Here is a 144,179-nt window from a genome sequence, read left to right on the forward strand (position 1 = left end):
TCAGCTACTGCTCCAGTTAAAAAACCCAACTTCCCTTTGCTATCCAATACCAAGCGAACTGTCTGGGCCCATTCATTATAGTTATTCCCATTCATCTTAGGAATATTGACCTTGAGGGAGTATGAGGAACCCTCTTGGTCATTGCCGCCTATATTGAAATAACTGCCATTGTTTGTGACACCCGATGTTTCGTCGCCGTTTCCGCCACCATTGCCATTTCCGCGGCCACCACCGTTACCGCGGCCGCCGCCATCACCGCGGCCACCGCCACCGCCATTATTGGAACCGGTGTAGGCAAATCCTAGAGCGGGCCAATTCGTGTCGTGATTCGCCATAGGGGATTAAACGGGTATGTCAATCGGAAGCTGTTGTGGAAGTTTTACAGTAAACCCTAACCCAGAGCTCTTGATACCATATTGAAAGGAATGGTAAAAAAGTTGTTGTATTTTATTCCTCAGCTCTAGGCTGGTATATATAATGGTGGCTGATATATATAATGGTAATACAATAATGATATTAATTCTTTCCTTAATGGAGAATAAAGGGAAATAATACAAATAGAAATAATATATTCCAACAGTTTTATTTATTTATTAATTTTTTTATTATTATAACGTAGTTAAATATTAAAAAAAAAGATAATACTATAACTAGAAATGAACATAATATTTCTCTTTTTAGTTTTTACTGATTTTTAGTTTGTTTAAAATTGTTAAAGAAAACATTCTTTTTCAGATTGAGAAGTACACTTAAATTTAAGAATAATTTTTGGTGGACACTATATGTCGTGACACCCATTTAGAAAATGTTTTAAAAATAAATTAGAGATGTCCACCGCCATTTAGAAATAGACTGTCAAATAAGTGTATTTCATAAATTAGTGTACACCTATCATTATTATTTTCATTTTATTAGTCACCATTACTAATTTAATTATCAAGATATGGTTCCGAAAGCGGACACATTCTACCGACGTGTTGTTTTTTGTTTTCTTGAGATATTATTTTAAGACTAATGCTAATTCTCACGAAAAAAATTCTCACGAAGCATCACGACATGTAGCCTTATAAGTTACCTTATTAGTTGTAACTGTAGCATATTCATCTCCTTTTAATCTAGCCACTCATGTTTTATAATAAGAAAGATCCGACGATGTTAATACTTCGCGAGACATTCGTGATTTCATAATTCGGGACATATAGCAATGCTCTTATTTTAAATTTGCATAAAGAAATCATGAAATTGAAAGGTGAGGATGACTTTTTCTTTAAGGATCAATCAGTCCTAATCTGCCTACCCTTGTTTTCACGATGCATACTTTTTAATTTAGTAAATCAATTCAAAAGAGATACGTAGTTAACCAAAATTAATACTGTGTTAAACATATCCATTTCAAATTCTGTTAGGTGATAATAATCTATGTGTTTGGTCCGTGAATAATTTACCTTAAAATTAATTGGTATCAATTAAAAAAAATAACAGTGTTACTTGATGTAGATTTATACTATATGGTTAATAGAACAGTGATAACTAGGTCACATATTCTGAATGTATGTGGACCCAAGAAAGTCATAAACTCAAAACGACTTAAGAGGGAGAGTGGCAGTAGCCTGGGCTGGCAACTACCCAACCGGAAAGCGACTTATGCACCCACGTCTGACACGTGTCTTAATAAGGTTTTATGGACCACAACATAGTACTGCATGATTTAGAATTGTGGGCCAAAGGTTTATTGAATCAGGTTGGTACACTTGTAAAAAGCTGAAACTGTGGTCTCAGAGGTAACGACTGAAACAAAACTGTGCTAATCTACATGCCTGCTGCTGATCTAGCTTTGTAGATTAGGTGCCGCCGGCAGAGGTACTGTTTGCCTAGACAAACAAACATAGCTACCCTTTAAGATTTACTTTTACTTTTTTTTAATATATTTTTATTGGTTTGTATATATTCATAAAAGAAAACCTAAAAAAAATTAAAACAAAATAAACATTAAGTAATAATGGCATTTATGTAGTGTGCACAGAGTGAGAGTGTATGGGAGAGATCACGCGGAACTGTTTCGTGGTCCTGGATAGAGAAACTTGAAGAAGAGGTTGAATTGGAATTGGGTCACAATGATGGAAGTGGTCCTTCCCTTAAGTTATGGGATCCACTCAACTTTCACCTTACTGCCACTGCATGCCTCTCAATACTTGCAGTTTCATGTACCATGTCATTTCCTTGCTTAATTATATCCCTCTCTCTCTTTACCTCACTTTTTTAGATAATAGTATGGATTTGGGCTTTGAGAATTTACTCGCATAATCTGTTTATTTCGAATAGGCGTTTTTTTGCCTCTCACAACAAGACAACACTATTTTGGTTTTCTAGTTTTACTATTTAGATGGGAGAGTAACTACATGTAACACTCAAACCTAAGTGGTTTCACAAGTGATGATGCTTGAAAATAAATACTTGAGTGTAAAAAATAATTTGGTTTAAGGAATTTATATACATATTAGTTAGAAGAAGATATAGTCATTTTATCAAATAATTTTAATTATCATTTGTGTACTTAATAATAATTAAATTGTATGAAGGTTTGTGAATTATAGGGTTGTATTTTTACGGTATAGATTGACATAAAGTCTAAGTAGAGATATAATGTGTTTGTGTTTGTACTATGTTCTTTTGAGACATTTTTTCTTCTTATTTTTAAATTGTAAATTTTGTGTTTTGTTGTTTTGTACTGTTGTTGACACTATTTGAAACTCTCTTATAATTTCATTTGATTATGATGGAGTTATTTCTTTGGTTTGAACAACCTCTGATTTTTTATTTCTACTTTGTGGAGTTTTCCACTTTGAAGATTTGGTGTTCTTTATTTGCTTTCAATTGCTAAACTTGTTTATTATTGCTCCTCAAATATTCTTGCAAGTTTCGAATTTAATATTTATTTTGTTTATTTCTATCACACTGACGTCTGAGCTCTTTGTTAAGTTTTTATGACTTGCTTTAATGATGGAGTAAAATATAAATATAAAGACAATGAATTTGAATGGTACTAATTATGGTTTGTTGAAGGACAAGATGAATGATTTTTTATTTGTGAAGAAATTTTCTATTTGTGAAGAAAATGCTTCTTCCTATTTTTGTTCTAAGAAGTCGGATTCTAAGTTTGAGGAAGAATGAAAATTTAAATATCAACAATTGTATGGTTTCATTCGGCAATATGTGAAAGTTAATGTTTATAATCATATTATTAATGTGACAAATACAAAAACATTATGGAATAAGATAGAGTCTTTGTATGCCTCTAAATTAGAGAATAATAAAATGTTCTAGTTGAATAGCTTCATAAGTTCTAAGTATAAGCATGAAACTTATATTTCTGATCACTTGACTGATTTTAAAGAGCTTCTTGATTAGGTGCCAGAAATGAAAATTAAGTTTCATGTCGAGCTATTGGATCTATTTCTATTTTTATCTTTACCAGAGTTTTGAGAGACATTCCAGGTTTCTTTAATCAGTTCAGCCCCTAAAGGTGTTCTGTCTTTGAAAATGATTAAGGGTAGTGTTCCTAATTAGGAGATGAGAAGGAATGCACATTGTTCTTCATGTCAATTTGAAATACTTTGTCATACCCTAAATTTGTCCTACCCTTCTCAACTCATTTGGCTTAGATTTCTCATTTTATCTACATCATCTCTTCATTAGGTCACCATACACATCATGCATTCCATAAACCTAAAAAACATTCATTTTGCATTAGGATGTTCATTCACTTGCATACATTAGTTCAAAGGGGTTTATAAGCATTGGATCTCATTTATATGGCTCAAGACTGGGACATTAGTAGACAATTAGGGTTTGGTTCAAAGCACTCTCTTATTATGTAAAGTACGGAAAGACTGTCTAGACCAAGGTAGCTTATATGTGATACAAAGCCTTTTATGGTGGTTACTTGAAAAGTGGATCCTGAGACATGGTTGACTTTTTGGTCAACGTCAACCTTAAAGTTGACTTTTGACCCAAGACCTTGAAGACTTATATTTTCAATTGGAACCTGATTATGGGCGTACATTGATAGAAAAATGCATTTGCAAGCATTCTGCAAAACTTTGACTTTTGCTCAAAATCAACCATATGAGGTTAACTTTTTGACCAAAAGCATCTTTGACCACAATTTCATCATTGGTGTTATTCATTTAAGATGCAAGATTACATAGATCAATTGTTCATTCAAGTTTTGAAGTGGTTGCTTAAATTGCCAAATATTCAAATCAAAGGTCGGATTCCATTATCACAAGGTCAGAATTACATTGCCAAATATTCAAAGGTACATTTCAGATACAAAATACATGGAAAATCATACAAAATGACCCATTTGACCTACATTTGACTTTTGGTAAACAATTGATTTTTTTGGTCAATCAGTTGACCAAAGTCAACCCTTACCCTAGACCTATTCTTCTTCAAATCTTCAAGCCACCCTCATATCATCATCCCCGTGATCATGTTGTCTTTAAGCAATGATGTTGACTTCATCAAACCATGTCTTGACCATGTTCAAGTTATGTCAAACCTGCTACCTGCATCATAGAGGGACAAGGAGACCAGTTTCAATATCATCACTTTAGTGTAATATCATACATAAAGTATCCACCATAAAGCAATACATATGATCATGTACCTTGTCATGCCATGTTTGGACCACTGCTACAAAGCTTGCTAAGACCTGCATCAGTACAAATTGTTCAATGCCACTACATCTAACCCAAAGCATCAATACATCTCACCCATGTCAAAACAACTCAGTTCAGACCTGCAGTCATTACATGTTACAGTCCAACCAAGCATTAAACCATAAAAAAACTCATCACAATAAGCTTAATTCCAAAATCCATTCACATTCATTCAATTCCAAAACAGTTACAACATTCAGAACATTCACTTCAAATCCCTATTTCACCCACAAGTCAAAATCCAAACAAACATCTATTACCAATGCAAGAAAATATTTGTTGCAAAACCAAGTCACGTACAAATTTACTACATAATTCAATTCATCAGAGCTATAGTGGGTCTCAAACAAACAGTCTAAATCGGGTCACGTCAAAATTCACACAACATCAATATCCATTTCACCATCATTTTCAGTCATCAAATATTCAAAAACAAAGCAACAATGCCAAAATTCAAGTATCCAAAATCTGACACACACTCACTATAACATAATCCTAAGAGCATCACAAAAGAAAATACAAACATTCATGAGAAACAATGATGGAGGTAGCAGGCCAGTTGCAAAAAGAAGTCTGTGTCATGGCTACAAATATTCAAATAGGTATTCAAATCCAATTCAAACACTAACAAATAACATTGATCATGTACACTAACCCAAACTGCCAACTGTTATAACCCTTATAACCATCCTACTGTCCAACTTCCAATTGTGAAACCAGCTTCTAACATCTCTAACTAACCATATTTCATTTAACATAAAACTGACAGTTCCACAAACCCTTAAATCATTCAGCCCGTACATAACATACCAAATCATACATGTACACAAGCCATATACATTCATTCATTAAATCACATGAACACTGCATTACACATATACACACATACATTACCATACCAGTGCAATCTAAGTCATTTCATAATACTTAAACCAAGCCCAACCAATTCAAACTAACAAAATCGTTCCCTTCAATTAACAACCCAATTCACGAGTTAACAGTCAGCTTCAACTTCTAACAGCTCATAACATCTAACTAGCATTTCTAACTGTTTCATAACTGTCAATAATTCTTGGCTTGATACTTTTCTCATTATTATTTCTCGTATATATAAAGGTTACAGGGCTATATCGGTAATTACACTAAATAAATACATTTAAACTAATTCCTATTCACACCCCCCCTCAAATTGATGCTGCTTGTCAATGAGCATCAATTTGCTAACAAGAAACTGATGACGTGGACGCGGAACAGCCTTGGTAAGAATATCTGCAATCTGCAACTGAGTATTGACAAGAGGAAGTGATATTATTCTGTCATCATAAGCGTCACGGATTGAGTGACAATCAAATTCAATATGTTTGGTGCGTTCATGAAAAACAGGATTCGCAACAATTTGGATGGCACTTGTATTGTCAGCATAAAGTGAAGTTGGCTCTATCTGAGGAAATCCAAGTTCAGCCAAAAGACCACGAAGCCAAATTATTTCAGAACAAGCAGCAGACATGGCACGATACTCAGATTCAGTAGAAGATTTAGAGACTCTCGCTTGTTTCTTACTTTTCCATGAGATCAATGAAGAGCCAAGAAACATGCACCAACCAGTGACAAATCGTCGAGTATCAGGGCACCCTGCCCAATCGGCATCACTATAAGCACTCAATTTAAGAGGAACGCCAGTAGGAAAGAATAAACCACGATGAGAGCTTCCCTTCAAGTAACGAATTATACGTCGAACTGCTGCCAGGTGTAGGTGGCGAGGAGAGTGCATGAATTGACTTACTTGTTGAACAGCAAATGATATGTCAGGGCGAGTAATAGTCAAGTAATTAAGGCTACCCACGAGTTGACGATACAATAAGGGATCATGCAACAGATCACCATCATCACGATGATATTTAACATTAACCTCAAGAGGAGTATCTACTGGATTAGCCGATTGCAGACCAGCCATAGAAATTAAATCTGTGGCATACTTGTGTTGATGGAGGAATATGCCCTTGGATGTAGAATGAACCTCAAGACCAAGAAAATAATGCAAATTACCAAGATCTTTCATATGAAACGCTGCTTGTAACTGCTGTTTAAGGCTTTGAATGGAAGCATGATCAGATCCAGTAATAATCATATCATCAACATACAGAAGAAGTAGGACAATTCCAGTAGATGTTCTATGAATAAATAGAGAAGAATCGTACTGACTCTGAGTAAAGGAAAACCCAAGTAGAGTGGAGCGAAATTTTTCATACCATGCTCTAGGCGCTTGTTTCAAACCGTATAAGGAGCGTTTGAGCTTGCACACACCCTTAGATGACGGAAATAAACCTTGAGGAGGAGTCATATAAATATCTTCCGCCAGGTCACCATGAAGAAAAGCATTTTTCACATCTAATTGATGAAGAGTCCACCCGTTAGAAGCAGCTATAGAGAGTACCGTACGGACAGATGTCATTTTGGCAACCGGTGCAAATGTCTCATCATAATCGATTCCATATTCCTGCTTGTTTCCTAAGGCAACCAAGCGAGCCTTGAAACGGTTAAGGGACCCATTGAAGGATAGAAAAACACTTAGAAAGGGGGGGTTTGAATAAGTGTAGCTTTAAAAACTTGACAGATAAAAATAAATTGCACAGTTATTTTTATCCTGGTTCGTTGTTAACTAAACTACTCCAGTCCACCCCCGCAGAGATGATTTACCTCAACTGAGGATTTAATCCACTAATCGCACGGATTACAATGGTTCTCCACTTAGTCAGCAACTAAGTCTTCCAGAGTCTTCTGATCACACACTGATCACTCCAGGAACAACTGCTTAGATACCCTCTAAGACTTTTCTAGAGTATACTGATCCACACGATCACTCTAGTTACAAACTGCTTAGATAACCTCTAAGACTTCCTAGAGTATTCTGATCCACACGATCACTCTAGTTCCTTACAACTTAATGTAATCAATTCTAAGAGTATTACAAATGCTTCTTAAAAGCGATAATCACAAACTGTGATATTTCTCTTAACGTTTAAGCTTAATCTCACTAATATATTACAACAGCAATGTAGTGAGCTTTGATGAAGATGAAGATTCTGAGCTTTGATTTGAACAGAGTTTCAGCAAGTTAATTTGAGTTGTTTTGATACAGAATCGTTAACCTTGCTTCTCATCAGAACTTCATATTTATAGGCGTTGGAGAAGATGACCGTTGAGTGCATTTAATGCTTTGCGTGTTCCGTACAACATCGCATTTAATGTTATACGCTTTTGTCAACTACCTCGAGCCTTGTTCACGCTGTGTCTACTGACGTAGCCTTTAATAGCTTTTAACGTTCCTTTTGTCAGTCAGCGTAGCTTGCCACTTGTACTTCCTTCTGATCTGATGTTTGTGAATACAACGTTTGAATATCATCAGAGTCAAACAGCTTGGTGCAAAGCATCTTCTGATCTTCTGACCTTGAAGTGCTTCTGAGCGTGATACCATCAGAACTTCAGTGCTTCTGTTCTCTTGTTCTTCTGATGCTTCCATAGACCCATGTTCTGATTCTGCTTCGACCATCTTCTGATGTCTTGCCAGACCATGTTCTGATGTTGCATGCTGAACCCTTTGAGACAAAGCTTCTGAGCGCTGAATTATGCGTACTCTTTATATATTTCCTGAAAAGGAAATTGCATTGGATTAGAGTACCATATTATCTTAAGCAAAATTCATATTATTGTTATCATCAAAACTAAGATAATTGATCAGAACAAATCTTGTTCTAACAATCTCCCCCTTTTTGATGATGACAAAAACATATATAAATGATATGAATTTGCGATCAGAAAGAACAGACGGCAAAAGACAAATTACACAGCTATAGCATAAGCATATGAATATGTCTCCCCCTGAGATTAACAATCTCCCCCTGAGATAAATAATCTCCCCCTGAAATAAATACTCGAAGAACTTTAATAAAAGACTTCCCTGATTATTTCGGTAGAGACGATCATATAAGCTTCTTGTCTTTAGAGAATTCCTAGCTTCTGACTTCTGCTTCCATTGGACAGCTTCAGAACTAGAATTTCTTTAGATCCCTAGAACACTCACAGCTTCTGATTCCTGCTTCCATCTAGGACAGCTTCAGAACTTGAATTTCTTTGATCTTCTGAACATTCACAGCTTCTGACTTCTGCTTCCATCTAGGACAGCTTCAGAACTTGAATTTCTTTGATCTTCTGAACATTCACAGCTTCTGATTTCTGCTTCCATTTAGGACAGCTTCAGAACTTGAGTTTTCTGGATCTTTAGAGCATTCACAGCTTCTGATTTCTGCTTCCCTCGGATAGCTTCAGAGCTTGAATTTCTACCAACCTCACTTCATGCTAGATTTGTATCAGAACATTGTTGAATGTACCAGAGCATCATCCGAGCATCTCTACATCCTGAAATGTTACAGAACAAAAACTAAACGACAAAAGTCAGCATGAACGAGTTAGATCATAAAATGTATATTCGAACACATTATATGTATCAGAGCCATATAGGCTAAAATAATGTATCAGAGCAAATAGAATTTTGTCAGAACAAATAGACAAATATGGATCAAATTCTATTCTTCTTTCTTGCTTCTGATTTCTGAAGCTTGACAGCACTCAGCTTGCTTCAGTTTCCATGAGTTTATTCTTTTTACAGAATAACACTTCTTATGGTTTTGCTTCTTGTGTTTGCTTTGAAGATTCTCTTCACTTCTTTATACCTGCAAAACACTTAAACCATATAGAACTTGCAGTTCTTGTTAGTAAATGTGTGGGAGCTTTACCCAGCAACTGATAGATTAATCAAATCATTTATCATTTATCTTCTCCCCCTTTTTGTCATAACATCAAAAAGAATATTTCAAAAAATTCAGATGAATAAAACGACAAATAAAATCACTGGAATGTAAAACAAAGAAACTTTTTATTGATAATCAAACAGAAAGATTACAAGAGAGGATGTTTAACAGGCAGATGTAACAAGAAAAGAAAACTACCAAGACCAAATCCTAAGACCCTAGCTAAGACAAAGTCTGTGCCAGCATGCCATGAAGGAGTGAAACGCCTCATTGACTGCTTCTTGGGCTTCCAGGCGAGGGGTCAGGGAGACTTGGTTCTGATGCAGATCTTCCACAATCTTTATCAGAGACAACATTCTCAGCGGGTGAAGATGAAGAGATTTCTTCGGAATGGGTTGAGGGAGAGGAAAGGTTAGATGAAGAGGAAGTTGAGTCTAGAAGGAAACAAGATGAGGAAGAAGATGGAGATGATGGAGGGCTTTCACCAGGGGGTTGAAACACACGTCTAGAATAGTTTCCAGATAACATTGCTTCGAATGGATTCACCTTGAGAGGGTCATAGGTGATCTTTATCTTTTTGGGTTTGGAGGGAGATGTTTCAACAGCTTTCCTCTTTTTGTTTTGATCTTTTCCATGGTTTCCTGGGCTTGATGAAGAGTTCATGATGGATTTGCAGATAATGAAGAGCTAGGGTTTGATATGAATGCAAAAAGATAGAGTGAATAGAGAAAATATGAGAGGGAAGGATAAGTGTTTGAAGAATATAAAGAAAAACTGAAAGAGAGTAAATGATGAAAAGCATTTAATGTTACGTGACGTGAGGAGAGATAATAAAGACAAATGAGGTGACTAGCACAGTTACCTATGGTCGGCGTCCCTTCAACTGCACGCGCGTTTATCCATGAACAGTGATGACAGGTTTACCATCCCGAGATAAAACGTTACAGCTGTTTTGCTTTAAAAGAGGTTCTGAATCAACTTAGATAATGAAACGTTAGTAATAACCGAATCATAATTTCTAAAAGATTTCAATCAGAACTTCTGATTAAAAAAATAGTCCATTTTCATTTCAGAAGATACTCATACATGAGAACTTCTCATCTTCTCATTCTGGGCATAAATCCATACTGATGTTCTTCAGAATGAACTTAAACCTATCTTCAGCCAGGGGTTTTGTAAAAATATCAGCCCATTGATGGTCTGTATCCACAAAGTTTAAAGATATAACACCCTTCTGAACATAGTCCCTTATGAAATGATGTTTACTCTCAATATGTTTAGCTTTTGAATGAAGAATAGGATTCTTAGATAAACATATAGCAGAAGTATTATCACAGAATATAGGAATGTTACTCTCAAATATCTGATAATCTTCTAGCTGACTCTTCATCCAGAGCATCTGTGTACTGCAACCAGCAGCAGCGACATATTCTGCTTCTGTTGTTGATAGAGCAATAGTTGCTTGCTTCTTGCTATACCAAGAGATCAAATGACTTCCAAGAAATTGGCAACTTCCTGAAGTACTCTTTCTTTCAATTCTGTCTCCAGCATAGTCAGCATCACAGAATCCTACTAAGTTGTATTCTTTAGATTTTCTGTAAACTAAGCCAACATTAGTAGTACCTTTCAGATACCTTAGAATTCTCTTAACAGCAGTTAAATGAGATTCTCTAGGATCTGATTGGAATCTAGCACACAAACAAACACTGAACAGAATGTCAGGTCTAGAAGCAGTCAGATATAGAAGAGATCCAATCATACCTCTGTATAACTTCTGATCTACCTTCTTACTTACCTCATCCTTACCTAGGATGCATGTTGGATGCATAGGAGTTTTGGCTTCTTTGCAGTCTAGAAGATTAAACTTCTTCAGAAGTTCCTTCACATACTTGGTTTGGTGAACATACGTTCCTTCTGATGTTTGATTTATTTGTATTCCAAGGAAATACTTGAGTTCTCCCATCATGCTCATTTCAAACTCAGCCTGCATAGACTCAGCAAACTCCTTTCCAAGTGTAGCATTAGATGTTCCAAAAATAATATCATCTACATATATTTGACAAATTAAAATATCCCTTTTAAAGGTTTTACAAAAGAGAGTAGTGTCCACTTTTCCTCTAGTGAAACCATTATCCAGAAGGAAAGAACTTAAGCGTTCATACCAAGCTCTGGGAGCCTGTTTCAATCCATACAATGATTTCTTTAGTTTAAAAACATGATTAGGAGACATAGAGTCTTCAAAACCAGGAGGTTGATGGACATAAACTTCTTCATCTATATAACCATTTAAGAAGGCACTCTTAACATCCATCTGATAGAGAGTGATGTTATGTTGAGTGGCAAATGAAATTAATAGACGAATAGATTCTAACCTGGCCACTGGTGCAAAGGTTTCTGTATAGTCAATCCCTTCTTGCTGACTATAACCCTGAGCCACCAGTCTGGCTTTGTTCCTTACCACTTCACCTTTCTCACTGAGCTTGTTTCTGAAGACCCATTTTGTACCGATTATATTGAATCCATCTGGTCTAGGAACAAGATCCCAAACATCATTCCTTGTAAACTGATTCAGTTCTTCTTGCATAGCAATTATCCAGTCTGGATCTTCTAGAGCATGATCAACAGAAGTTGGCTCGATCAAAGATACAAGACCTAATTGACAATCTGCATTGTTCTTAAGGAATGCTCTTGTTCTGATTGGATCATCCTTCTTTCCAAGAATGACATCTTCTGAGTGACCAGAGATGAGTCTGGATGATCTTCTGACAGATGGTTCTTCAGATATGCTTAGATTCTCCAGAGAAGCTGATACTTGATCTTCAGATTCTTTGCTTCTGAGAAGCTCTGCTTCTGATGCGTTGCTTCTTGGCTCAACAACTTCTGATATATCAATATCACAATCTGCAAAATTATCAAACTGCTTTGGTTTTTCAGAACCAAGCTTATCATCAAACCTGATATTGATTGATTCTTCTACAATCAATGTTTCAGTATTGTATACTCTGTAGCCTTTTGAGCGTTCAGAATATCCAAGAAGGAAACACTTTTGTGCTTTGGAATCAAACTTACCAAGATGATCTTTAGTGTTCAGAATAAAGCATACACATCCAAAAGGATGGAAATATGAAATGTTAGGCTTTTTATTCTTCCACAATTCATAAGGAGTCTTATTTAGAATAGGTCTGATAGAGATTCTATTCTGAATATAGCATGCAGTGTTTATTGCTTCTGCCCAGAAATGCTTAGCCATATTGGTTTCATTGATCATGGTTCTGGCCATTTCTTGCAGAGTCCTATTCTTTCGTTCTACAACCCCATTTTGCTGTGGAGTTCTAGGACAAGAGAAATCATGGGCAATACCATTTTCTTTGAAGAATTCTTCAAAGGATCTGTTCTCAAATTCTCCACCATGATCACTTCTGACCTTTATGATTTTACACTCTTTTTCAGATTGAATCTGAATGCAGAAATCAAAGAACACTGAATGAGTCTCATCCTTGTGTTTCAAGAATTTTACCCATGTCCAGCGGCTATAATCATCTACGATGACTAATCCATATTTCTTCCCTCTGACAGATGCTGTTTCGACTGGGCCAAACAGATCAATGTGCAAGAGTTCTAATGGCCTTGAGGTAGAAACAACATTCTTGGACTTGAATGCAGGTTTGGAGAACTTGCCCTTCTGACATGCTTCACAAAGAGCATCTGATTTGAATTTCAGATTAGGGAGTCCTCTGACAAGATTCAGTTTGTTAATCTGAGAAATCTTTCTCAAACTAGCATGACCTAATCTTCTGTGCCAGACCCACTGCTCTTCAGAAACAGACATAAGACAAGTCACCTTCTGACTCATAAGATCTTGCAGATATGTCTTATAAATGTTGTTCTTCCTCTTGCCTGTAAATAGGATTGAGCCATCCTTCTGATTTACAGCCTTGCAAGACTCTTGATTAAAGATTATATCATAACCATTGTCACTCAATTGACTGATAGATAAGAGGTTATGTGTTAATCCTTCTACAAGAAGTACATTAGAAATGGAAGGAGAGTTACCAGACTTTATAGTTCCAGAGCCAATTATCTTGCCCTTCTGATCTCCTCCAAACTTGACTTCTCCTCCAGACTTAAGCACCAGGTCTTGGAACATAGACCTTCTTCCTGTCATGTGTCGTGAGCATCCAGAGTCCAGGTACCATGACATGTTGTGCTTTGTCCTTTTTGCAGTCAAGGATATCTGCAATAGGAATAATTTTATCCTTAGGTACCCACATTTTCTTGGGTCCTTTCTTGTTAGATTTTCTCAAGTTCTGATTGAACTTGGGTTTAACATTGTAAGCAATAGGAGGAACAGCATGATAATATTTAATGTGAGTTTCATGATATTTCCTAGGTTGTGTCACATGCTTCTTAGTGTGTGTTATGTGAAAACTTTGAGCATGTGAAGTGTGCCTAATATCATGGGAGTGGCCATACTTGAACTGATCATACAATGGCTTGTATGTGAATTTCATTTCATCAACAGGTTCAAGTTTGTATGGGGTTTCACCCTCAAAACCAATGCCAACTCTTTTGTTTCCAGACACAGCATATATCATAGAAGCTAGCTGACTTCTGCCAATACTTCTAGATAAGAACTTCCTGAAACTTAAATCATATTCTTTCAGAATATGGTTTAGACTAGGAGTGGATTTTTCTGAATCAGAAGGAGATCCAACATTATTGGATAATTTTAAAAGTTTTTCTTTTAATTCAGAATTCTCCAACTCAAGCTTCTTTGTTTCAAATTCAAATAGCTTTTTCAGCTTTTTGTATTTGAGACTCATCTGAGACTTGAATTCCAGAAGATCAGTTAGACCGGAAACTAACTCATCTCTAGTAAGTTCAGAAAATACCTCTTCAGAATCTGATTCTGATGTAGATTCTGATCCGTCATCTTCTGTCGCCATCAGCGCACAGTTAGCCTGCTCATCTTCAGAGTCTGAATCATCTTCTGACTCATCCCAGGTTGCCATAAGACCTTTCTTCTTATGAAACTTCTTCTTGGGATTTTCCTTCTGAAGATTTGGACATTCATTCTTGAAGTGTCCAGGCTCATTGCATTCATAGCACATGACCTTCTTCTTGTCAAATCTTCTGTCATCAGAAGATTCTCCACGTTCAAATTTCTTTGAACTTCTGAAGCCTCTGAACTTCCTTTGCTTGGTCTTCCAGAGTTGATTTAGCCTTTTGGAGATCAAGGACAGTTCATCTTCTTCTTCAGATTCTGATTCTTCAGGATCTTCTTCTCTAGCCTGAAAAGCGTTAGTGCATTTCTTGATATTGGATCTTAATGCAATAGACTTACCTTTCTTTTGAGGCTCATTTGCGTCCAGCTCTATTTCATGACTTCTCAAGGCACTGATAAGCTCTTCCAGAGAAACTTCATTCAGATTCTTTGCAATCTTGAATGCAGTCACCATAGGACCCCATCTTCTGGGTAAGCTTCTGATGATCTTCTTTACGTGATCAGCCTTGGTGTATCCCTTGTCAAGAACTCTCAATCCAGCAGTAAGAGTTTGAAATCTTGAAAACATCTTTTCAATGTCTTCATCATCCTCCATCTTGAAGGCTTCATACTTCTGGATTAAAGCTAGAGCTTTAGTCTCCTTGACTTGAGCATTTCCTTCATGAGTCATTTTCAAGGACTCATATATGTCATAGGCCGTTTCCCTGTTAGATATCTTCTCATACTCAGCATGAGAGATAGCATTCAGCAAAACAGTTCTCCATTTATGATGATTCCTGAAAAGCTTTTTCTGATCATCATTCATTTCTTGCCTTGTCAGCTTTACGCCACTGGCATTTACTGGATGTTTGTAACCATCCATCAGAAGATCCCATAGATCACCGTCTAGACCAAGAAAGTAACTTTCCAGTTTATCTTTCCAGTATTCAAAGTTTTCACCATCAAATACCGGCGGTCTAGTATAACCATTGTTACCGTTGTATTGCTCAGCAGAGCCAGATGTAGATGCAGGTGTAGACTTTTCACTTTCATCAACCATCTTTTACTGAAGCGTTTTTCTCTTCCTGAATCTTTTCTAAACACGGTTAAGTGCTTGCACCTTAGAACTGGCGCTCTGATGCCAATTGAAGGATAGAAAAACACTTAGAAAGGGGGGGTTTGAATAAGTGTAGCTTTAAAAACTTGACAGATAAAAATAAATTGCACAGTTATTTTTATCCTGGTTCGTTGTTAACTAAACTACTCCAGTCCACCCCCGCAGAGATGATTTACCTCAACTGAGGATTTAATCCACTAATCGCGCGGATTACAATGGTTCTCCACTTAGTCAGCAACTAAGTCTTCCAGAGTCTTCTGATCACACACTGATCACTCCAGGAACAACTGCTTAGATACCCTCTAAGACTTTTCTAGAGTATACTGATCCACACGATCACTCTAGTTACAACCTGCTTAGATAACCTCTAAGACTTCCTAGAGTATTCTGATCCACACGATCACTCTAGTTCCTTACAACTTAATGTAATCAATTCTAAGAGTATTACAAATGCTTCTTAAAAGCGATAATCACAAACTGTGATATTTCTCTTAACGTTTAAGCTTAATCTCACTAATATATTACAACAGCAATGTAGTGAGCTTTGATGAAGATGAAGATTCTGAGCTTTGATTTGAACAGAGTTTCAGCAAGTTAATTTGAGTTGTTTTGATACAGAATCGTTAACCTTGCTTCTCATCAGAACTTCATATTTATAGGCGTTGGAGAAGATGACCGTTGAGTGCATTTAATGCTTTGCGTGTTCCGTACAGCATCGCATTTAATGTTATACGCTTTTGTCAACTACCTCGAGCCTTGTTCACGCTGTGTCTACTGACGTAGCCTTTAATAGCTTTTAACGTTCCTTTTGTCAGTCAGCGTAGCTTGCCACTTGTACTTCCTTCTGATCTGATGTTTGTGAATACAACGTTTGAATATCATCAGAGTCAAACAGCTTGGTGCAAAGCATCTTCTGATCTTCTGACCTTGAAGTGCTTCTGAGCGTGATACCATCAGAACTTCAGTGCTTCTGTTCTCTTGTTCTTCTGATGCTTCCATAGACCCATGTTCTGATTCTGCTTCGACCATCTTCTGATGTCTTGCCAGACCATGTTCTGATGTTGCATGCTGAACCCTTTGAGACAAAGCTTCTGAGCGCTGAATTATGCGTACTCTTTATATATTTCCTGATAAGGAAATTGCATTGGATTAGAGTACCATATTATCTTAAGCAAAATTCATATTATTGTTATCATCAAAACTAAGATAATTGATCAGAACAAATCTTGTTCTAACACCCATCAGAATTCAATTTCATAGAATACACCCATTTTGCAGCCAATGGGTTTAACATCAGGAGGACAGGAGACAATATCCCATGTGAAATTCTCTTGAAGAGCTTGAAGTTCCTCATTCATTGCTTTTATCCAACGTACATCTTTAACAGCCTGTGAATAGCAAGTAGGAATAGATATGCTAGAGAGTGTGGCAGTCAGAGAAGTATGTGAGGAATCATACCTGTCTGGTGAATATCTATCTGGTGCTCGAGATATTCGACCAGAACGTCGTGGTTCAACCATTACAGGATCAGGTGGCGGTTCAGCGTCGGGAAGGGGTGTGGGAACCTACTGTTTGTGTTTTCTGACATATACATGACCTGGTTTATAGCGTTCTATATATTGATGCATAATAGAAAACTTAGGAAGAGTAACAATATCATTCATGACAGGAGAAACACATGGAAACATAAACTGATTATCAAAAAATGTCACATTCCTAGAAATACGAAAACGATGGTTAGTGACATCATAACACACAAATCCCTTATGAGAGTGACTATACCCCATAAACGCACATTGAACAGACTGCGCTCCAAGCTTATGCCTTTCAAATGGAGGTAAGTGAACAAAACAAACACATCGAAAGGTATGTAAATCATTATAATTAGGCTGAATTTTAAAAAGACGAAAAAAGGGAGAATCGAGATCAATAACCGTAGAAGGAAGACGATTGATCAAGAAGACAGCTGTGGAAAGAGCCTCCACCCAAAATCGGGGTGGTACAGAAGCTTGAAGAAGTAAAGTGCGGGTCACATCAAGCAAATGACGATTCTTGCGTTCTGCCATCCCATTTTGTTGGGGGGTATTGGGACAAGATCGTTGAGACAACATGCCTTTTGTTGAAGAAATTCTTGAAACTCACGAGACATGTACTCACCACCAGAATCAGAGCGAAAAATTTTAACACTTTCATGAAATTGAGTTTCGACATATGTCAGAAATTTCTTAAACATCGAAAACACTTCAGATTTAGACCGAAGAAAATATATCCAAGTAAAACGACTATAATCATCAATAAATGTGACAAAATATTTATAGCGAGCATGAGAAACTACAGGAGACATACCCCATATATCACTATGAATCAGTTCAAAACAAGAGGAAGCCCGATAAGCACCCGGCGGAAAAGGAAGTGTTTTACTCTTAGCTAATTTGCAAACAGAACATGAAAGAGAGGCATTAGAAACAACACTTTTATTTTCCAATAAACCATTTTTAAATAAATGAGATAAAACAACAGAGTTAGGATGACCCAATTTTCTATGCCAATCCTCATAAGAATTCAAGACATTTTTACAAACAAGAGATAAATGACTAGAAATAAACTGAAGTGGAAACAGTCTTCCCACTTTAGGCCCCTTCGCAACCACCTTCCCCGACACCTGTTCCTGCACAAGGCAACCATCACGAGAAAAATTTACATTACAATTATTATCAACCAATTGACCAACAGATAATAAATTGGAAGCAAGTCCAGGTGCTACAAACACATCCCGAAAATCAGAGTTGAGGTCACCAACATTCGTGACAGAGAGAGCATTACCATCCGCAATTTGAATTTTCTGATTACCATGGTAAGAATGTAAATTGTGCAAGTATTCAGAAGAGGCGGTCATGTGATTGGATACACCAGAATCAAGAAACCACGGGCGGGAAACATTCGAAGACTTACCCTGAATTCCCAAGGTTGATAGAGCGGAAAGTACCATCTGTTGGATTATTTCAGGTTGGAGAGCACCACCATTAGATGGATTGGTGATGGAAGGACCAACTGCAGAGCTTGTACTAGCAGAAAATGCTTGCACCGAACGTTGTGTTGATCGTGGAGGACGGGTGGGACAATCAGAGATAATATGGCCCCGCTTCTTGCAATAATTACAAAACTTCTTACTGCAACTCTGAGCAAAATGTCCAAATTGTTTGCAAGAGAAACATTGGACATGTCGAATATCACGACCTTTACCTTTACTATGAGGAGCATATGCAAACATAGCAGACTCAGAAATGACAACATCACGAGACATGGATCCTTGAGTAGTAAGACGCTGTTCCTCTCTGAGAAGTTCACCGACACATGTATCTAAAGAAGGAACGGGATTCCTATTCAACAAGGCACCTCTGACAACCTCAAATTCTGCACGAAGCTTCATGAGAAATTGATCTCGCCTACTAGTATTGTAGACCTCTTGGACATCCGCGAGAGAACTTTTGGGAACATCAACATGTATAATTGCAGAGTGTTCTGTCCACAAATTCAAAAAACCAGAATAATATTCATGAACAGACAGATTGCCTTGTTTGTAATTGGCAATGTCTAGCTCCAACTGAAAACGTTTGGCCGCATTGTCTAGGTTATAGATACGCTTCAAATAGTTCCACATTTCTTGGGCAGTGGAAAAAGATCGCAAATTATTAATCATGTGAGGATCAATAGTACCGAGAATCCAAGTGATAATCTGAGCATCTTCTATTTCCCATGCATCTAAGTCAGTTGTCTCTAACGGTGCCAAAGAGACATCGTCCAAGTGACTCCATAATCCTTTCCCTTTGACATACATCCGAAACTGAAATTCCCAAACAAGATAATTCTTTCCGGTAAAAAGAACACAAATATGATCTATCTCTTCTTCGGAAGCCATAATATCAGAGACGACTTAAGAACAATTTTGTTAACGTAACAATTTTGTTAACGTGAAACAAGAAACACCAACGGAACACTGAAGAAAATACTTGCCGACACCAAATCAACACCCCAATTCAGGATACTCGCCGACACCAAGTCAAAACCCTAATTCAAAATAATTGCCGACACAGAGTCAAAACTCTAATTCAGAATAATTGCCGACACAGAGTCAAAACCCTAATTCAGAATAAATGCCGACACAGAGTCAAAACCCTTATTCAGAATATTTGCCGACACCGATACGATAACACGATCAAAGCAAACACGATTTGTAAGCACCCGAGATTAGAATCGCAATCTTGGAAGAGATTACCGAGAACCGAGATGATTTCAAGTACCGAGAAACGAGATCTACCGAGACGATTTCAAGAGCGACCCAGTGGGGTGTCGCTGAATAAAGCCAAGATTAACCTAAAACTCACAGGTTTGATCGAAAACCTACTGATACCATGTCAATAATTCTTGGCTTGATACTTTTCTCATTATTATTTCTCGTATATATAAAGGTTACAGGGCTATATCGGTAATTACACTAAATAAATACATTTAAACTAATTCCTATTCACAATAACAACTAATATTACAACAACACTAAATGAAACTAACATAACTAACATGAGCAATTAACTTCACTGATAACCAACTATAATAAACTAACCTTAACAACCTAACCTCCTAACTAATAACTAAATTCTCTAATTGTTAACCCAACCAAACTCAGTCCAGCTAACTAATTTTTTAAACCCAATTTAACTAACATTATTAACAGAATTGTAACTACTAACATTCAACTAACTTACTAATAGAACAATAGGTCCCATAACTAACAGTTTAACTGACTCAAAATTCTCCAACTAATTTTAACTAACTCTTAAATCCCTATAACCAACTCACAATCTAACCATTCAATCTCTAACTGATTCCATTCAATCTAAAGGTTGTGATGCTTTATCCATAACTGACGCAACCTCCCTCAAGACATATATAAACAAACCTTCATCCTCTTCATGAGACGCATCATTTCTCACCATTCACCATTTCTTCACCTTCATCTTCTCTAATCTTCACTCTTCTATCTCCTTCATCGACCATTCATCGCCTTCACTCTTCACTCTTCTTTCAATTTCATATTCAACCTCTCACTCCTCCATCTTCAACTACTCACTGAACCTTGCTTCATCTCTTCCTCTAATCACCCTTCACTCCTTCCTCTCCATCACCCCGACTCTCTCCAACCTTCAAACAATCACCACTGCATCATATTCTTCATCATCAATCCCTCAATGATCCTCTGCAAAACCTCTAATCACTCGTTCTTAGTCACTCATAGACTCTCTTTGAATCTAAAAAACAATAAAACAACAAGCAACCTCAACACGGAATTTTAAGATAAAAAAAAAGAAAGAGGAAGAGGAAGAAGATGAAGAAGATTTACGAGAATTGATTTGAAAGTGAAGGAGGAAACTTTTACGTGGATTTCACATCAAGACTCTCGGGGTTTCTTGTAAATTCACCACTGTGAAGAGCCGTCGGAGCTAATCTGAAAGCTGTTGTAATCAAGGTTCTGAAGAACCAGACTCTGATACTTTAGAAGGTGCAAACTTTTTGAAAGTGTAGTAAGTCTGCTCTTGTTTCGATACTAAATCAAGGTTGTGAACCTTCTGAAGACTAAAAGTAGAGAAAAACACAAGAAAAAGGGGTTTGAATTGGGTTTTCAAAACTTTGTCCTTCTTAAAAAAATATTTGTTTAGCGGAAGTGCTAACTTAGAAAAACCATCAATGAGCCTTCTATAATAACCAGCCAAGCCTAGAAAGCTTCTAATTTCCGTAATAGTCTTCGGAGTTTCCCACTGCAACACTACATCTACATTGGATGGATCCACATCAATACCTTCACCTGAAATGGCGTGACACAGAAAACTAACCTTTTCCAACCAAAACTCACATTTCGAAAATTTAGCATATAATTCCTTCTTTTTCAACACTTGCAGCACGATTCACAGATGTTCGACATGATCCTCTTCTGACTTGGAATATAATAGAATATCGTCAATAAATAATACTACGAACTGACCCAAATTGGGGCGAAAGATACAATTAATATTCCATAAATACTCCCGGAGCATTAGTAACACCGAAAGGCATCACTGAATACTTGTATTATCTATATTGAGTCCTAAAAGTCGTCTTCTGAATATCTTCATCTTTCACTCGAATTTGATGGTAACCCAACCTCAAGTCAATCTTACCGAATAGTCGTGCTCCTACTAATTGATCCATCAAATCGACTATTCTCATAAGTGGATACTTGTTCTTGATTGTAACTTTATTCAACCGTCGGTAATCAACACAAAGCCTCATACTACCGTCTTTCTTCTTTACTAACAACACTGGAGCTCCCCAAGGTGACACACTTGGTCTCAAGAATTTCTTTTCAAGCAGTTCTTCTAATTGCTTTTTTAACTCTGCTAATTCAAATGCTGACATTCTATATATTGCCATAGAAAGAGGTCTGGTACCAGGAATAAGATCAATAGCAAATTTCACTTCTCTCTATGGCGGCACATCTGGAATTTCATCAGGGAAAACTTCAGGAAACTCTCGCACTACCGGTTATTCATCAATAGTAGTCTGGTTCTCAACAGACAATGAGGCCATCAATGCAAACACTTGAGATTCATCTTTCGTCAACTCATTCAACTGTCTATCTCCTTAAGCCAAGCCAAAGCTCCATCGGGATCATACTTGCCCTTGAAGGTAGGGGGATTCTCCCTTTGAAATTTAGCCAAACTTCGGGATTCATCATGCACACTCGCATTAGGTTGATTCTGCATAGCCCGAGCCATCGCTTCCAAGGATGCAACAATCGCAACATTGTTTCTTCCAGCCATCTTCTGCTTCACACCATACAACAAACAACGGTTAACAAATAAATTTATAATACTCGATTGTCAAACGACATTACTGACTCGACAACTTGGTCGGACAGACCGATCCGCTCTGATATCAATTGTAACACCCCATTTCCCTATTGTTATATTAAATAGATAGTCAGAGTAATTAAACTATCAAACAACATCAGATGGATGCTACATCATAAACATCACTCAAATTGCTCAAATATTTAAACAAAGATACGTAACACATTATAAAATCACTATTTGTCCAAACTTCAACTTTATAATGCAACAAAAATAATTCATGCATAGTAATTCATCATCTTCGAAATCATCTTAAAAGGAATATCAACATCGCAATAATCTAAAAGAGAGTTCACAATCTTCTCAAAACTTCGAAAAACAATCATAAACAAAGGAATTGTAACACAAACGTTCATCCTCCGGTGTTATGTATCAGAGCAAAAACCGACTCGATCTACGCAATACTAGGCTTCACTTCATACCTCAGCTACTCTAATCATGGTAACCTGCGTGTTACCCATGTAGAGGTAACATTCAAACAGAAGGGGTGAGATATTATAACAATATAAGAGGAAGTATAATAATGAGTAGACAGCAAGTTAAGCTCACATAATTATATTGCTTCAGCGTCAAACATCATATCATACACGGTGTAATGAAATGGGAGTGACACCGACTCATATGCATGTGGTACCATCAGGGAATAAGCCCTCATCATTTCGCCAATACATGTCATCTTTCACCAATATGGGTCATCTTACGCCAATATAACCCATCTTTAAGGAACACAAGTCCTAACTATGAATGCATGCGAAATTGACATGAAACAACATAAATACAAAGACATTTTATCTCATCAATATCACGACAATACAGGCCATCATCGTCTTCATCGTACAACACATCACACAAACAATTGCATCAATCATACAACATTATTAACATCTCGTACAAATCGAATACGTAAAACAAGCATAAATTATATCAAATAATTATCTACTATTGCCAATTCATTTTTATAAGATAATAATTAATATTAGCTTCCCAACAGTCTAAACAGCGCGTCAAACAGACACCAGAGTCAAAAGATATGAAGTTTCGAAGTTTAGAAAATTTTTAATTCAGTACAGTGGTAACCAGTTATCATAATTGGGTAACCTGTTACTACCTCTAGTAACCAAAATCCCACGCCCCTGTTTCATATGATAACTTGTTACCATAACTCGGTAATCGGTTACTCTGTTCCAAAAATTATTTCATGCGCTATTGTTTAATGAGGTAACCGGTAACTCTACGCTCAGATCCAAAAATTCTGCAACTTATGCTGCTACGAAAATCCCTCATTGTTACCCCCAAAAATCCACTTTTCACAAACGAACCAGTAGCTTTTATTTGATACATTATGCACACATTATACCAACCAATTCAACACAATTCATACTATCAATTTCACACAACAAACATCGAAATTTCATCAGGTAAAATCCCATAAAAATAAAATAGTGAGAACTCAAGATCTACAACTATGTGAACGTAATTACTACCATTCCCTATCATGATACAACCGATTGTATTGTCTGAACTTCACCCTTACCTTTGTATTGAAGGTGCTCTAAACTTTCAATGGAACCTTGCCCTAGTTCTCTCCAAATTCTTCCATATTTTCTAACCCTCTCTTTTTCCTCCTATTATTATTAATCTCTCACTAAGTATTATTCTACTAATGGGCTTAGCATCACACCTCCACTAATTCTAATGTTAATTGTATAATAGACCCAATTACTAACTAACACATTATTTCAGTTATTATTATTATTATTATTATTATTATTATTATTATTATTATTATTATTATTATTATTCAACCACATAATATACTAGCATAAATAATGATAATTCATAATTCCACTAATTAATTCAAAATCGACCAATTAAATAACTAGTAAATTGAACGGGCGTTACAACTCTCCCCCACTTAAAATATTTTTGTTCTTCAAAATTACCTCATTCGAACAATTTCGGATAAGACTCCCGCATCTTGCTCTCTAGTTCCCACGTCATACTCTCTATGGCAGCTCCTCCCCAAACTACTTTCCCAAGAGAAATATTGTTGTCCCTCAACTGCTTCATTTCACGGTCTTTGATCCTCACCGGTAACGTCTCGACCGTAAGGTTATCCCGAACTTGTACGTCATCCATCGGAATCACATGAGATGGGTCCGAAATGTATTTCCGAAGTTGTGAAACATGGAATACATCATGCAAATTTGAAAGATTAGGTGGTAAGGCAAACCTATAAGTAACAGCTCCTACTCTTTCCGAAATCTTATACGGACCAATAAACCAAGGAGTAAGCTTCTTAGATTTCAACGCGCGTCCAACACCGGTCACTGGAGTGACTCTTAAAATCACATGGTCACCGTCTTCAAATTCAAGATCATTTCTCTTTTGTCTACTTTGCGAAGTTTTCATCTTTTCCCGAATCAGTTTCACTTTCTCTGTAGTTTGTTGGACAATTTCAGGTCCAAGTACTATGCTTTCACCAAATTCTTACCAACACAATAGAGTCCACACTTCCGACCGTACAATGCTTCGAAAGGCGCCATTCCAATGATAGAATGATAACTATCGTTATAAGTAAACTCTATCAAAGGAAGATAACTATCACAAGAATCACTTTGTTCAAGCACACAAGCTCTCAACAAGTCCTCCAACGATTGAATAGTTCTCTCCGTCTACACATCGGTTTGCAAATGATACGCCGAACTCAATTTTAGTTTAGAACCCAACGCATCATGAAAACTCTTCCAAAACACTGAAGGAAATCTAGGATCTCTATCAGATAATATACTCAAGGGAACACCATGCAGCTTCACAATTACCCGAATATAAATCTCTGCCGACTTCGGTACTGGAAAACTAATATTTATCGGAATAAAGTGAGCTTATTTTGTCAATTTATCAACAATTACCCAAATTGCATCATATCCTCTTGGTGTACCCGGAAAACTTGTCTCAAGATCCATCGATATACTATCCCACTTCCATTATGGAATCTATAACGGTTGCATTAATCCTGCCGGTTTTTGATGCTCGACTTTTGACTTTTGACAAGTCAAACACACATATACAAACTATGCTACATCCTGTTTCAACCCACTCCACCAAAATAACTTCTTCAAGTCTTGGTACATCTTGGTTGCACCCGGATGAATACTCAAACTACTCCTATGACTTTCTTCTAAAATCATCTTCTTCATCTGAGCATCATCAGAAATACAAAACCTATCATAGAATCTCAACACACCCTATTAGTCCACTTTGAATTCACCACCGGTCTGATTACTTTCAATCATCAAATCTACCAATTTTACATCCAACTTCTGAGCCCCTTTAATACTATCCAAAAATTCACTATTAATCTTCAACATTCCCAAAATCACACTCTGAGGCATTAACTCACAAACCAAACTCATATCTCTGAACTGCTCTATCAATTCTAATTCTTTAACCATCATAGCTGACATGTGTAACAACTTGCGACTTAAAGCATCTGCAATGACATTAGCTTTACCCGGATGGTAATTTAAGCCAAAATCATAATCCTTCAGTAACTCTAACCATCTTCGTTGCCTCATATTTAATTCCTTCTGGTTAAAATAATGCCTCCAAATCTTCAATACAAATACCACTGCAGCCAATTCTAAATCATGATTAGAATAATTTCTTTCATGAATCCTCAATTGTCTTGATGCATACGCTACTACCTTATTGTTCTGCATAAGCACACCACCTAAACCCAATTTAGAAGCATCACAATATACCACAAATGAGTCTTCGAGATTCGGTAGTATCAAAATTTAGGTTGTCATCAATTTCTTCTTTAATTTGGTAAAACTTTCCTCATATTGGACATCCCACATGAATGCTCGGCCTTTGCAAGTCAACTAAGTTAGCGGAAGTGCTAACTTAGAAAAACCTTCAATGAACCTTATATAATAACCAGCCAAGCCTATAAAGTTTATAATTTCCATACCTGTCTTCGGAGTATCCCACTACAACACTGCATCTACTTTGGATGGATCCACATCAATACCTTCACCTGAAATGACGTGACCAAGAAAACTAACCTTCTCCTACCAAAACTCACATTTCAATAATTTAGCATATAATTCCTTCTCTTACAACACTTGCAGCACGGTTCATGTTCAACATAATCCTCTTCTAACTTGGAATATATTAGAATATCGTCAATAAATACTACTTCGAACTGATATAAATAGGGGCAAAAGATACAATTCATATTCCATAAATACTCTTGGAGCATTAGTAACACCGAAAGGCATCACTGAATACTCGTATTGTCTATACCGAGTCCTAAAAGTCGTCTTCTGAATATCTTCATATTTCACTCGAATTTGATGGTAACCCGACCTCAAGTCAATCTTACTGAGTAGTTGTGCACCTACTAATTGATCCATCAAATCGTCTATTCTCAGAAGTGGATACTTGTTCTTGATTGTAACTTTATTCAACTGTCGGTAATCAACACAAAGCCTCATACTACCGTCTTTCTTCTTTACTAGCAACACTGGAGCTCCCCAAGGTGACACACTTGGTATCACAAATTTCTTTTCAAGCAGTTCTTCTAATTGTTTCTTTAACTTTGCTAATTCAGATGCGGCATTCTATACGGGGCCATAGAAACAGGTCTGGTACCAGGAATAAGATCAATAGCATATTCTACTTCTCTCTCTAGCGGCACATCTGGAATTTCATCTGGGAAAACTTCAGGAAACTCACGCACTACCGGTAATTCATCAATAGAAACCTGATTCTCAATGGACAATGAGGCCATTAATGCAAAAACTGGAGATTCATCTTTCATCAACTCATTCAACTGTCTAGCATATAAGAACTCAGTTTCCTTCTCCTCATCGGGAGTAGAAAACCGCACCGACTTGTTATAACAATTAATATGAACATAGTTGGATTCGAACCAGTTCGTACCCAAGATCACATCCAGACCACTCAATGATAAAAAAATTAGATCCCCGACAAAGTCTCTATTGAACATCGATAGAGGACACTTCAAACATACAAGAGAAGTAGTCACCAACCCATTAGCTGGAGTATCAATAACCATCTCTCCATTCATAGAGGATAAAACAAGACCCAACCTCTCCAAACAGTCAGCAGCAATAAAACAATGAGTAGCACCAGTGTTAATAATAGTAATTAATGGAATACTATCAATGAAACATGTACCTCAGATAAGTCTGTCCTCAGCAGCTGTTTGAGTCCCTGCTAAAGCAAACACTTTCCCACCAGCTTGTGTCTTCTTGGGTTTCTGACACTGACTACCAATATGCCCCTCTTCACCAGAGTTGAAACAAAGCACCTCCTTATGCTTGCGTTCAGATAACGTGTTCTCAGCTTTACCACAACGAAGACACCTTCTTACCTCAGTAGTACATGCATTTCTCTTATGACCAGGTTTCCCACACTAGAAACATACAATACAACCAAGAGCGTCTTCCCCACTAGTTCTCTGACCATTAGCAACATTCTATTTTCCTTTACCAGCTGAGTATCATACGGCTTCCCACGGTTCTGTTGGTGCTTACCTTTCTTCTCATTAAGAATCTTATAATGAGCATTATTGACCTCTTCATAAATCCTGCAACTATCTATCAAATTTAGAAAGTTATGAATCTTCTGGTATCCAATTGCCTTCTTGAGTTTTGGACGCAACCCGTTCTCAAATTTGATACACTTTGAAAACTCAGCAATTTCCTCATTATAGCGAGGATAGAACTTTGCCAGCTCTATAAATTTTGCAGAATAATTTGTGACAGACAAATTTCCCTATTTCAACTCGAGGAATTCAATCTCCTTCTTCCCGTGAACATCCTCACGGTAGTACTTCCTCAAAAATTCTCTATTGAAAACAACCCAGATGATAACTTCACTTGTAGTTTCCGACCTCTAACGGGTCTCTAGCCAATAGTTATCAGCTTCGGTCGCCAGCATGTGAGTACCATAATGCACTTTCTGTATTGGAGTGCAGTCCATCACTCGGAAAATCCTTTCTATCTCCTTAAGCCAAGCCAACTCTCCATCAGGATCAAACTTGCCCTTGAAGGTAGGGGGATTCTCCCTCTAAAATTTTGCCAAACTACGAGATTCATCATGCGCACCTTCATTAGGTTGATTCTACATAGCTCGAGCCATCGCTTCCAAGGCAGCAACAATTGCAACATCGTTCCTTCCAGCCATCTTCTGCTTCACACCATACAACAAACAATGGTTAACAAATAAATTGACAATACTTGATTGTCAAACGACATTACTGACTCGACAACTTGGCCGGATGAACCGACCTGCTTTGATATCAATTGTAACACCCCATTTCCCTATCGTTATATTAAATAGTTAGTCAGAGTAATTAAACTATCAAACAACATCAGATGGAATGCTACATCATAAACATCACTCAAATTGCTCAAATATTTAAACAAAGATATGTAACACATTATAAAATCACTATTTTTCCAAACCACAACTTTATAACGCAAGGGAAATAATTCATGTATAATAATTCATAATCTTCGAAAACATCTTAAAAGGAATGCCAACATCACAATAATATAAAAGAGAGTTCACAATCTTCTCAAAAATTCCAAAAACAATAACAAATAAAGGAATTGTAACACAAGCATTCATCCCCCAGTGTTATGTATCAGAGCAAAAACCGACTCTATCTATGCAATACTAGGAGTCGCTTCATACCTCAGCTACTCTAATCTTGGTCACCTGCGTGTTACTCACGTAGAGGTAACATTCAAACAGAAGGGGTGAGATATCATAACAATATAAGAGGAAGTATAATAATGAGTAGACAACAAGTTAAGAACATATAATTATATTTCTTTAGCGTCAAACATCAAATCATACACGGTGTAATGCAATGGGACTGACACCATGCATGTGGTACAATCAGGGCATAAGCCCTCATCGTTTCGCCAATACATGCAATTTTACGCCAATACAGGCTATCTTATGCCAATACAGGTCATCTTTAAGGAACAAAAGTCTTGACTATGAATGCATGCGACATTGACATGCAACAACATAAATACAAAGACATTTTATCTCATTAATATCAGGCCAATACAGGCCATCATCGTCTTCATCGTACAACACATCACACAAACAATTGCATCAATCATTCAACATTATTAACATCTCGTACAAATCGAATACGTAAAACAAGAATAAGTTATATCAAATAATTGTCTACTAGTTGCCAATTCATTTTTATTAGATAATAATTAATTTTAACTTCCCAACGGTCTAAACGGCGCGTCAAACAGACACCCGAGTCAAAAGATATGAAGTTTCAATGTTTAGAAAAATTTTCATTCAGTACAGTGGTAACCGGTTATCATAATTAGGTAACCTGTTACTACATTTAGTAACCAAAATCCCACGCCCCTGTTTTACTCGGTAACCGGTTACCACAACTCGGTAACTGATTACTCTGTTCAAAATTAGGTTTTCTACGCTATTGTTTCATATGGTAACCAATTACCATAACTGGGTAACCGGTTACTCTGTTCCAAAAATGATTTCATGTGCTACTGTTTGATGGGGTAACCAGTTACCATAGATGGGTAACCGATTACTCTGCGCTCAAAGCCAAAAATTATGCAGATTATGCTTCTAAGAAAATCCCTCATTATCACCCAAAAAATCCACTTTTCACCAATGAACCAGTAGCTTTTATTTGATAAATTATGCACACATTATACCAACCAATTCAACATAATTCGTACCGTCCATTTCACACAACAAACATCAAAATTTCATCAATTGGGTAAAATCCCATAAAAATCAAATAGTAAGAACTCAAGACCTACAACTATGGGAACATAATTACTACCATTCTCCATCATTATACAACCCATTATATAGTCAGAACCCCACCCTTACCTGTGGATTGAAGGTGCTCTAAACTTTCAATGGAATCTTGCCCTAGCCTCTTGAATTCTTCTCCTCTTTCACGTTCTCTCTAATTCTCCAAATTCTTCTATATTTTCTAACCCTCTCTTTTTCCTCCTATTTTATTAATTTCTCAGTAATTTTTATTCTACTAATGGGCTTAACATCACACCCCCACTAATTCTAATGCTAACTCTATAATAGGCTCAATTACTAACTAACACGTTATTTCAATTATTATTATTATTATTATTATTATTATTCAACCACATAATATACTAGCATAAACAATGAAAATTCATAATTCCACTAATTAATTCAAAATCGACTAATTAAATAACTAAGTAAATTAAACGGGCGTTACAGTTCATCCTCCCTACAACCCACCAATTTCTTTCCCACAAAGGTTGTTGGAAACTGAGGTAGTCGCCCAATCGGAAAGGTGTGTGGAGGTATTGGAAAATATCCATACTAATGCACCTCTGTCTAAGGTCCTGCATAAAAAGAGAAAATTAGAGGACCATGAAACTAGAGAAATCATTAGTGTTAATAAGGGAGGATTATGCTTTGAGGGTGTGGATGAAATAACTAAATCCAAACTTGAAAAGGTGATATTAGGATGGAGTCAAAACCACCACCAGAAGTTCAGATGTCTGAACCATCCTAAAGAAGGAAGAAAAAAAGGTGAGGGATATGAGAGATGGCTTGACCAAGATATCATTCTCGAAAGTCTAAAAACACGGGTTTTTAATTTAATGTGTTTTACACTCATGAACCGTCAAGCTACCGATGTTAAAACAAGTGCTACGTGGTATACAACCCACGGGTTTTTAATTTAATGTGTTTTATTTTGTTTAAATTCGCAAAAAATAAATATATTGATCGCTTGACATGTATTAGCTAGATCTAGGCAAAAAATCTCCAGTCGGATTGGCCGATGACTACCAGTTCGATGCACTCCACCGTGAAACCTCTTCAATACTAGACCTCTTGTGTAAGGAAATCTATAATCTATGATGGAATTTGAAATAGGAAACTGGTCCCGGTCGCCATTTATCTACATCTACTAGATTCTATATTTCCTCTTTTCAACTTATATCGAAACATTGAGGACAATGTTTGGTTTAAGTGTGGGAGAGGAAACTTTCTACTTTATTTTACTTTCTTTCTAGATTGGATTTATTGTTTTGGTTTAAGATGATCTTTTCAACTTATATAGTTTTTGTTCTGTTAATTTTATTCTGTTCGTTTGAGTCAATAAGTATGTCGTCGAGTCATTTATGCATAGTTCTTCTACCTATTACCAAATTCTCATATTTTGATCAGTACCAAAAAAAAATTTCTTTCTGAAATGGTTAATAATGTGGTTAATTTTGAAATTATATAGGTTATTCTAGAGTTGAGACTATATTAGAGAGACTTGGGAAAGTTACGACAACATCGGTACCATCCTTACACCCTGAATTCCCCAAATATGCAAATCAATTTGAGTACCTAATATTCCAAAAACTTAAGTTCTTCTTCTCAAGTAGCCATTGATTAGTTTATATTAGCAGTCAGCACCATCTTAAGCACACACTGAGTAGTGAATTCGATGTAATTAAGTGAATGATCATAAGCTAAATGACTAAATGGGAACGTGTCTTCTAAGTTTGGTGACCTTCATCTGGACACTCAACCCAACGGTATCAAAACCTTTAGAAACTAATTTAGGAAATGCTTAAATTAATTAAAAAGAAATATCATAATCGCTAACAGATTTCCTTACTATGTTTGTGTACGAATAACAGGCTTAATGTGATTGAGCTCGAATGAAGAAGGGTGAAAGAGAATGAGAGATCTAGGTTGAGCCATAATAACATGATTCATACTGGTTTCCATAAGAGGGAAACTTTTGATTGTGAAACTCGGAGTTCCATCTTTAAGGTACCCGTGGTGTCCACCACTAATACCTATCCATCCAATGTTAGCTTAACTGAATGAACAACCATGTATGATTAGGAGTGGATAATGTTATTGATTTATTGCATGTGCTTACACTATTTTATATGTTGGTTATTTGCTTGAGGACAGGCAAAGATTTAAGTGTAGGAGAGTTTGATAACGCATAAATATATAGTATATTTGGAATCACTTTGCATACATTTTAGTGTCATTATCACCTTTTATAGTGTTATGATGGTATTTTTTCTATGTTTCAGGTACTTTACAGGTAGAAGTTGTTACACATAGAAACCAGACGAAATGATGCAGAATGGAGAAAATATGGAGATTGTGTACTGGTGGCAACCTCTATGGCGTGCACCAACCAACTGGATTGACATTGGACCACATAGGGCCATAAGTGAAGAATACGAAGGAAATAAGCATGGACGAAGAACCATGGCGCCCATCACAGGCCATGGCATCTGCCACCATTTATTTCCAAGCATGGCCCCTTGTTTGTACTGTGTGGTGAGCGCCACAGTGCATGGCAAGTGCCACGCACTTTGCTTCCTAAAAAAATGTAACATAAAGCAACTCTGGCAAATTCTCATATATATCTGTGTGTGTGTGTGTAGTTTTTCATCAGAATTGGGCCTCCATGTTTGTAGACTTTTATGCTAGTTCCATGGGTTTTATAATTGGCATAATTTTAATAAAACATGGTTCTTAGCTGATGTTGAAACATCTTGTTCTACTGTCATAACATGTTTAGATGTTATGTGTTTTGCAAATATTTTGCCAGATGTTGTGACATTCTGCACCAGAACATCCTGACAGTTCAGACTAGTTTTTTCAACCTTCAAAGATTTGATTGAAAAATATGAGAATTTGGAATATTCAGATAATCATTACAGGCGCAAGCAATCAAGGGATGTTTAGGAAAAATGCAGATTAGTCTCTATTTTTAGAAAAAGAATCTTTAATATATCTTTTAGAAAACTAAGATTTGATTTGATTTGTTCCTATTATGTGTGAAGATCTTGTAGCTGTTTTCAGAAAAGAGAAGATTGAATTTATTTTAAATTCCAAGCCCATTCTACAAGAGTCTATGAAAAGGAACTTGGGAAACCTAGTTTTGCCAAGCATTAACATAAGGAAAACCGTGGGTGTAATAAGGGTTATTTTTTTTAGTCTCTTAAGTTCTCCGTGTGTTTTGTTCTTTGTGTCACTCATGTATATTCTTATACACTGAGGTGGACTTGTGTTCTCAATCTTGAAGCTTTTAAGCAAGAGAGTTGAGTATTGTTCTTGATCAAATCTTTTAAACAAGATCAAGTATTATTCTTAGTTAGGATGCTTAACTAAGTATATTTATTGAAAAGTGTAATCTTTCTATTTGGGTTCCCATGGTCACAGGGTGTGTGACTATTTTATCACTATGGTAATTGGAAGTGGGATGTCGATTTCCCAGGTCTAGATGTCGACGTCTAGGTAGAAGTAACACTGGGTAGGGATTAGGCGAGAAGTTGTAAACTAGGACTGTTTAGACTTTGAACTAGTACTACTAATAGTGGATTTCTTTCCTGGCTTGGTAGCCCCCAGATTAGGTGTTGTTGCATTGAATTGGGTTAATAATCTATTGTTTTATTTATCAATTTGCAATTTATTTTCCAATTTTGATAAGTGTGATGTAAGTCAAAAGATGTTATAACATCAGTCTTGTCATTATGTGTTGTTAGGACATCTGTCTTGACATATATTGTAAGTGCCAAAATTTCATTTTATTCTAGGTAGAAAAATACCATTTGTAAAGTAGTTAATCTCTCATACTCAGAGATTACTGCAATTTAGAATTAGGTTCTAAATATTATCTTTCTATGTTTGGATCATTTACGATTTAATCTTGCCAACATTATTTTTCTGAAGTTTATTTCAAGAATTTGTCTGTACCAGTTATTAAACCTGCTTTATTTCCAGCCCATATCTATCGATTGGATGTCAAAACTGTGTATTTTATCCCCCCCCCATCAATTACCTAGCCCATACAAATCCATGAGTGGGGTGAATCGTTAGGGAGTAAAATGCCTCTTTAAGAGGCTACTATGCAAATCACATTATTAAACAAGGCGCCATATTTGCCAAATTTCTATCAAAGTTTCTTCGATCCATATGGTTTATTTCTGCCATGAACTATCCTTGGTCTGCTTTGATATTCTCTAAAATCCCTCTTACCTCCAAATCACAACCCTCTAATGGAGCGACGAAAGACCTGCTTCTACACCATGAATCCACTCCCGACCCATGAGTAGATTATAACTCACCTTTGAAGCTATTACTATAAATGCAATTGGTCTGGTAATCAACCCAATTGTTACCTCCACTTGAATAACTCCTATTATGTGGATTATTTTTCCTTCATAATTTGATAACACCATATTATGAGGCATAAGATCAATGTCGTACTTCCCAATTTCCGTTAACAAAAAACGAGGCATTAAATTCATAACTTTCCCACTATCAATCAAGACTTTATTTATACCATATTTTCACTTTTACTTTTATCGACAAGGGCTTCAATGATTTTTCATCCCCGTATCTGGTTTATCAAAAAACCTGTTTCGTTCCTCGATACACCCATTATTTATAACAAAATAAAAATCTGGTTTGTGTTTTGACATCTCCTCTTCATCATAGTCTACAGATTCAAGTATTTCAGTGACACTATAATATTCAATTGGGAGCACTGACACCATATTACATATGACATCGAAATCATTATCTAATTCTAACTCAAAGTTATATGTAGCCACTTCTTCTTCCTTTGATATGGGAACTACCTTTGCTTTTCCTTTTGACCTAACTTGCACTGGTAAAAGTAACCTTTGGCCAATTGGTTTCTTCCCTTGACCACTAACTTGCATCTGATAAGGTTTAGTATTACTAGATTCAGCCATCTCTCTTCCGACCTTCTTTTTCTTCTAGAATCCCCTCCACTGAGTTCTGGTCTTCAGATTCTTTCCTGTATATTAACTTAGTACATATGACTATTTTTCAATCTTTTTGAACTCTTTACAATAAGCTATTGATGAAGCTCTTTCTATTTCGAAGATTTTCCATTTCTGGCTTTCAGTACCATCTCTATCTGTTGTTCGAACCTAACACCCCTAGAGAAGATTTGAGGTTAGGACATAAGTGCTTTATTATTTCCTTTGTTGGGTTGGAAAGTGTTGCTTTTTTAGGGGACTCCTCTTTCGTTGAAATAAAATTGGGGTTTGTTGACCCTCTACTTTGCATTTTTCTGTGTCTGTCGAGCAACTTCTACTCCCTTGGCCTCCTTCTTGTCAAAGACGGAACTGCACCTTGGGCACATCATCACTTCCAAATCTATGGCTTTGCAGTGGTAGATGAAATTAAAAAGATCGTCACTAGCCTTAGGATAAACATCTTGTGGCATTTGGGAAATTTATCATTTTTATCAGGCTGTACAGGATTCTTCCCATTTGCTGGTGTAAGAACCTTACACACATACAGGGGCCCTAGTTTTAATCCAGCTACACCAACCTCATGTTCCTTGACATGACTATACTCCTTCTCTAATGCATGCTCATTATCGTCTATGTCGATGAAGGCCACTCTTTCTTTCTTATTCTTGCTTACCCTAACCTTCTCGACTTTAAGGCATTTAACCTATCAAACTCTGTCTGCTAGTTAAGCCATACCCCTAATATATTTGGTGTCTAATTTCTTTCTAAAAGAATAATCTAGGCCCCCAACAACAATCTCGACGAGTTCGTACTTAGGAACTTGGGTAAAATATCTTCCCTTTAGTAGTCGGGACCTATTGAGATAGTCATCGATTGACTCTGTGAACTTTCATTTTACACTAGCCAATTCTTTTAGGTTAATCTTAGATTGCCCCATATAAAACTGCTCATGGAACTGTCTCTCTAAACGAGCCAAATCACTAATAGAATGTGCAGGGAGTGTTGTGAACCATGTAAAAGCATTTTTTGTGAGAGAACTGGAAAACTATCTCTGCCTCAGATTCTCATTATTTGCAATATCTTCCGCCTCAGTCAAATATTGTGCGATATGTTTGAATATGGACTCACTAGTATCACCAACAAACTTGGTGATTTTTTAGACTTTCCAACCCCTTGGGAGTTTTGTTTGTAATATGTATTCCGTCAATAGAGATACGTAGCTTGGCCTATGTAAGCCAATGTTTATGCCATTTCACGATATTATCCTTTCAACCGTGGCTGCGATATTATTTTCTCCTCTCACGTCATCTTGTCTCATTTGATGGACCAACTGGTCAGCATCTTGGTGTCGATTGACTATGACAACTTGTGGTCTTTCGACTTCCGTAGGTCATGGTTTTTCAACGGTATAAGGCACAAATGATTAGCCCGGTTAACTGTGTTCTCTTCAAGGATGACTCTCTCATTTTGAGTTGGCCTAGTTACTGGGATTTGTACATTAGGTCAAACTTTTACTTGAGGAGCACCAAAGAAATCAACAATCCTCGTCATTTGAATTGCTGACTATTGATAACTTTGAATCGTATTTTGAATCAAATGGTTAGTAATGGTACCCATTTGTTAGGTGATCAAATTAAACATATTATGGTTACTCTTATCCATTTGTTGCCTTAATGCCATCACATAATTTGTGGTAAGCGCTAGCATAGCTTGGGACGAGAATCTCATTCCTATGGGTGGGTTATATCGACCGAAATTGTTTACGGTTGATCCTGACCATTGTAATGGTGAATGGGTAGTCACCACATTGTCATCGAATGTTTATGTATTTGTATGCAAAAATCCCATAAACGACGTTGGCATACCATAAGGTTGTTTGCGACCATCTAAGGGCGTCGTGAAACTAGGTATGTAGGGCCTAAAATCCCTAGCCTTTGTTGGTCTGGGAGTCAGAATGACTCTGAGTTGTTGTTGGGAACAATATTGGTCCACTTTGCACCATTGACTGTATGGCCACCATACTGGATGTGGAAATGAACACTTCAATCGAACTCACGGCGATTATACCTTCCATTATGGTATTAGTTGATTGTTTTCCATTGTTGTTATTTCTTGGATTTACCATCCTGGTATAATTTCTTTTCATTCTATTAGGGTAATCTTTAAAATTTTAAGAACAGAGAACTTTATATGCAAACTAATAAAAACTAAAATTTACACTTTGACACAAAGGTCCTAATGGGTGTGCCAATTTATTATCGTGAAATTTGGAAAACAAGCGCTAGTCTTCCCAAAAGGGTTACTTGCAGGATCGACTAGGTGATCCTATGATATATGTGTACAAAGTTTCTGGTGTTTTTTGTATGATCCTTTGTGTAAACAAAATGTAGACTTCAATGTGATCAAAGTCCTTTGGATAAAGTAAAGATAAAAGTGAAAATAGAATGTAAATGCAAAGAACATAAAGATTTTAACATAATGTAAAGAATACTAAGAATAAATTTAGTGTAAAAGACTTTACATAAATAAATTGTGGTGTTTGAACACATACATTGCACTCACTTGAACTCTTTTCTCACTTTCGCTCAGATACTTTAAGTATAATGAGTCTTTGTAGTAATTGCAACACACCAAACCTACATAACTGACATGACCGTCTCTTTCTCCAAATGTTGGCACGTCTTCGCTTGCATGCTTTTCGTCCTTAATTTACTTCCACGCGTCCTTTGAGTTCAAATAAGGCCAAAAACAGTTTCTCAGCCTTGTTGCATATTTCAAATTCCTTAATAGAAATATCTTCAAATCAATGGGAAAAATTGACTAAGTCCCCAACTTTATGCGTACATGGAATCTTTGACACGTTCCCTTAAACCACTCTGTAAAACTATCTAACTAATATCTCATCAAAATAACATCGATAAATTTAGCTGAACTTCTTTAATTATTTTAATCTTCTCTTAACTTATTGAACACCTTTGATGCGTCGAAAAATCCATCTAACATATGTCAAGGCTTCAACTCCTCATTACCAAATTTGTAATCATGAAGATGCCTAATGGGGAAAATATGATTGAGTTCGATGATCGTCTTGTGACATTGTCAATAAATCTTTTTCTCTTCGTGAAAATATGTCATAAAAGATGCTTGTGAGAAATATTTTGAGATCTCTGTCGAAGAGGACATGAAGGTTACTGGCATTGAGCAAGGAAAAGATGTTTTCAAAATGAAGTTGTTAAATTATTTGGGTCATTAATTACTTTTGAGATGGATATTAATGACTAAATTGAGAAGAAAAATTAAAGAATGGCGTTTAAAGATAATACAATTGATCATGAAGACTAGGTATCCATGTAACTAATGAAAATATTGCTGAATCTATTACTATGCTTGCACAAAAAATCAAAGGTTAGGAGAAAACTTAACAGAAGACTTGGGAACAATGTTTCTCCCAATGTCAAATATAACCAACAACAAACTCCAAGAAGTAGTTACTTTCAGCGTAGATATGGAAATGGTGAAAGGTAAAACTCTATCTATCATAACATATCCAAAGGAATTCAATGCCGTGATTGCAAATGATTTGGCCATATTCAAGCTAAATGTACTGATTTTCTAAGAAAACAAAGAAAAAAAGTACAATTCCACCTTTTTTGGGTGTTGAGTCTGATATAGAATGTGAATTTGATCAAATAAGTAGTGTGTCGTCATTTACTATGTGTATCAAAGAGATTTATTATACTAAGTTACTTATTGATAATAAGCATATAAGTGATGAAGATGAGCTATATGATGATGTTCTTGGTGAATCATATAAAACTCTCTATTTAAAGTGGATTGAAAAATCTCGTGTGAATGAGAAGCAAAAAGAAAGAATTAAAACATTTTTCAAGACAAAATCAAACCCATGCTTACTATTGCAGAGTTGAAGCAGGAAGCTAGCTGACTCAATTATGAACTTAGAGGAATGACCAAATTTATGGGTATATCGAATCCTGGAGGTGATATTTTAAGTATTGGTAAGCCTGCAAGAACATGAAAGGAATTAAATTAATATACTGACTGTCCATCCACCCAAATATTACATTTGCTCATTCTACTCAGGAAGTGGAAATTAAAATTTCTTGTACAATGGCTCAACAACCTGCCGCATATTATTACCAACATAGTACTGCCCTAGTCAAGCCTCTTATAAACAAACCTCACCGGGTGTGTCATCAATATGGTCGACACGATCATATTAACCCTTACTTTTATAGATTGTATGAGAGAAATCTTCATCAAAATCACTCATGTCTATGATGGAGTATAAAGTCTTAACCTGATCCTCGACAATTTTGGCATGTCGATCCTAAGAATCAAGTCCCATTGGTAGCACCTCTCTCCGATTTTCATTAAGAGAAGACTGGTATTTTGATAGTAGTTTATTCTAGACACATGATTTGTGAAAGAAGTTATCATAAGAATATCAATCCCTATTCAAACAACTATGTTACCTTTGGTGATAATGCAAAAGGAAAAAATTATTGGCAAGGGCCAATTGGACTATCCTGGCCTTTCGTGTCTTAATGATGTTTTGTTGGTTGATGGTCCTACTGTTAATATTGTCAATATTATCCAACTCTATAATTAGGAATTTAGAATCAGTTTTTTAGAGAAGAATGCAATGTAACAGGAAAAACAACAAACTCAACTCATGTAGAGTGCTAGATCCAATAATCATTGTTACATGTGGTCATCCTTTGCTAGAAATCAACTTCAATCCTATCTAATTTCTAAATATGAAGAAACCAAGTTGTAGCATAGAAAGATTGGTCATTCGAATTTGAGAAGTACGAGGAAGATTATTATTGAAAAGAATATTATCAACATACTTGATCTCAAAATGTATTAAAGAAGGGAGATGCGTGAATATTATTTTGAGAAGCAAACCAATATGTATCACAAGATGGTGCAACATCTTACCATTTCTCATGTTATTGAATCGCTTTATATGGATCTTTTGGTTCCCAATAAAGTTAAGAGCCTTGGAGAAATAAATATTTTTATCTATCTTGATGACTATCTATTGTACCCCAAAATTTTATCATTTGGTTTTCAACCATTATATGCTTATTGTTTCTCATACATTATATTTACATTGGTACTTATGTGTGGGATCAAGGTGTTCTTGCAGATAGTTGGTCATCATTTAAGGAATGTGCTTTAAAATCAAGTGTGTAAGGCCTCATCATCATGAGCTACATCTTGATTCAAGCTACTTTGGTTCATTGGAATTCCTCAAGAATCTTTGAAGAATTAGGGTTTGATCTTTAGTTATCACCTTTTCAACTATTGATCCCAAATTAGGGTTTTGGCCCCTTTCAAGCTGTGAACTTAACTTTCATCAAGAATTGGTTCTTATGTTCAATTAATAGCCCAAGGTGTCAAGTATAACCATTGGATTCATAACAAGATTACTCAAAGCATTGCATTGGATGGCTGGTAAATTTTTTGACCTAATTGTCTAAAAAGTCAACTTTTGGTCAAAGGCATTTCCTGACTTTTTTCTTGAGCAACTTGATTCTCAATGACTTATATATGTCCTAAGGCATTCTCATATGGATTATAAATCCTTGTTTGGCATTATTTAAAGTTCAATCGCTTGATCTTGATTATTTGGTCATTTTAAGTCAAAAGTCAACAAAATTCAAACTTTGACCAAGTGGACTTTTGGTCAAAATAGAGGTCAATGATTATGTTCCAATATCATATAGCCTATGGTTGAAGATTTCCATGAGAAATGTGGATTTTGGAGCTAACTTGTTCAGGAAGGTATCTTGGATAACTTAGAAAATATTTCTAAGTCATGGAAGAACACCTTTATATACTAAACATTGAAACATCATAACTTTCTCGTTTCTTGATGAAAATTTGCAATCTTTATATCCATGGAAAGCTAGAAAGAAGATCTACAAGTTTGTTAATGTGAGCATTTTCACCAAAAGTGCCTAATTAGAAAGATATTTTGAATTGGATTATAGGTCACTTTGGTGAATTATGGGTCATTTTTCAAATTCCAGCATTTTCGAGGCCAGTTTTGAGGTTCTTAATGGATTCAAATGCAATTTCTTCAAACATGAAAATTATAGATCATCTCAAGACCTTTCCAAAAAGTACTATTATGTGAGCAAATTTCAAATATTGAGCGAGTTATGGCTTTTAGGCCAAGGCAGCTTTTCAATGAATTTTGCTAAGTCAAGATTGTGCAATTTCTCAATTTTTCCAATTGTAGCCATTATTGTTGGCTCTAATCAGGCCCATAAGCTATTTGGGTCGTGTATGATATAAGAATACCTTCTATTCACACCCATGCATGCAATTGTACCAAGTTTGTACAAAATGACCAAAAATTGCCAAGAATGGCAACTTTCTTGTTTCTATCTCTACACTCCACTATCTTATACCATATTTTGGCCATGTACAACTGCATGTATGATCTGTCCAAAACGAAAAGAATGCCTCCCCATTCCTTTAAACTCCAAAAGTCTTGCATGTTTGATCTAGAAAATGCTTGTGTATTCATATATTGCTATTGAGTTCCTCTCTCAAGGACAAATTGATTGATAATTGCTTCATGTTGTGATTTTGGATTTGGAAAATATGTGTGAAATATGATTTTTTTTTGCCAACTTCTCGTCCAGATTTCTCTCTCATTACTCAACCATTTCAAAAATTTCTTGTAGGAAAGTTATATATCTTTCTAAGATCTACAACTTTAGTGTTTACACTTTTCAATTTCATAGAGAAATGAGAGAGATATTTGGATTTGAAGGGGCTGGATGTTCATTGTGTTGCCACGATTTTTGCATGTATTTGTGCAAGTTCTGGACACGGATTACAAGGCCATTGTTTGTCTTATTCCTTTTTTGTCCTATATGGCCAATCATTGGCAGCGCTTCCTATTGGCTAAGGTTGCTCGCGTGGGTCCAGCCTAAAATTCTTGTGGAAAGTTTGACCATTGATTATTACTCCCTCGTCTCATAATAAGTGTCCCATTTACATTTTTTCCTTGTCTCAAATTAATTGTCCATTTACAATTCCAATGCATCAATCATTATTATTTTTCCACTATTATATCCCTATTTAGTAACTTTCACGTTATTCAACTATTATTAATAGAGGTATTCTAGTAAATGACATTAACTTTTTTACTAAAACCAACACATCCAATCATTTTCTTAAAAACCGCGCATTGCTCAAATAGGACATTTATTATGAGACGGAGGGAGTATTTATTTCATTTTATTTCTTTTGTTTTCACAAATATTTTCTTTGGCTTTCTAAATTTATTTAAAATATTTTTATCAATAAAAAAATTCTAAAAAATTCATGAGTGAACTTTAATGTGTTAGTTTTATTATTCTGATTTTTATTTTATTTTTCAAACGATTTTGCCATTTTAAATAAATAATTTGGAACAAAGTGTTTTTAATTGTTTTTAATTTGTATATAATTTTAAACAATTTTAATTCTGACTTTTTTAGGAACCCTAAAAATCCACAAAAAAATATTTTCATAATCCTTTGAGTTTGCTTGAATTTTTTATGGTATTACACCAAATTTATTTTAGGTTTTGTTTGGTTTTCAAAAATTGTGAAGTGATTTAATCGATTTTTGAGGTTTTATGGCTTCTTTTTGAAGTTTCAATATAATTCACTCACTTTCTTTGATCTAAAATGACAAAATACCCTTTTTCCTCCTTTAACTTTACCTTGGGGTCCATTTTGGTCCTTTAATTTTTAAAAAGTTCAAATAGACCTCTTATCTATTTAAAAGGTGGCACGTTAGTCCTTTCCGTCTGTTTGATGCAAACGGACGTTAAACAGTGTATACGTGGCGTTTGACTTGTACATGTTTTGCACGCGTGGCTGGTTACGTGGCATACGTTGTTCCCAAGGAACATAAAATATTCAAAAAATTTAACCACACAAAGATTCGAACTATGGACACCTTTGTTAAAAAAAAACTTGCAATACCACTAGGCCATGCTCATTTTTGTTGAATTTCATTCCTTCTGCAGCTATTTATTTAACTACTTCAGCAATAATAATAATAATAATAATAATAATAATAATAATAATAATAATAATAATAATAATAACAATAATAATAAGGCTAAATTACAGTTTTGGTCTCCATGTTTTGGTATTTTTACTATTTTGGTCCCCTATTTTCATTTTAAACAGTTTTAGTCCCCATCCCAATTTTGAACCAACTGTTCATGTATTGTTCATGTACGGTCATGTACTGTTCATGTACGGATCATACACTGTTTATGAACAAAATTGGGATGGAGGACTAAAACTGTTTAAAAAGAAAATAGGGGACCAAAATCGTGAAAATACCAAAACAGAGGGACTAAAATCGTGAAAATACCAAAACAGAGGGACTAAAATTGTAATTTAGCCTAATAATAATAATAATAATAATAATAATAATAATAATAATAATAATAATGTAGCCATTTATTATTATTCCACAATTCTAATAATACTACTACTAACAATAATACTTATAATAATAGTAATAATAATAATAATAGAAATAGTAATAATATTAATAATAATAATAATACTATAATAATAATAATAATAATATTAACAATAATAATACTAAAAATAACAATAAAAATAATAATAGTAATAATACTAATAATAATAATAATAATTGTAATAATACTAATAATAATACTAATAATAATAATAGTAATAATACGACAGCGATTTATTATTATTCCAAATTCTAGTAATATTAATAATAATAATAATGGAAATTGCTAAATGTCGCAAAGAAAAATTCGTGATTTGATTTTATCACGACTGAATTGCCAATAGCTATGTGATTGGTTACTGTGTTTCTCCTTATGGGATAATACAAATATAAATTATGTTATTCATATATATCATACTTTTGGCTATTGTATAATTCAAATTATTTAAATTATGAAAAAAATTAATTTACTATACTTCATGCCATGATGAATTAGGTGAGTCCAAAAGTAGTGTGGATAGGTCATAAACATAGGCTCCACTGGATATGTATTATCAAGTGGCATGACAAATAAACCATTCGTGAAATTCGCGGCGTATAAGTTTTGTGACATATAGCACTGTTTAATAATAATAATAATAATAATAATAATAATAATAATAATAATAATAATAATAATAATAATAATAATAATAATAATAATAAAGTAAAATGAGTTTTTGGGCAATTTTGACAAGTGTCATGCTCACATTGATTCTCATTTTTTATGGGGTTACTATGGAAACTTTTTTAAAGATAATTTTATAATTTTTTTAAATATAATAATTAATATTTTGTTTTAAATTTTCACATGAAATAAAAAAAGTGGTTGAGCCATTGGAAATATGAAGCATTGAGAATATGAAGCATCTATTGGAAGTTATAACCTTAATAATTAATAATTTCTAAATGTTTAATTGTTTTTAATTTCTTTAATCCAGTACTCTTTTATTGCTAACGCCTAACCTACAACTTCCATAAACATGCCTAGCCTAAAAATTTCAAACGACCGCTCTTCTCCAATTTTGGTTTCTAAAAAATAAGCGATTATGCCGATTCCTCTTCCAAATTTTGCTTCTCAATACAAACAGTAGAATTCCATCTGTGAACATAAACAACAACTCTGTCGGTTCCTCTTTCAAATGGGTTTCTCAATGCAAACTTAAATTCTAATTTCTCTTCTCCCAATTTCTTCAATTTTCTAGGTAATTTATTTCAATTTGTGTTGATGTTACACTTCCAAGTTATATAAATAAGAAGAATTTATTCTCCCATTTCACACTTCTTTCAATTCGTCCATTTTGTAACGGTTTTGTGTTTGTGCTGTGTGATATGAATTTATGGTTTGATTCTGTTGCTTGAGCAGGGAAGAGTAGTTTGATGCATCATTTTTCAACACTACTTTTAGAGAGATGGACGCTTTTAGAGGTTAGGTTTTTGAATTGATTGAGCTAATAACATTTGAAGGGGAGAGATGAAACCTGAAATACTAGATGTTTTTTGTTGTTATTCTTGAATATCGTGTCCGTGTTATTGCAGATCTTAAACGACCAAGTATTTGGATGGCTAAGTGTACTGGAATTGAATCGTGTACTATTGCTATGGATTTAGAGGATACTGATGGAATGGAGAGGGTGAGGTAATAAATTATATTCTAGATGTTTCTTCATACTGTGTTATCGATTTCATTATATGTTTGGTTATCAAATTGAGATTTGAATTGTGAATCAAAATTTTGTTATGAATCGCAAGATGCATTGGCAAAAGAATTTGGATTGATTACTTCTCAGGAAGCAGCAAGAATGCTCTAATGAATGGAAAAGTCGGGGTTGTTGTTTCTTACTCTTGGTTATGATGAAACTCATATTACATAGGGAATTGAATAGGGTTAATGTTTCTTTTTGTCTTCCAGTTTTTCAATTCATTTTATAGAGGACAATTTTGTTCCATAGAAGATAGAAGCATGCATATGATATTGTCAATAATAAATCCAAATTTGAATGTTTGAACTTGGTTATCATCACGGCACAAAGAGAAAGATGAACTATCCTGCAAAATACTTTTTAGCTACTACACTCCTAAAGTTCTTCAATTTTGATCATTACCTCTGTTCTTTCACATGTTCACTTATTTTGTCTTATGCTATTTTAATATTTTGTCAATTGTGTTTCCTTGATACATCAATTTATTATCCATCATAGTTATAAGAGTTTCAAAAGTAATTTTCTTCTAAAAATTTGTTTATTTTTTCAGATACTGACTCAAATTATTGTGTGGGAGTCCCTCCCGCAATGCAATTGAGAAGGTAAACTAATAATCAATCATCTGTTTTCTTTTTTGTTATGTGGCAAAATATTTTTTTAGTAGGTAAATGCATTGCCTAATAATCAATCATCAGTTTTTTTCTATAATTAAAATTTCAGGTAAATGAAAAAGAGCTGAAGAAACGGGTGACTTCTTAGTAAGCATAGTTTACTGGCAAAAGTCAATTTTTTGAGACCACTTTTAAGATGGTGAAAATTTTAGTTGGAAGCCTTATTCAGGCTTTTCTCAACTTCAATTAAGTTTAATCTTATTTTAGGAAGGGAAAATATTTACAGTGAATGTGGCCTTTTTTAAATTCATGAGAATAATTTAATGTGATTTTATTTATTTGGACATATATATTATTAAATCTCTAGAATATTATTAAATCTCTAGAGTATTATTAAAATGAAAGTGTAGAATTTAAACAACTTGATATCATTCGTATAATCAACTTACATCTATGAATATGTTTAATAATATATTTATTTACTGTCATGCAAGACTATGAATTGAAGCCTTTTGCTAAAATTTTATTTAATGTAATTTTGGCAAGACGCATATACCATATTTTCTATTCCTCGTCATAAATTTCATTAGGCAATGCATTTGTTTTGGATGAATATTGACAATTATGTTGTGTATTAGTTTTGTTGTTTAATTTTTTTAATTGTGAAAAAATTTCACGGGAGATGACTAGACCTCATTAATTTGTCCAGATTTGATAAAATAATTTTGTTTTTAATTTATATTTTTATTACATTTTAAAAATAAAAGTTCGCCTACCACACTCATAAGTTATCATCAAGAAGACTAATATTTCATTTCTATTTCCATTTTTCTTGAATGTGTGATAATCTACGTCTCTTTGAACAAATATCTATGCCAAGATGCGAATCTGTCTCGAATCTGTCTCCATATTTTTGTTTTAACTTTTGATATTGGAGTCTTACCATAGAGAATAAAATAAATATTAAATAATCATAAATGAAATGGTGAAATTAAATTTGGAGATGATAATATCATTTTGTTTCTATAATAATTGATTCAAATAGTTAAGTACGATATATTTTATTAATTTATGAAAAAATATGAGATAATTATGATTGGTGAAACACACATATTTTGTATGTCTAACAGTATTTTGTTTGTTTTTAATGTAACTCACAGAATCTCTCTTCATAAAGTATGTCTAATGGTATTTTGTTTTTTTAATGTAACTCACAGAATCTCTCTTCATTTAAAAAAAAAATTTATAGAAACACACAAGTAATATCATTATTGCATACACCAAATACTTAGGCTGAGCAACTATCCATTAATGTATTTTTTTGTAGAGACAATAGTAAATAATAACAAACAAAAATACTAATAATCCTACTGTTTGATAATATAATACTTATAGACCAAAAAATAAAAACTAAAATAAAAATATTCATTAATGTGTATTTTTTGTAGAGACAATAGTAAATAATAAAAAACAATAATACTAATAATCCTACTGCTTGATAATATAATACTTATAGACAAAAGATGAAAACTAAAATAAAAATAAAAAATGGTTAGAATTTAATAAAATAACAAATAAGACTTTTGATTTGGTCTTTGTTTTTTAATTTAATTTAATAAGATCATAATTAAAAATTGAATTCATTAAACGCTCTCTTTTCTTTTTTGTATTTGTTTAGGTTTTATTTTTATTTAGTTATGGATATTCATTAATTAAATAATAATCAGTCAAAATAAGTTTTTTTTTTACCATGGACGGTTCTTTGTTTTCTTTTGGTTAAGTTTGTTTTTCACTATTTTTATTAAATAAAATTAATTAATTTTTTTTGAAGGTATGGGACCTCCTTCTCCCTTTTGTAGGATAGTTTTTATTTTATTTATTTTATTTATTTAATTTAATTTTGTTAATAAATTTTAATTATTGATTAATAAATAAATCATAATAGCTTTGAATTTGGTCTTTTATTTTTCTTTAAAAAAAATAAAATAATAATCATACTTTTCGAAATTATAAGAGATTTTATTCCAATTATAACAATCAAATATTTTAAGAGAATAAAATACTTAATTTAACATGTGTAAATCCTATCTTACTAATTTAATATCGTTTTTTTATGTTCTAAAAGTTGAATTTCTGTTTAAAATATAATGCATTAATATTTCTAATATAATATAATTATGATTATGATTTTTTAAATATTTTCTTACTATAAATTTTATATCAGGTCAATAAATTTATAATAAATAAGAAATTTAAAATATAAGTGTTTTTCAGATATTTTATTTACTTAAAAAATATTTAACCCGTGCCTCGCACGGGTCTAAGTAATAGTAATAATAATAATAATAATAGTAATAATAATAATAATTAATAATTAAAATAGTAATAATAATAATAGAAATAATAAGACTAATAATAACAATAATAATAAAAAAAGTAATAATACTAATAATAATATTAATAATACTACAACCATTTATTATTATTCCACAATTCTAATGATATTAATAATAATAATAATAAAAGTAATAATACTAATAATAATAATAATAATAATAATAATATTGCAGTCATTTATTATTATTCCAAAATTCTAATAATAGTAATAATAGTAATAATAATAATAATAATAATAATAATAATAATAATAATAATAATAATAGTAGTCAAGATTTTGTAAGGTGATCGATATAAAATGGTTGTAGTCTTTAAATAAGTAGTTACAGAAGGAAATTAAGTCAAGAAAATTGAACTTGGCCTAGTGGTATAGTAAGCTTTTTCTTAACTAAAGTGTTCTTAGTTCGAACCTTGGTAAGAATAAAATTTTGAATATTTTCTGGACCTTGGTATCAACCTATGCCACTTAACCAGCCTCGCGTGCAAAACATGTACAAGACAAACGCCACGTATACACAGTTAAGGGACGAAAAAGGGTATTTTGCCATCTAAAATTCCACAAAAATATGTTTGGACTTGTTTATGATGTTGAGATCACATTTCATATTTTTGTTGAATTTTACTTCTGATTTGTATGCTTTGTACAAATTTATTTTGTTTAAAATCTTTGAAATGATTTTGATATTTATGTGAACTTTTAAGTTGAGCAAGGATTTGTTTCTGACTTGTTAGAGACTTGAGCTCATTTCTTTACTTCATTCTCATGACATGGTTAGGGTATGAATATCAATTTGATTGATTCATTTAAGCTCTCTAACTTGTATATGTTGTGTTTGCTTTTGTTGCTTACGTTTCATCACCTTGTGATCATGGTTTAGGTACTTGACTTCTGCATGTCATTTCAATACCTTTGATCCAATTTTGATTGAACCCTTTATGTTTGATTCTGAATTTAGTTTTTCATATAGCCATTAATGCTATGCTTTTTTATTCATTGACTTACAGTTGATTGTAAGATCACTGTGATGACCTAAAAGAGCTAAATCTTCTTTCTTCTTCAACTTTAGCTTGATGATGTTTTGTATGGTGAGCCTTTAAGGCAAATAATCCTTCTATTTTCTTTTTGTTTCACTTCTGACTTGTAATGTCATGAGGCCTTTAATGCCACACTTCTTGATTCCTTGATGGTCATTCATTTGATTATTCATTATGATGACCAAAAGAAGCTATAAACTTGTGTTTTCTTTACCTTGTTTCCTTTAGTGAAATGGTGAAGCTCCTAAAGCTTAGGATCCAAGTTAGGTTTGATACTTGAGGTATGATTTCATGTGTATATGAATCATGCATTACTTTCATGTACTTATGCCTCCTTGCTTGTAATGCAAATCATCTTCTTTTGAAGCATTGTTTTAGTGTTTGCACTAGCTAGTTTTGTATCTTGAGGATTAATTCCTTTGTTTAATAGTGTTACATGATTGATACTTGTAGGCATGTCTTAGCTACTGCCTCATCTTGTTAGTTTTTTGTAAATACAAGGTCACACTCACAAAGAAGTTTTTGATCCATGGCAAACTCCACAAGCAAACAAACAACAAGGCTTAAGCAAAAGAACTCAAGGAAATGCTAGGTTGGCTATTCAAGACAAATCAGGTCGACCTGCAATATATCTAGGTCGACTCAAAACTAAGAAAACAAGAAAGATTCAGAAATACCACAAGTAGGTCGACCTAACCACACTCCCAGGTCGACCTAAACTGAAGAGTTTTTCTCATATCACTGTTAGGTCGACCCACTCACATCCACAGGTCGACCTAATCTGAAGAAATCTTCAAAAAGCTAAATTAACTGATTCTAGGTCGACCTAACCTACAAATGGGTCAACCCAACTGGCAACAAATTCATTTTGACTCATTTTTACCTCTGTTAGGTCGACCTAAGCACCAAGGTAGGTCGACCTATCTGCTAAAAACTTCCCAAATCATGTGTTCACTCTGCTCCAACATACCAGCAAATATATATTGTCCAAGGTTCAATTATTGCACAGAACACCAACGACTGAAAGATACACAAAGTCTTCTCATCTTCGTTCTTCATCATCTCCAACACAATTACACATAATCATTCTTGCGTTGAGGGTTAGTGATCGAGTTCGATAACGTCCATGGAACGGAATTGAAGATTCCTAGTGGGTGAAGATTTGTGGGGTTTTTGGTGAATAAAATCTGAGGGTTTGTCCTCCAAGATAGGTGTTTCTTGGGGGTTTTTATCAAGAGGTTTCATCGAGGATCCATCTGAGTGTGAAGATTGAAGAACAAGGGTTCAAGGCAATTCAAGACACTGCAGAAAAGGGATCAAGTGAAGCTCTTGGATCACCTTGATCTGGCTCAAGATTAAGGGGGAAGAAGATTCAAAGGATCGACAAATTCGGTTTATTGTTTATCGCTTTGTTTTCTTCTTTGTATAAACTGCTTTCAACATTAATGGAAGATTTCCCAATTTCAATTTGGAATTGGGGGCAGACGTAGTCGTAGCGAGGACGATCGACGAACTGCCTGAACAAATATCGTGTTCTTGTCGCTTTTATCTTTTCATTTACGCTATGTTCATATTTGGCCATAATTGCAAAATTGATTAACGATTCAAGTGTTAAAATTGTGAATTAAAGTTCTGCATAAACATCACAATTCACCACATCTTGAATCATCATCAATTTGAACATTATCACCAAGTGTTTGTCTTTTTGCTTATTCCATTATTACTGCATTGCAAACCAAAGTTTGTCAATTTAGAAGTTAATTGATTTTCAGCTGTGAAACGTATTGAATCGATAACATATCACTTCATCGTTAATCTCAATTATCTTGTGGTTTTGTCACATATACGACCCTTGCAATAACGCTCCGGAATAGACGCAAGTCGATTCAGAACCGCTTTCGCTTTAGTTCGAAATAATTCCGAAAAACTCTGAAGATCTATTCACCCCCTCTAGATCCTCAGGCCAGCGTCTAACAAGTGGCATCAAGAGCTCTGGTTTATTCTGTGCTACGTGAAACACTTATTGGAAAGATGGCTTCCGGACCTAAAGGGGCTCACAATAGAGCTCCAGTTTTCAACGGTGAAAACTATGGCTATTGGAAGGATTGTATGTGTGTCCACATCAATGCAATTGATAGGAACATCTGGACAACTATTGTCAATGGTCCCTTTCAGATCACCATGACAAATGCAGCTGGTGCAGTTGTTACAAAACCAGAAAATACTTGGGATGCTGAAGATGAAAAGAGATATGCATACGATTGGAAAGCGAGAAACATTCTAATCTCAGCTCTAGGAGTTGATGAATACTATCGCGTTTCCCATTGTAGATCCGCTAAAGCTATGTGGGACACATTGCAAGTTGCCCACGAGGGAACGGACGATGTCAAACTAGCTAGGATCAATACGTTAACTCAAGAGTTCGAACTGTTCCACATGGAAGATGGTGAATCCATCGAAAACATGCAGAAGAGATTCGTTCACCTGAAAAATCGGTTAAATTCTCTTGATAGACCTGTTTCCAATGCAGTTGCTACTAACAAAATCTTAAGATGCTTGAACAGGGAATGGAAACCCAAGGTTACAGCAATAAAGGAAGCAAATGATCTAAACACCTTAGACATTACCACTCTCTTTGGTAAACTAGAGGAACATGAACAACACCTTAAATGCCTTGACATGCATGAGAAAAGGGCAAAGAAAGAAAAGAACATGGAGAAATAGGTAGAGAAGAAGTCAATAGCTCTAAAGGCTTCAAGCTCCAAGACCTCAAGACAACAGCTAGAGGATAGTGATACAAGTGATGACGAAGACTCCGATGATGAGGAAATGGGACTGTTTGTGCGAAGATACAACAAATATCTAAAGAAAAATGGAGCAAAACATTCTGACAAAGGCTTGATCAACTATAGAAAGCAATCAAACAAGTTCAAACAAGATGACAACAACAAAGGAAAAATCAAAGGCCCTTGCTTTAATTGTGGGAAAGTCGGTCACTACAAACCGGATTGTCCATACCTTAAGAAGGAAAAAGAGAAGAACCAAAGCAAAGGTCATAACAAATCTAAGAGAGCCTACATAGCATGGGAAAGTGATTCATCTAGTGAAAGCTCATCAAGCGATGAAGAAAAATCAGCAAACCTATGTTTTATGGCTCATCAACACAAGAAAAAGAAAGCTGTAAGTCATCTTAAACCTGAACTCGTAGATAAGGTATCTCATTCTCAACTAAAACTTGCTTTCGAAGAATTACATAGAGATGCAATTAAAGCTTTCAAACTTTTGGCCTCAAATAAGAAAATCTTTTCATATCTTGAATCAAAAGTTGAGAAAACCGAAAAGGATATGGAAGCTTTAAAACAATCTATGCTAGACATTCAAAAGGATAAGGTTGAAATAGATCCTACATCATGGTTTGGTTGTGAGACATGTCACATTTGGCAAAAAGAAGTAAGAGATCTAAAAGCCAAGTTAGACAAGGCTCTACAATCAAAAGTGACTTTTGCGGTTGATCCAAATAAGTTCAAAAGATCGTATACTCCTTTATATAGTAAATACACTTTTGTACCAAAAGTATCAACTAGCAAAACAGCATATTCTCATCATATTACCTGTCATTATTGTTGCAAAAAGGGTCATACCATTGAAAAATGAAAATTTAGGAGGATTTTAGTTCCTAAAGGAGTATTTCAATGGTTGCCTAAGTGCAACAACTTCTGTACTCACCACCTAGGACCCAATGAAGATTGGGGACCTTCCATTCTAAATTAATTTTGCAGGAAAAGTGTCTTGACATCGCCGAAAGGTGGTGGTTCCTTGATAGCTGATGCTCAAGACACATAAAGGGAGACATATCACTTTTGGTATGTCATCTATGAAGAACTATTCTTGGCAAAGGAAATGTAGGTGACCTGGCCACCACTAATGTATAAGATACATCACAAATACAAGTTAACCCGAAAAACACAAAGGACGCATTACTTGATGTGCAATTGGCAAATTGCATTGCAAGGAAATTTAAACCTATTCTAAGCAGAATAATATTTGGGACCCTGTCCCGCATCCGGGAGAACATCAAGTAATCGATACTGGATGAGTTTTTCGCAAAATCAAGCAATCAAGTTATGAAACATTCTATCAAGACAATTCATCATCAAATCTAGGAGTATGGCACACTGACAAGAGGATTCCACACAATGATGACAAAACACCTACACATTGAGAAAGCGGTAACATGTTTATTGTTCACTTCCAAAAATTTTATTGATACTATAATTTGCTATCAATTAACATGCTTATAGTGACTTCATGTATGTTTATCCATATATCTCAATTACATATATGTGTCTATCATCTCCATTCATAACATATCATGTTTTGGGCATACAAGCAAGTAATTAAGCATAAATGCATCATATAGTAACATCCCTAAGGCATTTCAAACATTTGAAGCAACTTAGGTCGACCTACCTTGCATCTGAGTCGACCTACAGAAGAAAACTTTCAGCAGAAACCAAAAATGCTCAATTACGTCGACCTACCCATATTTTAGGTCGACCTAAATTGATCCTTTTTCTCACTGCTTCTGTCAGGTCGACCCAGCCATCATTTAGGTCGACCCACTGCTGTAAAAATTCCCAAAATTGGGTCTGTTGGTCGACTCGACCCATCCCCATACATAACCAATCTTTCCTCTTTCCATTCCCACTCATTCTCACATCATTGTGTACGGCCAACCCTAATTCCTCAAACTCAAAGGTTGTCAAAAATCATCCCTCTCACACAAATCATCAGCAAGAATGCCTCCAAAATCAAGAAAGGGAAAGGAAATCGCATCTGGATCATCCTCTCAACCGGTAAGTGCTGTAGCCCTTGTTCATCCTGATTGCAAAGAAAATTTTGAAAAATGGCAAATGAAGAGGAAGGTAGTCAAGCAATATATCTTTAATCAACATGTTGCTAAGCACATGCACATTCCTGATGTTGTCAGTCTTGTTCAGCATCAAAATGTTCACCCCCTTTTGGAATGTGCCACACCGTATTGTGAAAACACTGTTAGGGCTTTCTATGTAGGGTTCACAAGAGAGGAAGGTTGTAATTTTAGGTTTAAGATGGGGTCGAGATCCCATATTGTTGACAAACGAGCCTGGATAAGTATCTTTGGTCTTACACTCTTGGGAGATGAAGTTCGTATAGAAGACGGTGACTTTCCGGCCAACTATGATCATGTCGCCTACATGAAATCTATTCTCAAAGACCCTGCCGTCTTTGACAAGCAAAATGAATCCATCACAGCCGGTCACCTAAAAAGAGATCCTAGGCTCCTCAACTGGATTATCTCAAGAGTCATTCGACCACGAGCAGGCGGATTCTCAAGAATTGAACGAAATAAGGTTGTGTTAATGTACCTGATTCAAAACAGGACACGTGTGCACTTGCCACACTTTCTAACTGCCAAGTTTGAAGAGGTAAAGCAGAAGACTACTGCTCTATGCTATGGCTCAATCATTCAAACAATCGTGAACCATTTCGGCATGAAACTCGATGGATTGTCCTACATTCACATGAAACAGAATCAAGACTTCTCCCATGTGAATACAAGATCACACTCACAAAGATGTTTTTGATTCATGGAAAACTCAACAAGCATACAAGCAACAAGGTACAAGCAGAAGAACTCAAAGAAAAGCAAGCTTTGGTCACTCATAACAGAGCAGGTCGACCTACTATGCATACAGGTCGACTCAACACAAGCAAAATAAGAGGAACTCAGAAAATCAGCAGTCAGGTCGACCTACTCCCAACACAGGTCGACCTAAAATGAAGAAATTTACATATCATTCTGCTAGGTCGACCTACACAATAACTAGGTCGACCTAATCTGAGAAAATTTCCCCAAAACGCATCTGAAGTGGATTCTGGTCGACCTACTTCTTTGACAGGTCGACCTAACTGGGAACAAATGACATCCAAAGGATATGCAGCTCTGTTAGGTCGACCCAGCCCTAAATTAGGTCGACCTATCTGATCAAAACTGACTTCCAAAGGATATGCAGCTCTGTTAGGTCGACCCAGCCCTAAATTAGGTCGACCTATCTGATCAAAACTGCCAAAATTTCTGGTTTTCTCTGCATCAACTGAAAAGCTCTCATATATATTGTCCAAGGTTTAATTATTGAAAAACACCAAAGACTGAAAGATACACAAAGGCTTCTCATCTTCGTTCTTCGTCATCTCCAACACAATTACACATAATCATTCTTGCGTTGAGGGTTAGTGATCGAGTTCGATAACGTCCATGGAACGGAATTGAAGATTCCTAGTGGGTGAAGATTTGTGGGGTTTTTGGTGAATAAAATCCGAGGGTTTTGTCCTCCAAGATAGGTGTTTCTTGGGGGTTTTTATCAAGAGGTTTCATCGAGGATCCATCTGAGTGTGAAGATTGAAGAACAAGGGTTCAAGGCAATTCAAGACACTGCAGAAAAGGGATCAAGTGAAGCTCTTGGATCACCTTGATCTGACGCAAGATTAAGGGGGAAGAAGATTCAAAGGATCGACATAATTGGTTTATGGTTTATCGCTTTGTTATCTTCTTTGTATAAACTGCTTTCAACATTAATGAAAGATTTCCCAATTTCAGTTTGGAATTGGGGGCAGACGTAGTCGTAGCGAGGACGATCGACGAACTGCCTAAACAAATATCGTGTTCTTGTCGCTTTTATCTTTTCATTAAAGTTCTGTTCATAATTGGTTATAATTGCAAATTGATTAACGATTCGAGTGTTAAAATTGTGACTTAAGAACTTGTATAAACATCACAATTCATCACACATTGAATTACTATCAATTTGATCATTATCACCAAGTGTTTGTGTTTTTGCTTCTTTCACTATTACTGCATTGCAAACGTCGTTCATCATATAAGAAGTTAATTGATTTTCAATAGAGCGACGTATTGATTCTATAGAGTATTCTCTTATCGTTTATCTCAAGCTGGTCAGTGGTTTTAACACATATACAATCGTTTCAATAGTGGTTCGGAATAGACGCGAGTCGATTCAGAATCACTTCCGCTTAAAGTTCAATTAATTCCGCAAAACTGTGAAAGATCTATTCACCCCCCCTCTAGATCCTAAGGCCAGCGTCTAATAAGTGGTATCAGAGCCTGGTTTATTCCGTGCTACGTGAAACACTTATTGGAAAGATGGCTTCCGGACCTAAAGGGGCTCACAATAGAGCTCCAATTTTCAACGGTGAAAACTATGGCTATTGGAAGGATTGTATGTGTGTCCATATCAATGCAATTGATAGGAACATCTGGACAGCTATTGTCAATGGTCCCTTTCAGATCACCATGACAAATGCAGCTGGTGCAGTTGTTCCAAAACCAGAAAATACTTGGGATGCTGAATATGAAAAGAGATATGCATACGATTGGAAAGCGAGAAACATTCTAATCTCAGCTCTAGGAGTTGATGAATACTATCGCGTTTCCCATTGTAGATCCGCTAAAGCTATGTGGGACACATTGCAAGTTGCCCACGAGGGAACGGATGATGTCAGACTAGCTAGGATCAATACGTTAACTCAAGAGTTCGAACTCTTCCACATGGAAGATGGTGAATCCATCGAAAACATGCAGAAGAGATTCGTTCACCTGAAAAATCGTTTAAATTCTCTTGATAGACCCGTTTCCAATGCAGTTGCTACTAACAAAATCTTAATATGTTTGAACAGGGAATGGCAACCCAAGGTTACAGCAATAAAGGAAGCAAATGATCTAAACACCTTAGACATTACCACTCTCTTTGGTAAACTAGAGGAACATGAACAACACCTTAAATGCCTTGACATGCATGAGAAAAGGGCAAAGAAAGAAAAGAACATGGAGAAAGAGGTAGAGAAGAAGTCAATAGCTCTAAAAGCTTCAAGCTCCAAGACCTCAAGACAAGAGCTAGAGGATAGTGATACAAGTGATGACGAAGACTCCGGTGATGAGGAAATGGGACTGTTTGTGCGAAGATACAACAAATATCTAAAGAAAAATGGAGCAAAACATTCTGACAAAGGCTCGATCAACTATAGAAAGCAATCAAACAAGTTCAAACAAGATGACGACAACAAAGGAAAAATCAAAGGCCCTTGCTTTAATTGTGGGAAAGCCGGTCACTACAAACCAGATTGTCCATACCTTGAGAAGAAAAAAGAGAAGAACCAAAGCAAAGGTCATAACAAATCTAAGAGAGCCTACATAGCATGGGAAAGTGATTCATCTAGTGAAAGCTCATCAAGCGATGAAGAAATATCAGCAAACCTATGTTTTATGGCTCATCAACACAAGAAAAAGAAAGCTGTAAGTCATCTTAAACTTGAACTCGTAGATAAGGTATCTCATTCTCAACTAAAACTTGCTTTTGAAGAATTACATAGAGATGCAATTAAAGCTTTCAAACTTTTGGCCTCAAATAAGAAAATCTTTTCATATCTTGAATCAAAAGTTGAGAAAACCGAAAAGGATATGGAAGCTTTAAAACAATCTATGCTAGACATTCAAAAGGATAAAGTTGAAATAGATCCTACATCATGGTTTGGTTGTGAGACATGTCACATTTGGCAAAAAGAAGTAAGAGATCTAAAAGCCAAGTTAGACAAGGCTCTACAACCAAAAGTGACTTTTGCGGTTGATCCAAATAAGTTCAAAAGATCGTATACTCCTTTATATAGTAAATACACTTTTGTACCAAAAGTATCAACTAGCAAAACAGCATATTCTCATCATATTACCTGTCATTATTGTTGCAAAAAGGGACATACCATTGAAAAATGCAGATTTAGGAGAATTTTAGTTCCTAAATGAGTATTTCAATGGTTGCCTAAGTGCAACAACTTCTGTACTCATCACCTAGGACCCAATGAAGATTGGGGACCTTCTATTCTAAATTAATCCTGCAGGAAAAGTGTCTTGACATTGCCGAAAGGTTGTGGTTCCTTGATAGCGGATGTTCAAGACACATGACGGGAGACCTATCTCTTTTCATTGAGTTTCAAGCAAAGAAAAAGGGGTATGTCACCTATGGAGATATCAATCGGGGAGCCATACTTGGTAAAGGAAGTGTAGGTTTTTCGTTTAATGGTGTAGGTCCATCCACTGAAGACATTGTCAAAGATAAGGAAGACGAGAATGAAAGTATTGTAAAGAAAGATGCTGAGAGAGAGAAAGATGAGTCTCATGATGAAAATGAAAAAGAAAGCATCTCAAACAATGAAGAACTTCCTAAGGCCTGGAAAAATGTGAAAGACCATCCAATTGACAATATAATAGGAGACATCTCAAGGGGCGTTACAACACGCTCAAAGATAAGTAACTTCTGTCATCATTTTGCTTTTGTTTCACAAGTTGAGCCGAAAAACGCTAAGGATGCATTACTTGATGAGCATTGGCTAGTGGCCATGCAAGAAGAATTAAACCAATTTAAACGGAATGATGTTTGGGACTTAGTCCCTCATCCGGGAGATCATCAAGTAATAGGCACTAGATGGGTTTTTCGTAACAAACTTGATGAAAATGGCGTTATTACTAGAAACAAAGCGAGATTAGTTGCCCAAGGTTATAATCAAGAGGAAGATTTTTCTAAGCTTATGCAGAGTGAATTTGAGATGAGTCTCATGGGTGAGCTAAATTTCTTCCTTGGCCTACAAATCAAGCAACTCAGTCATGGAACGTTTGTGAATCAAACTAAATACTGTACGGAGCTGCTCAAAATATTTGGAATGAGTGAAGTGAAGGAAATTGACACACCTATGGCAACAAATACTAATCTAGACAAAGATGAGAAAGGTAAAGAGGTTGACGTGAAATTGTACCGAGGTATGATAGGTTCACTATTGTATCTTACTGCCTCAAGACCAGACATTATGTTTAGTGTGTGTATGTGTGCAAGATATCAATCTTGTCCAAAAGAATCTCACTTAAAAGCTGTCAAAAGAATTCTGCGATACTTACGTGGAACTACTACATATGGCCTTTGGTATCCAAAGGGAAATGAGTGCCATTTGGTAGGATTCTCCGATTCAGATTTTGCTGGCTGCAAATCCGATAGAAAAAGCACCAGTGGAACATGTCATCTATTCTCAAATTCATTGATAAGTTGGCATAGCAAGAAACAAGTATCGGTTGCATTATCTACTGCTGAGGCAGAATATGTAGCTGCTGGAAGCTGCTGTGCACAAATATTATGGCTCAAGCAACAACTTCTTGACTTTGGTATTAAGCTTGATCGTATACCTATCATGTGCGACAACACAAGTGCCATAAACTTGAGTAAAAATCCTGTCTTACACTCACGCACCAAGCATATTGAAATAAGACATCACTTCCTACGAGATCATGTAGAGAAAGGAGACGTTACATTTGAACATGTAGAAAGCAAGAAGCAACTAGCCGACATCTTCACCAAACCTCTAGCAACGGAGCAATACTTCAACATTCGTAGGGAATTGGGGATACTCGATATCTCCAATTTGGGCTAATTACGTTTGTTCTCTCTTAATATTATTCCTTTACTTTATATATATATTTTTTCTGCTAACATTTCTCTTAGCGTAAAGGTAGTTCATTATCAAGCCAGGCGTCATTCCACATTGACTAAAGGCTGCCACTAAAGTTGACACCTACATATTGAGAAAGCGGTAACGTAATTGTTGTTCACTTCCAAAAATATTATTGATACTATAATATGCTATCAATTAACATGCTTATAGTGACTTCATACATATATCTCTCTTGCTCATATATGTGTCTCATCTTTAATACACCTTTAAACATATTTGGCTCTCATGCTATCACTATCTACCTTTTATCTACTATACTATGAATGCTAGCGTGTTATCTATGTTTCTCTCGTTACTCTCCTCTACTGTTTTTCTTGTATCTCTTTTGATGTTGTCAAAGGGGGAGATAGATGCTGAGTGTACGGGGGAGCTCAGCTGAGTAAATAGATGCTGAGTGTACGGGGGAGCTTTTACCACTTATTGCCAAAGCTTCTACTACCGGTTTGCCATCATCAAAAAGGGGGAGTATGTGAATACAAGATCACACTCACAAAGATGTTTTTGATTCATGGCAAACTCAACAAGCATACAAGCAACAAGGTACAAGCAGAAGAACTCAAAGAAAAGCAAGCTTTGGTCACTCATAACAGAGCAGGTCGACCTACTATGCATACAGGTCGACTCAACACAAGCAAAATAAGAGGAACTCAGAAAATCAGCAGTCAGGTCGACCTACTCCCAACACAGGTCGACCTAAAATGAAGAAATTTACATATCATTCTGCTAGGTCGACCTACACAACAACTAGGTCGACCTAATCTGAGAAAATTTCCCCAAAACGCATCTGAAGTGGATTCTGGTCGACCTACTTCTTTGACAGGTCGACCTAACTGGGAACAAATGACATCCAAAGGATATGCAGCTCTGTTAGGTCGACCCAACCCTAAATTAGGTCGACCTATCTGATCAAAACTGACTTCCAAAGGATATGCAGCTCTGTTAGGTCAACCCAGCCCTAAATTAGGTCGACCTATCTGATCAAAACTGCCAAAATTTCTGGTTTTCTCTGCATCAACTGAAAAGATCTCATATATATTGTCCAAGGTTCAATTATTGAAAAACACCAAAGACTGAAAGATACACAAAGGCTTCTCATCTTCGTTCTTCGTCATCTCCAACACAATTACACATAATCATTCTTGCGTTGAGGGTTAGTGATCGAGTTCGATAACGTCCATGGAATGGAATTGAAGATTCCTAGTGGGTGAAGATTTGTGGGGTTTTTGGTGAATAAAATCTGAGGGTTTTGTCCTCCAAGATAGGTGTTTCTTGGGGGTTTTTATCAAGAGGTTTCATCGAGGATCCATCTGAGTGTGAAGATTGAAGAACAAGGGTTCAAGGCAATTCAAGACACTGCAGAAAAGGGATCAAGTGAAGCTCTTGGATCACCTTGATCTGACGCAAGATTAAGGGAGAAGAAGATTCAAAGGATCGACATAATTGGTTTATGGTTTATCGCTTTGTTATCTTCTTTGTATAAACTGCTTTCAACATTAATGAAAGATTTCCCAATTTCAGTTTGGAATTGGGGGCAGACGTAGTCGTAGCGAGGACGATCGACGAACTGCCTAAACAAATATTGTGTTCTTGTCGCTTTTATCTTTTCATTTAAGTTCTGTTCATAATTGGTTATAATTGCAAATTGATTAATGATTCGAGTGTTAAAATTGTGAATTAAGAACTTGTATAAACATCACAATTCATCACACATTGAATAACTATCAATTTGATCATTATCACCAAGTGTTTGTGTTTTTGCTTCTTTCACTATTACTACATTGCAAACGTCGTTCATCATATAAGAAGTTAATTGATTTTCAATAGAGCGACGTATTGATTCTATAGAGTATTCTCTTATCGTTTATCTCAAGCTGGTTAGTTGTTTTAACACATATACAATCGTTTCAATAGTGGTTTGGAATAGACGCGAGTCAATTCAGAATCACTTCCGCTTAAAGTTCAATTAATTCCGCAAAACTGTGAAAGATCTTTTCACCCCCCCCTCTAGATCCTAAGGCCAGCGTCTAACATCCCAAACAACCTTAACCCTCATGGGATACCATTGGGATCCAAATAAGAAAACCTACTATCTCATTCAAAAGGGAACCGGAAAAATCATCTACAACTATGATGATCCTACGGAATTTGGTCACATTGCAGGGAATGAAGAAGAAGGAAATGATCAAGAAATTGCAAATGATGAGGATCACACCATGGAAGATGTAGCTCATGACACGGACTCAAATTGGCAATATGTACCTCCTCAAGAGGAAGAAATTCCTTGGGGATACACGGCTCCACCTCCGCCGGATCAGTCCAACATCATCTCCATGCTTGAAAATATGCAACTCCTACAGCAACAACTCTTCGACACACAGCAGCTTCAGTTCCAGAACATGCAACAACTTCAACAAGATCGATATGACGAACAACAACATCAATATCAATCACTATACAGCCTGGTTCAAGACCACAAAAATGACTTTGAGACGTTTGCATCAAACTCTACTCTAAGACAGAATCAGCTTGAGGGGACTGCACTGAATCGTCATGCAAATATAAGTCAAAGCTTCAATACTCTAAACCACTCCGTGCTTGATCTGTTGGAACAAGTTGAAGAAGATCGTCCTCAAACATTTCAAAGAGGAAGAGGAAGACGGGGAAGGCGTTAGGATGCATATCTTTTCATTCCATCATATCATCACATCTCATTCCATCATTGTCATGAATATTTGCTAAAGATTTCTAAGTACTTAGTTTAGTTTTCTTTTAAATTTGTCTGAATATTATGTGTGCTTGATTGTAACATTAAAAGTTTTTTTTTTGGATATTATGTCACCTCTACTTGCTTCTGTTAACGATTATGTGTGCTACGTTCATGCCTTATCCATTTTATACTGTCTCTTGCCTCTATTACTCGTGCATTTCTTTTTTTGATGTTGTCAAAGGGGGAGATAGATGCTAAGAGTACGGGGGAGCTCAGTTATGGAAGCTGAGAGTATGGGGGAGCTCAGTTATGGATGCTGAGAGTATGGGGGAGCAATCACTACTTGTTCTGCTAGAGATGTCACTGATTGTTTACCATCATGAGATGTCATTGAGTGTTTGCCATCATCAAAAAGGGGGAGAATGTAAATACAAGGTCACACTCACAAAGAAGTTTTTGATCCAAGGCAAACTCCACAAGCAAACAAACAACAAGGCTTAAGCAAAAGAACTCAAGGAAATGCTAGGTTGGCTATTCAAGACAAATCAGGTCGACCTGCAATATATTTAGGTCGACTCAAAACTAAGAAAACAAGAAAGATTCAGAAATACCACAAGTAGGTCGACCTAACCACACTCCCAGGTCGACCTAAACTGAAGAGTTTTTCTCATATCACTGTTAGGTCGACCCACTCACATCCACAGGTCGACCTAATCTGAAGAAATCTTCAAAAAGCTGAATTAACTGATTCTAGGTCGACCTAACCTACAAATGGGTCGACCCAACTGGAAACAAATTCATTTTGACTCATTTTTACCTCTGTTAGGCCGACCTAAGCACCAAGGTAGGTCGACCTATCTGCTAAAAACTTCCCAAATCATGTGATCACTCTGCTCCAACATACCAGCAAATATATATTGTCCAAGGTTCAATTATTGCACAGAACACCAACGACTGAAAGATACACAAAGTCTTCTTATCTTCGTTCTTCATCATCTCCAACACAATTACACATAATCATTCTTGCGTTGAGGGTTAGTGATCGACTTCGATAACGTCCATGGAACGGAATTGAAGATTCCTAGTGGGTGAAGATTTGTGGGGTTTTTGGTGAATAAAATCCGAGGGTTTTGTCCTCCAAGATAGGTGTTTCTTGGGGGGTTTTATCAAGAGGTTTCATCGAGGATCCATCTGAGTGTGAAGATTGAAGAACAAGGGTTCAAGGCAATTCAAGACACTGCAGAAAAGGGATCAAGTGAAGCTCTTGGATCACCTTGATCTGGCTCAAGATTAAGGGGGAAGAAGATTCAAAGGATTGACAAATTCGGTTTATTGTTTATCGCTTTGTTTTCTTCTTTGTATAAACTGCTTTCAACATTAATGGAAGATTTCCCAATTTCAATTTGGAATTGGGGGCAGACGTAGTCGTAGCGAGGACGATCGACGAACTGCCTGAACAAATATCGTGTTCTTGTCGCTTTTATCTTTTCATTTACGTTATGTTCATATTTGGCCATAATTGCAAAATTGATTAACGATTCAAGTGTTAAAATTGTGAATTAAGGTTCTGCATAAACATCAAAATTCACCACATCTTGAATCATCATCAATTTGAACATTATCACCAAGTGTTTGTCTTTTTGCTTATTCCATTATCACTGCATTGCAAACCAAAGTTTGTCAATTTAGAAGTTAATTGATTTTCAGCTGTGAAACGTATTGATTCGATAACATATCACTTCATCGTTAATCTCAATTATCTTGTGGTTTTGTCACATATACGACCCTTGTAATAACGGTCCGGAATAGACGCAAGTCGATTCAGAACCGCTTTCGCTTTAGTTCGAAATAATTCCGAAAAACTCTGAAGATCTATTCACCCCCCTCTAGATCCTCAGGCCAGCGTCTAACATTTTTATCCTTTAGTGGTCATACCTTAACTTGTTTTGTTATTGATGCATGATTCCCTTAGTGGATGACATCTATGTTTGAATCCACCAATTTGATTGAACTTTAGTTTCAATATGATCTTGAGTGATTCATTTGGAAACCTTGTGAAAGTTTCTTGCCCTTGAATTTAGTGTCATGTATTAGAGCCATAAGTTCAACTTAGTTGAAGGTTTATGTGTCGCTAATCCTTATTTCTTTTGCTTGTCCCTTTAGTGGATCACTTCATCTATTCTAGACTTTAATTTAAGAAATGCTTTAAGCTTTTCGTCTTGATAATCATATGTCTTAGTTGAAATATTACTTGTGGCTTAGGCATTGATTTTATGTCATCTTGATCATATTGATTTTCTCTCTCGTTCTTAGATTAACACATAGTTGCTAACTCTTTCTTGTGATACAAGTTATGAGCTATATGTTTGTTTACTTCATTTTGTTTTTAAACTTATTATGAGGTGAGGTATTTTAAATATCAATGAACCATGTGTGGTTTGATATTTGACTTGTGTTCACCTTGTCTTGAGTTTATCTTTGGTCCCGTCTCTCTCCTTCTTTTTAAATCAAAATAAGATTTTCCTTAGTGAAAGATGTTGATGTTTGATTAACTAGTGTGGCATGATCATTTGGCATTCATTGTGATATGTGTTGACTTCAGCATTTTCATTGCCTTATCACATGGATATTTGATCATACATTGGTTTGATATTTGACTTGCATAGATTAATTGAGTATGCCTTGTGTGTATTACATCTTGTGGCAATCTTATGAATTCAATTTATGAGTTTGTTCTTTGCTTAAATCACTTAGTATTCAAGAAGTTTACCATTGCCTACTTATTTGATTGACTTTGTGTCTTTAGCATACACTGATGTTTGTTTACTTGAGGTATGCTTGTTGTTTATCCTTGACTACTTCTTGTATTGTGTCTTTATGTACACATTGGTGCTTATTACTTAGAGTACACATTGGTGCTTATTACTTAGAGTTTGTTTGTGTCTTTAGCACACATTTATTGCTTTGTCTTGAGCATGCTTGATGTTTTATCCATTGTTTGCTTTATGATCTTTGTTCTTTATTTTCCATGCTCCCTTAAAACTTGACTTCATCTTATGCAATATGAATCATGTAGACCTTAGGATTGATATCCATGCATGTTAACATTAGGTAGATATCCTCTTATCCTAACTTTAGGCCCACAAGTATGATAACTTATAGTATCGATATCCCTTTTTTCTTAGTCTTCCTCTTTTGCATTCTTTTCTCTTCTACTTTCAGAAAATCTAATAAAAATGATAAGAATCATACTACCACGAGCCTTAAGTGAGGAAAAGGGTGAGCGGGTGCATTCCCTAACTTATTCTTTTTTCATTCATAGTCTTTTGTGTGGTTCAAATCACAAGTTATCCCCATAAAAAAAACACAACGAAATTTTTCTCAAGACACTTAATAAATATTGATGAGAACCACACTTTCGCGAGGCTTAAGTGATGGAAAAGGGTGAGCGGGTGCATTCCCTAACTTATTCTTCTTTCATTCATAGTCTTTTGTATGGTTCAAGTCTCAAACCTTAATAAACTAGAGAAGGGTGAGTGTCCTTACATAGGGATTAATTCACCATTATCTACACCAAAGATACCAACCAATTCATTTTCTTTTTCCTTTAAGAAAGTGTTAATTACTTTCTACGACAATTGCGTAAGTCTCCAAAGGTCGAGCAGCAGTAGAATGCGAAATTAGCATTATTCATTAAAAAACACAACTAAACCAAAACTTTTGAGCGGAACTACGACGCTCTGATTCCTCAAAAGGGATACATAGGCATTAGGTCGCAGAGCCTAAACGAGCACAATTATGTAAAATCTTCCTTCTTTTCCCCGTATTTTTTTTTGCATGCATTCTGTTTTAGCATTAAGCTTTAGATTTTTAGTTTCACTAACTACTAAAATTGCATAAGTGTAATGGCTGTTAAATTCTACTTGACGTCTTGTCTTAACCAATTTATCGTATAATTGAGTTCTCCATAAATCCCCTCATTCACACTAGGTCAAAATGGTATTTTCATGCATAAAATGTAGGTTAAACGAAGTTAACCTTAAATGAATCAATTCAAGAAAGTTGATGAATTGAATCAAATTATTTTGGTCACGTGAGTTAATTCAAGGAAGCATGTGAATCGATTCAATTGAGCTTTGCAAAATTTCTTATGGTCATTGGATTTGAGATTTGATTCATTCCATGACATGAATCAATTCATGGCTTAGAAATTGATAGCATGTTACGAATCAGGGTCTGTGATCCCATTTAAGGAATTTTATGAGTTTATTCATGTAAATGCATTCATGAATCAAATCATGGCATGCAATTTTAAGGACAACTTTATAATTTGAGTAAATTCACTTCTCATACTTGCTCCAAATCATTTAAGTCATTTTGTTCTAAGTGTGTGTTACTTCTCAAGCATATGTATAAAGATTTTTCTCATTTTATTTAAAAAAAACTAGAGCTAGAAAAAAACTTTATCTTTCTCATAAAAAACCTTCATCTTCTCAATGAAGATCCATCAACCTTTGTGAACATGTGATGATTGTTTGTGAGGAAACCAATTAGATTGCTAATGTGTGTTGAAGTTTTTTTCTAGCTTTTGGAATTCATAAACTGAAGTTCCAATAAGGGGATCATAAAGCTTCAAAGATAATGAAAGAGAGGACATGGTAATGCTCAGTTTCAATACTGCAAAATAAATATTTTGTAACATCATCTTACTACGGCCATTTAGTCAACCGCAGTAATAACTCATTTTTAGGCGCACTGTTTTTTGTTATTTACCAAAAGAAATTTCACTATTGTTAATCATAACAACCATGGTAAAAAGTACCTTAAGTAACAGGCTCTGAATCCTAACACCCGCAATTTTCCTTTTTATGGTTATAAATTGGGTGTGGCACTTATACTCTTATATTTATATTAAAATTAAATAACCTTTCACCACGGTCTAAAATAGAGACCGTTGTGAAAAGTACACACATTTCATCACAGGCATTTTTATCAACCATGGTGAAAAGTATTACATATATAAGCGAAACTTCTCTCGCATAAAACAAAATCCTAACATCTCTCTCACGTCTTATCCTAGTCTACATTAATGTTTGGGCACCATTTCTTCCCAAAATTCCAACATATCTTTTCTAACTCGTATGGATCAAGGAAAGGCGTTACACAACATGCACAATATTTTTGTGTTATTGTTGAGGTATATTGTAAATGTTTGTGGTATTGCTGCTTTTTTTTTGTTGAGGTATGTTGTAAATGATTGTGTTATTATTGATCTTTTTTTATGTATCATGTAAATATTTGTGTCACTGTTGATGTTTATGTTGAGATAATGTTGTAAATGTTTGTATTGTTGTTGATGTTTTTGTTACTGTTAAAGTTATACCTTGTATATTGCAGCTTTCATTATATTCAGTCAACATGTCACAGAAGATGTGTTTATTATATCGTATGTGGTTTATTATATTCAGTCAACATGTCACATAAGATGTGTTTATTGTACAATGCTTCTAATTCTTCTGCTGGTACTTCCTTCACCTCTAATTTTTTCTTTAAAGTAAATAATATTTTGTAAAATTAATTAGAGGTGAAGGATGTGTTAGTAGAAGAATTAGAAGCATTGAAACAAGTTCAAACAGTTAAAGAGTAAAATGCAGATAATAAGTTGTATAAAGCTTGTACAACATTGATTAGTGTAGCTTGTTCTTCTAATATAACTTAATATCTTATATTATTGATTTTTGTATCAGAATAAAAAATTATATGTTAAGTAAGCAGTTGGTAAAATAAGCATTCTACTAAGTTATAATAAACTCAAGTAAGCATATCACCATAGTTGGAAACTAGGACCGGGTAAAATATTGTGTGTTAAGTCTTTCACTACGGTTTGAATCTAGAACCATGTAATGAAATCTGCAAAAATGCAGGCACTAGGTATGGAACCCCTTACCTCAACCTTTTACTATGGTTGTTTTATACAACTGTAGTGATATGTTACACAGTACTATGTTTTTACTACGACTAGTAGCCCGTGATGGTAAAGAGGACACATAAAACCACACCTTTATTTACCACGAGCCACCATCCTAGTGGAATCCTTTTAACAACTGTTGTGAAAGGTGTATTCCATAGTAGTGTTTGTTGGTGTGTTAGTGATCAGTGTATTATAAATATATAAGAGTAACTCTCAAATTATAGAGCAACATACACCCACACTTAAAAATTGTTTTGAAATTGTCTATTTTTTTGAAACACCTTAAGAACCTATAAAAGAACCATCAAGGTGAATTTGGGATTGACCAAGAATGTTCCTAATCTTTTAGGAAGATTGTATGAATTTCCTAATCAATTAAGGACTTTAATTAATCTATTGGAGCGAGGTTAACAGTTCCTTAATTGATTAAGAACACTCCTAATTGATTAAGTCACGTAGTCATTTGCTGGGTTTTCTTTTTTGGAATTAGGATTGCCGTAATTTTTAGCTTATAATTTATTAACCCTATGGCTTAATCGAGTAGCTCATTTAAAAGCCCATCGATCTTTTTTCTTTTTGAGCCAAAATTTTCTCCTATAAGTAGAGAGCTTCTTCTCATTTCAAAACACACCAAAAAATGAATTTCTATATACTTTCTCACCTTTTACTCTCTGTATTTTATTTCATTCATTTTTCACAAAATTGCCTTAGTGCTTTAAGAGTGAAATATACCAGTCAGGTTTTTTGTTTATTCTGGTATTGAGGTTATTCTTGTAATTTACTTTAGAGGATGTTGCTCTTTTAAAATATCTGCTGTGAGAAGTTATCGATTGGTTGGTGAGCTAAACCAGTAAAAGCTTATGTTTAGTTTGTGAGACTAGCCAGTCGAAATCTACATTTGATTTGTGAGCTCAGCATGCTGTAAAAGCTCCTCTTTGGTTTGTGACATTATGCTTTAAAATATTTGTTTGATTCGTTAACTCGGTTCGTTGTAAAATTTATCATTTGGTTCATGAGATTGTGCATTATAATTTTCATTTGGTTTGTGAGCTCAACTGATGTAAAAGCTCTCGTTTACTTCGTAAGATTGTCTGTTAAAATCATCGTTTGGCTCCTAATCTTAACTTGGTGTAAAAGCTCTATTTGATTACGAGATTATCTTGGTGTAAAATCTCGTGATTGGTTTTGAGGATAGCCATTGCAAAAATCTTGTTTGTTTGTAAGAAGTTTCATGAGCATAACCTGCGAAAAGCTCATATCTGATATAATGAAAACTCTCAAGAAGAAATATTTGAGACTTGAGTAAGCAAGTGGTTAGGCCGAAATGGTATAAATCGTTGGTACATTTCTCTCTTTCCTTATCTATTTACATTATAGTTCTTTATCTCTTACCATTGCTTTTTCATTACTTCATATCTTTGTTTTTCATTCTTTTAAATATTTCTCTATTTATTCTCTATTTGATTCATAAAATTGTTTTAAATATTTTCATAAACAGAAGTTTTTATAATTTGACATCGTTAATTAACTTTGATAGTTCACTCTCACCTCTTTTTATGTTTGGAGTCAGTTATCCAACATATAATTATATAAAAGTAACACAAATTATTCGTGATGTTCAATATAAATATAGGACAATGATAATCACATAAATGTTATGTCATGTCACATCACATTCTCATTAAGTGCAATGTTAAATAGATGGTTTGATAATATTATCCATATTATGAGAACTTACAATGTTAAACACATAAAATTAAACAAATGAACAAGACTCTCAAATTGTATATACAAAGTTTTTTTATGTTATGAAAATTCCATTTTTGACCATCAATAATTATCCCACACAAAAAATACATTCCTAATTTCCACTTTTCTTCAGCCAACGTTAATCAATACACAACGTCGTAGAAACAATTTTCTTCTCTAGTAGAAACATTTTTACACCTCACATAGAAATATTAGATTCAATACTCCGATATTTCCATGCATTATATATGTAAGTTTATTAAAAATTATTTTAGTTTTTGTTTATCTAATTACATTGCTTTTATTTGGAGAATTAAAATTAAATGTAACACCTTTGTCTAATTTATTTATTTGGGTGTGACATATATTCCTGTATTTAACTAATTTAGAAATGACAAACTTGTATTATTTGGAGGAGGTAAAAATAGTTAATCATCATAAGTGTATGAGTGTGTTATCTGGGCTTAATGAATCCATCCTTATGACACCCATGTTGAGAATAGACCCCATTTTCCTCTCTTCTTTAGAAGAACCAAGTACAAAAAGACTCTGAAGACGCGGTTCTGAAGACTCTAAGACTTGAAGTTCTGAAGATAAGTGCTGAAGTTTCAAAGACAAGGTTCTGAGCGAACAAGTTCGGAAAAACTGAAGACCAAATTATCTAGAGATTCAAGTATCACGACTTTACTCATGCTTCAATCTCTACCATCAGAAGCCTCTGAAGTTCCTAAGACAAATGTTACTGTTAGCAATGATAAATACATAGTATGAAAAAGCTTTATCCCACTACCTCTCCATTAGTTTGAATTGTGAAAAAAAGGAAAGACGCGACAATACTACTCTCAATCATTGTGTAACAAGCTACTTGATGAAAAGAATATCACGCATTGAAAGTTACAAAATAATGTAATGTTATTAGTGTGTATTAGGATCTTCTGATGTACTTAAATGAGTTTACACATGCTTGTGTAGATGCATTATCTTGTAAACAAACTTTGTAAAAACAAATAGTTGTTTGTTCTTTCTAAAGGACTAGTTGGCCAGAAGCTTTAGGAAGGTTCTTAATAATTATTCTAAAGGACCAATTGGGCAGAATCTATAGGAAGGTATTGTATTCCTCAAAGTACCAGCTAGGTCAGAAGCTTTGGGAAGACTAAGATGGTAGTCTTAGTGGTGGTTAGTCACAACAGTTGTTTGTGCAAATTGTAATCGATTTGGTTATAGTAGATTAGGTTCTTGATAAGACGAAATCACCTTAGAAGGGTAGCTTGAGAATTTCTCAAGTGAACTAGGATATATCATGTGTTCTTTACTCTTGCTCATTCTTTACTCTTCTGTTTATGCTTCCGCAATGCTTTTGAAAGCATCACTTAACACCACTATGTTAAGAAATGAAAAATAGTAAAGAATTAAAAACCCATTTCAAATCCCCCTTTCTTGTGTTTTCCTCACACCTTTAATTCCTGCTCCTGAGAAGGGGAAATTCTTCCTTTGAATGACTTTACATAAATCCCTTCCTACGAGATCAATGTTTTGTCATCCTGGTATGCTCTAGGCGGATCTTTGTTCTAGATGCAATTAAGACGTTAAGATGACTCTACACTACTTGAGAGAGTGTGAATTTGTTACTCGTACTTGGAAATTTATTGCTTCTTGGACCCACTACATTGATGATGGCTCTATCGTTTTTGCTGCGTGCTAGTGCTTGTGGCGTGTTAGGAACAAAATGCATCTTGCTAATAAAGTGGTATCTTCCTATACATTGAAACTTATTACAGTGAATTATGCTAATCTGTTAGCTAAATATTTTCTCAAGTATAATTTGTCTCATCCAACGAGAACAATCACGTAGAATACACACAAATGCAGTAATATGATTTTGAATGATGATGACAGTAGCTTCGGTAACCCCAGCGTCTCAGATTTTGGTGGATTGATTCAAAATTTCGATGGTGCTTGAGTTTAAAATTTTGTGGATAATATTAGTTATTCCAACATCTTTCATGCTGAGCTGATGACACTATATTATGATTTATGTATGACTTGTGAACTTGGCATCAAAGATCTGATGTGTTATTATGATTCTAACAATGCTATCAAGCATATCTTAGAGTTGGTTAATATTTGATATCAATAAGTCGCGATTCTTCACAATATTAAAGTAATTCTCACTTGAGAATGACGAGTTCAAATATTTCATAATCATAGAGAGTAAATACGTGTGCTGACTATCTAACAAAATATGATACTAGTAATGATACGAATTATCAATCTTTTGCTGAAACTCATATAAGAGTCATCATTTTCATGTATCAATCTTTTACTGAAACTCATAAAAACATCATTTTCATCCTCTCCTTCATTTTTCTCTCCTTCCCTCTCCATCTTCTCTATCTCCCTCTTAATCTCACTCTCACTCATTATTAAACAATAAAATATAATCTATAGAGAGAATGCAATTAAGAGAGAGGTAAAGAGACTTGATAAGCAATGAGAAAAAAATGAAGATGATTCAAAATGTTGACTAACTCAATAGATGGTTTGTTACACTTTTTTTATTTTTCACTTGTAGCAAAAAATAGTAGTGTAATAATAATAATAATAATAATAATAATAATAATAATAATAATAATAATAATAATACTAATCTATCATATAAGAAGAGTCTACCACTTCCTGTTCAATTGGCCTATCCACATCAGCAAAACACTCCCCAAAATTCCACATCATTCTCTCATCATTCCCTCTGCATTGTGGGCTGCGGCAGTTATTACTGTGGAAGTTTCACCCTCCCAGCTTCTCATGATGTTGCAGTTACGCATTGTTCACTTTCTCTGCCTATCCACGTTCCAAACTGGTTAATCGCAATAATGACATGTTTAAATGGATTGCCTATTTATCAGTCACTTTCATTCTTCTCCTTTCCATGCTTTCTAACTTCTGCGGTTATAATTCAGTGCAGTGTGAATTTGCATGATCATGTATAGGCCTGTTGAGAGAATAGCAGAGATCAATGATGGAAAAGAGCTTTGGAAGATTATTGTTAGGATTCACCACAGATGGAATGTTGTGTCTAACAACAAGGAACATTTTGAAATGATCTTTGTTGACAAATTGGTGATTACCCTGTTTATGTTTCGGCATGTTTATCATTTACGTATGTTTATATAATTTTGAACATTTTTTGGTTTCTGGCGCAGGGAGATGATATTCATGTTGTTGTTCCAGCACCACATGTGTCGGTGTTCACCGAAAAATGCCTATTAGGGCATACTTATACTGTATCTAATTTTAAGGTGGTGCCTTATGTTCTGGCGTTCAAGGCATCAGAACACAAATATATGGTAAAGTTTACTGCTGGAACGTCTGTTCTTGATGAAGACAAACATGAGATACCCCCAAAATCGATTTATTTTACAAGTTTTCCGGGCATCATAACAGGGAAGTTTGTCAAAGATGTCCTGATTCGTGAGTATAGTTTTTTGGTGTTTTATTATCTCATGTTTTGATGCCTTTTAGCCGTGTGAAATTAATATATTTTTTTGAGATGTCGTTGGAATGGTCGATAGTATTGGTTATGCACAGACTGAGTCTGGCGCAAAGAAGCAGCAAATTAGCATGGTGTTGCGTGACCACAGGTTTGTTTTTATTATACATAAGACTCCCTGATAGTAGAATCATGTAATATACCCTAATGTGTTGTGATGATGGTTTAGCAACAACATGTTGAACTGTACTCTGTGGGAATCATACGCGGATCAGTTCATCAGGTTTAACAAAGTTAGGGTTGCTGTATCACTCCCTACAGTTGTGTTGCTTCAGTATGCCAAAGTGAAAGAAGAAGGTTATTTCATGACTTATTTAAATCATTTTAAATTAATACTAAAACTCCAAAATTTGTAATAAATCCATTGACAAGGTATAATTTGAATTTGCAGGAAAGTATCCTCTATCAGTGACAAACACCTACAATGTGACCCTTTTATGTGTTGATGTTGATTTTCCTGTCATGAAAGACTTTATTGATAGGTATGTTGTTAGTATCATCCATTATATGCAATTATTTTATTCATGACTTTGATAATGATCCATAATCTGCAGAATGCCTGAGGAGAGCAGGGTAACCCTGTCTGATCAACTCGGAGGGAATTCCCAATTATTCTCCCAGAATTCTGAAAATCAACAGCTGACTCCTGTGCAAAAATTGTTCTCAAAGGCTGTTGTTTTACCTATTGCTGAGATTATTTAACTTACGGATGTATGTGTTACTATTTTTCCATATTATAATTATAACCTCATCATTTATTGTGATAATTTCTGATATTGACTACTCTTTGTCCAGATTACATTGTGTGCTACTGTCGCTACAACAAAATTATTAGTCGTGTCTCCATTTGGATGGTACTATCGTGCCTGTCATATGTGTCAATCTATAGAGCGTGGGGATAACCCCCCATTTGAGTGTGAAGCTGGTCATGAAACCATGGCTGAAGTCCTTAGGTTTTAGTTGTTCTCACCTAATCTATGTTGTTTCTGTCATGTTTGTGTCGTTTCTATGTTGTCTGCTTTTTTAATGGAACGACTTCTTATGATGTTTCAGGTATAAGATTGAGATTGAGGTTACTCATGGGGGCGAAAGCTGCAATTTTGTGTTCTGGAACAGAGAATGTGAAATGCTCTTGGGTTTATCTGCGTCTCAACTTCGTAACACTATGATTCAAGTTATATTTATATTCTGCTCACGAATTAGAATGTACTTTCCGATACTCTGCGTATACTAATACAGCAGGTTCTTTAAATAGGCTGGAATTACTGATCCATTGGACTTCCCGTTAGCACTTGATCAGTTGTTGAAGTTGGAAATGGCTATGAAGGTTAAGTGGCATCCACGCTGGAAGAACTGTTCTGTCATTATGATTATAAAAAATGATCCTACTATCCAGCAACTTAAGGAAAAGTGGAGAACAGGTGAGGTCAGCTCTTATAAACTGTCATTCGTTTTATAAAAGAGGACTTGCTATTATAACAATCTTTCGACTGATTTTGATTTTTTTTTTTAACTTTCAAGGAACCTATTCTAATCAAAATTGTGATACCTGAGACTCTGGAGGTACAAATTTTAAACTGTGTATGCCTTTTTTTGCGTTTCCTATGATTATATTATAATGAATTGCTGGGTTAAAATATATATAGATTAAAGAGAGTGTTGATGAGGCTAAAATAGATGTCAATGAAGACTGTGAATTGGTTACGGTGAGTTTCAATGCAACACACTTACCTCCTTACATTTATATCAATATTCCTGAGTAATATTCTTCAACATTATCTGGAAGGACCTGGAAATTACATCTGAGCACAAGCCTGATGCTGTCACACCTGCTGGTAAGAGGCATTTTCCTGGTGCATCAAGTGAATCCACTGATTTGGACGAATTATATGATGGAGAACTGTCATCAAACAAGCTGAGGAAGATAATTAAAATGGAGAAGATAAATTAGATCTATTGTTATTTAGTGTGTGTTTTGCTTATGTCTTTGTTATAAAAACTGGATGTTAGTTTCCTTTGCTTTTAAACATGTGTGTGATTTGGTTTTCTGTAATAATTAGCGCATGAATACTTACTATGTTGCTTCTGTTATGTTCATTTTGATTTAAGGATGTCTATGGTTTGTGTGTCATATTATATTCAAATGATTCAACTTCTACTACATATTATATATACTATTATCAATTATTTTGGTTCTTTTTTATCATATACCATTCATTCCATTAAATATAGTTTCCACACAGACAAAATGTTTATCCTACTCTATTTTTACCGTATCGTGTAACATTTATCCCATTTTAACTATACTTCTTATAATGGGGCCTTGGTTTTTTATTATTTCAACATTATAAACTTTACATAATGATCCGATGTTGACTGTGATATACTAATGAATATTCTACTACATGTAGTTAAAATAATGATGTCGTGAAGAACAGTTTGTTTGGATTTACAGAACCTAAGCATTCTTTCATTATATTGTATGATGAAACATTGATTGTGCCTCACAAAGAAACACCAAAACTTTAAATATTTGAATATGTTAACTATCAATAAATAATTTTATGACTGATCTTAGTGTAATGCTGGTACAATATTATGTGACAGATTACATTTTAACTAACAGCATATCAAAGAGGATTAATATAATATAATAGGAGAACTTCAAAAGTATGTCCTGAAAACGATTATACATTACATCTTCAAATAGACAAAATATTAGTATGTTCCCATTTTGGCTAAGGTGCTTACAAAATTACATGCAGTAGAATATATAAAACACATTGTACCCAAAAAACATTCCCAACATATAATATAACCATTAAATTTCAGCTATAGTACAAGGTTAACTGATAACAGCAGTTAATTCATTGTCTTTCAACCTTCACGTAGATATACGGAGAGAATCGCAGCATACTCCACACTATTGTATCCCCATTACGCAGGTTAAGAGATTTGGCAAATTTGTACCATCCCAGTGCCATGTACTTTTCATATGGCTGGGGTATTCCCTTTCTATTAGCTTTGTGGACCTGACAGGTAATAATGTTCTTCGTCGTCACATCCAACAGGTTAATTTCGTCTTGAAAGCGACGGAGGCATCTTTTTGCGATTTCCTTAGGGAAATGCTGCATACAAGAAATAAAGAAACTATTAAAATTATACACTATTTACATTTTCAATAACATGATGATCATATTCAAATGTCTCCTTACCATTACATTCTGCTGTGTAGATTTAGCATTTGTAACATGAGTGTTCCAGAAAAAAATTTGAGCACCTGTAGAACGGTCTACAGTAATGTCTTTTCCGACCTTTGATTTTTTCACCGCTTTACGCCTTCCTTTCTTACCCTCTTTTGATCCACTTGCTTCACCAACTTCTGTAACTTTGGTTTCAATTGTGTCAATGTCTTTTGCTTCCTCTTTTACCTTTGTAGGTCCTGCATTGTGATTGCTTTTAACGCCTGCGCTATTTTGTGTACCAAGATCAATATTTGATACAACACGACCAGGGGTTACACCGTGCTGTTTGTTCCTGCGTTTTCTTTCCATCTTAGGATCATACCCTGTTTCCTTTACCAATTCTCCTATGATTTCCATTGCCTGATCATTGTTGTTCCAACATCAAATATGGATTAAAAACCAACCACATATGAAGCATTCTTTACTAAGCAATAGTTATATACCGAGCAAGCACGGGATCCACACAGACTGGATAAAACAAAAACTAACTATATAATCCCACAATAAAAAACCCCAATAGCCATTCACTAACATTTTATTTCTTGACAAATATCACACATAATACAACAGTAAACTATATTGATATTTCACCCATCACTAACTGCTTATAACTGTTATTACCACACTACCAAATTTTGTACACCAATAGACCCTATTTTGTACACCAATACGAAAGTGAAATAAAACTAACTGCTCATACCTGAAATCATTATCATCATCAGAAGGAATCCGCACAGAAGAACCTCCGTGTGAAGATGCCATTGTAGAAAACCCTAACCGACAACCAGTTGCACTGCTAAACTTCTATTCAGTGCAAGAGAAATCAAGTACTTTGTACATGCAGAGAGTGGGTTAACTGTTCAGTTTCTATTTTCTTATAATATTAGTTTTTACTTAAAGTGTTTTTAAAATAGTAACACATGCATCGAATAAAATATTATAATTAACATATATAAATTAAATTAAATACATTTAACACACACAAGAGTTATAAGGGAGGGATAATTGCTAATTTAAATCTATAACTATCATTCTATTCATATTCAGTTCCAACTTCATATATATTCAACTATGAAAAGAAAATTTAAAATCAACACTGCATTCATGACATTTTAACCCACCAATGACCCTTCAATTAGAAACTGTAAAAATTTAGTATTCAAAGTCATGAAGTAGCATGCTATACATCTCATATAGTGTGCATAAACCTATACAAATCAATCTTATTTGTATTATTCACCATATTTTTGTGTTTGTGATGGTAACAGATGTTGTTAAAAACACTGGTCCTCAAACATCAATAGCAAGAAATAGGAGAAAACTTATTCTCAAAGCGAAGAGGGATTATCGAAACGGTATCAGATCAAACAACCTCACTTCCCATTTAAATCTTAATTTTACATCCTCTGCAACATATGAAACCACTGTTAAAACGGACATGGCTAGAAAGAGAAGGAAGATAATCTTGGATAACAGAAAAAGATTGAGAAATTTCATTAATACTGAAGTTAGTGAGTGCGCAGATGCAAATTCAAGATGCAAGAATTCAAATTATGGGGTTCAATTTTCAAATAACATTGTTATTCAAAATCAGAACATGGATCATGCATCTACTTCAAATCATAATATGTCAGTTGAGTCTCATTATCAAGACAATGATGACTCCAACTCTGACAATAATTTAAATTCTTCTAATAGTTCCGACTCTGAGGAGGATTCAGTGCCTGCACAATTACAGGAGGCCCATCTTCAAGGTATATTGTTAGGAGTAAATTAATGGTAAATTCATGTGTTAATATAAGTGATTTCTTCTCTAAACCAATGCAAAAATGTGATGAATCCATAGGTTTTTATTAAGAATTGAACTGAATAAGTTTAGTTCGTGCGTAAAGCAAATCGAATCACTTGTGGGTGTTATTGTTGCAGGTTTTGAGCTGAATAAGAACTTAAGAAGAACATGAGGAGGAAAGAAAGCTGGAAGTCTCAAAGGCTGAAGAAAAAGATGGAAAGTACAAAGGGCGCGCCGCGAGAGTTCCTAGGCGCGCCGCAAAAACATTTCTGTTTGAGGGGCGCGCCGCGCCAGCCCGTTGCCGCGCCGCGGCCTCGGCGTTAAAAGCCCAAACGTTCTGTTTTAAAGCCCTAGTTTCTAAGTGGTTAGATATACCTTGGTGGGAGCGAAATTAGGAGAGCTATCTGATTCTGAAGCTGAGAATAACAATAGAAGGTGGATTCTTTACCAATTGAAGGCATTCTATTGATGAAGATGAATTCCTCCATTGATTCTTGTATGTTCTTCATGTCTATGGAGAGCTAAATCCCTCTTGTTGAGTCTAAGGTAGTAGTTAACCTATGAATATACATTATCATTGATTAATCCCTGTGAACAATTGTTTGAATTTATTATCAATAAGAAACCTTGCTTTTAATTTACATCATTGTTGAATCTTTGATCGAAAGAAAGGATTTAACTTTTGCCCTAGGTTACTATATTGATTCAATTGCAATTTGCAGAGATGGAATTGTAATTGGGTTTTCATAATTATCGTTCTTAATTACTATTATCGTTATTGTGATTTGGAGAGATCGAATCTCATACCGGTAAAAGTTATCTAATTTGATTTGCAGACATGGAATCTTATTTGAGGATAAGTGAAGATAATGATTCAAAGGATTGTTCTATTGTGAATTAATTGATAATTGTATAGGATTAGGTTGATGAACCCTAAAGACTCAACATCTTTCTTTATTTGTTAACACAAAGTCCTTTACTTGCTTTTATTTTATTATTTGCTTTTGATATTATTATTAGTATAAAACAAACCAAACCAAATTTCTTAACTCAAAATAAACAACTATAGAACGGCAGTGATATTAACCAATCCCTGTGGATACGATATATTACAGAAAATATTTACCCACAAATACTTTCAACATATATCCCATATCATACACTAATAACCAAATGATGTACACTTCCTCTATTAATACACATATTCAATATTGTGCTTTGTTCTTTCAGAATATTACGATATCGGAGACCAAAATTATGAATGCGCACACTGCCAAGCATGTATGTGGTACTAAGAAAAAGTGAATAGACACAAAATTACAACAATTCTTCGGTTTCATCGTTGCTGCCGTGGAGGAAAAATTGTTCTCCTGTTCCTTGAGCAACCTCCACAGGTGTTGCAAGATCTTCTATTTAATAAAACATATTCAGACAGTAAAAACTACCAGGCTAACATACGAACATACAACGCAATGTTCTCACTCACCTCCCTTGGAATGAAATTCGACACAATATACTCTAAAAGAGGAGGACCCCCTACTTTGAGACTGCAAGGTCAGACCTGTCATCGAATTGGTACACTACTGCCAGAAACCGGAAAAGCTCCGCAATATGCTCAATTATACATCTACGACACGGACAACGAAGTTGAACACAGAATAAAATGTTTCAAGTAAGCTTGCTCAGACAGAATTACATAATTTGTTTATAAAAATATTTTGTTGAACTATTTATTCATGACTGCCAAAAATACACAGGGAAAACAAAAGCATTGAGCGCCCCGTTGTCAATAAGCTCAAGCTAATGTTAGATGAGCACAATGTTAATGCCAAAGCTTTTAGAATGGCAAGAGATGTTTTAAGGACAAATTCTTTCACAGATTTAAAACTCATGCTTATTTCTGATAGATCCGAAGATGGCCGTGTTTACAACAAACCTACTGTCTCAGAAGTGGCTGCACTCATTGTGGGAGACATTGATTCTGCTGATAAAAAGGACATCTTAATTCAGCGCCGCAATGGTGGTTTGCAACGAATAGATGAGTTTCACCCAGCATATTTGGCATATCAGTATCCTCTTATATTTCCTTATGGGGAAGATGGTTACAGGAAAAATATAATGCACAAATATCGCCATGAAACTGAGGTCACTAGGAAAAACCGTCAGAGCATTAAGGATTGATTTTCTTACCGGTTACAACAACGTCACAAAGAGGCAAAAACACTACTTTACTCAAGACGTCTATTTCAACAATTCTTAGTCGACGGTTATGCTATGATGGAATCCGAACGACTGAATTGGTTGAGGGATAATCAATCGAAGTTAAGAGTGGGCAAATATAATAATTTGACCACTCAAACTGATGGCGATAGAAGAAATGAACACCAGAAGCAGGGAAAACGAGTTGTTTTGCCATCAACATTTATTGTTAGCAAGAGATGTATGGATCAACTATATTTTGACGGTATGGCCATTTCAAGTCGATTGGGATTCCCTGATTTATTTGTTACATTTACCTGCAACCCAAATTGGCCTGAAATTAAAAGAGCATTGTCAGGAACAGGACTACAACCCCATGATAGGCCAGATATCATTTCAAAAGTTTTCAAAATAAAGTTTGATACCCTCATGGATGATATTACAAAACACCATGTTGTCGAAAAAGTTATTGCATGTAAGTTGTTTCATTTAATTATACTACATTTGAATCATGTGTCTGTGGAGTACCAAAATATTACATCAAACTAACTTTCAATTTTATAGATATGTACACCATTGAATTCCAAAAGCGTGGATTGCCACATGCTCACATATTAATATTCCTACACCCTCAGAGCAAATACCCAACACCATCTAACATAGACAACATCATTTTTGCTGAAATTCCCGACCCGACTGTTCATCCCAATTTATACAAGTTGGTTAAGGCACATATGATGCATGGACCCTGTGGCCTCGCGCGCATGAAATCACAATGTATGAAGAATGGAAGATGTTCTAAATACTATCCCAAAAAGTTTATTGAACACACTATTGTTGATGCAGAGGGATATCCACTTTATAGGAGAAGATCAAAAACCTTCACTATTGAAAAAAATGGTATCACCTTGGACAACAGACATGTGGTTCCATATAACACCAGATTTCTGATGAAATACCAGGCACATATAAACATGGAATGGTGTAATCAGAGTACTTCCATAAAATATATTTTCAAATATATCAATAAAGGCTATGATAGAATAACAGCAGCAGTTTCAACAAATAACAATCAACCTGTTGATGAAATCCAACAATATCTCGATTGCAGGTATGTCTCCCCCAGTGAAGCATGCTGGCGCATTTACTCTTACAATATTCATGGCAGAAAACCAGCTGTGGAACATATGTTCTACCATTTTATTGGGGAGAAACCTATCTACTATACAGATTATGCACGCATGGAAAATGTGCTGGAAACTGCAAGTGTGACTGAATCAATGTTTACTGCATGGCTGGTGGCAAATGCTAAATATGAAGAAGCACGAACATTAACTTACGGTCAATTTGTCTCAAAGTTTGTTTATCACAAAAAACAAAGAGAATGGAAACCGCGTAAAAAAGGCTTCACCATTGGACGTCTCATATGGGTTCCGCCAACAGCTGGTGAACTGTTTTACCTCCGCATGATGTTGACGGTAGCAAAAGGACCAACAACTTATGAGGAAATCAGGACGGTGGATAACATCCAGTTTGATACATTTAGAGATGCGTGCTTTGCAATGGGATTTCTTGAAGACGACAAAGAATACATAGCTGCTATAAAGGAGGCAAGTCATTGGGGGACAGGTCATTTTCTTCGAAAACTGTTTGTCGTCATGCTTTTTTCAGGTGCTGTTAATCGCCCTGCACATGTTTGGGAACAATCTTGGCTCCTATTATCTGACGGTGTCTTACATACACAAAGAGCGTTGGCTGCAAATCCAGGTCTGTTAGGCAAAATAAAATAGCAAACAAAAGAATTTCTTAATAACAATCTACAGATGACTTACCAACAGTATTATAACTCAATTCCTCATATCAATGCAGAATTAGTCCTCACACAAGAAGAGTTACAAAATGTGACTTTAATAGAAATTGAGAAACTGCTTCAAGCAAATAGAAGGACACTAAAGGATTTTAGTCCTATTCCATATCCGAATGCTTATGTTCTTGAACAGTTGGGAAACAGACTCATATATGATGAGCGTAATTACGATACAACATCAATGAACTCGGAATTTGAAAATCTGTTTGCTGCTCTTACAGGTTACTATTGCATCAATTAAATTCATTTTATTTTACACTTTGAAATTCAATCAATCGATTATTTTAACACTCTTTTACCCTCACTATTATATTTCTTAGATGAGCAAAGAGGTATTTATGAAAAAATTATGCAAGTTGTGGAGTCTCAGAATCCTGCCGTTTTCTTCCTTCATGGTTATGGTGGTACCGGAAAGACATATATGTGGAGAATACTCGCAGCAGCTTTAAGATCAAAACATGATATATGTTTAACTGTTGCAACTAGGCGGTATAGCATCTTTGTTACTTCCAGGAGGTAGAACTGCACGTTCAAAGTTCAGGATACCGGTACCAACTATGGACAATTTTACTTGCAAGGTTGAATTCAATGATGATGTTGCAGACATGCTACGACAAACAAAGCTTATAATATGGGATGAGGCACCAATGGTACATAAGTATGCAATAGAATCGCTTGACAGAAATTTGAAAGATGTTATGAGTGCAAAGAAAAATTCCAACGATGTATTTGGTGGAAAGGTTGTTGTTTTCGGTGGTGATTTTAGACAGATTTTACCTGTCGTCCCCAGAGGCAGTCGTTCCGATATTGTACACTGTGCCATAAATGCATCTTACATATGGAATTCAGTTGAGGTATTAACATTGACAAGAAACATGCGGCTTCAAACAGGATCAACACAGACTGATAAAAATGAAATAGCACAGTTTTCAGATTGGCTTTTAAGAATAGGAGAGGGCCGAATATCTGAGCCTAATGACGGCACCGCCGAAATCGACATACCACCTGATATTTTGATAACAGAATTTGATGATCCGATTGTGGCCATTGTCAATACCACATACCCTGATTTCATAAATAATTTCCAATCCGTTGATTACCTTAAAAGTCGAGCAATACTGGCCTCTACAGTGGAGATCGTTGATCAGATCAATGACCATATACTTAACTTAATGCCAGTTTAAGCAACAAAAATATATAATTTAATGGATTATATTAATTGATTTTATGCTTTTACTAATTATGTTCAGTCAACAAAGCAGGAGAAATTCGTGACTACTACAGCGCAAATTCAGTTGACAAGTATGAGATTCATGACCCAATAGTAGTTGATATCCTCACGCCAGAATTTCTAAGTTCCCTCCGAACATCAGGTTTGCCTAACCATCACTTAAAACTAAAGGTTGGGACACCTATAATGCTCATGAGAAACAAAGATCAATCTGAAGGTTTGTGTAACGGCACAAGGCTGTGCATAACAAAGATGGCAGCCCATGTACTCGAGGCTTCAATAATGGGCGGTAAAGGTTTAGGAAATTTGGTTTGCATACCTCGAATGGACATGTCACCATCCCAATCACCATGGCCATTCAAACTGAATAGAAGACAGTTCCCTATTATAGTTTCCTATTCTATGACAATCAACAAATCATAGGGACAGTCATTGGATAACGTCGGTTTGTACATACCAAGAGATGTATTTACACACGGTCAGATTTATGTTGCATTGTCAAGAGTAACAACAAAAAAGGGAATCAAAATACTGATACATGATGAAGAAAAGAAATTCAAGGGGAAAACTACAAATGTTGTGTATAAAGAGGTTTTTAACAATATCTGAGTTTCAAACATTTATCTCAGTAATTCTGTAACAGCAGTAATATATATTACTAACAGCATTCTATATTATACTACATTAATTTCATATATTAATAGAATCTTATGATGCGTTACTGTTAAAAAATATAACAATTAATTATATCTTCATATGTATGCTGTAATGTTTTATGGTACCTTTCTCATTTATATTATTAAGCCTCAATGTATGTATAGCAAAACATCTAAATACCAAAATCTTATATATTAATATCAAGATGGAGCTAAGTCCACCGGGGAATTACAAAATATTGATAGATAGATGCTTATAACAAACTTTTACAGCATTTTTCAATTTTTCAACATTGTCACAAGTATCTCCTTGCTGACGGGATCCTTAATGCTGAAACCCATAGAGTCTCCATCAAGCAGGCTCCTGTCCTTGGCAAATTTGTACCAACCACGCCCTAAGAACATTTGACCCTTTTCAGTACGATGAACTTCACATTCATACCTGACTTCCCTTTCCCAGTCGACCAAATCTACGAACCTTACTCCATCATTAGTGCAAAATGAACAATATAATTTTAAAATTTACACCCAATATACTAAAAACGGGTGTAAATAAGAAACACGGTGGCACTTTTGTAAATAAAGTGTAAGTTTATGATTGATCATGTGAAAATATACACCCGATTTTTTAAAAACGGGTGTAAATTAAAAATATTATTATATTTAAATCTCAATTACTCCCGTTAAATTAAAAATCGGGTGTAAATTTAAATTGACTTAAAAAAATATTTATTTTTATAACTCAAAATATTATTTTTAATAACTAGTTAAGTGAATATTCTGAATATTATGAATAATTTCAAATTAATTAATGAGAGAATATTAATGGGTTTAAACTTATTAGATGAATAAAATATACTAAAATTCTTTCACCAAAACCATTGCATGCATTTCACCAAACCCATTTTTCAGCTTTGTGAACAATCTAGCACACAAACATGGAGGAAGCCTCTAAAATCTAAAACCATTGCACACTAAATCGGAGGTATGCAAAATTTGGCACGTGCCTTTGGTTGGAGATGTTGTCACCGACCTTTCTCTCTTTCTCCACGGCAAAAGCATCGTGAATCCTCGTCGTCGCGGTCGTCGATATTTTGTAGCTTCTTTTCCAATTTCGTACATTAATTTTACACTCCCATTTCCTTCCGCAACCGATTCTTCACCGTTTTAGGTTCGTCGTTACCCATCAATCTATTAGGGTTTCCTTGCCCCTTTACTTGTAATTGTTGATTTGGTTTAATTTCTAGGGTTTCTTATACTGCTCAAGCTTGATTCAATTTCTATTATCTATATCCACTCTTTCAATTATCCACAACAACTATAGGGAATCCGTTTAGCGCCAAGCTTATTTTGCTCATACACTTTAACAATCATTGCTTGCATTCAATATCTTTTGCCTCTTGTTTTCAAATTTTCTATATTCGATTAATTTTACTTTTGTTACTGCCTTTATATTTACATTTAAATGGATTTTGACATTGATTTTGATATTGAATTGGCAATAGTCATCAGGTGTTTGGTTTGTACTAGCTCCTTGGAACATTTTTAAGTTATGTGAAGAATAAAGATGAAACTACAGGCACATATTCCAGGACAGGTACCCAATCAAACAGGCTCTCAGTTGCCTGGACTCACCCAACTAAATGGCAATGCCCTCCCATCGCAGATGCAATCTTTAGGCGGTGTATCACGATCATCAAATAACATGGACCCTGAATTTCTTAGAGCACGAGCTTTTATTCAAGAGAAGATGTAAGTTATTTGCTTGGTAGTTTGACTATATTAACTTCTCAGGGGAATTTTATCAATATGTGTAATACTTGGAAATTGATATTTTCCTGAAACTAGCTATTGACATGCCAATGTAATCTAAATTTTGGAAGCCCTCCTATGTTGTTATAATTTGGTTAAAAAAGAAATAAATAGTTGGATTTATATTGAAAAAGGGAAAGAATTTTTTTGGCACTTGGTCATTGTGAACATATAGTTGTATAGTTATTGCCTAACTTTGAACTAGTGAGGTCATTCTATCAGAGTTATTGATTAGGACCACTGCAGTATATATGCCATTAAAGGTTTTCCTTTCTAAATTCTGATTTTGCACTGAATTTTGTAAGAAAGGATGAAGGTTTCGAGGCCTCTGTCTACGAGGAAAGTTGTAGTGCACTATTATTTGTTTGAGTACTTTCAAGAGGACTTAGTTGTTGTTCTTACGAATTCAGTTATCATCTGAGTCTCTCATTGCTCTTTATATTTAGAGTTTTTTTCTTTTAAAAGTATTTGTTTTCATAGAAAGTTAATTATAGACTAGATTGAAGTTTTCAAAAAACTTGTGCTTAACTTGCTCTCAGGTTCCTGATTCAAAGAGTGTCACGGGTACCTTTTCCAGTTTCAATGATGAAGAAATTCCCGAAGCAAAGGATGTCGTGAAAGTTGATGTAGTGGGAGGGTTTGCCTTGCAAAAGTGTACATCTGAAAGAAGTTACTTTCGGTGAGTTTTAGGTGTACTTTAGCAAATGGAACGATACCACAAAGAAAACGATTTTTTATTAGTTCTTGTGTAATTAATGGCCGTTACACAACCTTTTCCAAGGGGATTCTTACTCAATACCTTGTGATTTATATAGATATCCTTTTTCTATCTTCTAACTTTCTTGTTTTTGTATATTTATTTCCAAATGTAGTAAATTATATTTTAATGTTATTTGTGATTTATTATATCTTTTATACAATCAAGTCATATTTATTTAAAATTATATGATCAAATATCTACACAAGATTTTTTGAATGTAACTTAATTTAATATTTGCTTTGCGATTTCATATATTCTCTTATCTTAATATTCATTTGAATGAAACTATTTATTCCATTTGTAGATTTGTAATTTGCACTTGTTTTATTAAATATTCTGTCTATCAACGCAGTTCCTAGGAATTTTAGATTATTGGAAGAGCTTGAGCGAGGGGAGAAGGGAATTGGAGATGGGACTGTTAGCTATGGAATGGATGATGCTGATGACATATTCATGCAGTCATGGACTGGTACTATTATTGGCCCCCTGGTGTAAGTTATATTCTTTGCACTCTGTTGAATCAAATGCACTGAAACCTTTTTGCAAGTTTGCAGATTTTTCCTCTTCTAAGATTTGTACGGTTCTACAGCTCTCTATTTTGATCCACAATGCACATCATCCTTGTCAAGTGGTGCTTACAAATTTATTTTTTCCATATTTCATTTATCTTGAAACAAGTTTATATTTTGATCAGAATGAAGGGTGCATGTTCTGTGTGTAGGGGTTTGATGTATTGCATTGGAAACTAATGGAACATGTCATACTGTGTTTTCTTTTGAAGTAAACTATGAAATGACGCCTAGTAATTTGAAGCTAATATGACTGAAAATATATAGGCTATTGTTTTTTTCCTGAAAAATTAAATTCTATTTTCTTTTTCCTAGATCCTTATTTTTCTGAAGTACTTTGATCAACACTAGTTTTTTTCCCAATTAAAACCATGCTCATGATTCATGCGCCACTCTCCAGTTGTTAGGTGAAATTAGTATCAAATAAAAATTAAACATAATATTGACTTGTTGAGCTTAACTTTCTCGTCTCATTCTTTTACCAGACTGTTCATGAAGGTCGTATCTACCAGTTGAAGTTATTCTGCGGCAAGGATTATCCAGACAATCCACCATCTGTTAGATTTCAGACAAGGATTAACATGACTTGCGTCAATCAAGAATCTGGAGCGGTAATTATTTTTTTTACTAATGTACTCTGCAGTGATTGAATATGCTCTGATAAATATCTAAATTGTCAGGTTGAGCCAAATTTGTTTCCCATGCTTGCTAAATGGAAAAGAGAGTCTACAATGGAAGATATTTTACTGCAATTGAAGAAAGAAATGACGACTCCACAAAATCGGAAGCTAGCTCAGCCTCCTGAAGGTGTGCCACTCTTATTTCTGACTGTTACTACTTGTAAGCCTTTTTATAGCCTTTATCTCCATTATTGCAATTTCTATAGGCACAAGTTTGGTTAATTTTGTTTTCTTCCTATAGTATAGACTATATGGTGAATTTGTCAGTTGAATACAACAAGAATTGTTTCTTTCGATGCTGTCCAAACATGTATACACTGATTGTCTAGTATGGTGTTGAATAAACTATTTTAATGAAATTACTGATCAGTTTGTTCAAAACCCCATTTGTCAAATGCTCACACAAAACCCCATTTATTTTATTCTATCTTGTCTGTGTTCAGTGTTTACCTAAATAAATTTGTGCTTTTGGATGAAAGCGATTCAATAAACATGTTACGTTACTTCATCATGTAGTTTCTTAGTTTATTTATAATTCTCATGTGGGTTTTGTACCTTGATTATATTTCTACATAAAAAACTATGTTACTTATAATAAATCCTTTATTTAAATAAGTCATCATATAAATATAAATATATGTTCTTTTGACATAAAATTTCTTATGATGATGACCTGTGTAGAAAAATAATAAATTAATAGTGATTAGTGAATCAATGAAAAGTAATCTCATGTGAATTTTGCTTTTGTTAATAGTAAAATGTAACTATCAGAATGGAATAGAACGCGAAGTGAAATTTATTCTATTATTTGAATATTTTACGAAGGAAGTGTTGTTAATTTTTTGGTGGATATGCAGTATAAAAGTCTCTTAGAACCTGAATGTTTATCATCATTGACACTTTCGACGCTTTCCGAACTGCCCAACAAGTGGTATCAGAGTCATGGTTAGACTCGTCAAAATCACGGTATGGTTACCATCGATACATGTGGCTCTTTCTTGTAATAACACTTTCTTGTAATAATTTATTGTGTCTTGTTTTTTTGCATACAGAAAACAATTGCTTCTCTAGGGCGTGGTATTTTGGCCATGGATGAATTCAATGCTACATGCGGAAAGCGGTTGGATTCAATTGGACTAGAGAACACCGAAGCTAACCGTCAAGCATGGCGTAAAATTATATATGAAGAAAGTGTTATGACTTTGTTAAAATATAATTTTTATGTGTATGATTTTATAGTACTTGAAATATTATGACTGTACATGATTTTGTATAATTTTTGGTTAATATTAAAAATATTTTGACTTAGTTAAAATATGATTTTTATGTGTATGATTTTATAGTATTTGCAATATTATGATTGAAAATGAAATATAACTAAATGGTGTATATGAAATAGGGTGTAAATAGATATAATTGTTCATTCATAAATGGCGTATTTACACCCGATTTTTATTAAAATAGGGTGTAATTAAGAACATATCTATACCTGATTTTTATTAAAATAGGGTGTAATTAAAACATAATTAAGCCCAATTACCACCGATTTTTATTAAAATAGGGTGTAATTAAAACGTAATTAAGCCCAATTACACCCGATTTTTATTAAAACAGGGTGTAATTAAAACGTAATTAAGTCCATTTACACCCGATTTTTATTAAAACAGGGTGTAATTAAAAACGTAATTACACCCAATTTTTATTAAAACAGGGTGTAATTAAAAACGTAATTACGCCCAATTACACCCGATTTTTGTTAAAAATAACGGGTGTAAATTCGTTAGACATTTCTCACCCTGTGGATATACACCCGATTTTTATTAAAAATAATAGGTGTAAATTTAATAAAAAACGGGTGTAAATTAACATTTTTGTACTAGTGCATTTAGCCAGCGACTTGCCACAACATGCTCAGGAATCTCCTACAATATTAATATAAAACAACATTAGATTTTCCCATTAAGGGTCCTAAGACAATAAGCCTGAAACGAAAAATAACTTACAAGAAGACATGATTGAGCCATCTTCCCATTCACCACATCTTTCTTCCAGATACAATATGGTAACTCAACAGGCTGCTCTGCATGGCAGCTAACATCCTCAGCATCAGCTTCATGGCATCTGAAACATAATACAAACAAACAATATGGCCAATAAACCAATGTGTTGTCAAACCTTCTAAATAAAAACATAAAAACGTATACTTAACATAAAATGATTCAAACATACACAAAGTTATCAGAAGTGACAGCTTTCCCCACAACCATTTTGTTCACCGAGTTTTCTTCACCTGCATGCAACCATATTCAGCTTTTCAATTCAAAATGTAACAGAACAACCACTCAAATGATATATTTACCTTTACCTCTCATTGCTTGATCAACTTTTCCTTCCATCTTTTTAGAAATTCGCAGCCTACACTATTGTTTACAGAGTAATGATGACTGCTTCAGTTTTTAGTGCTTTCAACCTTCCTACACATTACTTATATAACACTCTAAATGGACTCTTCACATACCTGCTACTTTTCCACCGTCCAATAGAATTCAATGCAATTGTTCAATTAGTCTTCTTTACATTTACATCACTTCAAAACAGTTTTCATTTTATTTATATTCCTCATGAAAACACATTTACTGCCCATAACCCAATTGATCTTTCACCTCCCAATATAATATAACACATTACAACTATTTTATAACTATTTAATATTACTATATTATTGTTTAACATATACTATTAAATTGAATTTTCAATTCTTCATAAGTCTATTGTTGTATGTTCACCATTTAGATTTAATAGGCAACCATTTACAGGTCTTGTTTCACTACTTATAGAGATCCTATTTGACTACTTATAATAACCACAATAATTAAATTAAGAACCCAATGGTAATTAATTTTGATAGAGATCCTGTTTCACTACTTATAATAAGCAATACTTAATTTAGAAACACAATGGTAATCAATTTTGCAAATAAAACCATGGCAGAGTTTGCACAATCAATAAAACTTAATCCCAAAACTAATAATATTCAATTAAAAACCATACATACTACCATAATTGTTAATCTTTGTTCACATACACCATTGCCGAAATTAACAATAAAAAACAAAACGATAATTCACATTCAAACCAAACTAACAACAAACTGTCCTATTCATCCACCACGAACATTGCCAAACCAACAGCTTTATCAACGACCACCACTGCGCTCCACTGTTACCATAATATCTAACACTGGCGGGTATCGAATCACAAAGTGCACTTTATCTCCTTCTTTCAATTCAGCTGCCCTTGCATAGTCAAACCACTCTCTGTACAAATATGTTTCCTTTCACTTTGGCCTCTTCTTCACATTGCAGTCATATGGGTACCCGTTGTCCACATCATAGAGAACTATCTCTGACATTCCAACAAGACCATATTTGTCTACTACTTCTGCAGGAATATGCTGCACTCATTGACAAACAATATCAGTTACATTACATCTGTGTATAACAACATTGTACCAACAACTATAAACTTTACGCACTACTTACCATAACATTTGAGCAAAACTTCTTTACATCATGAACTTCACGAGTCCAATACTCTTCTTCCAGCTCCTCCTGTATAGGACTCATTTCCCTGAAATAAACACCACATTTACACCTCAATGCCAACACAACAACCTCATTATACCTATTACTCTAATATATTCCCTATCACTTAAAAAAAACCTTTACCTGTCACTATCAGAAGAGATCATTATGTATTCCTTCAAATCAGCGGTATCTGATAATCCCGCAGAACATGACCCTACATGATTATCCTTTCCTTTCTCCCACCTTCCAACTTCACTTTTCTCCTTCAATTTATCTCCGTCTATGCTGTCGCATTGCAACAAAACTTCACCAGCAACATTTCTTTCCTTCCCTTTCACGCCCACTGTTTTCAATAAATCACTTCCTATCCCATCTCCATTATTCCTTCAACACAATAACATACAAACTAATCATTACACTAAGTTGTGAACACATTCTTTGGGAAACACATTCAAATTTGTGGAGGTTCAGTTTCATTTACAGACTACAAACCTGCAATATCCATTTATTTAAATAACACACACCACACTTACAATCAACATAACAGATTATAATATAACAGATTATAATATAATAAAATTTTCTATTATAAACTATAGTAAACATCACACAATACCATACATTTATCAATACCTACTATCATAACATGCAAAACCAAATAAAATCATAGGATTACCCTTTATTTTCAACAACACTGGCAGCATCTACAGATTCATTCTTTTGACCGAACTTAGAAACTTCACCAGCATCTTCAACACGATTCAATCTTTCATGCTGTTTCTTCCATTCCTCCATAACATCCTCCCTCTCATGTGACCCACTCAGTATCCTCTCAATCGTAAGCCGCTTCAATGGTGTTTGCAACTCCAACCAATCAGGTGAACTGGAATCAAAACAGCATCACGACCTCTAAATGGATGAATATCTTATAATAATCTCTGTAAACAACATAAACAAAAACACATGCACATACCTCATTCGAAGAGGATACCTTCTTTCCTGTGACATGTTGTTCTTCAAACTTAACACCGAACCCTGCGTTTCTTACAACAACAATGCCCAACACAGACTTATGAAGACACAACGTTTCCTTTGATTGCCAACACGTTTAATACTTATGAAGTCCAACGTTTCTTTTATTTGTAATTGCAACATTATGTAACAATAATAATAATATGATTCTTTTGTGGGCCTATTAATCCTATTAGGTCCACCAATAAAATTAGGTAATCTCCACCGAGGCTTCCATCTAAGGCCCAATGAATTTTAATGTCCTATTAACTTACATATTTTAACCAACAACAAGGCCCAACATATATTTTTAACATATTTCAAACATTTAACCTTATTATATGAACTTACCCATATCTTTTAATCTTTCCTATCCTATTTGATTTTCCTAAAACCCAATGCACAAGACCGACGGGTACCTGGTGCAAACGCACGGGTCAGACAGTAGTATAATAATAATAACTAATTTTGGAGTTTACGGTGACTTGAAAATAAGGCCTTGTTGGCAAGTTTTCACGAGATATATCTAATCTAAGGTAGACCCCACACCGATTAGCTTCTCCAAGTTCTCCTCTGCATAATGAAAAACCTCACTCCTCCACCACCACCACAATGGCCTCCTCCTTAACCCAACCACCACCACCTCTTCCCTCTCTCCACCACCCAATTCCCAAATCCAACCTCACCCGCCGCTCCCTCCTCCTCACCTCCACCGCCACTCTCTCCTTCCCCTCCCTCTCCTCTTCCGCCTTACCCACACAACCACCAAACCCCACCATCACCGACCGCGTCTTCATGGAATTCAGCCTCTGCCCCAACTACTACCTCCCGAATCGCACCCTAGGAGATACCATTTCCACTCTATGCTCAGATTCCACCTCACTCGGCCGCGTCATCATTGGCCTCTACGGTAACCTCGTTCCCCGCACTGTCTCCAATTTCAAGTCCCTCTGCACATCCGCTTCCAGTTCTAACCCTAATTCCTCTTCCTACAAAAACACTATCATCCATAAGGTTTTTCCGGGTCAGTACTTTCTTGCCGGGCATCAGGGTCGTCCTGAAAGAGGCGACGTCCAACCTCCTAGCTATCTCCCCCGCAACACTGAAACAATTGACCCCAAGGCATTTGCGCTAACACATTCCCGGGCCGGCGTTGTTTCGCTGCCACTCTCCGAAAATGATGATGATGATGAGATTAAGCTTGACCCTGAATACAGGAACGTTGAATTCTTAATCACCACCGGACCTGGACCTTGTCCTCAGCTTGATAACAAGAATGTTGTCTTTGGAACGGTTCTTGAAGGTAACTAACTATTCTTTTTTCACTCTTTTTGATGTGTTGCTTAGCTATAACTAACTTGAAAATTGACCATGTGTAAAAGATTACAAATTACTCTTAGATTTTTTTTTGCCATTCTAGAGGTTTTGGTAACTTTTAAAAGAACTAATATCGATGATTGAATATTGATTGTAATGTGAGAAATGTCTCCTATTTATAACATTTTTTAGGCTATATCTTATTCAATATGGTATTGAGGTATTCTTAGTACACTCATTAAGATTCATGCATAATGTTAACCGATTGCTTGATAGCGGGTGATCCAACAAATCTTGTAATTGAGTTGAATATAACTTGATACTACAAAATCTTCTTATAAAAACTTGTCATACCACAACATAATCCATGATTAGCTAGAAGTGTTAGAGATATTATCATTATTTACAAATTAGTTGCAAGTTAGTTACAAATTGGTTTCTAGATGAGAGTTAGTTATTAGTTCTAAGTTAGTTACAAATTGGTTACTAGATGATTGTTAGTTATTAGTTGCAAGTTAGTTACAAATTGGTTACTAGATGATTGTTAGTTATACTCTTACTCTATATAAGTATCATTGTATCACTTTAATGAATCAAGCTCTCGTTTTGATCAGTACAAAGTTTGTTACATCTTTTGATATTTTCTCTCTTCTATAGTTTTTTTAGATGATATCAAGAATCTTAACAAGAAGCATAGGATTCATGTGTTTTAAAAAACAAGAAGCTAGGACCCGTTAATGTTAATTTTGTGAAAACTTTTATTTTAACTTGTTAATAAAAAGATAGGAGACTTTTGAAATGAACAATTGTTATGGAGAAAAGATGAAATATTAATTAGAAATTATGCATTTTTAAATTAATAAAAACAATTATTCAGTATTTTTATTGTTTCCAAAAATAGTGCCCAGTTGTTCAGTGGAAGAGTATAGTAATTTCTTGTTGGCAACTAAAACTAGCACGGATTTAAATAATGAAAACAAAAATTGCTCTCATAAAGTAAACAGAGTTTTAGGACTCATCTGTTTCTAAAACAAGAAGCTTAAGATTCATTAATATATATTAACAAAAATGGTTTGGCTCATGTTAAATTATTTTAAACTTTTTATTGGTTATGTCTTGTCTACCATGCTGAATGTACCAACTTAAACTTATATGTTATTATTGAAAATGGGGAAGCATCCTCTTTGATAACCACAATGACCCTTCTCTCTATTTATAAACAACCTACTCCCTTCGGCCATAATTATAAGCAAAGATTCTCTTTTTAGGTTCATTGAATAATGAATGTATTTGATCTACATAAAAGACCAGATACATTCATTATTCAATGAATCTAAAAGGAAAATATTTGATTACAATTAAGGCCGGAGGGAGTACTTTATTTAGTCTAACGACCTCTCAACTGACCCCCTAACTGCCTATTAATTAATTAACCAACTACTACTTAATTAACAAGTAACAACTTATTATAATAACTATAAATGCCTATTGAATACGCTCCCTCCTCAAATACCTTGACCACAAGGTGAAAGAGTATGTAACACCCAATATTTTTTATAAATTATAGACTAGTGGCTGCCATAGAATTTCTACCTGGATCCCATTGATAATAGAACAAGCAGCCAAACAGGTTGAACAAAATCTACATTTAAGCAGTCAGATTGTTGGCTTATTTTTCTGTCATTTTTCAGCTCCTGTAGTAAGGTCAGCAAGAGCAGTGCAAGCTCCAAGCCAGTAGGATTTTTCTTCCTGCTTTTAAAATACCTCCAATCTTCGTCTACCAAGTCAGCATGATTGATAGCATGCATCAACTTTCCTTTTCTCTTCAACATAAACACATTCATTAAAATAGAAGTAGTTACACCGTCATACAGCATGTACCCCTTAAGTTTATTGCCACTTGTATTCAACAATTTTGAATAGTAAGGGCTGCTAGCAGCATCTGGCACCATACTCCTATTTTGATTGATCTCACTTGTATCCCACTTATGTAAGGATAAACACCCCCATTCACCTCACCTCACTCTCTTTTACTGCTCCCCCACTGGGTGGTTTTCTTAATTCCTTTGTATCGCCGCTGCATAGGTTACTCATCGAGTAGGGATAAAGCTACCTTGATTTTGCTGGATTTAAACACTTTCGCAATAATAGAGGTTAGATTCATTAAGTGCACATATGTGCCTAACATCTGACACTTGGTGACAGATGCCAACTCTGTTGATGGTGTCATCCTTGTTCCAATCCCACTTCTCCTAACTGGTAAAGCAGTAGCATGCTTGATTTGCATCCCGACTCTCGTTTTTGTAGTCGGAATATCGCTGGACAATGCTAATGACATCCTGATGATTACCAAAAAGCCCTATTCCTCTCTAATGGAAATATGATACCCTCTCTAATTCTCTTTTCTATTTATAGGCAGCATGCCTTATTTGGCCCAATTACCTCTCAACAGATCCACTAACTACCCGTTAACTAACCAACTCATTAACAAACATTTAACAACTTTTTAATTAACAATAACTGACATATCACATGCATTGTATGTAATGATTATTGCGGTCAAATGCTAATGTTATTAATTTCTGGAGGCCGCATAATTAGGGCAAGCAAAAATTAGTTATGCACATTGTTTTAAATTTCATTTGTGTCGCGATCCTTTATATGATTGAGAATTAGTGTTGTCGGTGGTGGAAGGCCAAAAATCTGTCAAATAAACACGCAATTGCGGCCTATGGCAGTTGTAAAAAAATCTGCCACACCATTCTGCCATGGTGCTGCCATTTAATACCACTGAGAATTAGTAGTTAAGTGTTGTTGATGCTACTAAGTTGTGGCCGGCCCCATTGCTTTCAAAAACGTTGATGTCCCAATCCAACTTTTGTTTGAGTACCTTTTATTGAAACCTGGTTCTGCATCTTTCCAATATAGAAACTGGAAATAACATTGTATGAGACAGGGAAAATTAACAAAAAAAAGAGTATTGTGTTCACATTTAAGTTTGAGGTCTTGCATTTATTTTGAGAATGAGTGGTTTTGTCACATTGTCACGAGTATTAAGATGCTTTGCTGGTCTCGTTGTTTGACTGTGTGTGAACTCTAAGCTTGGTAACTAAACCTGGTGAACTGTTGGTGCTTCTGTTTTTTTGTGTGAGCTTTGTACTCTCCCCCATTAGTAAGTGATCATGTTTTATACCTCCAAATTCAAATAGTTTTGATATTTGATCTCTGATCACTATTCAGCTGTATTGTGTATCAACTATCAACCTGTTGATAGGATGATACAAGAGAGTGATTCTGATTCATATTTTAAAGTATTTGATCTGTTTGAAGACTAGATTATATTTTGTCTGCTTAATCTCTAATCTTATGTTTTTACCAATTACATTTCTCAGCTTCTGGTTGAATATAATTTCAGGGTTGGATGTCATCACAACCATAGCTTCCACTCCCACTTACCAACCAGGTGAACGAATTCGCCAATTTAATGACTTGGCAGAATTTTTTGGAGACGAAAGGGCACAGAACGCACGCGCCATATGGAACAGGCCTCTTACCACCATCTATATTAGTGACTGTGGAGCACTAGAGGTTGCAAAGCCTTCTCTCACACCTTCTCTCCCATAATTTATTTTGTTGTATATATTATCCAAGAGAATTTCATTTAACTATTGCATGTAAAATCATACTCAAATTCTTTCAAAGAAAAGTGAACAGAATGAATGACTTGAAACCTGAAAGGCAGTGAAGTTAATATTGGGACAAAATGTAATAATGCAAAGTGAACAAAATGAATTGACTTGAAACCTGAAAGGCAGTGCAGTTAAATATTGGACAAAATGTAATAATGGGCAGTGTTTCTTTTGTTTTGCTGCGGCAAAAATTGATTTTGATTTATTCGTATTACCATATGTTGTTCTAACAACTGGTATTAGATGAAAATTAACTTTGATGTGAAATTCTATTTGACATGACGAAATAGGCAATTTTAGTTTATGACAAAGAAGGGTTATAGATCCGTTGGTTCAACAAGGTTTATAGAAAGCGTGGCGTGAAACAAGACAGACAGAAATGGTGCACTGATTGATTACAGTTGACAGACAGAAATGGTGGACACTGATTGATTACGGTTGCAGAAGAAAACCGCATAATGATACGGTTGCAGAAGAAGACCGTAATAGTGTATATGCTTACATATCAATTTGTATTAGAATAGATATAGATAAGCTGAGCTGGCAGTTGTGTAGTGACAGGTGTCAGTCACTGCCAATGCTATATATACATCATATTGTAATCTCTCACATTCAGAGAAAACAGTTACAGTTCATAACAAACTCTCTCATCTCTATTATGCTTAGCTTCTACTTTTCTAATATGGTATCATGAGCTTCTGATCCATTGTGACCATGGCTTCACCTACGTCGTCGTCTGGTTCGTCGTTAGATGAACACTCTTTTACGCAACCACCGGCGTCGTCTCCTCTGAAGAATGCGTTCAAAACGTTCGCACAACAAATCAGTATCAAATTAGATAACAACAACTTCCTCTCATGGAAGCAGCAAGTGGAAGGTATCATCCGCATCCACAAACTTCACCGTCACCTGGTGAATCCAGTGATTCCTCCTCGTTTTCTCACGACGGAGGATCGTACCGAAGATCGCGAGAATCCGGCGTATCTTCTCTGGCATCAGGAGGACTCTATTCTTTTCACGTGGCTTCTGACGACGCTTTCTGATGTCTTTCTTCCGCGTGTTGTCAAGTGCGTTCACGCGCATGAGGTGTGGTCCGTCATCGATCAATTTCAGCGAACTCAGATCTATGCGAAATCGCGTCAACTTCGCTATGAGCTTCGTAGTATGGAGAAAGGAGATCGTACGATTGCGCAGTATCTAGGTCGCATCCAACAGATCGCGGATATTCTTGAATCAATCGGTGATCCGGTTTCGCACCGTGATCAATTGGAGACGATCGTTGATGGATTACCGCCGGAGTATCAAGCTTTAGCCTCGATTATTCAGTATCGTGATGAACCGTGTGCTCTTGTTGTTGCTGAGACTATGCTTCTCTCTCATGAGGCTAGACTTGAACGTACACCACGTGCTACATCTCAGGCTCCTGTTGCACTCAATCTTACTCAAGGTACGGTTGCTCCTTCTGTCAATTCCACTGTGTCTATGATGTCTGATTCTCCCTCTCAGGATTCTACACCACAATTTGAGCACTCTCGTGGTGGACGTGGTGGTAGATCTGGTAACTATAGAGGTGGAGGTCGTAATGGTGGCCGTAGTCGTATTCAGTGCCAGATCTGTTCTAAATCTGGTCATGATGCAAAGGTGTGTTACTATAGACTTGCCGTTCCTGCCTCTAATGCTCCTCAATGGCGTGCACCTATGCAATCTCCTTGGATTCAAGGTGCTCCTGCTCAGCAAGCTCCAAATCAATGGATTGCTCCACAATTTGTTCAGTGGCGTGCACCTGCTGCAGCTCCAAGATCTGACAAGCAGCCTCAAGTCTATATCACTGGTTCTGGTGTTGTTGCTGCTCAACCAGTGGCTGCTCAATCTTCCTCTCCATGGTATGCAGATTCAGGAGCCACGCATCATGTTACAAACTCTGCAGAGCACTTCCTTGAAAGTATTCCTGCCTTTGGTTCTGAACAAGTAACACTTGGGAATGGACAAGGTTTGTCAATAACCTCAGTTGGACAATCTTCCTTTAACTCTTCACACAATCCACATGTCACTCTCACACTGAACAACTTATTGCTAGTACCACAGATCACCAAGAATCTTATCTCTGTTAGTCAGTTTGCTAGGGACAATAGAGTTTACTTTGAATTCCATCCTGATACTTGTCTGGTTAAATCTCAGGCTACTTCTGAGGTGTTTCTTCAAGGAGCTCTTGGCAAAGATGGATTATACTCATTTGGCTCTCTTCAGGCTCTTTCCTCACTCTCCTCTAGGCATACTGCACCTACTGTTCACACACTCACTAGCAATAATTCTCCCTCCCCCAGTGTTACTTCTATTGGCAATAAAGGATCATCTAGTTTAGGACCTTCCTTATATGAGCAGTGGCATAAGAGGCTAGGCCATCCTCATCATGAGGTTCTTAAAACTGTCCTTACAAAATGTAACCTCCCTATTCCACAGAAATCTAAATTTGACTTTTGTGTTGCTTGCTGCCTAGGCAAAGTTCATAGACTGAAGGATAGAAAAACACTTAGAAAGGGGGGGTTTGAATAAGTGTAGTCTTAAAAACTTGAACGATAAAAATAAATTGCACAGTTATTTTTATCCTGGTTCGTTGTTAACTAAACTACTCCAGTCCACCCCCGCGGAGTGATTTACCTCACCTGAGGATTTAATCCACTAATCGCAACAGATTACAATGGTTTTCCACTTAGTCCGCGACTAAGTCTTCTAGAGTATCCTGATCACAACCTGATCACTCCAGGAACAAATGCTTAGACACAAGCTAAGACTTTCTTAGAGTAACTGACCACCACGTGATCACTCTAAATACATTTGCTTAGACACAAGCTAAGACTTCCTAGAGTATTCTGATCAACACTTGATCACTCTAGTTACTTACAAATTAATGTAATCAATTCTAAGAGTATTACAAATGCTTCTGAAAAGCTATAATCACAACAGTGATATTTCTCTTAACGTTTAAGCTTAATCTCACTAATATATTACAACAGCAATGTAGTGAGCTTTGATGAAGATGAAGTTTCTGAGCTTTGAATTTGAACAGCGTTTCAGCAAGTTAATTGTTAGCAAATCGTCAACCTTGCTTCTCATCAGAACTTCATATTTATAGGCGTTTGAGAAGATGATCGTTGGGCGCATTTAATGCTTTGCGTATTCCGTACAACATTGCATTTAATGTTTCACGCTTTTGTCAACTACCTCGAGCCTTGTTCACGCTGTGTCTACTGACGTTGCCTTTAATAGCTTCCAACGTTCCTTTTGTCAGCCAGCGTAGCCTGCCACCTGTACTTTCTTCTGATCTGATGTTTGTGAATATAATATTTGAATATCATCAGAGTCAAACAGCTTGGTGCATAGCATCTTCTTGTCTTCTGACCTTGAAGTGCTTCTGAGCGTGATACCATGAGAACTTCAGTGCTTCTGCTTCTGATCTCAAGTTCTTCTGATGCTTTCATAGACCCATGTTCTGATTCTGCCTTGACCATCTTCTGATGTCGTGCCAGACCATGTTCTGATGTTGCATGCTGAACCTTCTGAGACAAAGCTTCTGAGCGCTGATTTGTGCATACTCTTTATATATTTCCTGAAAGGGAAATTGCAATGTATTAGAGTACCACATTATCTCACACAAAATTCATATCCTTGTTATCATCAAAACTAAGAATATTGATCAGAACAAATCTTGTTCTAACAATCTCCCCCTTTTTGATGATGACAAAAACATATATAAATGATATGAATTTGCGATCAGAAAGAGCAGACGGCTAAAGACAAATTACACAGCTATAGCATAAGCATGTGAATATGTCTCCCCCTGAGATTAACATTCTCCCCCTGAGATGAATAATCTCCCCCTGAAATAAATACTCGAAGAACTTTAATAATAAAAGACTTCCCTGATTATTTCGGTAGAGACGATCACATAAGCTTCTGTCTTCTGATAATTCATAGCTTCTGACTTCTGCTTCCATTTGACAGCTTCAGAACTTGAATTTCTTTAGATCCCTAGAACACTCACAGCTTCTGATTCCTGCTTCCATTTAGGACAGCTTCAGAACTTGAATTTCTTTGATCTTCAGAACATTCACAGCTTCTGATTCCTGCTTCCATTTAGGACAGCTTCAGAACTTGAATTTCTTTGATCTTCAGAACATTCACAGCTTCTGATTCATGCTTCCATTTAGGACAGCTTCAGAACTTGAGTTTTCTGGATCTTTAGAACATTCACAGCTTCTGATTTCTGCTTCCCTCGGATAGCTTCAGAGCTTTGAATTTCTTCTTACATCACTTCATGCTAGATTGTATCAGAACATTGTTGAATGTACCGGAGCATCATCAGAGCATCTCTACATCCTGAAATGTTACAGAACAAAACTAAACGACAAAAGTCAGCATGAATGAGTTAGAACATAAAATGTGTATCAGAACACAAAATATGTATCAGAGCCATATAAGCCATATAGAATATATCAGATCCAATAGATAATGTATCAGAGCAAATAGACAATGATTTGGATCATATTCTATTATCAGAATTTCTGATCATTCTTCCTTCTTGCTTCTGATTCTGAAGCTTCCTAGCACTCAGCTTGCTTCAAGAATCCAAGAGCTTGATTCATTTTGTTGCTTCTTATGTTGATCTTGAATCTTTGATTCCTGCAACAACACAACTTAAAAACATAGAACTTTGCAAGTTCTGTTAGTAAATGTGGAGCCTTTTTACTCGGTAACTGATAATATTAATCAGATCATTTATCATATATTTCTCCCCCTTTTTGTCATAACATCAAAAAGCATAAAAGATTCAGATGTAAAGCAAGAGACAAAAGGAAAGAAACATAAATAACTTTTCATTGATTTCAACAAGAAGGATTACAAAAGATGTATGCAGAAAACAGATGCAACAAGGAAAGAAAACTACAAAGACTTAAAGCCTAAGACTCTATCCTACGCAAAGACTGCGCAAACAGCTCAAGAACCCTCTGGTCTTCAGTTTGTTCAGCCATGAAAGCTTGAAAACTCTTCATGCCTGTCCAGACTAGAACCTCCACTATAGGAGAGATCCAAGAGACCAAAGAGGAAGTGAGGGACAGTTCATAGACAGGGAGCTAATGATGCAAACGGGCTCCAGTGACTCAAGAAGGTCTTCTTCCTTTGGATAAATGTTGATAACAGCATTGAAGAAGAGATATGTCTTGAAAGAGACTTGGAGAGCCATCCCAAGATATGCTTCACATCCTGTAACTGATTAACCCTTCCATCCGTTCTCATTGAGTTGAAAGGATTCATGATGAACGCTAGGTTGAAGATGAATGAACTAGGGTTTATGCCAAAGAAAAACTTTGTTGGACAAGAGAGAAAAAGAAGGAGAAAGAGAGCCAAGACTTATTGAAAAAATGCAACGAAATGAAGGAATAAATAGAGGGAAAAAAAAAAGGAAGAGGGAAACGTTCGAGGAATATAAAAAAGAAAAGAAGGACAATAAAAGAAATGATGAATGGCATTTAATGTAACATGACGTGAGGAGAGATAATAATGACAAAAGACGAGATTTGCACAGTTACCTAAGTAGACGTCCCCTCAACTGCACGCACGCTTGTCCAGAAATAGTGAACACGTGTTTACCATTTGGATAGCCAGTTACAGCTGTTTTGCTTTTAAAGAGATTCTGAATCAACTTAGACAATGAAACGTTAGTAATAACTGAATCACAATTTCTAATTGATTTCAATCAGAACTTCTTATAAAAAAAATCCAATTTCATTTCAGAAGATACTCATACATAAGATCTTCTCATCTTCTCATTCTGGGCATAAATCCATACTGATATTCTTCAGAATGAACTTAAACCTATCTTCAGCAAGGGGTTTTGTAAAGATATCAGCCCATTGATGATCTGTATCCACAAAGTTTAAAGATATAACACCCTTCTGAACATAGTCCCTTATGAAATGATGTTTAATCTCAATATGTTTAGCTTTTGAATGTAAAATAGGATTCTTAGATAAACATATAGCAGAAGTATTATCACAGAAAATAGGAATGTTACTCTCATATATCTGATAATCTTCCAGCTGACTTCTCATCCAGAGCATTTGTGTGCTACAACCAGCAGCAGCAACATATTCTGCTTCTGTTGTTGAGAGGGCAATAGTAGCTTGCTTCTTGCTGTACCATGAGATCAGATGACTTCCAAGAAATTGACAACTTCCAGAAGTGCTCTTTCTTTCTATTCTATCTCCAGCATAGTCAGCATCACAGAATCCTACTAAGTTGTAATCTTTAGATCTTTTGTAAACTAAACCAACATTAGTAGTACCTTTCAGATACCTTAGAATTCTCTTAACCGCTGTTAAATGAGATTCTCTTGGATCTGATTGGAATCGAGCACACAAACAAACACTAAAGAGAATGTCAGGTCTAGAAGCAGTTAGATATAGAAGAGATCCAATCATACCTCTGTACAACTTCTGATCTACCTTCTTACTTACCTCATCCTTACCCAGTACACATGTTGGATGCATAGGAGTTTTGGCTTCTTTGCTTTCAGAAAGATTAAACTTCTTCAGAAGTTCTTTCACATACTTCGTTTGATGAACATAGGTTCCATCGGAAGTTTGGTTGATTTGAATCCCAAGGAAATACTTGAGTTCTCCCATCATGCTCATTTCAAATTCATCATGCATAGACTCAGCAAACTCCTTTCCAAGTGTAGCATTAGATGTTCCAAAGATAATATCATCAACATATATTTGACAAATTAAAATATCCTTTTTAAATGTTTTACAAAAGAGAGTAGTGTCCACTTTTCCTCTAGTGAAATCATTTTCCAGAAGGAAAGAACTCAAACGTTCATACCAAGCTCTGGGAGCTTGTTTCAATCCGTATAATGATTTCTTTAATTTGAAAACATGATTTGGAGACATGGAGTCTTCAAAACCAGGAGGTTGGTGAACATAAACTTCTTCATCTATATAACCATTTAAGAAGGCACTCTTGACATCCATCTGATAAAGAGTGATGTTGTGTTGAGTGGCAAAAGAAATTAATAGACGAATAGATTCTAACCTGGCCACTGGTGCAAAGGTTTCTGTATAATCAATCCCTTCTTGCTGACTATAACCCTGAGCAACCAGTCTGGCTTTGTTTCTTACCACTTCACCTTTCTCACTTAGCTTGTTTCTGAAAACCCACTTAGTACCGATGATGTTAAATCCTTTTGGTCTAGGAACCAAGTCCCATACATCATTCCTTGTAAACTGATTTAGTTCTTCTTGCATGGCAATTATCCAGTCTGGATCTTCTAGAGCTTGATCAACAGAAGTTGGCTCGATCAAAGAAACAAGACCTAATTGACATTCTGCATTGTTCTTTAGGAATGCCCTTGTTCTGATGGGATCATCTTTCTTTCCAAGGATCACATCTTCTGAATGAGCTGAGGCAAGTCTAGGTGATCTTCTGATAGTTGGTTCTTCAGAAATCCTAAGATTCTCTAAAGATGCAGCAGCTTGATCTTCTGATCCATTGCTTCTGAGACTGCCAGCTTCTGCAGCTTTGCTTCTTGATTCTTCAACTTCTGATATATCAATATCAAAATCTGTAAAATTCTCAAACTGCTTTGGTTTTTCAAGACCAAGCTTATCATCAAACCTGATATTGATTGATTCTTCTACAATCAATGTTTCAGTATTGTATACTCTGTAGCCTTTAGAGCGTTCAGAATATCCAAGAAGGAAACACTTTTGTGCTTTAGAATCAAACTTACCAAGATGATCGTTAGTATTCAGAATAAAACATACACATCCAAAAGGATGGAAATATGAAATGTTGGGCTTTCTGTTCTTCCACAATTCATAAGGAGTCTTATTTAGAATAGGTCTGATAGAGATTCTATTCTGAATATAACACGCAGTGTTTATTGCTTCTGCCCAGAAATGCTTAGCCATATTGGTATCATTGATCATGGTTCTGGCCATTTCTTGTAGAGTCCTATTCTTTCGCTCTACAACTCCATTTTGCTGTGGAGTTCTAGGACAAGAGAAATCATGGGCAATACCATTTTCTTTGAAGAACTCCTCAAAGAATTTGTTCTCAAATTCACCACCATGATCACTTCTGACCTTTATGATCTTGCACTCCTTCTCAGATTGGATCTGAGTGCAGAATTCAAAGAACACTAAATGAGACTCATCCTTGTGTTTCAAGAACTTTACCCATGTCCAGCGGCTATAATCATCAACGATGACTAATCCATATTTCTTCCCTCTGACAGATGCTGTTTTGACTGGGCCAAACAGATCAATGTGCAAGAGTTCTAACGGCCTTGAGGTAGAAACAACATTCTTAGACTTGAATGCAGGTCTGGAGAACTTGCCCTTCTGACATGCTTCACAAAGAGCATCTGATTTGTATTTCAGATTTGGGAGTCCTCTGACTAGATTTAGTTTGTTAATCTGAGAAATCTTTCTCAAACTAGCATGTCCTAATCTTCTGTTCCAGACCCATTGCTCTTCAGAAACAGACATAAGACAAGTCACCTTCTGCTTCTCAAGATCAGAAAGATCAATCTTATAAATGTTGTTCTTCCTCTTGCCTGTAAATAGGATTGAGCCATCCTTCTGACTTACAGCCTTGCAAGACTTTTGATTGAAGATTATATCATAACCATTGTCACTTAATTGACTTATGGACAATAAGTTATGCGTTAATCCTTCTACAAGAAGTACATTAGTTATGGAAGGAGAGTTACCAAGACTTATGGTTCCAGAGCCAATGATTTTGCCCTTCTGAACTCCTCCAAACTTGACTTCTCCACCTGGTTTAAGCACCAGGTGTTGGAATGTAGACCTTCTTCCCGTCATGTGTCGCGAGCACCCAGAGTCCAGGTACCATGACATTTTGCTTTCTGTCCTCTTTGCCGCCAAGGATATCTCTTCAGAATCTGATTCTGATGTAGATTCTGATCCATCATCTTTTGTCGCCATCAGCGCAAAGTTTGCCTGCTCTCCTTCAGAGTCTGATCCTGATTCTGATTCAGAATCATCCCATGTTGCCATAAGACCTTTCTTCTTATGAAACTTCTTCTTGGGATTCTCCTTCTGAAGTTTTGGACACTCATTCTTGTAATGTCCAGGCTCATTGCACTCATAGCAGACAACCTTCTTCTTGTCAGATCTTCTGTCACCAGAAGATTCTCCACGTTCAAATCTCTTTGAACTTCTGAAGCCTCTGAACTTCCTTTGCTTGCTCTTCTAGAGTTGGTTCACCCTTCTGGAGATCATGGACAGTTCATCTTCTTCTTCTTCAGATTCTGTCACCAGAAGATTCTCCACGTTCAAATCTCTTTGAACTTCTGAAGCCTCTGAACTTCCTTTGCTTGCTCTTCCAGAGTTGGTTCACCCTTCTGGAGATCATGGACAGTTCATCTTCTTCTTCAGATTCTGATTCTTCAGGATCTTCTTCTCTAGCCTGAAAAGCGTTAGTGCATTTTTTAATATTAGATTTTAATGCAATAGACTTACCTTTCTTCTGAGGCTCGTTTGCGTCCAGCTCAATTTCATGGCTTCTCAAGGCACTGATAAGCTCTTCCAAAGAAACTTCATTCAGATTCTTGGCAATCTTGAATGCTGTTACCATTGGACCCCATCTTCTGGGTAAGCTTCTGATAATCTTCTTTACATGATCAGCCTTGGTGTAGCCTTTATCCAGAACTCTCAATCCAGCAGTTAGAGTTTGAAATCTTGAGAACATCTTCTCAATATCTTCATCATCCTCCATCTTGAAGGCTTCCTATTTCTGGATTAGAGCAAGATCTTTAGTCTCCTTGACTTGAGCATTTCCTTCATGAGTCATTTTCAAGGACTCATATATGTCATGGGCCGTTTCCCTGTTAGATATCTTCTCATACTCAGCATGAGAGATAGCATTCAGCAAAACAGTCCTGCATTTGTGATGATTTTTGAAATCTTTCTTTTGATCATCAGTCATTTCGCTTCTCGTGAGCCTTACACCAGTAGCTTTAACAGGATGTTTGTAACCATCCAACAGAAGATCCCATAGATCAGCATCCAGACCAAGAAAGTAACTTTCCAGTTTATCTTTCCAATATTCAAAGTTTTCACCATCGAATATTGGTGGTCTGGTATAACCATTGTTACCATTGTATTGCTCAGCAGAGCCAGATGTAGATGCAGTTGGATTTGATTGAGATTCACCAACCATCTTTTACTGAAGCGTTTTTCTCTTCCTGAATCTTTTCTAAACACGGTTAAGTGCTTGCACCTTAGAACCGGCGCTCTGATGCCAATTGAAGGATAGAAAAACACTTAGAAAGGGGGGGTTTGAATAAGTGTAGTCTTAAAAACTTGAACGATAAAAATAAATTGCACAGTTATTTTTATCCTGGTTCGTTGTTAACTAAACTACTCCAGTCCACCCCCGCGGAGTGATTTACCTCACCTGAGGATTTAATCCACTAATCGCAACAGATTACAATGGTTTTCCACTTAGTCTGCGACTAAGTCTTCTAGAGTATCCTGATCACAACCTGATCACTCCAGGAACAAATGCTTAGACACAAGCTAAGACTTTCTTAGAGTATCCTGACCACCACGTGATCACTCTAAATACAACTGCTTAGACACAAGCTAAGACTTCCTAGAGTATTCTGATCAACACTTGATCACTCTAGTTACTTACAAATTAATGTAATCAATTCTAAGAGTATTACAAATGCTTCTGAAAAGCTATAATCACAACAGTGATATTTCTCTTAACGTTTAAGCTTAATCTCACTAATATATTACAACAACAATGTAGTGAGCTTTGATGAAGATGAAGTTTCTGAGCTTTGAATTTGAACAGCGTTTCAGCAAGTTAATTGTTAGCAAATCGTCAACCTTGCTTCTCATCAGAACTTCATATTTATAGGCGTTTGAGAAGATGACCTTTGGGCGCATTTAATGCTTTGCGTATTCCGTACAACATTGCATTTAATGTTTCACGCTTTTGTCAACTACCTCGAGCCTTGTTCACGCTGTGTCTACTGACGTTGCCTTTAATAGCTTCCAACGTTCCTTTTGTCAGCCAGCGTATCCTGCCACCTGTACTTTCTTCTGATCTGATGTTTGTGAATATAATATTTGAATATCATCAGAGTCAAACAGCTTGGTGCATAGCATCTTCTTGTCTTCTGACCTTGAAGTGCTTCTGAGCGTGATACCATGAGAACTTCAGTGCTTCTTCTTCTGATCTCAAGTTCTTCTGATGCTTTCATAGACCCATGTTCTGATTCTGCCTTGACCATCTTCTGATGTCTTGCCAGACCATGTTCTGATGTTGCATGCTGAACCTTCTGAGACAAAGCTTCTGAGCGCTGATTTGTGCATACTCTTTATATATTTCCTGAAAGGGAAATTGCAATGTGTTAGAGTACCACATTATCTCACACAAAATTCATATCCTTGTTATCATCAAAACTAAGAATATTGATCAGAACAAATCTTGTTCTAACACATAGACTGCCATCTACTTCTTCCACTACTACTTATCATGCACCTTTTGATCTTGTGTTTGCTGATGTTTGGGGACCAGCACCTATGCTGTCCAATACTGGCTTTAAATATATGCTTACTTGTGTTGATGCACACACCAAGTACACATGGATTTTTCTGCTTAAACTGAAATCTGATGTTGTTCTTACTCTCACCAACTTTCTTAACTTTGTGCAAACTCAGTTTAAGTGCACAGTTAAGATAGTGCAGACTGATGGTGGTGGAGAATTTCAACAACTCACCTCTATACTCACCAGACAAGGATCTATCCACAGACTCACTTGTCCACACACTCACCATCAGAATGGCTCTGTGGAGAGAAAGCATAGACATGTAATGGAAACTGGCTTAACATTACTGGTACATGCTTCTCTTCCCTTGACATTTTGGGATCATGCTTTTCTTGCAGCTGCCTATCTTATCAATAGGATGCCAACTTCAGTCCTCAATATGGACTCTCCTTATAGGCTTCTGCATCAGACTGAACCTGACTACAGGTTCTTAAAGGTGTTTGGTTGTGCCTGTTATCCTCACCTCAGGCCTTATCAGCCTAACAAGTTCACTTATCACTCCAAGGAGTGCATCTTCCTAGGCTATTCTTCTCAGCATAAAGGATATAAATGTCTGGCAGCTGATGGCAGACTTTTTATTTCAAAGGATGTGATCTTCAATGAGATCAGATTTCCTTATGCTGATATGTTTTGTAACACCCCAAATTCTAAACTAATTATTTTAGCGTGATGCTTAGCTGTATTGATGAATTTTGGTGTATTTTAGAATAATTAGAATAATGAGTGGAATTATTTTAATTAGTAAAATAAAACAATATCAGTGTTAGAGATATTAAGGGCAAGAGTGGTCAATTGTGAAGAGTAATTGAGGGCAATATGGGAAGACCATATTAGGGGTCTTAGGGGTAAAAAGAGAAAAGAGAAAAGAGGGAATCATTCTGCACGATAAAAGTTTTGAGAAGAGGCAGAAGGAGAGAGCTAGGGCACGAAGAACATGGAGGGATACGTATAGAGAACGCGAAGAGAAATAGAATCCAACCGTGAATCGAGGTAAGGGGGGACTCTTCTAGTTAATTTCTATTATGCGATTGTAGGTAATAGAATAGATTGATATGTGATTCGATTCGATTGAGTATATTGGGATTGGGATTGTTGGATTTGGGGAGATTGATGATATTGCATGAAATTATGATTGGAAAATGTGTTTTAATGATGCTTGATGATGTGTGATAATGTCTACTATGTTTTTATACCTTTATATGATGTTGGGAATGCATTTGGGGTGAAAGGAGTGCGAAATCGCAGGTCTGTCGCAGAATAGCAAATTGCTGAAATCGCAGGTCCGCTGAGCGGAGGGGGTCCGCTGAGCGGAGGTCCCAACATAGTTCGCTTCTGCCTGGTCCCGCTGGTGCTCCGCTGAGCGGACCCTGCTGGGCAGAAAATTTTCCGAACTTAGAAATTGCGTATCTTTTGATCCGTGTATCCTTTCTTGGTGCCGTTTGGGACGTTGTGAAGCAAATTAAATATTTTATATGATGAATTGGTGAGATGGGCGGTGACCCGAATTATTTTTAAAAGATTATTTAATTGCTTCGGTGATGTACATTGTGTGTATGTGGAATTGTGTAAACATGACAATGTTTTCGTGGGATGATGGAATGAACCGTTATTATTATTAATGTGATGATTATATGTTATATGTGGACATGTATGATTGAATGTAACATTGTGTGCATATGTTTTTGAATGTGACAATGTGTTGATGTGGTGATAGATTTGTTGTGACCATTATCATGATTGTTGTGATAAAATGACGGTGATGATTGAATGATATATTTGATGTAAATATATGTGAATAATTGAATGATTGTGCAGCGTGTACATACTTATTCGGTGATGAAAGTGGTGAGTTATGATGAGACGATGCGGTGCATCGGATCGGTGTGTTTTAAGTATGGTATATGTGTACATTCATTCATATGCATTTGATGATGGATCCCGGTGATGTTTGGATCGTTGGTGGACATATTTCCCATTGTGCGGAAATTGTGTCGGTGGGCCGTATCTCGATGAGGCGTAGATCGGTTAGGTGGATTGATTCCACGGTTTATTGGTACCACATGCATAGTGTCAGTTGGTCATATGCATCTTTGTCATAACATGATTAAGTTGATTTTTGGTGTTATGTTTGGTGTTGTATTTGTTGTGATAGACGAATGATAATTGAATATCTGAATATATGTCAAATTGGATGAATGATATGTTATGATGTTTTATTGCTTATGATTGCATAACATTGATTAATTGAGAATGAGACTCACCCTTACTTGTTGACATTTTTCAGATTTGAGAAGTAGCGGCATTAGTGCTCGGTGAGGATGACTCATAGAGTTATCCGTTTATGTTGGGTCGTGTCGGTCATGCTCTGATCTGTAACACTGGGGAACGATAGTTATAGAGTTTTATGAAATTAATCTACTTTATTGACGTTGGATTATGATTCCATTGGATGTATTTGATAATGTTTCTTATTCCGCTGTGATAAACATAATTACGATTTGGTGAACCGTTTCCTAATGAAGCATGACTTAACCATGATTGGTTTATTTGTTTTTAAATGATTGTGGCATCCTTGTATTTATATTTTTACTCTGATTATTTATTAAAATTTCCGCGGGGTTTAGAAGGGTGTTACATGTTTCCCCCTTCTTCCTCTTCTGGCCCTTCCTCCTCTAATGTATTTGTGCCAGTTCCTGCCACTTTCAGAATCCCTTTGATGTCCTCTACTCCTCCTGCAGCCTCTTCTTCCACTCCATCTAGTTTGCAGTCTGCACCCCTTACTTCCTCCCAGCAGGTGCTATCTTCTCCCTCTACCTCTTCTTCTTCTTCCAGCCATACTCTTAGTTCTGGTTCAGTTTCTTCTCCCTCTGCTGTTACCTCTTCTCCTACGATTGCAGCCCCTGTTATTCCTCTCAATTCTCAGAATGTACACCCTATGACCACAAGAGCCAAAGCTGGCATAGTGATGCCTAGATTGCATCCTACTCTTTTGTTAACTGAACTAGAACCTACATCTTACAAGGCTGCTCTTAAGGATTCTAACTGGGCTGAAGCAATGAAAGCTGAACATCAAGCATTACTAGCCAGCCATACTTGGACTCTTACTTCTTTACCTCCTAATAGGAAGGCTATTGGATGCAAGTGGGTGTTCAGAATTAAGCAAAACCCTGATGGTACTATACAGAAGTACAAAGCCAGGTTGGTAGCTAAGGGTTTCCACCAAGTTCATGGCTTTGACTTTCAGGAAACCTTTTCTCCTGTAGTTAAGCCTGTAACTGTAAGAGTCATACTCACTCTTGCCATCTCGAAAAGTGGCCCCTCATTCAATTAGATGTAATAATGCTTTCTTGAATGGCATTCTGACAGAAGAAGTGTACATGCAGCAACCTCTTGGGTTCACTTCTTCAGATGGCTCTCTAGTGTGCAAATTGAACAAAGGCATCTATGGCTTGAAGCAGGCACCTAGGGCCTGGTTTGATAGGCTAACTGCAGCTCTGCATAGCTTTGGCTTTACCACCAGCAAGTGTGATCCTTCTTTATTCACACTTATCACTTCAACCTATACCATCTTTATGTTGGTCTATGTTGATGACATAATAGTCACAGGCACTTCTCCCACTCACATTCAACAGCTAGTTGATAAATTACATGCTCAATTCTCACTAAAACAACTAGGCACTCTGCATTACTTCCTTGGCATTGAAGTCTCTCATTTAGCCAATGGATCTCTCTTCCTCTCTCAGGCTAAGTACATTAAAGACTTACTGGTCAAGACTAACATGAGTGAAGCTAAAAGTCTTCCTACTCCCATGGTTTCTAATCTAAAACTTACCAAAGTTGGCTCAGATTTTCTTCCAGATCCCACTTACTACAGGTCTGTAGTAGGGGCTCTGCAGTATGCTACAATTACTAGGCCAAAAATCAGCTTTTCAGTAAACAAAGCTTGCCAGTTTCTGTCCCAGCCTATGCAGAGTCATTGGATAGTAGTTAAGCGCATTTTACGGTATCTCAGGGGTACCTTGCATCATGGCTTGCACTTCTTACCTGCCAACCCTCTCAAACCTCTTCCCATTACAGCTTTTTCTGATGCAGATTGGGGTTCTGACCCTGATGATAGAAAATCTACTTCAGGGTCCTGCATATATCTAGGTCCCAATCTCATTTCCTGGTGGTCAAAGAAACATACTCTAGTGGCCAGGTCTAGTACAGAGGCAGAGTATAGGAGCCTTGCTAGTACAGCCTCTGAAGTTCTCTAGGTGCAGTCCCTCCTCACTGAATTACGAGTTCCTACTACTAGTCCTGTTCTATACTGTGATAATCTAAGTACAGTGGCTCTCTCTCGCAATCCTGTGCTTCATGCCAAGACAAAACACATGGAGCTGGATATCTTTTTCCTTAGGGAAAAGGTCCTTAATAAAACTTTCTCTGTTAAACACATCTCTGCTGAATTTCAGAGTGCAGACATTCTAACCAAACCTCTTAGTGCTCTCAGATTTCTTGATCTCAAAAGTCACTTAAGAGTTGTTGATAAGAGCTCCATTCCAACAGGGCTGCCTGGAACAGGAGGCTCGGTTTGAAGGGAAGATAATAGAGTATATGCTTACATATCAATTTGTATTAGAATAGATATAGATAAGCTGAGCTGGCAGTTGTGTAGTGACAGGTGTCAGTCACTGCCAATGCTATATATACATCATATTGTAATCTCTCACATTCAGAGAAAATAGTTACAGTTCATAACAAACTCTCTCATCTCTATTATGCTTAGCTTATACTTTTCTAATAGACCGCATGTTGATACGTCTATTTAAACAAGGTGATATATGATATCCAATCGAAGAGCATCTATCAAACATAACCGCATAATATTAAAAATCTAATATTTAAAATTGATTGAATGTAACAAACAGCTTACGATTTTTTTAGAAACTGAGTTTCTGTCAAATCTTATATCTATTGTCCAACATTGCCTCAGTTCATGTAGTTTAGGATCTCGTGGAAAGCCGACCAAATGATAGCCTTCAAACTATCTAAGGATATTAGACAAAGAGACTATCTCTTTATTTTTTTGTTATCTGCATGTAGAAAGCTCCCAAATTGTTGGAATTAGACTCTCAAACCTTTGAGTAATTCCTTATCGTTAAAGATGACAATGAAGAAAAATAAGAACAAAAGTAGGATTAGGGTTTGCGGAAATTAAAAGAGAAGAAGAAAGTATTTTCTGCAGAGTTTCTCTCTGCCCACAAACTGTGGAAATTCTGTTATTCACTTGCAACTGTAACTTCTGTGAATACAGGTTAATGACTTGATTACAAACTAATGAGGGTTACTCCCTATTTATAGATTTAGGTTAGCTTTCTCCCTAAGCCAAAGCCCAAAACTATAAAAGCCCAAAATACTTATTTTAAATCTAAATCAAATCTATCTAGATTTAAAAACAAACTTATGTGTAACAAACTGTTACACACTTCGACACACTTTGTGTTCGAGCAACAACCTGCTTCGACACAAGGAATTACAATTTAACACACCACCTAATTCATTGTGTCTAAGCTATCTACATTCATCATAGCTCTTAGTCTTCTGAATATTTCAACCAGCACTCCCTTCGTCATGATATCTGCAATCTGATTCTCAGTTCTGCAGTGTTCCAAATTCATCTTCCCTTTAGCTACCTGCTCTCGAAGATAGTGGAACCTCATTTCAATGTGCTTGCTTCGACCATGTGCTATCGGGTTCTTCGCCAGATTGATAGCTGACTGAAGGATAGAAAAACACTTAGAAAGGGGGGGATTGAATAAGTGTGACTTTAAAACTTGGACAATAAAAATAAAATGCACAATTATTTTTATCCTGGTTCGCTGTTAACGAAGCTACTCCAGTCCACCCCCGCAGAGATGATTTACCTCAACTGAGGATTTAATCCACTAATCGCACGGATTACAATGGTTCTCCACTTAGTCCGCAACTAAGTCTTCCAGAGTCTTCTGATCACACACTGATCACTCCAGGAACAACTGCTTAGTTCACTCCTAAGACTTTTCTAGAGTCTACTGATCAACACGATCACTCTAGGCTTAGTTCACTCCTAAGACTTTCTGCTCAGCCAACTGCTAAGACTTCCTCTAGAGTATTCTGATCAACCTGATCACTCTAGTTACAAACTGCTCAGCCAACTGCCAAGACTTCCTAGAGTATACTGATCAACCGATCACTCTAGTTCCTTACAACTTAATGTAATCAATTCAAGAGTTTACAAATGCTTCTTAAAAGCGATAATCACAACTGTGATATTTCTCTTACAATTTAAGCTTAATCTCACTAAGATATTACAACAGCAATGTAGTGAGCTTTGATGAAGATGAAGATTCTGAGTTTAGATTTGAACAGAGTTTCAGCAAGTTAATTTGAATTGTATTGGTGCGAAATCGTTAACCTTGCTTCTCATCAGAACTTCATATTTATAGGCGTTGAGAAGATGACCGTTGGGTGCATTTAATGCTTTGCGTGTTCCGTACAGCTTCGCATTTAATGTTATACGCTTTTGTCAACTACCTCGAGCCTTGTTCACGCTGTGTCTACTGACGTTGCCTTTAGTAGCTTTAACGTTCCTTTTGTCAGTCAGCGTAGTCTGCCACGTGTACTTCCTTCTGATCTGATGTTTGTGAATACGACGTTTGAATATCATCAGAGTCAAACAGCTTGGTGCAAAGCATCTTCTGATCTTCTGATCTTGAAGTGCTTCTGTTGCGTGATACCATCTTCTGATCTTCAGTGCTTCTGATCTCTTGTTCATCTGATGCTTCATAGACCCATGTTCTGATTCTCCTTCGACCATCTTCTGATGTCTTGCCAGACCATGTTCTGATGTTGCATGCTGAACCTTTTGAGACACATCTTCTGAGCGCTGAATTATGCGTACTCTTTATATATTTCCTGAAAGGGAAATTGCATTGGATTAGAGTACCATATTATCTTAAGCAAAATTCATATTATTGTTATCATCAAAACTAAGATAATTGATAAGAACAAATCTTGTTCTAACACTGACATGCTGTCGATCTTCATGGTAATTGCTCCATGATCTTTACCTGTTATTTCTTCGACCAAGTTCACCATCCACGTTTCTTGACATGCACAAAGAGAAGCAGCTATGTACTCTGCTTCGCATGATGATAGTGCCACTACTGGTTCCTTTCTCGAACTCCAAGCAACTGGTGCACCACCTAGCATAAACACATAACCAGCTGTGGATTTTCGATCCTCAGCATCACTACACCAACTCGAGTCGGTGTAACCCACTAATTTGCATTCTTTTCCCTCATCAGCTGCAGGAAATAGAATGCCATAGTCGAGAGTTCCTTTCAGATACCTCAGTATCCTCTTCGCCGCTGCTAGGTGTGATACCTTTGGCTTCTGCATGAATCTACTTATCATACCTACACTGTATGCTAAGTCAGGCCTTGTGTGACAAAGGTATCTCAATGACCCAATAAGTCTTCTGTATTGGGTTGGGTCGACATCCTCTTCATCTGGGTTCTTCGACAGTTGCAATCTTGTTTCAGCAGGTGTCGAAGTCGAATTGCATTCTTCCATCTCAAATCTCTTGAGAATTTCACTTGCATATCTTCTTTGATGCATCATCCAGCCTCTACTACCCTTGTAGAATTCGATACCAAGGAAGTATGAAATTTTGCCCAAATCTGACATTTTAAATTCCTTGCTAAGATCACCTTTGAAGCCTTCGATCTCTTTCTTGCAGTTACCTGTTATTAACAAGTCATCGACATAGAGACATAGTATAAGCAATTCACTCTTGCTTCTTCTTACATATACCCCATGTTCAGTTGTGCACTTCACAAAGGATTTCTCCCTTAGGAAACTGTCGATCTTCTTATTCCAAGCTCTTGGAGCTTGCTTCAGTCCATACAGGGCTTTATGCAGTCTGTACACTTTTCTCTCTTCGCCGTGTTTCACAAACCCAACTGGTTGTGTAACATAGACTTCTTCGTCCAAGGGTCCATTCAGGAATGCACATTTAACGTCCATCTGACACATGTGCCAATGGTTCATGTTCGCCAGACCAACAACCAACCTGATAGTTTTGATCCTAGCAACAGGTGCAAAGACCTCATCGAAGTCAATTCCTTCCTTCTGAAGAAATCCTTTCGCCACAAGCCTTGCCTTGTGTCGAGTCACTTCACCTTTGGGAGTACACTTCACCTTGTATACCCACTTCACATCAATTGCCTTCTTGCCTTGAGGCAATTCGACAAGTGACCAAGTATTGTTGTCTTCGATGGACTTCAATTCTTCATTCATAGCTTTCACCCACTTCGAATCCTTCAATGCCTCAGTTGCATTAACAGGTTCGACATCTGCATAGAAAGCATAATGTACCAGCTCACCTTCATCATTGACTACATCATCTGATGTAATCACACATTCTTGCAACCTTGCAGGCATGTGTCTTGTTCTCTGAGGTCTGCCTGGGCCTGCATCACCTCTGACTTCTTCTTGTCGAACTTCTTCTCTTTTGACTTCAGTAGCTGGTTCGTCATAAAGAATTCTCACTGAATCCTTCTTGACATTTTCAGTCCAATCCCATTCTTTAAGCTCATCTATGACCACGTCCCTGCTGATCACTACTTGCTTGTTCACTGGGTCGAACAACTTGTATCCTCCAGTCAAATGATATCCTATAAGAATCATTTGACTCGACTTGTCATCAAGTTTTCTTCTTAACTGGTCTGGCACATGTCTATGTGCTATAGATCCAAATACCTTCAGATGACTCAAGCTAGGCTTCACACCAGACCAACATTCTTCTGGAGTAATTCCTTCTAGCTTCTTCGTCGGACATCTGTTTAAAATGTATGTTGCAGTCGACACTGCTTCTCCCCAAAATTCTTTAGGTAAATGCTTGCCTTTCAACATACTTCTCACCATATTCATGATGGTTCGATTCTTCCTTTCTGCAGTTCCATTCTGCTGTGGAGTGTAGGGTGGCACCACCTCATGCATAATCCCTTCTTTCTCACATAACATGTCGAAGTCTTTCGACACATATTCTCCACCACCATCAGTTCTCAAAACCTTGAGCTTTCGACCACTTTGTCTTTCGACCATAGATTTGAACTTGACAAATACCTCGATCACTTCACTTTTCTTCTTGATCAGGTAAGTCCATAGTTTTCGACTGAAATCATCTATGAATGTAACAAAGTATTTGTTACCTCCATTCGAATCCACCCGGATTGGTCCACATACATCAGAGTATATGACATCAAGGATTGCCTTCGACTTGCTTCCTGCATCCTTGCTGAAGCTATTCTTGTGCTGCTTCGCTTGCACACATTCCTCACATACCTCGTTTGGAATGTCGATTTCTGGCAGTCCTGAAACCATATTCTTTCTTTTCAAGTCTCTGATGTCATTGAAGTTGAGATGGCCTAGTCGATAGTGCCATATCCATTCATCTCTGCTAGCTGCAGTTGCAAGGCACTCGTGCTCCATCACATTGAGTTCGATCTTGAAGGTTCTATTCTGTGACATAGGAGCCTTCAAGATTAACCTCCCATTTGCGTCGACAACTCTCATCATCTTGTCTTCGATCGAAACTTTGTAATTCTTTTCGACCAACTACCCAATGCTGAGTAAGTTGCTCTTCATGCCTGGTATTTACAACACATTGGAAATTACTGACCTCTTTCCATCTTTCCTAGTAATCATTACATCACCAATACCTTCAGCTGCTAGAGTATTGTCATTTGCAAATTTCACCATATTCTTTATTGAGGGTTTTATGTTGACAAACCAATCTTTTCTTCCAGACATATGTGATGAGCATCCTGAATCCAAGTACCATTGGTCCTTGAATTTATCTTCATCTTTTGTTGTGACCATCAACAACATCTCTTCTTCTTCTTGTTTTGCAAGTTTTGCATCACTTTCTTGACTTTTATTCTTTTCTGGACAAACTGTCGAATAGTGACCGTACTTCTGACAGTTGAAACATTGAATGTGACTCTTGTCAGGCTTTCGACCACCACCTCTTCCTCTACCTGCAACACCACCTCTTTGGTTGCCTTGGTAAGAGGGCTTTCTTTGATTCGACCAATTTCCTTCTTGCTGATTTCGACCAGTCGAATTGTTGTAGCCACCTCTACCTTTATTTCCAGTCCAGCTTCCTTTACCTTTCTTTTCGTTTGCTAACTGAGCCTGCAAAGCCACATCGCTCTTCGACTTGCCTGCAGCTCTTTCAGCCATTCTCTGTTCATGAGATTCAAGCGTCCCTTGAAGCTCTTCTTTTCTTAACTTTGACAAGTCCTTCGACTCTTCTATGGCTACCACGATGTGATCGAACTTAGGGGCCAAAGATCTCAAAATCTTTGAGACAACAGCTCTTGTTGTTAATACTTCTCCACATATCTTGATTTGATTCACTAGTTTCGTAATCCTAGTGAAGAAATCAGTTATGCTTTCGCTATCTTCCATCTGAAGCAGTTCATACGTTCTCTTGTGAGTTTGTAACCTCACCTCTTTCACCTTTTCTGCACCTCCAAAAGACTTTTCAAGAATCTCCCAAGCTTCTTTTGAAGATTCTATATCACTAACCTTTTCAAAATTACCTGGACTCAGACGTTGATGGATTATAAAGAGAGCTTTATAATCTTTCTTCAATTCTTTATAAGCAGCCTTTTCTTCCTCCTTCGCACCTTCTGCAAGCGGTTCTATCCCTTCTTTTACAAGATCCCAAAGATCTTGACAACAGAATACAACTTTCATCTGCTTGCACCAATTCTCATAGTTATCTCCTTTCAGAATTGGTAGTGTTGCTGGAAAATGCCCATTCGGATGATTCATTGCCATCGCCATTCTTCTTGCCTTGAATCGATTAACCGGAGCTCTAGATACCAAATGTTGGAATTAGACTCTCAAACCTTTGAGTAATTCCTTATCGTTAAAGATGACAATGAAGAAAAATAAGAACAAAAGTAGGATTAGGGTTTGCGGAAATTAAAAGAGAAGAAGAAAGTATTTTCTGCAGAGTTTCTCTCTGCCCACAAACTGTGGAAATTCTGTTATTCACTTGCAACTGCAACTTCTGTGAATACAGGTTAATGACTTGATTACAAACTAATGAGGGTTACTCCCTATTTATAGATTTAGGTTAGCTTTCTCCCTAAGCCAAAGCCCAAAACTATAAAAGCCCAAAATACTTATTTTAAATCTAAATCAAATCTATCTAGATTTAAAAACAAACTTATGTGTAACAAACTGTTACACACTTCGACACACCTTGTGTTCGAGCAACAACCTGCTTCGACACAAGGAATTACAATTTAACACAAATAACATTGAAGACTATGCTTGCGGAAAATTAGGTCATTCGATTACTCATATATTTTTTGAAGAAGATATCCTCCACTTTGTTGAAGTGTCTATTGAACATGCATATTGCATTAAGCACTGCCTTGATGAGTTTTGTCAAGCTTTTAGACCACGATTGAAAGCTTAAAAAGTTCAAATATATGTGAATGGTTGTGATGCACTGACTGTGTAAAAAATTTTACACTGACATTGCATATTCATTAAACCCTTTTTCTAAACTTGTAGACACTTTATTGCAATGACATTATAAAACATACATGATTCACTAAAATGCCTAATCTAGGTAAACATTTAGGAGCAAATATATTTCGTAAAAAATCATCTCACAGTCATTTTAAACACACAAATGATAATAACCCATAATTGTGTGTTTTCACATGTAATATGCAAAGCTACCTATAACAACTTGTGACCAAATGATGTTTAGCGTGTTACTCAACTTTTGTAACTTAAAGCCTATTCATATAAGAGTTTGGTGAACATACTTAATGTTTTTCTCCAAACTTTTAATAAAAAAAGTCTTACGTATTAAAGTTTCATTTAATTAAACATGGACAGCTATCTTTAGCTTTCATAGAAAAAAGATAATTAGTCCTTTTCAAAAAAACACTCAAAAGTTTTTGGAAATATGAGCTGTGTTCAATGCATTACTTGCTGGTCACATGGCCATCTTACAAGATACAATATGTTGTTTTATTTTAATTTTAAAATTAAATTAAATTAAAATAATCACAATACTTTCTCCCCTCAAATTTCATCATCCAAACACAGCCTTATATGGTTAGATCCAAATTTCTATTTCAATCCAGTTTTAGGTTTAATTTAACAACAATGAAATTCAAACCAAAAATTGATTAAACAGCATGTAATAATAAGTTAAGAACATAGATATATTATTATATATACTAAAAAATCCATAAAGTTAAATTAACATTGTTTTACAAAAAAAAATAAACCAGATCGATTACAAGGTCCTGTAATCAAAATGATATAGATAAATACAAATCATGACAACCCCAGCAAATTAAATTATTAATCTAAAAAAACAAAAACTGAAATCATAAGTAAAATTCAAAACTGGAACCAAAAATATAAAACCAAACAAAATTAAAAAGATTGATTAACCTCAGATAAGCCACAAATTTTATCATCAAATTGGCTTTCAAGATCGACGTAACTTCGTCGAGATTTGACACCACCAAGAGGAGAAGGAGAAGGAGAAGCGGAAGGAGAAGGTGAATGAGAAGAATAAGCAGAAGCAGACAAAGCCAAATTGCCTTCACTCCAGGCTCTTCTAATAGGATATACTATTTTGCCACTACAAATTGGAGATTTATTCTGGCATGATATTTTGGATGATTTGCTATGAAGCGTACAGCCGCATTTGCGATGGTAAGGACGACGCTCCACGGTGTGGTCGTATCCGGAGATGCTGCCTTCGTAAATTGGCCGGAGAAATCCATCTGCGGCGCCGGTGGCCATGCCGATCGCCAAATATTGTTGTAGCTGACTTCGTGAGAGATCAGAGTGTATATGAGTTGGAACTTGGAAATATATATAAAGAGTTGGAAAGGTTTGTTATAAAAAATGGAAAGAGAAAAGGAAGTTTGTAATTGACGGTAAAAGACACATGTGGGTGTTGAAAGAGCTGTGAGATCCGTGTTTTATGGTTCAGTTTCAAGACCGGGTAGCATTAGAGTATTTACAATTCATTCATCATGCTAGGTGGTTGGATTCTAGTTAGGAAATAATGTATGTACATGTTCCGTGTTGAATTTGAATTTGAGAATCCAAAAAAATGTGGTGTAACTAATGTAGTATACCTTATTTGAATAACGTACTAATGAAACAAAATTGAGTATTTTTTATTAGAAAAACAAAAACAAAATTGACAATTTTCATTAAAATATGAAAATAACAATTCATAAAAATTACTTATTTTCCCAATTTATAAACATGCTTAAGAAAACAAATATTATATTAGAAGCAATGGGTTCGTCTAATTTAAATATGAAGAAACAAAGCAGGTCGGAATTTAAATACGAAGAAACAAAGTAGGTCGGAACAAACATAGTTAAATAGTTAAAGGTGTGGTCTTAAAATTTTGGTCTGTCTTGTCAAGAAATAAGAGTGGAATAAACATCGTTGAGAGTACGAGCCTAAAACGTTGGTCCGTCTTAAAATGAGGGTAGAAAGAACAAAGTTGAGGGTACGAACTAAAAATCTAGGTCTGACCCGCAAAAAATGAGGAAGTAAGTCTTCAAATACTTCACTTTTAAAGTGTAATTTTTTTGAGAATTTTATGTAAATGTCTATGTCCACAAAAATACGCAAACAAATAGGACGAATATATTAGAGGGTGCAGTCCTGAAATTTTAACACGCTCCACGAAAAAGTGTAGACAAAACAGACATATCCGGCAAGTCGAAATAGTTTTGCCACCCCTTAATTATATTATGTTTTGGTCATTTCACATGGTTTAAAGAATCTAATTAATTTTACGGGAAAGAAAAACTATATGTAACTTTACCAAATTATCTATCATTGTTGATTATGTGAAAACGAAATTTTAAAATTAGAAGAAAAGAGAATAATAAATAGTAGATGACAGTGTTAATATATAATAAATGTTCTTTTAGATATCATTGATAGCACAATGCCTTTATACATGGTTATTACAAAGGTAAAATGTTATTTGCAAAGCAAGCAACTGAACTCGGCCTCACCAATTACGCCCCTAATACATACTCCCTTAATCTGCAACTACTAGCAAATGTTCAGATTAATCATACAAATAACTATAAAAAACAGTAAATAAAAACTATTTGATTTCAGGTAGATCACACACTTTAAGCCTTGATGAAATGAGTCCAACTTAAAAGGCCACATTAGTAAGTTGTTCTTCAGAGCTGCAATGGAATATTTCTATCACTCCATCTCTTGCGAGATACCTTAGGAAGTAAAATCTGACATCAATGTGCTTGCATCAGAAGGAAAATTGCGATATAATACACAACGGAAATTAAAAATTTTCCTTTAGTGATCCTTACGAATAAGCATGACCGCTGATAGAAATGGTTACCTCTTGTGATGATTGAAATATTTGAAGCTGAATCGAAGCAGTGATCACGAGTGTTGGTGAAGAACAACGCCTCTACTCAGTCCACACGAACAGATCCCTTTAATCTCAGTGCTAGCTGATACGAATGAAGGCTTTTAGTGAGAGAGAAGAAAATACGCCTAGTATTTCTCAGACCGAATTTTCATCAAGTGAAATGCTTCAGCACAAGGGTTCTATTTATAGAACGACTTGTGTGAGCTACAAGCTAAAATCCCAATTAAGGCTGCAAGCTAAAAGCCCAATTAAGGCCACGGGCATCATACCTTATGATGCACCATATATCACTTAATCGCGTGGTACCTTACCACTTTCCGAATTCACTTAAGTGCACCGTACCTTACGGTGTTCCTTATTTACTCTATCTCTCATCAACCTGTCCTTATGTGTGTGACCGTGTAGGCTTTTACGACGTTGACAATTATATTAAATCACACATTTATCATAATAAACAATGACTGATATCTAGCAACACATCAATGCTACCCAAGTCACGAAAATGTCATGTGATCTGACAAAATATTTTTATGATAATGCTTGTGTGTACAATTACCCTTTTTCTCTTATGTTTATATTGAACACAAGGCATAGACTGTGTCACCCTTGTCCAGTTCAATAGTTGACCCTTAGACATTTATCCTATTATGCAGGATGGGAAAATTCCATCTAGGTCACTCATGTCCCTCAGTATGCTTTGTGAAGTACCCATCAATTGTCTTTATGGTCATCCAGTTACGGACACCGTTTGATCAACAATAAAGCACTTGACTCTATATTTAGGCAATTTATAGCTTTTAATTGGAAGCTCTTTAGGAGTTTCAATAATATTTATGTCATCAACATAGACAACTATATTGCAAATTCTTTTCCTGATCTTTTTATAAAAATACAAGGACAAATGGAGTTATTTGTATATCCCTCTCTAAGCAAATATTCATTAAGACGGTTATACCACAAGCGTCCAGATTATTTCAGTCCATGGATAGATTTGTTCAAATTTAGGGAGTAGCTTTCTCGAGATTCAGAATTATGTGCATTTGGTATATTGAACCCTTCAGTGAGTTTCATGTAAATGTCACTATCAAATGAGCCGTATAAATAAGATGTCACAACATCCATCATGTTCAAATTAAGTCATTCATGTGCTATAAGGCTAATTAAATATTAAAAATTAATTGAATCCACTGCAGGTGGATATATCTCATCAAAATCAATTCCAGATCCTTACAAAAATCTTTGAGCTACTAGTTGGGCTTTGTATCTCACAATTTCATTATTTTCATTTTTTGCACGAAAACCCATATGTATCCAAATGGATTCACACCTTGAGGTGTTTGGACTACAAGTCCAAAAACTTATCTTTTGTAGAGTGAGTTTAATTCTGCTTCAATTGCATCTTTCCATTTTGGCCAATCCTCACTTTGTCTACAATTGTTAATAGACGTTGGTTCATGATCCTCTTTGTCATTTATCACATTTAGCGCTATATTGAACAAAAAATATTATCAATGTCGATTTTGTGTCGGTTCCATTGTATTTCATTTTGTACATAATTTATCGAGATCTATTTATTTTCACGAGTTTTAGGTACATAATCAATCTCTTCTGGAGATGAAATGTTTATTATGTCTGAAGATTCTTTTAGATTTTCTATATCCTCACTTGGGTCATCTTTAATTTTAGTTTATTTTCTTGGTAGAGGATTATTAATTTTAGAATCGACTTTTCTACCATGCTTCATGCACGATTTCAAATCATTCACAATATTAGATTATCCAACGGGAGAATCTACTTCGATTGTAGTATTAGCAGCTATAATTGGTTGTATAAAATTTGCAAATGAATAATATTTTGAACTTCTAGTTCATATTAGTTTGTACGAGGATAAAGATCTAAAATTGTTCATTTGAACTTCTTGTTCATGAATTCAGTTGCTTATTCCCCCCTAATATTGGGAAAATTAATTTATCAAGTGTTATCAGCCTACTGGGCGGCAATCAACTATTTGATTATTTGCTCAAATTATATCCTCAAAATTGAGATTCATATTAATTATATTTTTCAAATATTCTTTCATGACTCATCTTAATGTATTATATTGGAGCAATTGGAATATACACAACACATCCAAAGGTTCACTTAGATGAGAAGTATTAGAAAAAATTAGGGAGGACTAAGTTCAAATATATAATTTAGAATAAATATTTTAATACCATATTTTGGGTGTTTCAAATATATAATTTAGAATTGATGATCTCGTAAGTATCAACCATAGAATTAATTTTAGACGTCTAAATAATGGATCTTCAGGTTCATTTTCTTTTTATGAACATATATTACATGATATTCAATAACAATTTTAATAATATATGTGATACTTATACAGGAGTCTCTAAAAAATCCAGAAAACAAGATCTTAGTCTAATTAATTGAGAAAATAATTTCACAAATTTCTGGTTGTAAGCAGACATATGCATGATTTTTTAGTCGATACAACAATTAATGTCATAAAAACTCAATTTCTCAAACACATAAATTTTATTGGATTGAAGAAACTTCTGGTTCTTCAAAACTAATTCTCGCATCTTAAACATTCGAGATGACCAATTGGTTATGCCAACGACACATTTAAGTCTAATTTATAAACTTCTGGTTCACAATAATAATATATGTATTTCAACTATTCTAATTGATTTGAATCAACTATGTTGTTCTTCAACAAATAAATCTTCATAAACCATACACATATTTTATTTGATTTACTTGTGTCATACTCCAATTTTTGCCCCATACATTTTAGTCCACTAGATCATTTGCATATGATTCATTCAGTCAGGCATGGGTACAAATAATCAGCATTTTGTGCAGGATTAGGGTTTGGTTCCTCCCAATTCATTTCTTCATCATTGAGCATCTAAAGTTAGAGGATTATGGAAAATGTTGTGCATCAAGGTGATTATTGTGGAATTGAGATTGAAACATAGCATGAAAGTTTATTGGATGCAATTTTGTGAAGAACGAATCTTAATCCAAGGTCTCAAAGTCATGATTTATCAGTGTTCGATTTAAGGCTAAGGTAAGAAGATTCATTCATGTGGTTCCTTGGTATATAAGATACAAAACGAGCAAAGGAATGCATTGTCAAGTTACAAGTATCAAAGTTCATCACATTGTTCATTACTCATTCAAGACATTACTCAAATTTTTAAGTTGCATTACAAGATGTCACCAAGTAAAATTCACAATATAGTTACAAGATATTATGGCGTTTCATTTTTTTGAAGTGCTATAACAAAGGGATTATAAGAGATTTCATGCTAATTTAATCTTAGTCTTCAAAATTTCCATGCCTTCAACATTCTTTAAACCTCCTTCATGCTTATTTCCAAAGGTCTTGTTTCATGTTGCATAGAACCTACACAAACAAAACACAAAAACAGGCCCATTAAGCTCGTTTGCAGCACTAATTCAAACACAAAAATCAAAAAAAATGTGGAGTGCACAAGATGACAAAAGCAGAGAAGTAGCAAGAAAGTGGAAAAAACACAAACTGTCACATGAAAGTCCACCTGCTATCTTTCCCTTCATAATTCCAAACCAAGTTTGAATTCATCCTAACCTAGAATCATGCCAAACATACACACTATATATTCATCCAGTGTTTCATTGAGAAGGAAAAAAATCGGCAGCCACATTTCACCACTAAAAAATCCTAACAGAGAAAAGGCAGCCACACTTGACTACAGAAACCCTACGAATTTCTCCCTTCCACAAAGCTCACAAAAGCTCAAGAGAACACCCTCATTCACACACACACACACACACACACACCATAAACCTGTATATATTCATGACCCGAAAACACTTGGCCAAAACCCCATTCAAGAGCTTCCAACCTACACCATCAAAACTTCTATTTCTAAACCTATATAAGTACTTACAAATACTACCACAACCACCCTCAACAAAAGTATCAATGCAGCATACTCCTCACAGAGCCAACTGATTGAGTACTTCTGTTAAGAAGACAGCAAGGCCCATTAGAGAGAAGAAGAAATCTGTTTTACTAAAAGATTACTATTATTAGAGGAGGTGTTTTTAAGTAATTATTTTAAGAACTTATGTTTACTTTTCTTATGTTGGCCCATGGCCCATTAGGGTGTTAGAAAACCCTAACTATATATTGTAAGGTTCTTCTCCATTAATGATATGAAAATTCTGAAGTGTTTTATTATTTCTTCCTTAGAAACATAGATCTAGTATAATTAGAGCAATTATCTATCATTGGTGCTTTCATATCCTTCACTCATGGCTCCCCCCAAACCACCCAACAATCCTCCTTCTAAAGAAATTATAGAGGAGGCTGTCCAAATCTCCCAACTCCACTTGAGTAATGCTATGCAAGACACTCAAGCACAAGTAGATGAACGTTTTCATGCAGCCGCTGAAGATTTAGCAATACAACTTGGTGAGCTACACACAAGATTTGATAAAGAGAAACAACTTGTTGATTCAAGACATGAATCACTCATGTCAAATCTCCACAAGCTGCTAGCTCAAAAGGAAACCCTAGCTGCTACTGTTGGTCCGTCTGCTACTGTTCATCGCAGCACTGTTCATGACGGGACTGTTCATCGTAGCACTGTTCACGATGGTACTATTCACACAGCAGCTGCCAATTCAGGTATCTCTCATACTCCCTATTCCATCCCCAGGGTCACTACCCCTTTAAGAAACTCAGCCACTTTTTCTAACACTTGTCCCCAACCAAACACCACTTTCCCTCCGCGCAACACTGCAGCCTAACCACCGCCACCCTTTATACCATATCTCTCAACCCCTCAACCTTTTATCCCACACCAAGCTTATACCAGCCCCTTCACTCCTCACATTCCATACCCTCTTCACCCATAAATTCCCCCTCTACCAACTTCCCGTTCACCTAAACTAGAACTACCAATGTTTGATGGGTCAAATCCCTTAGATTGGTTATTCCAAGCTGATCAATTTTTTAGCTTCTATAATTTACCCCCTAAAAATAGATTATCATTAATTTCTTTTTACATGAAAGGAGATGCCCTATCTTGGTTTAAGTGGATGCATTTAAATCATTTATTAACAGACTAGTTTTCTTTTATTAGAGCCTTAGAGTTAAGATTTGGTCCTTCTACTTTTGATAATCACCAAGCAGAATTGTTTAAATTAAAGCAAGATGGGACAGTTACTGAATATCAAACAAGGTTTGAAAAATTTGGTAATCAAGTTGTTGGGCTACCTCAAGAAGCTATCCTAAATTGTTTTATTTCTGGTTTAACATCAGCAATTCAGAGTGAATTAGCCATTCTCAGACCAACTACTATAGACCAAGCAATACGCCTTGCAAAATTGATTGAGTCCAAGATTGATGATGCTAAACCTAAATACTCCAAATCCTATAACCCATCTTTCAGCAAGCCCATTACTACTTATTCCCAACATTCCACCACTAAACCTTCTACTTCCTTTAATCCACCAACAACCCTACCAACCAAAACATCAACCACACCACAACCTAACCGTGTTCCTATTTGAAAGCTTACAAACAACATCCTTCAAGAACGTCGCGCCCAAGGTTTATGCTTTAATTGCGACGAAAAATTCATTCTGAGGCACAAGTGTGCGACTAAATTCTTCTTGCTTCTTGCTGAAGAGGAATTAATCGAATCTGACCCAGTTGTTGAAGTTATCACCGAAAGTGAACCCCCTTCATTATCCGATGACACTTATTTTCAACTTTCTCCCCAAGCTTTAACCGGACAGTTTTCTCCACAAACACTAAAATTCCAAGGTGTCATTAATGGACTGTCTGTTATGGTTCTGGTTGACACAGGCAGTACGCACAACATTCTCCAACCAAGGCTGGAACACCATCTTAATCTTCCAACTTCTGAAATTCCTCACTTTTTTGTGATGGTTGGCAATGGCTCTCATTTAAAATGAAAAGGAATCTGCCAAGATGTCCCCCTCACCCTTCAAAACCAACAATTCTCTTTACCCATCTATATGCTACCAATTGAGGGAGCTGATGTTGTCTTGGGAATGGCTTGGTTGAGAACACTTGGTCCCATCAATGCTGATTTTTCTATACCCTCCATCACATTTTCCCACAACAACACCCAAATCACTCTAAAAGGTGACCCTCAAACCCACCCAGCACCTACAAGCTTTAATCAACTTTGTCATCTTATCCATACCAACTCAATTGCTTCCCTTCATTTAATGACCTTTGAGAATATTCCAGAATCTTCTTCCACACCTTCCCCATCAACCTTTGACAGCCTTCCTAAATCCCTACCACTTGAAGTCAAAACCATCATAGAAAATCATCTAGAAATATTTCAAGCTCCTCAAGGCCTTCTGTCATACCCCAAAATTTGTCCGTCATATTTCAAAATATTTTGACTCATATTTCAAAATATTTTGACTCATATGATCTTCAATTAACCCACATCTAGGGTTTTCCTTCTCTCAATGTGAAATCAGTTTCTGAGGCCTCAAATGAACCTCATGAATTCTCATATGCTTCAAAGAGTCCTCATGCCAAGTTTCAAGCTCTGATTCATAAGATTGCTCAGTCAACTGCTCAAATGGTCAATAGTCGACCAATTTAACCTAAAAGTCAACTATGGTCAAATCACAGTCAAAACTCCTGATTTTTGGTCAACATCAATGTTTTGAAGTTACAATCAGCATTTGATCAAGGGATGATCATGATTCATCAGGAAAAGGATCCAAAATCATCAAAAGATAAAGTTTTTAAATTAGGGTTTTAAGGAGAAAGTCAACTGAACTTTGACTGGTCATAACTCTCACATGCTTCATCAGAAGTTGTCCAACCAAAGCTCATTCTTAAGGAAATTTAATTCTCTACAACTTTGATGTTGGGTCCAAGTTCAAGAAATGCATTATTTGAGAGATAGGGGCCAAAACATTACAGGTCATTTCAAAAGTCAACCAAAAGTCATCTTTTTCAAAAGCTGTGAACATGAACATGGAAGACTCAGTTGAGATGAAACCAAAAGGGTCATTTAGAGGACACTCTAAACTTTCTAAAATGATCAAGAACACTTTCATAGGGTCAAAATTGAGAGAGATACGCATGGTTGAAGTTGAGCAATTTTGGAGAAAGTGCGTGAAGCCAACATTGAGCAATCTTGTTTTTTTCTCAAATGGGCCTTAATGCTTGAACTCTCCACGTGATTTAGTGCCCATAGGAGGTCCATAAACTTATTTATCTTTATTGTATGGTTTTTATTCATTTTATTTTGAATTTATTCATTTAAATTCAAATAAAATCAACTAAAATCACAATTAAATGATAGAAGTTTTATGTGAATCTTTTATAATCCTTTCTTAATCAATTTAACCATGGGGCCCATAAAATAATCCCATGCAATCTTATGATTTTTATTTTTGAGTTTATTTATTTAAATTCAAAGTTAAATCAAGAAAAATCATGATTTAATTTTCAAAGATTGTATGGTTGATTTTTGAAGACCAATTCACATCCTAAGGCCAATAACACGTGAGAAGAGTGTAGAAAATAGAATTGGATTCAAAAAAAGAAAGTTTTGGTGCAAATGAGAAATCAAATATTTTTCAATCAAAATAATCTTTTCCTTCCAAACTTCTTGACCTAATCCCATCCTCTATATATATTCTACATTCTCAGGTCATAAGGGGACAAAAAATTAGGAGAGGGAGAGCTCGAAGAGAAGGCTAGAAGGATTCAAAACTTTCTCAAACTAGGGCACGATCAAATTCTTGCTTCTGGCGTTCTTCAATCGTTTTTAAGTGTTCAACCATATCCCTGAAAGCTCCAAGGACGCGTCTACATCCTTAGTGAAGCCATACACCCGCTCAGACTATCGCTCCAATTCACACAGGTTCGTATACATTTTTTTTTATAAAAAATTTTCAAACTCGTGATCCAGGATGTTTAAATAAATTCTATGTTTGTATTCACGTTCATAATCATGTTTGGAGTCCTCCACGTCCATCGTTTGTGAGTTTATACGCAAGAATCAAGGGATGCCATTGTTAGGGCATGGTTTCGTGTTCCCTTCGTATCATCGTTTTCATGGGGTCTCAGAGGAAAATAAGTCCACCATTGGATTCAGGAGGTGAAATTTATGGGGTCTGGGTACTCTGCATCTTTGCTTAACGTTTCTTGTGCAGGTTTGGAGATTCGCCTAGATTGCTACGACCAAACCGTAGCGAAATCCCAGGCGATTTATAGCAAATCGTGGCTAAAATTTCTGTAGGTTTTTCATTGAGGAAGACGAAGCTGACCTGGATGGATGGCGTATCACGATTGGCTCGTCAAACCTTCAAGACTCTCTCTCCTTCTCATTGGTCTATGAGCGTGCAGACTGGGTCCCATGTTGACTTTTACCATTGACGCGTTTGCTTAATATTTAGTCCACTTAACTAACAGAAATAGCGAACAGTGCAGTTGGCCAGGCGGAATGGTGCGTAACATAACGAGCGTGGGTTCGATCCTTGCTACTGACGTTTATTTTTCCTTATTCTCTTTGATGGCATAGACTTGCAGATTCAGCGTAGTAAGACTACGCCAGCCCACGATACACTTTCAAACAAGAGTCGTGGGATCTCCATGCTTCCTGATCAAAGACTCCAGGACTTTGCAGTTCCACCATACTCCCTCAAAGGACCCACCACACTAGATTCCAGTCCAGGTTTTCTTAAAAATTATTATTTTATTGTTTTGTTTATTTTCTTTTATCTTTTCTTCTTTGGTTTTTATTTTAAATCTTTCTATAAATTCTTTATTTCCTTTTTAAATTAAAACTCTTTTTTTTCTCAAAATTAAATTAGTTTCTTCTTTTTTAATAATAACCAAACTTTTTTTTTACATAAAATCAAACTTTGTTTTTTTAATAATAACAATTAAGTTTAGTAAATAATTAGATTAGTTAATTAATTTAAATTAGGATAATAATTTAGTAATTAATTTAAATTAGTCTAATTTTAAGTTTATTGATAGTTTTAAACCACTAATTAATTTTAGGTTTAATCTTATGTTCACAAACTCTAGAAACCTTAAGAGGTAGACCTTGTCCATTAACGCACTCTGTTCAAACCTTATTTAGGTCACAACAAGTTTTCTTAATAAACCTTAGGGGTTTAGTGTTAGGGTTTGGGGTTTGCATTTCCTTTTAAACCCGAGATTTTATTTTTACCCTATTATTTGCCTTTTATTTGTTGTTATTATTATTATTATTTTTCACCCTAGTATTTATAATCTCGTCTTTATTTTATTATTATTGCTGCGACGTTCTGCCATGAATATTATTTACTTAATTATTTCTTTTGGTTGCCTCGCAAATTTTTGCCATATTATGTAACTGTTCACAGGATGTAATAGCTTAATTAGGGTTTATTCTTTGCCTTTTATTTTCTGCTGCCCACAGGTGTTTATTGTAATAGCGTAGGACCATTAAACTGCTTTATTATACTGCTATGGTTAGTAAATTAGGGAGTGCAAACCATGAATTGGATCTAGAATGAATAACTTATACAAGATAAATATAATCGAACTTAACTCACGTGATTGCTACATACACCCACCTTTAAGGTAACCACTCTTATGCTGCATGTTGCCTTTTAATTACGATTCTAAAATAGTTAAGTCCCTCGATTCCGAGGATACCTAAAGCAAATGCTGCCTTAATTCATTGAAATCATCATAAGATTTTTTGTCCCTCGATGTTGCCTTGGAAATAAGATGATTGTCCCATTGCTAAGGTATCCTCGCCCGCTGCCTAGAAAATATTAATGACTATTATATCCTTCCCTAAAGACTACCTACCCTCTATATGGTAGGGACAGTTTTATGGCGAACGATGTTCCTCGATGACCCTTCAACATCCAATGAAAGGACTTCCTACCCTCACATGGTATGGATAGCCTTTTCAAACCGAAAAGCCAAAAGAACAATTTTTCTAACTTAGGGTAGGTGCTCCTAATTGCTTACTCTTTTCGAATTTAAAACTCTTTTTCCCACTCATTTTCAAATACTTTCAAAAACAAGGCTACACTTATTTACAAGCTAAAGTCCTTAACAAAGTTTTACTATTCGCACACTACACTTCAAACATTTTGAAAACAAAGTGAGCTAAGAAATTAAGAGCCCATGGATTACCATGGATACAAAGGGTGCTTACACCTTCCCTTTGTATAACCTATCCCCCGAACTCAAAATCTTTTTAAAAGGTCTTTTCCTGTTCTTTTAGCCTTTCTATATATTGGAAAAATAAAAGTCGGTGGCAACTCTTGCTATCCGCAACATTTCTAAAAGTCAGTTCTCCCACCGTATTACACCTTCCTCTCTATAGAACTCATGATCACCACATCCCTCTCCTCCCTAATACAAAACCAGTCAATGTCAAACCTTATCGTTACCTCCATTATCAAAAAGAAGCTATGACCACTATCATTAAAGAAATGTTAAGAGGTGGAATTATTATACCCAGCAACAGCCCCTTTTCATCTCCGGTCTTACTTGTTAAAAAAAAAGATGGAAGTTGGAGATTTTACGTTGACTATCGTGCCCTAAATGCAGTAACGGTAAAAGATCGTTTTCCTATACCTACCATAGATGAGCTACTTGATGATCTGGGAAATGCATCAATTTTCACAAAGATAGATTTGCGCTCAGGTTATCACCAGATTAGAGTTTCTCTGGAAGATACTTATAAGACTGCTTTCAGAACTTTCGACGGACATTACGAGTTTCCGTAATGCCATTTGGGCTCACTAATGCCCCCTCTACTTTTCAAACAGCAATGAATGACCTTTTAAGGCCCCACTTAAGACGATTTGTTTTGGTTTTTTTTTATGATATACTCATTTATAGTCCTACTTTTGAAGATCATTTAACCCACTTACAGATTGTTCTTAATCTTTTAAAATCAAATGTTTATGTTGCAAAAATGGCTAAGTGTGTTTTTGCAGTTGATAAAGTTCATTACCTTGGTCATGTTATCTCTGCTGGGAAGGTTGCCCTAGATCCAGAAAAAATCCAAGCCATGTTGGATTGGCCAGAACCTCGATCTCACACGGCTCTACGCGGTTTTTTAGGCCTCACAGGTTTTTAACGTTGCTTTGTACGTAACTATGCCACACTCGCCGCTCCTCTCACCGATTTATTGCGTTCTACTAGATTTGTTTGGAGTACAGAGGCAGTAGACGCCTTTACAAAGTTGAAGACCAAGATGACCGACATGCCGGTTCTTGTCTTGCATGATTTTAAAAAGAAATTTATTGTTGAGACAGATGCATCAGGAGTTGCCATTGGTGCAGTTCTATCACAGGATGGTCACCCGATAACTTTCTTTAGCAAGAAGATGTGCCCAAGGATGCAATCTTCCTCTGTGTATGTGCGAGAAATGTATGCTGTAATAGAAGCAGTAAAAAAATGGCGTCAGTATCTTGTTGGACAACAATTTCTTATTCAAACAGATCAAAAGAGTTTGCGTAACTTGTTACTTCAAAAGATTCAAACACCAGAACAGCAAAAGTGGGCAGCTAAGTTACAGGGTTTTAATTTTGAAATACAATACAAACCTGGGAAATCGAATCTCGTTGCGGATGCTTTGAGCAGAAAGTTCTCCGACACTTCTGTGTTGATGACGATTTCTTCCCCAATTCCAGATCTCCTTACCAAGCTTCGGGAGTTCTACAAAAGAGACAGAGCAGGACAAGAATTAGTCAAATAGCTTACACAGGATCCGACAGAACTTCACTCTTTCAAGTTCATACAAGGCTTAGTGTATCACAAAGATCGAATCTTTTTACCTGATATTGCAACACTTCGTACACACATCCTGCAAGAGTTTCATTCCACACCGGTCGCAGGCCACTCGGGAGTTAAAGCAACATTAGCACGAGTTTCTGCCTCATTTTCTTGGCCGAGATTGTACCTCCCAGTTAAAACCATGGTAAAACATTGCACAGTTTGTCAACAAAACAAATATGTAACACAGAAGAAAAAGGGACTCTTGCAACCACTTCCAATACCTCATAGAGTTTGGGATGAACTTACCATGGATTTTATTACAAATCTCCCAATTTCTTTTGGCCACACCGTCATCTGGGTGATATGCGACCGCCTCACAAAGTTTGTGCATTTTTTGGCACTACAAACAAAGTTCACGGCTAAGGATCTAGCTTCTCGATTTTCGGTGGAGATCTATCGCCTTCATAGTAACCCTAAGTCAATTGTCTCTGACAGGGACCCTCTGTTTTTGAGCTCCTTCTGGAAAGAATACTTCAAACAACAAGGAACAACATTAAAATATAGTACCTCATACCATCCCGAGACAGATGTCCAAACAGAGGTAGTTAACAGATCCATATAAACTTACCTTCACTGTTTTACGAGTGATCTTCCTCGCCAGTGGTACAAGTTCCTTTACCTTGCTCAGTTTTGGTATAACACTTCTTTTCACACCGCTATTTAAATGACCCGCTTCAAAGCCTTGTACGGTCGGGATCCTCCAAATTTTCTGCATTATGTAGCTGAAGATCATCATGAAGAGTCTTTGTCCATTTCACTACAACAGAGAGAACAAATCATTAGTCAACTAAAAGAAAATCTTAAGAAGAGCAGAATCCAAATGGAAAAACAGGCAAACAAAAAACGTATTGATTTTACCTTCAAACAAGGAGATCTGGTACTCTTACGTCTCCAACCTCATCGTCAACAAACCGTGACCAAAAGAACATCCCAGAAGCTTGCGAAACGTTTTTTTGGACCTTTCAGAGTCATTAAACGAGTTGGGGAGGTAGCCTACATGTTGGATCTTCCGTCATTTTCGCGGATCCACCCTGTTTTTCATGTTTCTTTGCTTAAACTGTACCATGGACCTCAACCAAAGAAAGAGTTTCCACCTTTTTCTCTCCAAGAACAACAACGTTTTTTTAAGACTCTACAGAAGACACAAGAAGACTTATCTTTAGTGGATGGGGTTAACAATGGTACTTTGGGAAAAGAACGTGAGGTTTTACAAAGTCCTGAAGTCCAAAGCCTCAAGTCTGAAACGCAGCAAGGGAGAAAGAAAAAGAAAAACATTTTGGAACATGCAAGTGCAATGAAAGAGGACTTATTAGATTCACTTTTGAACCAAAATATCTCTTTAAAACCAATACAGCTGGCTGGACCCATCAAGAGGACCGTTACACGCTCTCCCACGCGTGTTCCCCATACCTTTTACCCATGTGACCCTTCTGCTGGCCCCCACCCAGCTGTCTCCACCGCCCCTTCCCTTGTTTCACGTGATAGTTGTAATACAGCTGGCCCCATGCGTTTTCCCACTTCCCTTTCTCCTCTTTACACGCTTCCCACTTTCCAACACACCTCATCTTCTGCCAACCAATCAGATCCATGTTCCCAGATTTTTCCCTTATCCACTCCACATTTTGAGTCCACAAAAACCCTACCCTTTCCAAATGCTTCCGCGGCCACACCTCAACCACACACGTGTCCCATTTCTTCACAACTAAATCCTAATTTTTCCCCATTCTGCCCCGGCCCACAATGCACCAATTCCGGCTAAAACACTCCTCCTATGAACCTTGAGGACAAGGTTCTTATTGGGCCAATGAGTATTGTTAAGAAGACAGCAAGGCCCATTAGAGAGAAGAAGAAATCTGTTTTACTAAAAGATTACTATTATTAGCGAATGTGTTTTTAAGTAATTATTTTAAGGGATTATGTTTATTTTTCTTATGTTGGCCCATGGCTCATTAGGGTGTTAGAAAACCCTAACTATATATTATAAGGTTCTTCTCCATTAATGATATGAAAATTCTGAAGTGTTTTATTATTTCTTCCTTAGAAAGGAACAGAGGGAGTAATAATTAATCCATAAATACCATGTATAATAATCTGTGATATCTCACAAATATTTTATGATTCTATCAAATATCCAAAAAATATATACAAGAATAAAAATTTTCTATTTCACTTATTTATCTCAATCATATCATATCATATATAGATCTCTGCAAATTACTTAATTTATTTTTAATAAATTAATTGAGTAGTATTTAACAATAAAATGAAATATCTTAAATCTCATTATTTGTACATATAAATACACATATCAAATTATATTATCACAATATAAATATTATATGCACACCCTCACAATAAATTATATTATACTCAAATTAAAAGTAGATATTAATATATTTTATACACAAAACTTTCTGCTGTAATAGAATATATTGATTTTTTTAAATAAAAATATCAAAAATAATGTTAAAATCAAAACAGATAATTGTATTTTGATTTAGTTTTAAATTAAAATATCCAAAATAATTTTAAAATTTTAAATTTATTTAAGAATAATTGTATTTTGAAAAATAAATAAATTTATCCAAACAGATAATAATTGATACTGTAACAATTTTAGGGAGTTTTTAACTACAATAAATTCTTTACAATAATACAAATATTTATAATTCTTCAAGAACTATAACATACACTTTTTTTTTATATTTATGAAATAAATGTTATTGTGCACTCCTTCAAGGATATTTTTTAAGTTCTTTATAAGTTCTTCAAGAATCATAGCAAACAATTATTTTGCAATCCTTCAAGGATTGTTTTGAGTTTTTTTTTTATAAGTTCTTCAAGAATCATAGCAAACAATTATTTTGCAATTCTTCAGGGATTGTTTTAAGTGTTTTTTTTAATAAGTTCTTCAAGAATCATAACAAACAATTATTTTGTTATCCTTCTGGAATGCTTTATAAGTTTTTCGAATAAGTGACTATTATTTGGCTATTCTTCAGGGATGTTTGATAAGTTCTTATTATTATTTGGCTATCATCCAGGGTTGTTTGATAAGTTCTTCAAGAAGTATGTAATAAATTATTATTTGGCTATCCTTCAGGATGTTTGATAAGTTCTTCAGGAACTATATAATAAACTATTATTTTGCTATCCTTCAAGGATGTTTGATAAGTTCTTAAGGAACGATGTAATAAATTATTATTTTGCTATCCTTAGAGATGTTTGACAAGTTCTTCAGAAACTATATAATAAATTATAATTTTGCTATTCTTCAAGGATGTTTGATAAGTTCTTCAGGAACTATATAATAAATTATTATTTTCTTATCCTTCGTGGATACTTTATAAGTTCTTCAGGAACTCATAATGCTTTAGAAGGAACTCGAAATGCTTTAGAAATTCTTCAAGAACTATATTATTTTGCTATCCTTCAAGGATGCGTGATAAATTCTTCAAGAACATATATAAATCAGGGATGTTTGATAATCATTATTATTTTTCTTTTTCTAATTAATATATTGTAAATAATAGGTAAACTATATATATTATAAAAAGAAGAAATTATTATTTTTCTTTTTCTTTTTCTAATCAATATATTGTAAATAACAGGTAATATATATATATATATATATATATATATATATATATATATATATATATATTATAAAAAGAAGAAATAATATTACCTTCTAAGTCTTGAAGCTTCGTTCTAATAACGTGTTATAAAATAAGGAGAGAAAATAAAAGAAAAGAGAGAAAGATGAGAACAATTCTGTATTATTTTATGGGTGAATTTTTCTACAGTGAGATTGGTCCTATTTAGAGACTGACCCAGACATTTTATATAGTAGGGGAAAAATGTAAATATAATATTATTTCAATTTAATACAAGCTTTATAAAAACTTACCAATCTCTTGTAAGTTATTATATCAAAATCTTGATTTGTATCATAATAATATATTATTATACTATTATTACGTAAAGGAAAATCAAATCAACTGCACCCAAATAAATAGGATAATAACAACATCTTAATTTTTATTATAATAATATATTATTATACTATTATTACGTAAAGGAAAATTAAATCAACTGCAGCCAAATAAATAGGTTGAGAGAGATAGAGGTAGTGTTAGATGCTTATGTTTTTTCATCAAACTTATCTATAATATAAGTACATGTAACTACTAATACATATGCACATGTAGTGGGGGCACTGATCGGAAAATTAGCAAGTGTACTATTTTTATTGATGTAGTGTAAAAAGGGAGTTTATACCCACTATCGAACTCGAGGACTGCGTAGGAAATATAAGTTTTACAATTATTCAGTTTAACAAAATATCACGGGGTTTGTTTGTTTGTTGAGAAATTATATAAATTATAACAAATTAAAGTCAGAGTAAAATAAAAGTTTTTGAACGTATGAGAAAGGATGCTAGGTTAGGTGTTTAAATTTCCTCACAATGAACCTGATTCTCCAATTTATGAAATATAGTTATAATGGTTTTACTACTGAATCTCAAGAATTATTTTTCTTATTTCCTTAACTGAAAACATTTGGTGTTTATTTCTAAACCTAATTCCTTAGCCAATAAAGATAACATCAAGCAATCTACCGTAATTTATCAAGACTTAGACGGCTACGACGGTTAAATCCTCATTCCTAAGAAATTTCACCGTAATAATATTGTGCAAAATGCGTTGAGTGGTTTGTCCGACCGTTGAAAAAATTTTCACACATATATTTACCGTTGTTTTTAAGTACCTTCAAGTTATTTTATTTAGTGTTTTATGTTATTATTCGTCATTTTATGCTTTGGTTGTGTGCTTTAATGTTTTCAGGCTCATATGGATAAATCAGAATAAATCAGTGCAAAACTCAGGGTTTCGAGGAAGTTCAGAAAGTATGATTCAGGAGGCCTGACACGGGTGGCCGTGTTACTCAACACGGGCCGTGTCAGGAAGAGCGCTGAAATGAAGTTTGGGAAGAAAATAAAAACAGTGGTGCAACACGGGTGCCCATGTTGCTCAACACGACCCGTGTTGCTAAGCCTGGGACTTCATGATGAAAAAATAAATAACAATGGACCAACACGGGTGCCCGTGTTGCTCAACACGACCCGTGTTGGGTTTGGCGCTGATTTCAGTGATTTTTATTAATTTGTTCAGTGGTTGGCCTGCAAGGGTGTTTTCGGGATTTTCCAACAAACTTAAGTGAGTCTGCACTATTTAGGAAGAGTTTTCAAGATGAATGAGGGATCTTTTTGCCATACGAAGAATTGGAGAATTGAGAGAAGAAGCCTATGCAATTGGAGAAGAACAGAGAACTCTCATGAGCGGAAGCCATTGAAGATCAAAGTTCATCATCTCTATTGTAATGTCTTTATTTGATATCTTTGTAATTTCATTGGATGATATGAGTAGCTAAACCCCCCAATGCTAGGGGGGTGTCCCTGATTAACATTTGTTATGATCTTGAATTCCGAATTTCAATAACATATTTCTCTTTTGTGGTGGTCGTTTTCTTTACCTCCCCGTTTCACTTGGGAGGACGGCACGCTAAACCCTTCACGCGAAATTTGGAAGGAGAATGCGCCCGTGGTGGGATGAATTTTATTTCAGTTCTTCCTACGATATCACACGAACTTTCTTATTTGTCCTACGAGTAGGAAAGGGGAAAAAAGATCTCATCTAAACCCTAGGAGTTTGCTAAGTGTGGGGATTTCACCTAGACTAGAAATTCTGGAGTCCGGGAGGTCGGTTATACATAGGGAAGTGTTTAAATACCCTACATATCTGTAGTACTCTACAGGAACCTTCTCTGTGTCATTGTGATTGTGTTTATTGCTAATAATTGGGAAAGTTTCTCCTTTGTATTAGGAGAAGGAATTGAATTGATTTTGAAAGACAGACAGACAGACAAACTGACTATTTTTGGTATTTTATTAGCTCGCTGAGATTCCTTGTGAACCTCATGCCTACATATCCCTAGTGGAAGTCAGAGCTTAATGTAGTTCGGGGAACTAACTAGGGAAATTACTGTTTTTGGTGCCTTGCCTGAAGCTCAAGGTTGAAGCTTGGAATTAAATCTCTGTTTACAGTAAAGAGACATGGAATCATCTCTACAGAGAGGTATTAGTACTATTCTACCACAAACATTTAAAAGAGTGACAGAATAACTGAATTCATTTCATTCAAGAGGGGGACCTTACTTGTGTATGTGCAAGTATACCAGTCAAATGCCTCTTAAATGAAAGAAAGATGCTCATCCAAATTAGGGAAAGTTACCACATGTCTGGGTTTTACTGCCAGCTCATGCCTTTCAAAATCCTAAATGGGAGACTTGATTAAAATTGAAATGGAAATGTTTGTTTGTTTGAATGTGGTAGAGTAGTAAAAATATCTCTCTATAGAGATAAGCTATGTCTATCTACTGTATAAAAGATTTGACTTTAGCTGGCTTGTATGAGGCCCAAGCTTGAGGCTTTTTGATTGATTAATTAATATTATTGACTCTGGGAGATGACTCCACTGGGGATTAATTACAGGGTATTTTTGTGTTCTGTACAAAGCCCAGAATTGAGGCTAACTCTACTTAGGGAGACTCTATTTGTGTGCCTTGTACAAAGCCCAAGGTTGTGGCTAACTGTTGAGGATAATTAAATGAATGACTCTATTTTATGTGCCTTGTACAAAGCCCAAGGTTGTGGCTGACTCTAGCTAGGGAAAACATTATTTTCTGCCTTGTACAAAGCCCAAGGTTGTGGCAGACTCTTAAATAAACTGAGTATGGATGACTCTATGGGGAAAAGATCCTAGGTGTTAGGAATCTTTGACACATGAAAATATGGTTTATCTGCCTTGTACAAAGCCCAAGGTTGTGGCTACTGAATGATGAAGAACTCACTGGGGAGACTCTATTATCTGCCTTGTACAATGCCCAAGGTTGAGGCTGACTCTTGACAGGGGAGTTTTATTGTTTGGGTGCCTTGTATGAAGCCCAAGGTTGAGGCTAACTGTTTTTGTTGGTTTTGACTCTACTGAGGAGGTTTTATTTATTAAAAGGCTGTTTTTCTTTGGAAGCTAACCCTTTCCAGGGATTTTGACTCAGCTGGTGAATTTGTCTGTTAAAAGACTGACTTTATCATGTTTTTTGGAGGCTGACCCTTTCCAGGGGTTTTGACTCTTTTTTTGGGGAAATTATCTCCTAAGAGAAATGAATCTTTATTTTTTTGACATTTTCATTAATTGACTTTGGAGGCTAACCCTTTCCAGGGGTTTTTATTAACATGAAGGAATGTGTGGAAGCTAACCCTTTCCAGGGATTTTTGTTAAAATGAAGGAATGTGTGGAAGCTAACCCTTTCCAGGGATTTTTGTGATTGAAATGGATGGCAGAAAGATTATCTAATGG

The 144,179-nt window shown here is 35.7% G+C and overlaps 7 protein-coding genes across 7 annotated transcripts; 5 read left to right on the top strand and 2 right to left on the bottom strand.

The window, feature by feature from the left end:
* Nucleotides 1–27,186: 27,186 nt before the first annotated feature.
* On the bottom strand, nt 27,187–27,675 carry LOC131629497 (uncharacterized). Its single transcript, XM_058900278.1, has one exon. It carries the CDS (start codon nt 27,673–27,675, stop codon nt 27,187–27,189), a length of 489 nt encoding a protein of 162 aa, XP_058756261.1.
* Nucleotides 27,676–45,411: 17,736 nt separating this feature from the next.
* Nucleotides 45,412–76,281, top strand: LOC131629498 (uncharacterized). The gene is made up of 14 exons (XM_058900279.1): nt 45,412–45,427; nt 45,539–45,638; nt 73,771–73,900; nt 73,984–74,127; nt 74,369–74,421; nt 74,500–74,627; nt 74,722–74,812; nt 74,885–75,005; nt 75,126–75,283; nt 75,384–75,504; nt 75,586–75,756; nt 75,852–75,893; nt 75,977–76,036; nt 76,117–76,281. Exons 1-14 carry the CDS (start codon nt 45,412–45,414, stop codon nt 76,279–76,281), a joined length of 1,500 nt encoding a protein of 499 aa, XP_058756262.1.
* A 5,360-nt stretch (nt 76,282–81,641) lies between these two features.
* LOC131629499 (uncharacterized) lies at nt 81,642–83,950 on the top strand. The gene is made up of 4 exons (XM_058900280.1): nt 81,642–82,038; nt 82,128–83,330; nt 83,433–83,651; nt 83,751–83,950. The coding sequence occupies exons 1-4, from the start codon at nt 81,642–81,644 to the stop codon at nt 83,948–83,950; spliced, it is 2,019 nt and encodes a 672-aa protein (XP_058756263.1).
* Nucleotides 83,951–83,987: 37 nt separating this feature from the next.
* LOC131629500 (uncharacterized) lies at nt 83,988–85,270 on the top strand. The gene is made up of 3 exons (XM_058900282.1): nt 83,988–84,537; nt 84,681–84,970; nt 85,085–85,270. The coding sequence occupies exons 1-3, from the start codon at nt 83,988–83,990 to the stop codon at nt 85,268–85,270; spliced, it is 1,026 nt and encodes a 341-aa protein (XP_058756265.1).
* A 2,382-nt stretch (nt 85,271–87,652) lies between these two features.
* On the top strand, nt 87,653–90,362 carry LOC131629513 (ubiquitin-conjugating enzyme E2 variant 1A-like). The gene is made up of 6 exons (XM_058900297.1): nt 87,653–87,808; nt 88,242–88,380; nt 88,944–89,069; nt 89,139–89,265; nt 89,996–90,104; nt 90,191–90,362. The coding sequence occupies exons 2-5, from the start codon at nt 88,351–88,353 to the stop codon at nt 89,998–90,000; spliced, it is 288 nt and encodes a 95-aa protein (XP_058756280.1). The 5' UTR covers nt 87,653–87,808; nt 88,242–88,350; the 3' UTR covers nt 90,001–90,104; nt 90,191–90,362.
* Nucleotides 90,363–94,251: 3,889 nt separating this feature from the next.
* On the top strand, nt 94,252–98,790 carry LOC131629509 (peptidyl-prolyl cis-trans isomerase CYP28, chloroplastic-like). The gene is made up of 2 exons (XM_058900293.1): nt 94,252–95,039; nt 98,469–98,790. Exons 1-2 carry the CDS (start codon nt 94,349–94,351, stop codon nt 98,675–98,677), a joined length of 900 nt encoding a protein of 299 aa, XP_058756276.1. The 5' UTR covers nt 94,252–94,348; the 3' UTR covers nt 98,678–98,790.
* Nucleotides 98,791–122,763: 23,973 nt separating this feature from the next.
* On the bottom strand, nt 122,764–123,265 carry LOC131629501 (uncharacterized). Its single transcript, XM_058900283.1, has 2 exons — nt 122,909–123,265; nt 122,764–122,820 (listed from the first exon to the last, which is right to left on the bottom strand). The coding sequence occupies exons 1-2, from the start codon at nt 123,263–123,265 to the stop codon at nt 122,764–122,766; spliced, it is 414 nt and encodes a 137-aa protein (XP_058756266.1).
* Nucleotides 123,266–144,179: the final 20,914 nt, after the last annotated feature.

This window comes from Vicia villosa, unplaced genomic scaffold (genome assembly GCF_029867415.1).
Source record: "Vicia villosa cultivar HV-30 ecotype Madison, WI unplaced genomic scaffold, Vvil1.0 ctg.000573F_1_1, whole genome shotgun sequence".
In the NCBI taxonomy this organism is placed as follows: domain Eukaryota; kingdom Viridiplantae; phylum Streptophyta; class Magnoliopsida; order Fabales; family Fabaceae; genus Vicia; species Vicia villosa.

Excerpts from the sequence above, each read along its gene's own strand:
- LOC131629497 (XM_058900278.1), bottom strand. The coding sequence starts at position 27,675 with ATGAATGGAGAGATGGTTATTGATACTCCAGCTAATGGGTTGGTGACT.
- LOC131629498 (XM_058900279.1), top strand. Across the intron at positions 74,422-74,499 it reads ATGGTGTTGCGTGACCACAG|CAACAACATGTTGAACTGTA; the intron begins GTTTGTTTTTAT and ends ATGATGGTTTAG. Across the intron at positions 74,813-74,884 it reads ATGAAAGACTTTATTGATAG|AATGCCTGAGGAGAGCAGGG; the intron begins GTATGTTGTTAG and ends CATAATCTGCAG.
- LOC131629499 (XM_058900280.1), top strand. The coding sequence starts at position 81,642 with ATGGAATCCGAACGACTGAATTGGTTGAGGGATAATCAATCGAAGTTA. Across the intron at positions 82,039-82,127 it reads TGTCGAAAAAGTTATTGCAT|ATATGTACACCATTGAATTC; the intron begins GTAAGTTGTTTC and ends TCAATTTTATAG. Across the intron at positions 83,331-83,432 it reads AGCGTTGGCTGCAAATCCAG|AATTAGTCCTCACACAAGAA; the intron begins GTCTGTTAGGCA and ends ATATCAATGCAG.
- LOC131629500 (XM_058900282.1), top strand. The coding sequence starts at position 83,988 with ATGGACAATTTTACTTGCAAGGTTGAATTCAATGATGATGTTGCAGAC. Across the intron at positions 84,538-84,680 it reads ATCCGTTGATTACCTTAAAA|TCAACAAAGCAGGAGAAATT; the intron begins GTCGAGCAATAC and ends AATTATGTTCAG. Across the intron at positions 84,971-85,084 it reads GTAAAGGTTTAGGAAATTTG|GGACAGTCATTGGATAACGT; the intron begins GTTTGCATACCT and ends AACAAATCATAG.
- LOC131629513 (XM_058900297.1), top strand. The coding sequence starts at position 88,351 with ATGGACTGGTACTATTATTGGCCCCCTGGT. Across the intron at positions 88,381-88,943 it reads ACTATTATTGGCCCCCTGGT|ACTGTTCATGAAGGTCGTAT; the intron begins GTAAGTTATATT and ends TTCTTTTACCAG. Across the intron at positions 89,070-89,138 it reads TCAATCAAGAATCTGGAGCG|GTTGAGCCAAATTTGTTTCC; the intron begins GTAATTATTTTT and ends CTAAATTGTCAG.
- LOC131629509 (XM_058900293.1), top strand. The coding sequence starts at position 94,349 with ATGGCCTCCTCCTTAACCCAACCACCACCACCTCTTCCCTCTCTCCAC. Across the intron at positions 95,040-98,468 it reads CTTTGGAACGGTTCTTGAAG|GGTTGGATGTCATCACAACC; the intron begins GTAACTAACTAT and ends ATATAATTTCAG.
- LOC131629501 (XM_058900283.1), bottom strand. The coding sequence starts at position 123,265 with ATGGCCACCGGCGCCGCAGATGGATTTCTCCGGCCAATTTACGAAGGC. Across the intron at positions 122,821-122,908 it reads AAATTTGTGGCTTATCTGAG|ATTAATAATTTAATTTGCTG; the intron begins GTTAATCAATCT and ends TTGTTTTTTTAG.